Genomic DNA, 144,179 nt, shown 5'->3' on the forward strand with positions numbered 1-144,179 from the left:
ATTACAGCAAAGTACAGGCCCTTTGGCCCTTGATGTTGTGCCAGCCTTCTATCCTATTCTAAGATCAGGATCTTGTCCCCAGTGTCTCTGACTCTACTACCACCACTGGCAGTTCATTCCATGCACCCACCACTCTGTGCAAAGAACCTACTGCTAACATCTTCCCTAAACCTTCCTCCAGTCATTTAAAACGATGCCCCCCATGATAGATATTTATGCCATGGGTAAAAGACTCTGGCTATCCACTCTATCTATGCCTCTCAACATCTTGTACACATCTATCGAGTCACCTCTCATCCTTCTTCACTCCAATGAGAAAAGCCCTAGTTCCCTCAACCTTTCTTCATGAGACATACCTTCCAGCCCAGGCAGCATCCTGGTAAATCTCCTCTGCACTCTCTCTAAAGCTTCTACATCCTTCCTATAATGAGACGACTAGAACTGAACACAATATTGCAAGTACGGTCTAACCAGGACTCTAAAGAGCTGCAGCATTCAATCTCCCTGCTAATGCGAGAGAACATATCATTGGCCACTTAATAACTCTATCAACTTGGGTGGCAACTTTGAGGGATTTATGCACCTGGACCCCAAGATCCCTCTGTTCCTCCACACTGCCAAGACTCCTGCCTTTAACCCTGTAAATCTGCATCTAAATTCAACGACTTCACACATTTCCAAGTTGAGCTCCATCTGCCACGTATCAGCCCAGCTCTGCATCCTGTCAATGTCTCATTGCAAACTATAACTGCCCTCCACATTATCCACAACTCCAACAACCTTTGTGTCATCGGCAAACTTACTAACCCACCCTTCCACTTCCTCATCCAAGTCATTTATAAAAATCACAAAGATCAGAGGTCCCAGAACTGATCCCTGCGGAACACCACTGGTCACCGAGCCCCAGGCTGAATACTTTCCATCTACTACCACCCTCTGTCTTCTATGGGCCAGCCAATTCTGTATCCAGACAACCAGATTTCCCTGCATCCCATGCCTCCTTACTTTCTCAATGAGCCTACCATGGGAACCTTATCAAATGCCTTGCTAAAATCCATGTACACCACATCCACTGCTCTACCTCCATCAACATGTTTTGTCACAACCTCAAAGAATTCAATAAGGTTTGTGAGGCACAACCTGCCCCTCACAAAGCCATGCTGACTATCTCTAATCAGACTATGGTTTTCCAAGTAATCATAAACCCTGTCTCTCAAAATCCTCTCCAATACTTTGCCCACCACTGAGGTAAGACTGACTGGTCTGTAATTCTAAGGGTTATCCTTATTCCCTTTATTGAACAAGAAAATAACATTTGCCACCCTCCAATCATCTGGCACTACTCCAGAGGACAGTGAAGATGCAAAGATCATCGCCAATTGCACAGCAATCTCTTTCCTCACTTCCTGTAGTAACCTTGGGTATATCCTATCTGGCCCAGGGGATTTATCTATCCTTATGCTTTTCTCAACTTTCAGCACATTGTCCTTCCTAGCATCAACCTGTTCTAGCTTATCAGTCTGTTTCACATTGTCCTCAGACACTGTCCCTCTTAGTAGTGAATACTGATGGAAAGTATTCATTAAGGACCACCCCTACCTCCTCCAAAGCCAGGCACAAGTTCCCTCCACTATCCCTGAATGGCCCTACTCTCACTCTGACCATCCTCTTGTTCCTCACATAAGTGTTGAAGGCCTTAGGGTTTTCCTTAATCCTCCCCGCTAAATTTTTTTCATGTCCCCTTCTAGGTCTCCTAAGTCCAATCTTCAGTTCCTTCCTGGCTACCTTGTAACCCTCTACAGTCCTGTCTGGTCCTTGCCTCCACAACCTGAAGTTAGCTTCCTTTTTCCTCTTGACTAGATGTTCCACAGCGCTTGTCACCCAACCTACCATCCCTTCCTTGCCTCAGTGGGACAAACCTGTCCAGTACTATCAGCAGGTGCTTCCTAAACAACCTCCACATTTCTGTCATGCATTTCCTTGAGAACATCTGTTTCCAATCTAGGTGCCCCAGATCCTGCCTAATAATAAATCTACGCACCCCCCCCACCCCGCCCCAATTAAATATTTTCCCATACTGCCTGCTCCTATCCCTCTCCATGACTATATTCTGGAGTAGAGTGGTGCTGGAAAAGCTAGAATACATGTATTCCTGATGAAGGGCTTCTGCCCGAATTGGCGGATTTTCCTGCTCCTCGGATGCTGCCTGACCTGCTGTGCTTTTCCAGCACCACTCTACTCCAGAATCTGGTTTCCAGCATCTGCAGTCATTGTTTTTACCATCTCCATGACTATAGTCAAGGTAATGGAGTTGTGATCACTATTACAAATGCTCTCCCACCAAGAGAGCTGACACCTGGTATGGTTCGTTGCCAAGCACCAAATCCAATATTGCCTCCTTTCTAGTAGGTCTATCTACATATAGAGTCAGGAATCTGTCCTGGATACATCTGACAAAAACTGTTTCATCCAAACTATTTGAACTATTCCAACCAATATTAGGGAAGTTAAAGTCACCCATGACAATAATCCTGTTACTTCTCACCTTTCCAAAATCTGCTCCTCCGTGTCTCTTTTATTTTAGATTACTTACAGTGTGGAAACAGGCCCTTCAGCCCAACAGGTCCACACCGCTCCGCTGAAGCGCAACCCACCCATGCCCCTACATTTACCCCTTACCTAACACTACAGGCAATTTAGCATGGCCAATTCACCTCACCTGCACATCTTTGGACTGTGGGAGGAAACCAGAGCACCCAGAGGAAACCCACGCAGACATGGGGAGAACGTGCAAACTTCACACAATCAATCGCCCGAGGCAGGAATTGAACCCAGGTCTCTGGCACTGTGAGGCAGCAGTGCTAACCACTGTGCCACCGGGCCTGTATAAAACTCCCAATAAAGTGACTGCTCTTTTCCTGATTCTGACTTTCGCCCATTCTGATGCTGTTGACAGACCCTCCTCGACGATCTGCCTTTGTGTAGCTGTGGTACTGTCCCTGCTTAGCAATGCCACTCTCCCACCTGTTTTACCTTCCCCTTTATTTCTTTTGAAACGTCTCAACCCTGGAACATTCCTGTCCCTGTGACATCCAAGTGTCCATAATAGCTGCAACATCGTCCAGTTTGAACTGAAAAGGTAACATTTTCGGAAGTGAAGTGAATGAATGTGTGGGTGTTTGTTGGTTTATGTATTTACTTGGTCTTCCTCTGTGTAATGAAATGGGAATGGATCTCATTTAACCCATAACAATGGATCAGAACCCCAAAGTATGTCTGGACATAAATTCTTAAATCCAATACCTGGTTTTCAAAAAGAGGACTGTTACAGACAAAACTGTGTTTGTAAATTCAATGACTATTTGGTAGAGTCCTGTAAAGAATCCATGGATTTTCACATCGGTACAGAGACAAAGAAACTTAAAGCAAACTGACTAACAGAGATACCATGAGGCTGAGTACCTTCAAGCCCAACCCTTCTCAGCAGCAAGCCACTTCCTGAAGACATTGGTGTATTTTATCCTTCCGGGCAGTTACAAAAAAATGATTTAAAATCCTACTGCAGCCAGTGGTCCATGTGTGTTACTGACCTGACAGACTAGTGTGTGAACTGGTGACAGTCACAGTTTGAGAACACAGTCACTAAATACCCTTAAACTCCAAGTAAAAGAGGAAAACTATTCTCTATCACTGAGGGCTCTTAATGAGCTACTGTCAAAAGGAAGACAGTCAAACCTAGAAAGCTTGGAATTTGAAATTGCCTGTTAGCTACTGATTTCGAGGTTATAGTACCATCCAATGGAAAGCTGCAACGATCTACAGTGAATTTTTTTTAGATCCCCTACAGTGTGGAAACAGGCCCTTCGGCCCAACAAGTCCACACCGACCCTCCGAAAAGTAACCCACCCAGACCCATTTCCCTCTGACTAATGCACCTATCACTATGGGCAATTTCCCATGGCCAATCCACCCTAACCTGCACATCTTTGGATTGTGGGAGGAAACTCACGCAGACACAGGGAGAATGTGCAAACTCCACACAGTCAGTCACCCAAGGCTGGAATTGAACCTAGGACCCTGGTACTGTGAGGCAGCCGTGCTAACCACTGAGCCACCATGCCACCCCAAACTTAGAGACTCATCCGTATTTCATTTTGTGACTTTTAGCTTTTTTGGACATACTTGTTATGCCTAATTTATGTGTATTTGAGTTACATAATTACTTCTTCTCATGGTTAACAACTATTACACTCACTCTTATTAATTCAAAGTTAAAAATCACACAACACCAGGTTATAGTCCAACAGGTTTAATTGAAAGCACACCAGCTTTCGGAGCGACGCTCCTTCATCAGGTGGTTGTAGCAGTGCTCCAAAAGTTAGTGCTTCCAAATAAATCTGTTGGACTATAACCTGGTATTGTGTGATTTTTAATTTTGTACACCCCAGTCCAACAGCAGCATCTCCAAATCATGACTTATTAATTCACTGAGTACACTGGCTTCTTTTAAAACATAAATTCATTCAGTCTCAGTGAAAGGAATCCACAAGAGAAGGAATCCTTTTTAAATTAACCATGTTGTGAACAACACTGGGGGCAGGTAAACAAGGAATAGCTCTCCTGCTAATATAACCCATAAATTCTCTAAATACACTCTTTGTCCATAAGACTCACACTAACGCAACCTAGAGTACAGTCTTCAATAACACTCTAATTAATGAACCACTTCCTATAATACTCTCACTATAACAATCTTTGTAAAACTTTATACGATACAATCTGATTTATAACACTCAAGCTTATATTTCCTCATAATAGTCTTGAACACTTTTATGCATATCACATCACATAGCCCCCAACATTTTCCATCATGGTTTTATTCCCCTGACTTTGATAAAAATGATACAATGTGCATTCAATAACACAGAGCTTGCTATGCTCTCCCTTTATAACCCAGTCTTCATTTTATTACTTTTCTTATGACAGATTTAGGGTGATTTCATGTGGAGCATAAAGCAGACAGGTGTTAGCTAGCTGTATACAGTGCTCACTGAGAGGAACTAAAGGATCCAATCTACACGCTACCCATTCGGCACTTTGCCAGTTTGGAGGTGGGGCAGCCAAATTTGAAGAGCCTGCAGCAGCAAATTAAAGAGGTGGGGCGGAAGCATCAGGGGTGACTGAGAGCACCACTTTACCAGAGCAGCTAACATTAGTGCAGAACCTACAGCAGCAAAGCCATTTAATGTGAAAGCCTTTAAGGCTCAAAACACACAAGTGAATGCAATACCACTGTGAGCCAAATCTGAGCGTTCCCTCAGTATAACAGAGAATTCTTATCTTGCAACTCTCTCTCAAACACTGTTTAGTGGGGCAGGGGGTAGGGGAAGCTGGATCTAGTGACATCATTGTGTAAGTAGATGTTTGTTGGCATCAGGAATCATTGCCAAGTCATTTGACCCATTAAAGATGCGCTAAGTTGGGCCAATACTCTTTGGAGTTTAGAAGAAGCAGTGATCTAATTGAAACAGACAAGATTCTGAAGGGGATTGACAGGGTAGACACTGAAATGTTGGTTCAAGATTAGAATGGTGCTGGAAAAGCACAGCAGCTACGGCAGTATCTGAGAAGCAGAAAAATCGATGTTTTGGGCAAAAGCCCTTCATCAGGAATGTTGTTTCCCAGGGCTGGGCCGCACGTATATTCACAGGATTAAGGATTGACCATTTAGGATTAAGATGTGGAAACATTCTTTCACCCAAATCTTTGGAATTAAGTACCCAGACCTGGATGCTCCATTGTTGAATATATTTACAGTTAGGTTTGATAGAGTTTTAGACCCTAGAGGAATCAGGAGGTGTGGGGATTGGATGGCAGGTGGGGTTAATACCTATTGGCAACATTACTCTGACTTTCGCTGACCTATTCCTCCTTATACTGAGTCAAAATTGGAACAATTTAAATAAAAGGTTTGCAAACAGATTCACAGCTGATTCACAGACAGCGGTATATTCAATTCTACTACTTCTCATCATAACAGCTGTCTACACCCTCCTTGGTATGATTTTTGAAGTCTTCGATTTAATTTCATTGTACGAGTGTCCCTTGTTGCTAATGACCACAAAAGTTGAGTCTATCACTTTTCTTGTAAAATGCTGCCACTTCTGTCATAAGTCACACTAATTTCCATTGATCCATCATCATCAGAATCTGAGGGGCCATGTGACCTACTGCTATGTCCATTTTATTTTAAGTTTTTATTTATAGTTGTCACATGTACCTAAGTACAATGAAAGGTTCTGTTTTGTGAGCAATACAGACACATCACAGTAAACAAGCACATACAGATCATGGGGGGCTTAACCAGAGTGAGGCACACAGGGTTACAGCTGCACAGGAGGGCCACGAAGCAAGATCAATATTATTTGAAGTTAGAGATTTCTACATTCTTTCCTATTATCTCCCAGTCTGTAAACATCTCAATTTTAAAATTCCTATCCTCATTGGTAAATTTCTTCATGACCTCACTCTTGCTCTTCTCTGTAACTTCCTACACTTATAGAACCCTCTGGAAAATTTAGAAGCCTCCAACTTGAGACATGAATGGTTTCCATCCATCATTGAAGTTGTACCTTCAGCTCTCTAGAGCTGAAGCTCTGGAATTTCTTTCCTGCACCTCTAATGTCTCCTTCTTTGGCTCTGTTTCAAGTTTTGTCTAATTATTTCCTTGTGAGGTACCTTAGCTGGTTTACTATATTAAATGTGCTACTGAAACACAAGTTGTTATTTTATATTGCCAACTGAATTCCCTCTTGCCTGGTGAGAATAAATATTGTGTGTTATTCATTCCCTCTCAAACTCTGAAATTGACTGCCAGCGTCTTCATAGAATACAGAGTCTTAGCTGCTACATCAATGGAAATTTAAGGGCTCATCACCCTACATTGTCTAAAACCAACACCCTTAATATAACAGCATAGTACCAAAAGTAAAGTTTTTTAAGATAAAGCATTGGACATGCTCATGTGCTTTGATAAGGCAGCCTTGTTGCCCTGTTTTCTGTATATTCTATTTTGGACCCAGCTTTTTATTAAGGATGTGGTGATGCCTCTCCTTCAGCTAGACACCATCAGGACAAAGCAGCAGCTTAATTGTCAGCCTGTCCACCACCTTTAACATTCACTCTCTCCAGCACCGTTCTATAGTAATAGTAGCACAGTGCACCATCTAAAACCTCTCTGTGGCACCTTACCAAGGCTTCTTCCAAACACATAATCTCCACCACCTCAAAGGACAAGAGCAGCAGGTGCAGGGGAACATCACCCCTTGCAATGTCCCCTCCAAGTTACACACTGTATATTCATACTATATGTCCTTCAGTATCACTGTCACTTGATCAAAATCTAGAACTTTCTTTCTAAGCTCACTGTGGGGGTTCCTACACCATGGACTGCCATGGGCAAGAAGGCAGCTTGTCCTTCATTTTGAACTGGCAGTTAGTGACGGCCATTAATGTCAGTCTTGCCAGTTATGATCACATCTTGGGAATTCATTTTATTTTGTTTGAAAAGGTGGCAAAGGTTTCCATGTTCCAGTGGCTTTCCGTGTAATGCAATTGATCTTGATCTTTTAAATGATTTTAAACCGATGACCATCTTATCATTGACTTTACAACCAGAGGAAATTGTCTTATCCTTTTTATTCCATTACAAGCCTTTTGATTTCAAAGACTTTTTAAAACTTTTCCAAACTTTCTTTATCCCAGTTGCAAAGTCCCAGCAGTTCAAGTCTGTTCTCACAGATTGAAGCAAGGTTTTCTATCCCTGGAATTTCACAGATTAGCCAATGCTGTAAACTTTACAATGCAGGATAGTGCTCTGGCTATGACCTAGTTATTGGCTTACAGAAATAGATTATTTATTTAATCTTGCACTCTATGCTGTTTTTGCAAGACAGGCAACTGGCCTTGTTTTTAAGGCTTTATTCCCCCTGACCTTGCGCTTTCAGTATATTAGTAAGATTATATTTCCATGAGTATACAGTACCATTGATCGCCCAGATATCAGAGCATTCACTTGATAGAGTATAGCCAACAGAGAGAGATTCAAACAACAGACTCCTGTTGACTGCCCTCTTGCATGTTAAAATAACTTGCTCACAGGCTATGAATGAGGCATGAAGTGATGGCAGTGTTTCAGGTTAATACTTAGTGATAAAATAAATCAATCAGCTTGCTCAGTAAATCCCTAAAGTTGGTGAAAAGCATGATTTAACTACATTGCTTATCTGAACATACTGATCTCTCAGTGCATACACAGATGGAGATAGCTTTAGTAGTAGGTAATTTTAGGAGAACAAAGGGACAGAAAAGAATGGGTTTTAAGAGTATATTCATATGTATGGCGGGCAACAACAAGAGGCTATGGAATTTTTCTTGCTTTAAATGTAAGGCGGTGGCAGTGTTCTGTGTGTACATTAGCCCACAGTTGTGTTTCTGAAGGCTCTGGCTGGAATGCAGAGCTTGGAGATTACAGGCAGGGCTCTCCTGTTTAAATAGGTCTTCTGTTCACAGTGAATTTAATGGGGAATTTTAATGGTTGAATGCTAGTATCTGTGACCAACCAATTCCTCCTCCAGCTGAATGTTAGGATCTATAAGATTTCCTCATACAAGCAAAATGATTGATGCTGTTCTTTGTGTTTATACTTAGATATCAGGAATTATCCATTTGGTGCCATATTAAACCGGGCCAAAAAAAAATCTCAGGAAGCAGCTGGCACTTGCAATCTTTCATAAACTGAATGTTTTTTATTTTTATGCTTATAAAGAAGAGGGATTATGACTGAGGAATGATGCTCTTCCTTCCCATTCTCGGCATCCTTTGTCAGTGTCAGACAGTTCAACTAGAAGGAAACTTCCATCTACCCTACCACTCTTCCTTATCAAAGTGCAACTTACAAAAGCAATTGCATCTAATATCTTTCTTCTGCCCAGTAGCCATGCCTAGCATTATGTGAATGACAGAGCCAGTTCGAGCCAATTTGACAATAGCTTTTGCAGGTCCATGCCCAGTGGAGAATGGAAGGATGCCATGCAAATTAATTTCACAAATCTACCTGGGTTCTTCTTTTCAGCTTAGCCTTGAGAAGGGGACACTAGCAGGAATTCAGTGAATTGTCCACAAGACGTGAAAAGTCAGGGTTGGTCACCAGTGGGATTCATCTAAACCAGGCTGTACTTTAGGGAAGGAAATCTATTACCCTTATTAGGTCTAGTCTACACATGATTCTTAACTGCTCATTAAAATGGCAAAGGTATTCTTCTGTATAGTACTGTCTCGAAAGCTTTATACAGTCATACTGATGTACTACATGGAAACAGACCCTTCAGTTCAACTTGTCCATGCTGACCAGATATCCTAACTTAATCTAATCCCATCTGCCAGCACTTGGCCCATATCCCTCCCATCCCTTCCTATTCATATACCCCTCCAAATGCCTTTTAAATGTTGCAATTATACCAGCCTCCACCACTTCCTCTGGCAGCACTTCCTCCCGTACATGTACCATCCTCTGCCTGATAAAGTTACCCCTTAGCTCTCTTTTATATCTTTCCCCTCTCACCCTAAAACTATGCCCTCTAGTTCTGGACTCCTCCACCCCTGGGAAAAGACCTTGCCTATTTACCCTATCTATGCCCCCTTAAGATTTTACAAACCTCTATAAGGTCACCCCTCAGCCTCTGATGCTCAGGGAAAACAGCCCCAACTTATTTGGCCTCTCACCTTAGCTCAAATCCTCCAACCCTGGCAACATCCTTGTAAATCTTTTCTGAACCCTTTCAATTTTCACAACATCTTTCCGATAGGAAGGAGACCAGAACTGCATGGTATATTCCAAAAGTGGCATAACCAATGTCCTGTACAGCCGCAACATGACCTCCCAACTCCTATAGTCAATGCTCTGACCAATAAAGGAAAGCATACCAAATGCCTTCTTCATTATCCTATCTACCTGCGACTCTACTTTCAATGAGCTATGAACCTGCACTCCAAGGTCTCTTTGTTCAGCAACACTCCCTAGGACCTTACCATTAAGTGTATAGGTCCTGCTAAGATTTGCTTTCCCAAAATGCAGCACCTCACATTTATCTAAATTAAACACCATCTCCCACTCCTCAGCCCATGGGCCCATCTGATCAAGAGCCCGTTGTAATCTGAGGTAACCCTCTTCGCTGTCCACTACACCTCCAATTTTGGTGTCATCTGCAAACATATTAACTATGCCTCCTAATTTCACATCTCAGCCTACAATGCTCCAAGGAAAACAGCCCCAGCCTGTTCAGCCTCTCCCTGTAGCTCAAATCCTCCAACCCTGGCAACATCCTTGTAAATCCTTTCTGAACCCTTTCAAGTTTCACAACATCCTAATAAAACTGAACAAGTAACCCAGCCACAAACCAGGCACCATCAGCCTGTAAATATTTCCTCAGTAATATCTGAAGACATGCCAAATTGGGAGATCTATCCAACAGGTAAGTCAAGTCTGACTGTCAAACCCACTGAATCATATCCAAGTGCCCTTTCATGTTGAAAGTAAATTGGAAGAATCATTGATGTTAGCAAGATCTGAGAGCAAACTCTGGGTGGGGGACTTTGATGCATATCTGCAAACATGTTTTGGTGGCACTGATACTGATAGAGCTGGTTGAGTGTTGAAGAAGGTATCTGACTAGACTGCACATTTGGGCCATCAACAGCAGCAGAGTTGTAATCCTCCACAATCTGTCACCTCACGGCACATCCTGTTCCTTACAGCCCTGCTTCAAAGAGAAGTGAAAGACACCATTCCAAGAGCAGCACCAGGCAGACCTAAAGAACAGATGCCAAACTGTAAACAACAGAGATCTATATTGAAGTAGCAGTGGAACCAGCATTTTAGACTGAGGTGAGTGATCTCACAACAATTAAAGCAGATCAAGACTCTGTATTCCAGCCATATCCAGTCATGAATATGAAACAGGTGATGGGAGGAGGAGTTTCATGAACTTCACTGAGCTGTACCTTTTCAATGGTTTCTAAGGAATACACAGAAGTTCCTCACGGCCGCACAGTCTCACAGCTAAGAGGGAACGTTGTGTAAGAGTACTTACTGCCTGTAAAGTGTTTGGGTGTCCCAATGTTGTGAAAGGTGATATATAAATACATGTCTTTTTTCTATCAGATTTCCTCCTTGCCCTAATCAAGTTTAAAAATAACTTTATTCAAATATTTAAAGGGACTATACTTGACGACCAGTGTTCTCTTGAGAATGTTAAATGCTTAAAGACAATATGAGAGAATGTTCATGTTTTACATTATGTCGGAAGATTAATAAAACCATGTAATTTGGCCATAAGTTGCTTACTTTTCCATTTCCAGATAATGCCAGTTGCTAATAGTATAAGCATTCCTGAACAGCAAGCACTCCTGATAACAGAAATGCTTGTGAAATGTTCTTGACAGTCTGCACAGGACAAATAGATTGAAACCAAACCTGGCAATATTTCAATAGGACATAAAATTTGGCTTGACGACAACAAAACAAAGGCATTTGGTTCTGATCATTATCTTCGAATGTGATAATGATGATGATGGTTAAGCCAAACCCGGGTACTGGACCATGACTCTCTACTTCAAACCTTTCAATGTTACCAAATGCATTACTCACATTCTCATTCCCATTTATCTGCTCACATTGCTTTCATTGATAATGGGGAGAAGTTAGATAATGATAATGAGGATGTCATGATTTGGAGGTGCCAGTGTTGGACTGGGGTGAGCAAAGTTAAAAATCACACAACACCAGGTTATAGTCCAACAGGTTTATTTGGAAGCCCTAGCTTTTGGAGCGGTGGTTGATAACCACCTGATGAAGGAGCAGCACTCCGAAAGCTAGTGCCTCCAAATAAACCTGTTGGGCTATAACCTGGTGTTGTGTGATATTTATTAATGAGGATGTATTACTTCACAGACCATAAGGGAGATGGTGAAGAACAGACAATGAATGGATTAGGAATGGAGTAGGCTGCTTGGTCCTTTGAGCCACCTCCATTATTCCAAAGATCATCGATGATCTAATTACATTCCTGCCTACCTGACAACCTTTCACCCCCTTGTTTATCAAGGAGGGAATGTGGTTTATCGATGTGGAAGGCAATGGGAATGGCCTAGTGATATCATCACTAGACTGTTAATCCAGAGACCCAAGTAATGTTCCGGGGACCCGGGTTCAAATCCCACCACAGCAGATGGTGTAATTTGAACTCAGTTTAAAAGAAAATCTGGAATTAAGTGTCTCATGATGACCATGAAACTATTGCTAACTGTTAGAAAACCCCATCTGGGTCACTAATCTCCTTTAGGGAAGGAAACTGCCATCCTTACCTGGTCTGGCCTACACGTGATTCCAGACCCTCGGCAATGGGGTTGACTCTTAACTGCCCTCTAGGCAATTAGGGGTGGGTAATAAATGCTAGTCTGGCCAGTGCTGTTCCCATCCCATGAATGAATTTCAAAAATCTCTCTACCTTTGCCTTAACAGTATTCAAAGGTTTTGATTTCACTGCTTTTGAGGAAGACAGTTTGAAAGCCTCACGACTCCCTGTGAGGAAGAAAAAGCTCCCCTCATCTTGGTCTGGGCCAGTCCTTATTTTGAAATAGTGATGCCTTGTTCTAGATTTTTCCAGAAGAGGAAACTTCCTCCCTACATCCATCCTGCCAAGCTCCTCAGGATCTATATGTTGCCTTCCCAATGGAGTCTGATGAGTAGGTGGTCTATAGAGTTGGAGTTAATGGATCCAGGTCTTGTGGATACTCACTTGAAGGGAAGGCTCTGAGGCCTAGCTCCAAGTAGTTGCAGCAACTGATAAATGTGATTTCTGCAGTTACAGTTCTCATTTATGACAATATTAGGGAAACCTGTTCTTCACTGAAGAAATGGTACAAATAGTTACCTTGTTTTCATCCTCAGAAGATACACACTCCGGAACCAATCCATGCCTGCACCTCTACAAGATGACAGATTGACGTTCGGACAGCAATTAAGGCAGAACAAACAACACCTTGCAAACTCACTTCCATATTATGGTGGTGCTGATGCATGTTACTATTACTCAGGGCTTTCAGGATGATCAGCCAGCCTGCTGATCAGTGGAGCCATACATCCTGTACTCAGTGAATCATGGTAGACTGAGTGCACCTGCTTGATACTGCTCTTAGGCTAAAGCACATGCTAAGCCTCTATCCAAATCAGTAGAAAAAAAGATGGTGTTTCCCAGGATTTAAGAGGCAGAGATGGAGCCAGCTTGTCATGATGGGAAGACCATCCCTGCTTCATTACCCTTTTGTCAAACATGAGCAGTAAGCCTTCCTCACAATATTGGGTCTCAGTCTGGGAGGTGCTAGAAGAAGTGAAAGAAATGTATGTGTAAGCACCCAGAGAAAGCATTGTGTTATGGGTAAGTAAGTTGTCTTCACCTTTAGATGTTTTCCTTGATTTGGTACACATGTACTTATGTCAAAAAGCAATGTGAGTAATGTTTAGTCTACCCCGCATCTTTGAAAAGCAAGTAACCCCATAAAACAGCTATACCTGTCTCACCGCTGACTTGCTAAGAAATCAATTATGATGGGTACTTCAGTCATAACATCCTTATAATCAAGCTGGCTGATACCACTGGCATTGCCCACAGCTGCCACTAAAGTTGAGAATCATGATCATCTTCACGATCACGGAGAGAGCACTATAAGATAGACAAGTCATAGAGTCATACAGCATGAAAACAGACCCTTCAGTCCAACTCATCCATGCCGACCAGATATCCTAAATTAATCTAGTCCCATTTGCCAGCATTTGGCCCATAGCCCTTTAAACCCTTCCGAGAGATATATCCACACAGTAGCCTCTTAAATGTTATAATTGTACTCACCTCCACTACTTTCTCTGGCAGCTCATTCAACACATGCACCACCCTCTGTGTGAAAACATTGTCCCTCAGATCTGTTTTAAATCTTTTCCTTCTCACCTTAAAGCCCTCTAGTTTTGGGCTTTCCCACCCCTGGGAAATTTATCCCACCTTGGCTATTTATCCTACTGATGCCTCCCCATGATTTTATAAACCTCTATAAGGTCACCCCTCAGCCTCTGAAGCTCCAGGGAAAACAGCCCCAACCTGTTCAGCCTCTCCCTATAGCTTAAACCTACAACCCTGGCAATATCCTTGTAAATCTTTTCTGAACCCTTTCAATTTTCACAACATCCTTCTGATAGGAAGGAGACCAGAATTGCACACAATATTCCAAAATTGGCCTAACCAATGTCCTGTACAACATGACCTCCCAACTCCTGTACACAATACTCTGACCAATAGAGGAAAGCATACCAAACGCCTTCTTCACTATCCTATCCACCTATGACTCCACTTTCACGGAGCTATGAACGTACACTTCAAGGTCTCTCTGCTCAGCAACACCCCCCCACCCCCCCGGACCTTACCATTAGGTGTACAAGTCCTCTCCTATTTTACCTTTGCAAAATGCAGCACCTGACATTTATCTAAATTAAACTCCATTTGCCACTCCCTGGCCCATTGGCCCATATGATCAATGTCCCGTTGTAATCTGAGGTAACCTTCTTTGCTGTCCACTACACCTCCAATTTTGGTGTCATCTGTAAATGTACTAACTATACCTCCTATGTTCACACCCAAACAACCATTTATATAAATGACAAAAAGTAGAGGACCCAGCACCAATCCTTGTGGCACTCCACTGGTCACAGGCCTCCAGTCTGAAAAACAAGCCTCCACCACCACCCTCTGTCTTCTACCTTTGAGACAATTCTGTATCCAAATGGCTAGTTTACCCTGTATTCCGTGTGATCTAACCTTGCTAACCAGTCCACCAGGAGGAACCTTGTTGAACGCCTTCCTGAAGTCCATATGAATCACGTCCACCATTCTGCCCTCATCAACCCTCTTCATTACTTAGAGTCATAGAGTCATAGAGATGTACAGCATGGAAACAGACCCTTCAGTCCAACCCATCCATGCCGACCAGATATCCCAACCCAATCTAGTCCCACCTGCCAGCACCTGGCCCATATCCCTCCAAACCCTTCCTATTCATATACCCATCCAAATGCTGCTTAAATGGTCCAATTGTATCAGCCTCCACCACATCCTCTGACAGCTCATTCCATACACATACCACCCTCTGCGTGAAAATGTTACCCCTTAAGTCTCTTTTATATCTTTCCCCTCTCACCCTAAACCTGCGCCCTCTAGTTCTGGACTCCCCGACCCCAGGGAAAAGACTTTGTCTATTTAACCTATCCATGCCCCTCATAATTTTGTAAACCTCTATAAGCTCACCCCTCAGCCTCCAACGCTCCAGGGAAAACAGCCCCAGCCTGTTCAGACTCTCCCTGTAGCTCAGCTCCTCCAAACCTGGCAACATCTTTGGAAATCTTTTCTGAACCCTTTCAAGTTTCACAACATCTTTCCGATAGGAAGGAGATCAGAATTGCATGCAATGTTCCAACAGTGGCTTAACCAATGTCCTGTACAGCCGCAACATGACCTCCCAACTCCTGTACTCAATGCTCTGTCCAATAAAGGAAAGCATACCAAACGCTTTCCTCACTATCCTATCTACCTGCAACTCCACTTTCAAGGAGCTATGAACCTGCACTCCAAGGTCTTTTTGTTCAGTAACACTCCTTAGGACCTTACCATTAAGTGTATAAGTCCTGCTAAGATTTGCTTTCTCAAAATGCAGCACCTCACATTTATCTGAATTAAACTCCATCTACCACTTCTCAGCCCATTGGCCCATCTGGTCCACATCCTGTTGTAATCTGAGGTAACCCTCTTCGCTGTCCACTACACCTCCAATTTTGGTGTCATCTGCAAACTTACTAACTGTACCTCTTATGCTCACATCCAAATCATTTATGTAAATGACAAAAAGTAGAGGGCCCAACACCGATCCTTGTGGCACTCCACTGGTCACAGGCCTCCAGTCTGAAGAACAACCCTCCACCACCACCCTCTGTCTTCTACCTTTGAGCCAGTTCTGTATCCAAATGGCTAGTTCTCCCTGTATTCCATAAGATCTAACCTTGCTAATTAGTTTTCCATGGGGAACCTTGTCGAATGCCTTACTGAAGTCCATATCGATCACATCTACTGCTCTGCTCTCATCAATCTACTTTGTTACTTCTTCAAAAAACGCAATCAAGTTTGTGAGACATGATTTCCCACGCACAGAGCCATGTTGACTATCCCAAATCAGTCCTAGCCTTTCCAAATACATGTACATCCTGTCCCTCAGGATTCCCTCCAACAAATTGCCCACCAACGAGGTCAGGGTCACTGGTCTATAGTTCCCTGGCATATCTTTACCCCCCTTCTTAAACAGTGGCACCACATTTGCCAACCTCCAGTCTTCCGGCACCTCACCTGTGACTATCGATGATACAAATATCTCAGCAAGGGGCCCAGCAATCACTTCTCTAGCTTTCCACAGAGTTCTCGGGTACACGTGATCAGGTCCTGGGGATTTCTTCAACAAACTCAATCAAGTCAGTGAGACACAATTTCCCACGCACAAAGCCATCAATTTTGGCGTCATCTACAAACTTACTTACACATTTTCTGTAATCACGTCCAAATCATTTATATAAATGATGAAAAGCAGTTGACCCAGCACCGATCCTTGAGGCACACACTGGTCACATCCAAATTTTAACATATTTAGAGCCCTTCTCTAATGAAGCATGTTCTTTTTTAAAAAATCTTTCCTTTTCAAGTTTTTGTTTGATCTGTATATTGATCTGTGATGCTTGTATATTGTTGGAAATGCCAAATCAGATCAGGTGGGACCAATTGTTCTTCAATGCTGCCTGACTCTCCTTTGCTTACTGCCGAGGCTGTTCCACACCCATGGTACTCCCATTGGGAATGCCATACCTACTCCTGCAATGCCCTAAGTTTTTGGTGGGGTTGAGGTGGAGAAAGTCTCCCAGTGGTATCAAGACTGTTAGAAGCAAGTACAAATACAGAAAAGTCTACCTAAAAGAAAGTAATAGCAGAAATCAATACTAAAACTCTTCATCAACTTAGGATTTTAAAATTCCTCAGTCATCTGCCTCAGCTTCTCCCCACAATCATTGGAATTCTGAGTCTAACTATCCCTGAGTGTGCGGCACCATGGGCTTTCATTATAATATCGGTAAATAAGCTCAGTTGAGATTCCTCCTTGTTGGAGGAGCCAAAAAACCTGAGGGAATTCAGGGAGACAGATTCTGTGGCGGCAAACCAGTGTAAACAGCTTCTGATCCTACTGTGCTGCCAAAAAAGTGATTAAATGCTGAAAAGATGCCAAAACCAATGTGTAAGTTCTAGGCTAACATGTTTCCAATTTTGTTCTGGAAACGATTTCAGCAAGAGAATCATTGACTGACTGGGTTCCCACGGCAGACCCAACATGACCGATGTTCCCACAAAAGGTATCAGTAACGATTGTTCCCACGCCAGATACCTCTTGATATGTGTTCCCTGTCAGATGCTACCTGATCTGTGTTCCCTCAGATACATGATTTGGAGATGCTGGTGTTGGACCAGGGTGTACCATGTTAAAAATCACACAACACCAAGTTATAGTCTAACAGCTTTAATTGGAAGCACTAGCATATCAGGTGATAAAGGAGCAGCGCTCCAAAAATTAATGCCTCCAATTAAACTTGTTGGACTATAATCTGGTGTGTGATTTTTTAACTTTGTACACCCTCAGGTACAGCCTGACATGTGTTTCCTGACAGATACTGCTGATCTGTGTTCTCTCAGAAGACAACACCGATTGGTGAACTTGTCTCGTGCATTTTCTGCTTCGGTTCTCATTTTGTCAAACTTAGAGTATAATTTGAGCCCTAATTTGTTTCCTCAGCTGAGGTGCAATTCTGAAAGCCTTGGTGACATGATGTAGTTGATGCCATTCTGCAGGAGGAAAGCCTCAGGTAGAATGACAACACTCACCAAGGAGCGGGGAAGTGGGGTGGGGGGAGGTGTCTGGGAGCAAACCTACTCATGACTTTCTTATCCAGGTGAAGAAAGGATGAAACATTGTGAAAACACAAGATTTTCATATTTCATTTGAAGAAGTATCTGAACCCATAACTCTCTTTGGTGATGGATACTTTCAATTGCCTTTTATTGTTTTATTAAAAATAGAGAGGAACTGAGTGCTGAAGTTGAGCAAGATGGAATTGTGTCTAATCGCAGGGAGGGTTGTTGAAGGACAACAAAATACTGTTCGTGAAATTGTCGTAGAATTCCTTCAGTGGCGAAAGAGACCATTTCACCCATCAGACACGCACCAACCTCTAAAGAGCATCCCACCCAGACCTAGCCTCCACCCTATCCCTATGTAATCCTGCATTTCCAATGGCTAATCTACTTAGTGTCCTGGGATGTGCAGGCTATGAGTAATTTATCATGACCAATCCATCTAACTTGCACATCTTTGGATGGGAACCCACACAGACAGGGGAGAATGGAACCTGTCCCCATTGCTCAGAAGGGAAGGGTGGAGAAGAGCAGAGCAATAGTTATTGGGGACTCAATAGTTCGGGGCACAGATAGGCTGTTTTGTGGGGGCGAGAGAGACTCACGTTTGGTATGTTGCCTCCCAGGTGCAAGGGTACGTGACGTCTCTGATTGTGTTTTCCGGGTCCTTAAGAGGGAGGGAGAGCAGCCCGAAGTCGTGGTCCACATTGGCACCAATGACATAGGTAGGAGGAGTGCTGAGGATGTTAGGCAGTCTTTCAGGGAGCTAGGTTGGAAGCTCAGGGTTAGAAAAAACAGAGTTGTTGTCTCTGGTTTGTTACCTGTGCCACGTGATAGAAAGTCGAGGAATAGGGAGAGAGAACAGTTAAATGCTTGGCTACAGGGATGGTGCAGGAGGGAGGGATTCCGGTTTCTGGATAACTGGGGTTCTTTCTGGGGAAGGTGGGACCTCTATAAACAGGATGGTCTACACCTGAACCTGAGGGGCACCAGCATCCTTGGGGGGAGGTTTGCTAGTGCTCTTTGGGGGGGTTTAAACTAACTCTGCAGGGGCATGGGAACCTGGACTGTAGCTTTAGGGTGCAGGACCTGGAGTGTAGGGAGGTTAGGAACAAGGCATCGATCTCGAAGGAGGGTGCCGGTAAACAGGAAGGTGGCTTGAAGTGTGTATACTTCAATGCAAGAAGTATACGAAATAAGGTAGGTGAACTCGCAGCGTGGGTTGGTACCTGGGACTTCGATGTTGTGGCTATTATGGAGACGTGGCTAGATCAGGGACAGGATTGGCTGTTGCAGGTTCCAGGGTTTAAATGTTTTAGTAGGGTCAGAGGTGGGGGTAAAAGAGGGGGAGGTGTGGCATTGCTTGTCAAAGATAGTATTACAGCGGTGGAAAGGACGATGGATGAAGACTCGCCATCTGAGGTAGTTTGGGCTGAGGTTAGAAATAGGAAAGGTGAGGTCACCCTGTTAGGAGTTTTCTACAGGCCTCCTAATAGTCCTAGAGACGTAGAAGAAAGGATTGAGAGGATGATTCAGGAGAAGAGTGAAAGTAGCAGGGTGGTTGTTAAGGGGGACTTTAACTTCCCAGATATTGACTGGGAAAGCTATAGCTCGAGTTCGTTAAGATGGGTCGGTGTTTGTCCAATGTGTGCAGGAGGGTTTCCTGGCACAATATGTAGACAGGCCAACAAGAGGTGAGGCCATACTGGATTTGATTCTGGGTAACGAACCAGGCCAGGTGTTAGAATTGGAGGTAGGTGAGCACTTTGGGGACAGTGACCACAATTCGGTGACTTTTACTCTCGTGATGGAGAGGGACAAGTGTGCACTGCAGGGCAAGAGTTATAGCTGGGGGCATGGAAATTATGATGCAGTGAGGCATGACTTAGGATGTATGGCTTGGAAAAGTAGGCTTCAAGGGAAGGGCGCAATTGATATGTGGAGCTTGTTCAAGGAGCAACTATTGAGTGTCCTTGATAAGTATGTACCTGTCAGGCAGGGAGGAAAGGGTCGTGTGAGGGATCCGTGGTTTAATAAGGAATTGGAATCCCTTGTTAAAGGGAAGAGGGTGGCCTATGTAAAGATGAGGCGTGAAGGTTCAATTGGGGCGATTGAGAGTTATAAGGAGCCAGTAAGGATCTGAAGAGAGAGCTAAGAGCAGCAAGGAGGGGACATGAAAAGTCCTTAGTTGGTAGGATTAGGGAAAATCCAAAGGCTTTCTATAGGTATGTCAGGAATAAAAGAATGACTAGGGTAGGAATAGGTCCAGTCAAGGATAGTAGTGGGAAGTTGCGTGTGGAGGCTGAAGAGATTGGGGAGACACTGAATGAATACTTTTCGTCAGTATTCACTCAGGAACAGGACATTGTTGCCGATGTGAATATTGAGTTACAATTAATTAGAATGGATGGCTTTGAGGTATGTAGGGAAGATGTGTTGGAAATTCTGGAAAGGGTGAAAATAGATAAGTCCCCTGGACCTGATGGCATTTATCCTAGGATTCTCTGGGAAGCAAGGGAGGAGATTGCAGAGCCATTGGCCTTGATTTTTATGTCCTCGTTGTCTACAGGAATAGTGCCAGAAGACTGGAGGATAGCAAATGTGGTTCCCTTGTTCAAGAAGGAGAGTAGGGATAACCCAAGTAACTATAGGCCAGTGAGTCTCACTTCTGTTGTGGGCAAAGTCTTAGAGAGAATTGTAAGGGATAGGATTTATGAACATCTGGATAGGAATAATGTGATTAAGGATAGTCAGCATGGTTTTGTGAAGGGCAGGTCATGCCTCACAAACCTTATTGAATTCTTTGAGAAGGTGACTAAGGACGTGGACGAGGGTAAAGCAGTAGATGTGGTGTATATGGATTTTAGTAAGGCATTTGATAAGGTTCCCCATGGTAGGCTACTGCAAAAAATACAGAGGAATGGCATTGAGGGTGAGTTGGAGGTTTGGATTAGGAATTGGCTGGCTGGAAGAAGACAGAGGGTAGTAGTTGATGGTAAAGGTTCATCTTGGAGTGCAGTTATTAGTGGTATTCCGCAAGGATCTGTTTTGGGACCATTGCTGTTTGTCATTTTTATAAATGACCTGGAGGAGGGGCTAGAAGGTTGGGTGAGCAAGTTTGCGGATGATACAAAAGTCGGTGGAGTTGTTGACAGTGAGGAAGGATGTGGCAGGTTACAGCGGGATATAGATAAGCTGCAGAGCTGGGCAGAAAGGTGGCAAATGGAGTTCAATGTAGGTAAGTGTGAAGTGATTCACTTTGGTAAGAGTAACAAGAAGATGGCGTACTGGGCTAATGGTCGGATACTTGGTAGTGTGGATGAGCAGAGGGATCTTGGTGTCCATGTACACAGATCTCTGAAAATTGCCACCCAGGTAAATAGTGCGGTGAAGAAGGCATATGGCGTACTGGCTTTTATTGGTAGAGGAATTGAGTTCCGGAGTCCTGAGGTCATGTTGCAGTTGTATAAGACTCTGGTGTGGCCGCCTCTGGAGTATGGTGTGCAGTTTTGGTCGCCATACTATAGGAAGGATGTGGAGGCACTGGAACGGGTGCAGAAGAGGTTTACCAGGATGTTGCCTGGTATGGTAGGAAGATCGTATGAGGAAAGGCTGAGGCACTTGGGGCTGTTTTCATTGGAGAAAAGAAGGTTTAGGAGTGACTCGATAGAGGTGTACAAGATGATTAGGGGTTTAGATAGGGTTGACCATGAGAACCTTTTTCCGCGTATGGAGTCAGCTATTACGAGGGGGCATAGCTTTAAATTAAGGGGTGGTAGGTATAGGACAGACGTTAGGTGTAGATTCTTTAGTCAGCGAGTCGTGAGTTCATGGAATGCCCTGCCAGTTGCAGTGGTGGACTCTCCCTCTTTATGGGCATTTAAACGGGCATTGGATAGGCATATGGAGGATAGTGGGCTAGTGTAGGTTAGGTGGGCTTGGATCGGCGCAACATCGAGGGCCAAAGGGCCTGTACTGCACTGTATTTTTCTATGTTCTATGTTCTATGTTCTATGTTCTAATGTGCAAACTCCGCCCAGATAGTTGCTCAAGGCTGGAATCGAACCTGAGTCCCTGGTGCTGTGAAGCAGCAGTGTTAACCATTGGGGCACCGTGCCTCCCGGTGCTCACTGTGCCACCGTGGACTCCCTCAATAATGTTCTTCCTCAGACTAGGAGACCAAAACTGCACACAATACTCAAGGTGTGGCCTCACCAAGGCCCTGTATAACTGCAGCAAGACATCCTTACTCCAATACTCCAGTTCTCTCACTGTGAAGGCCAGCATGCCATTAGCTCTCCTCACTGCCTGCTGTACCTGCATGCCAACCTTCAGCGACTGTTCCACCATGACACCCAGGTCTTGTTGTGTCCCACGTTTTCCTAAACTACCACCCTTCAGATCATAATCCACATTCCTGTTTTTGCAATCAAAGTAGATAACCTCATGTTTATCCATATTATATTGCATTTGCCAAGTACTTGCCAACTCAGGCAGTCCATCTAAGTCACCCTGCAGCCTCTTAGTATCCTCCTCACTGCACACACTGCTACCCAGCTTCGTATCATCTGCAAATTTGGAGATATGGCATTCAAATCCTTCGTCCAAATTGTTAAAGTATACTGTTGAAGAGCTGGGGTCCCAGCACTGAGCCCTGTAGTCACTGCTTGCTACTCTGGAAAGGACCCATTTATTCCAACTCTCTGCTTCCTGTCTGCTAACCAGTTCTCTATCCGTCTCAATAATTTATCTCTGATACTATGAGCTTTAAATCTGGTGAAGCTACCAACAGGACTACTTGCATGCCAAACAGCAAATGATATACAGAACTAAGCAATCCCAAAACCAGTTTTCCTTCATGTGAATCTAAGGAAAGCGATGGGACCAGATGGAGTACCAGGCCGTGCACTCAGAGCATGCGCAGATCAACTGGCAGAGGTCTTCTCAGACATCTCCAACCTCTCCCTGCAGCAGGCCCCTGTCCCGGCCTGTTTCAAGAGGCCAACGTCATCCCTGTGTCTAAGAAGGCTCATGCAACATGTCTCAATGACTCCTGCCCAGTGGCTCTAACTTCGGTGGTCATGAAGTGCTTTGAAAGGCTGGTCATGGCATTAATCAACTCCAGCCTCCCCACTACTCTTGACCCACTCCAATTTGCCTATCGGACTAACAGATCCACATCAGATGCCATATCACTTGCCCATCACTCCTCCCTAGAATATCTTGACACCAAGAACAGCTACGTAAGAATCCTACTCATTGACTATAGTTCAGCCTTCAACGCTATTATCCCCTTGAGACTGATTACTAACTTAGTGATCTCAGACTAAGCCCCACTCTCTGCAACTGGGCCCTCAGTTTCCTGATCCCCAGACCACAATCAGTGAAGACTGGGGACAATATTTCATCCTCACTAACACCCAACACTAGAGCCAGGGGTGTGTACTCAGCCCCCTACTGTACTTACTGTATACCCATGTCTGCATCACCAGATACCAGACTCATGCCATTTACAAGTTCACTGATGACATCACCATAGTCTCAGATGGTGATGAAATAGACTACAGATGGGAGGTGGAAGACCTGGAAAAACGGTGCACTCAGAACAACCTAGCTCCCAATGCTGGCAAAACCAAGGAACTCCTCATTGACTTTCAGCAGGATGATACTCATGCCCCCCCCCCCCCCCCCCCCCACACATTAACAGCACAGAGGCGGAATGAGTGGAGAGTGTCAAGCTCCTGGGAGTGATCATCCCCAACAAGTTTTCTTGGACTCTTCATGTGGATGCACTGGTTACAAAGGCCCAACAACGTCTCTTCTTCCTCAGGCAGCTGAGGAAATTTGGATGACGGCGAATACCCTCGCCAACTTTTATAGGTGCGCCATCGAGAGCATTCTGTCTGGATGTATCACTACCTGGTATGGCAACTGTACCATTTAATATCGGAGATGGTTACAGAGAGTGGTGAACTTGGCCCGGACAATCACAAAGGCCAACCTCCCATCTGTAGAATCCATCTACCAGGCCCGCTGTCAAGGAAAGGCCGCCAGCATTCTCAAAGATCCATCCCACCCTGGCAATGTTTTTCTACAACCTCTACCATCGGGGAGGAGGAACAGAAACCTGAACACACGCACCAGACAGATTCGAAACAGTTTCTACCCTACTGTTGTGAGAATACTGAATGGACTCACAAACTCTTAACCTTCGCCTGTACCTGTGTTTTTGTTTTGCTGCTGTTTCCCTATTATTTACTTATCTATGCTACTTAACTCTGTGATCTGCCTGTATTGCTCACAAGATGAAGCTTTTCACTGTGCCTCAGTACACGGGACAATAAATTCAATTCCATTCAATTCAATGGATCAGATCTACTCTCTACAGTCCTGCCACATTCAGTCACAAATGGTGGTGGACAATTAAACAGCTCATTGGAGGAGAAGGCTTCATAAATATACCCATCCCCAATGACGGAAGAGCCCAGCACATCAGTCTAAAAGATAAGGCTGAAGCATTTACAGCAATCCTCAATCAGAAGTGCCAAGTGGATGATCCATCCCAACCTCATCCAGTGGTCTCCACTATCACAGATACCAGTCTTGAGCCAATTCAATTCACTCCACATAAATACAGTGACTACAAGAAAAGGCCAGAGGATAGGAATACTGCAGCAAGTAATTTACTTCCTGACACTCCAAAGCCAGTCGACCATTGACAAGGCACAAGTCAGGAGTGTGATGGAATACTCCCCATTTGCCTGGATGAGTGCAGTTCCAACAACACTCAAGAAGCTCGACACCATCCAGAACAAAGTAGTCTGTTTGATTGACATGCATCCATTCCCCCCACCATTGATGCTCAGTAGCAACAGTGTGTACCATCTACAAGATGCACTACAGAAATTTACCAAAGATCCTCAGACAGCACCTTCCAAACACACGTCCATTTCCATCGAGAAGGGCAAGAGCAGCAGATACATGGGAACACCACCAACTGTAAGTTTCCCTCTAAACCACTCACTATCCTGACTTGGAAATACATCACTGTTCCTACAGTGTTGCTGGGTGAAAATTCTGGAATTTCCTCCCTAATGGCTTTGTGGGTCAACCCACAGCAAGTGGACTGCAGTGGCTCAAGAACGCAGCTCACCTCATGGGCACCACCATCTCACAGGCACCACCATCTCACGGGCACCACCATCTCACGGGCACCACCATCTCATGGGCACCACCATCTCACGGGAACCACCATCTCATGGGCACCACCATCTCACAGGTACCACCACCTCATGGGCACCACTGTCTCACAGGTACCACCATCTTATGGGCACCACCATCTCACAGGTACCACTATCTCATGGGCACCACCATCTCACAGGCACCACCATCTCACAGGCACCACTATCTCATGAGCACCACCATCTTATGGGCACCTAGGAATGGGCAGTAAATGCCAGTCCAACCAATTACATCCAAGTCCCAAGAATGAATAAATAAAAGACAGCTGCTCTACCATAAAGAGGGGAAATGCACAGGTTACAGTGGACATTCTTCTCAGCCACAGAGAGGGAATGAGCTTGTTAGATATGGGAAGGTCCGGAGAAAATGGTGAGAAAATACACATTTCTTAAGAGCTGTCTTAAAATTAAAGAGCTATAAAAAACAGAGGTTAAGTGAGCAAAGTCATTTTGTCAATGTGAAGAGGGAAGATCTCTTTGGAAGAGAAAGGTTAATCATGAATGGAAATATTCTATTTCTGAGAAGTGCTTTTCTTATTGTATCGCACAATATGGAAAAGTACAATCTTCTGTTTACATACTGCTCATGTGAACTACCATTAGACATCTTCCTATGTTAAAGTCACCATAGAAATGTATGTCAGTGTTGTTTTATTTTTCTCTCTGCAATGATTTACATGCTATAATGAAATAAGTTACCAGTAAGCTGCAACAAGAGTTTTATTTGATCAATGTGCTCTGAGCCTTTAGAAGCAGAGACGTTTGTGTTAGTTGATCTCAACAAGGGTGGCCTAACAGAAGTGATAATAGTTTTGGTGCCTTTGGGCTGTGGGAGAGGCAAAAAATCAGAAAGGCTCCATCCTAGATGAAAACCAGATCAAGTTTGGCACCCAACACTCAGACAGCTTGTTGACACTTGCTGTCTCAGCTCATGGGCTGAAGAATAGACAACTGTAGGAGAGACAGTGCAGGGCAGCAGGACTTAGTAGTAATCGAAATGAATCAGCACCTTCTGGGAGGTATTGGAGAGCAGCCAGTACAGGAACTAGCACCTCCAAGGGAGGAAGGGGAAAGAAACTATGAAATACCAATTGTCAAATCAATACCTGTGATCAAACAGCCGTCAGCAATGGGAACAGATACAGATTGTTCAATTAGAGAAGGGCCAAGGAGGAATGGGCCATAACAAGTACTTCTCAGCAAAGTAATGTGTGCGAGAGAGAATAATGACAAGAAAGATTATTTATATCTGCTTTCAAATGTCGACTTTCACCTACAGCTCTTCTTCAATACCAAAGGTATGTGAAGAATTCCCTCTTTGTCAGTCTTTTTTGCAGTGTTTTAGAAATAACGATGTACTGTAGCAGAAGCAGGTTGTCATTGATGCAGTGAGGAGTTTGCATTGAAAAGGGTTAATCCTATTCTCCACAGATAAGGACAAACGCTACCTTTTCTCCTTCCAGTGTGTGAAAGGATTTGAGTGCAGAGCTGGGGGGTAGGGAGGAGGAGCCAGGGGACTGAGCCACCTCCTTCTCTTTGAGCTCCCTATTGTTACCTCGGACTGAGTGAGAGATAGAACCTTCCAGCAAACAGTGGGTGTAACGCGAGAGCTGCTAATTGAGATTTCTAATGCGGCTGACCCCTTCAGGGCACAGGCTCTGGTAATAGTGTCTGAGCCAGTCAGTGTGCAGTGTGAGCAGGCTCTCAGTGCTGTGGGGTCTGCAGCTAGTCCCTGGACACACTTCTCTTTCTCTCTGGCAGTAACATTCTCAGTACCGGCTTTGTGCGGGACAGATAGACTTTACAAACTTTTTCTTCGCTGATCCGAGTGTGTAACTAGCCCGCTTCCCGCCTAGAGCTGTGTGCTGTATGCTGTATGCTGTGTGCTGTGGAGTGAACTGGGTGGTACGCTTGTTGCAGCCAGAGTATGAAAGCCGAAGGTTGGAAGGGAGATACCAGCAGGTAACATTGACACTGCCTGTGCCAGAGGTTCACAAAGCTGCAGCAAGATTCTCCTGGTAACAATTACATTTCACAGGGACTGCCAGGGGAGTGAACTTTCCTGGGAAGCAAGCAGTTGGCATTAAGCAGAAGGAAACGGTCCTGGAGACAGGGACTGATAACGATTCCCGAAGCTAAGCTTGAGACCAAGTTGGTGAGCCTGTGCCCTGTCCTCTCCCAGTGTAACGGTGTAACGGTGGCACCAGCTTCCCACTGCTGCAAGCGACTCCTTTTGGATGGGTTTTGACTCTGACTGGAGTACATCGCTTGAAGAATCTCTCAGAGCGACTTTCTTGTCAGTGTGCGTTGTGGGGAAGGACATTGGGATTCCCTCAGTCCCCTGTCCCGTCTCTCTCTCACACACACACACACCTTGATGGACTGAGACGTTGCCTGGACCAGCCTGAGGAATTGCTTCGGCCGTTATTAAACTTCGCTCGGATATACTGAAGGTTCCCAGAAAGGTAGGTCTGCAGCACTCAGTGAGCAGTAACAGTGATGCATATACTGTACATCTCTCTGCGTTTGTCAATGTAAATGAAGCTGCACAGACAGAAGCTCCCGATCACACAGTGATCAACACCAGAATGGAACAGATTGTGGGGATTTAATTCTCGGGGGTGGACTGACCATTTGGAAAATCAAAACGCTTCTCAGGGTGAATTAGTCGAGCCCTGTATTCTCAGTAGCCGACTTGTCCCAATTTTTAAAAATCTCTGATTTCAGGGAAGTCAGTTTATCCCTAACGTTGCATTTTCTTTGTGTTAAACTGCTTGTATTACTGGGCGAAACCAAGTTATCTGTTTCTTTGCACTGGGACAGTATGGGGGAGAGATATATCTCAGAAATCAGCCTGGCACCCCCCCCCCCCCCCCCCCTGTATTTGTAGCAACATTGTTTCATTCATTACTCACAATCACCTGAAGAATGAATATCAAAATGAGAAAAGTGCAGAACAACGCTGTTTTCCTTCGGCCTGGTTAGTTAATGGTTGTAGAATGCAGTGAGATATAGAGAATCCTGAAGACATTCCACAACAAAAAAAATTCTAGCTGCCGTGAGAGTGAAGTCGATGTTAATTTTAATCCTGTGGAGCATTTTGTAAAGCCATGCACGGGGAATTAAGTATAATCACAATTTACAAACAGAACAAAAACTGTTCAACCTACTCCCACCAAAATTAACTTTCAAGAAATGTACAGTCAGCAATTAGAATTTATTTGTAACTTTTTAAACAGAATTTTCTAATGGATTAACCCAAACTGCACAACGTTAATTGAAATGAACTTGTCAGCAGTGTAAAATTCATTCTGATCCAATCCTTTCACAGCAACGTTCTGATGTGAAGTCACAAACACTGTGCAGGATTGCTGCAGCATTTGGGCTTCTATCAGAAAGCTATCATGCAAGTGCAAAGCTTTTCCATATTGGGCACAGCTTGTGTTTCTCTAACATTACAAAATAACTGTAAATTTACAGAATTAGTATTTCCTGGTGACAGTTTCTTGTCTACAGATACTGCCTATTTTGTAAAAACTGTAAATCCCACTAACTCCCTTCTTAAATGCATCTGATTACAAAATATTGCAATGTGCACCTTTCCTCATTGTTTGCACAAATCTTTCTTTGCCATCATACACGCAGCATAACAATCACCAATTTGCATATATATTTATTGTCCTACCATTCTCACACCAGCTCAGGACACAAATTTCATTCCTATCCAGTCTTAAAATGACTCGCTCTTGTAGTGAGACCACACCATTCTCTGTTTTGTCGGGATATGAGCTCTTAGAATGGTCAGGACCTATAGGTCTTGTTTTTTTTAAAAACCATTGCCTTGCAGTGATAAGGAAATCCCATATAGTCAGAAAGACATCAATGAGAGCGGATCTTCTGGGACTCACGGTGGAGGTGTTATGAAAGGGTCAAACTCATTTTGACAACTTAAAGAAAAATCAGCTTCCTTAGAGGAAATCACTAGTCCCCATCAGACCAGCCAGTGCTCAATGCACAAACATGCTTTTTCCAAATGTTTATTAATTACTGTTTAAAGGTGCCTCAAGTGGACAGGCAGGAACAGCAGTGTGCTCTTATCAATGTTTATGTGAGTGACTGTAATGAGAGATTATTCCTTAGGTTAGTTTGCACTGAAATCATTGCAGTAAGCAAGCACTGATATAATGTTCTCATGGTTTTACAATTAAACCTAAAATCTTATTAAGATATATTGAAATCCATACTGATCTTGTAGTCCGTAATACAACAGAAATTTTACAAGACTGATTGTTCACATCTGAAATACTTCACAAAAGGGTCAGTATGTTGGGCAAGCAGATGTGGAGAAGATCACGAAATGAGCTGAGTACTGTGGTGGATCGTTGAATTCACTTAAATTGTGAGATTTATGCAAACTGTTGTAAACTATGGAATTACTACTCCTCACGTCAAACCGAGCGCAGAATAATTATACTTAAAAGTAAATGAAGAGGCTCTTTCAGTTTCTCAGTTTATTAAGGTAGTGTGTAAATGGGACATTAGAACAGAAATGTCACCAGATTTGATTTATAATTTCTCATGGACAAGTATATAGCATTAGTTTCAGCATCCCTGGGTTAAGGATAGGAGAGTAACTGAAGGGTAACTGACCCCTGTAAGACTGGGCTTGAGAATGAATTCAGAAAAGAAAGGAAATTTACAAAACAAGTGCTGTATTTGTTTGTAGTCCTGTTGGAATATAATAGAAATATTAATCTGAATGTGGGAACATATCATGCTGACTTTATATTTCTTGCTATTTTGTTATCAAATGCATTGCAAATATCTTGGAAATATCAAAATTTATATCTGATTCCTTAGAGCAAAATGATGCAGCAAGTTGATATTTGAAAGTATTGTAAGATTGTGTTTGATCCCAGTCTTTGACCCACATTGATTTCTTCAAAAGCAGACAATCATACTGGTTTTGGTTTGCATTGCTTGACCATCTCCATATAATGGAGCAATGCGGTTTGTATGATGACAGAGAGATACCCGGTTCTAAAAAATAAATAAGTATTTGTAACACAACAGGTATTTCATCTCAAGCTATTTTCTAAATAAACAAAGTGATTGCAGGTTTTATTCCCAAAGTTGCTTTGCATTCACACTGGAGTAGTGTTTGACCAAGTGAGTGGATGGTATGCTTGAAGTTGATGGTTTATATATAGATGCACGTGGGGTTAACACAGAGGTGATACAGAGGAGAGAGGTCATTTGTCCATTCCACACAAGAGAAATCCCAGCATCCAGTTGTTTTTCCCAAATGATTCCAGGTTTTGCCTCCATTCTCTTTCAGATGTTTAGTCCATGTTAATTATTTATTCTGTGGAAAAGGATTTCTCAATATCAGCCTGGAACTTTCTTTCACTCACTTGAAGCCGAATCCTCTAGTACGAGGCTTGTAGTTGAATTCAAAAATAATAACTTAGGTTATCTTAACTAGGATCAGTTTGCTTGGAGCAGTCATATTATTCCTACCGTCCCCATGAATACTTGGAGGAAATGTTAATTCCGACTGTTTACCAGTATGTGCGCATACTCATAATATAGCCTGCATTGTCAATCTAGACCGAACGTCTTCATCATGTATAAGACTGGATTCTCTCTCTTTTGTCTGCACACTTTTTCAGCTCCCTTACATGTTGCTACTTCCAAGAGTTCCTCAGTGGCCTGCAGCCAATTAAGCAGCAATATGCTCCTGAAGGAGAGACAATATCATGGTGCTAATGTCGCTGGACTCGTACAGAAGTGAAAGCTCAAGGGGCGATGATTCAAAACTCAAAGCAGCAGCTGGTGAAATTAAAATTCAATTAATTAAGTAATCTGGAAATGTAAGATATTCTCTGCTATTATTGATTGGTGTAAGATTCCATTTGGTTCAATAGTGCCCTTTGGGGAAGAAAATTGGCCATGCTTGCTTGGTTTGGCCAAATGAGACTGTAGATCCAAAGATAAATCAGGGCAGGCCTTATACACTTAATGGTAAGATCTGGGGAGATTCCTTCAAAAGTGGAGTTACAGATAGACAGGATAGTGAAGGCAGCATTTGGTATGCTTGCCTTTATTGGTAAGTGCATTGAGTATAGGAATTGCAAGGTCATGTTGCAGATGTACAGGACATTGTTTCGGCCACTTTTGGAAAACTGCATTTAATTCTGGTCTCCCTGCCATAGGAAGGATGCTGTGAAACTTGAAAGGGTTCAGAAAAGATTTACAAGGATGTTGGCAGGGTTGGAGGGTTTGAGCTATGGGGAAGGCTGAATAAGCTGGGGCTGTTTTCCCTGGAGCGTCGGAGGCTGACGAGTGACTTTATAGAGGTTTATAAAATCAGGAGGGGCATGGGTAGGGTAATAAACAAAATCCTTTCCAGGGTGGGAGAGTTCAAAACTAGAGGTCTTAGGTTTAAGGTGAGAGGGGAAAGATATAAAAGAGACCTAAGGGGCAACTTTTTCACGCAGAGGGTGGTACGTGTATGGAATGAGCTGCCAGAGGATGTGGTGGAGGCTGGTACAATTGCAACATTTAAGAGGCATTTGGATGGGTATATGAATAGGAAGGATTTGGAGGGATATGGGCCGGGTGTTGGCAGGTGGGACGAGATTGGGTTGAGATATCTGGTCGGCATGGACGGGTTGGATCGAAGGGTCTGTTTCCATGACTCTATAACCAGTGAGGCAACCTTTTCATGCAGAGGGTGGTACGTGTATGGAATGAGCTGCCAAAGAAAGTGGTAGAGGCTGGGACAATTACAACATTTAAAAGGTATCTGGATGGGCATCTGAATAGGAAGGGTTTGGAGGGATATGGGCTAAATGCTGGCAAATGGGACTAGATTTATTTAGGGTACCTGGTGTATGGACAAGTTGGATTGAGGGGTCTGTTTCTGTGCTGTGTATCTCTTTGACTCGAAGCCTCCAAATATGGATGAATCTTAAATAGTCTCAACAGCAATTGGCACGAGCTGTAAATGCTCACCCTGCAATCCCTGTAAGCCTTGAATGAATAAAAAATCTTATGGGATGAGTACACAGACTGCACAGTTGCAGCAATCTGACAGGATGTCAAAGGTGACTTCATGGTGCGAGGGTAGAGGGACACTAAAGGCTGTTCTCCATGCCACTGCAGTGGCAGCACAAGGCAGGAACAGACAGGCACAACCACGGACAAGAACCTTCCAGTTGAGGAGTTTTCCTGCTGATTGGTTGCTATGAAACCTAGAGTCTTCATCAGTGCCTCCATTTTGACTTGCTCTCACATGCTCTGTCTCTGTCTAAGCAGCACCTACCTCTTACGTTGTTTCCACTGACCTTCCCACTAGACCCCACACATCCATGACCTGCCCACCTTCCTTAATTGGACAGGGACATGGAGGCAGCCTCCCATCATATTGTGACTTGGGCTGTAACTCTGATCTGTGTGGGGTTGGGAACACCGTGTGGTTGCAATGCCTGAAAACTTTAGAGGTGATAAGATTCTGCCCGAGAGTGCCAGTCTGTCTCTCTATATCCACGTCAATAGTCTGCTAACATGGGACGTAGCTACCTTTCTCACTGTGTAAGGAGACTGGAGTCTATCAACCATGCTCAGTCAGTCTATCTGTCTGAGTTTGCCATTGTGCCAATCTGACACTTCATCTGCTCTGTGTACAAGCCTATGTTGAGCTATGCTGTTCACTCCAAACACATGTTTCATTAGATTAGATTCCCTACAGTGTGGAAACAGGCCCTTCGGCCCAACAAGTCCACACCAACCTTCCGAAGAGCAACCCACCCAAACCCATTCCTCTACATTTGCCCCTGACTAATCCACCTGACACTATGTGCCCATAAATTGACACTACGGGCAATTTAGCATGGTGAATTCACCTAACCATCTTTGGACTGTGGGAGGAAACCGGAGCACCCGGAGGAAACCCACGCAGACACGGGGAGAATGTGCAAACTCCACACAGACAGTTGCCCAAGGCAGGAATTGAACCCGGGTCCCTGGTGCTAACCACTGTGCCACCGTGCTGCCCAGAAGCTGGACCACTTTCTAGTTCTACCAGTTGGGGCCTATACCATATATTTGAGGCACCGGTAGGGTCACATTGTCCTTTGGTCGAAGGACCTTAGACAGTGGTCTTTCCCCAAAGTGCCATCACAACAGCTGTTCCAGGAACTTAATAAAGTGATTATTAATCATTTCTAGTCTCAGTGTTTGCAGTGGCAGCAATCATTGCAATCTCTGCAAGCCATTAAAGTCTGCACACATTCACCCACATGTTGGTCCAAGCTTTCTCTCTTTCATATGGGTGGAATCATCACAACCACTGAATGTGGGAATTGACGAGAAAATTGTGAAATCGTGCAAGATCGGCAGTGAGGAGTTTCTCAATGTGGAGAACAAAATATGCCATTCTCCACCCAAGTCTAGTCCAGTGATATGAGATTCTCACTAGTGAGTTGTGAGAGGGTTATTGGTGTGCATTAACAAGCCATCCTTAGTTAATCTCACTTCATTTCTGTGCAGTTTCCCATTCACCCACCCACTTGATGGTGACAGTATGCGACAGGAAAGTCGAGCAGGTTCCTGGTTACTCTAGCTTGCCGCTTGCTCCTTCGCCCTCTATGGTATAGCAGTCACCAACATCTCAGGGTGTGCTTCACGGGGAGTGACCGCATACATCCCACATTCATGAACACTGTGGCATCAGACATCTATCAGCCTTACCACATTCTGGTGGCACACACATGATCCATGTACAATATCTCTGAGCTTTTCATTGTAACATTAGCTCAAGCCCAAACCTTTCATCGCTTCTGTCAGGAAATGGTGTGCAGTGGGACATGGTCCCCAGCACATGGATTTTGACCAGGTGCACCTCGGGACTTCTCGCTTGCTATCTTCATGCTCAATCACTTTATACTGACTCGAACACCCCCCAGCATTTATGCCTTGGCTATGTTATCTTGCCATGCGTTTTTAAACTGTGTACCATCAGCTGGAGTTTAAAGTCTCACTGTAAGTCTGCCTTGACCTGTGTTTTAGCACACTCTCAAAGCCATGTAGCTTGTTCTGCCTGTTAGCAGTCAGTGATCAAGGGCACAGACTTATTGCTGTCACAGTGCAACACCAACCTCACACCTGCACTATCTGCCAAAAGCCTATGCAGTGAACAGACCACAAAGGTTAAGCCAAGTAGTCCTCAGTCAAACTCAAGGAGACACCCTTCGGTCAGGGTTCTGACACACACAGTCAAATATAACCTCCCATGCCAGTCCAGGACTTGGGTACAGTCAGTTGGCAGCTTGGATCAGTCAGGGTCAGGATCCTGTCCTGGTAGGGGTGGGTTAAGGAGCTGACTGTTGAACCCCCACCCCCACCCCAACCTCACCCCATCATGTGCTGACCTAATGTGGCTGCTTTTACTCCTGAAATAACAAGAGGCACTGAATGAGACGGAAGTGAGTGGCCCAACTATCAGTGCTGGTGCCAGTGGGGCAAATGTGATGAGGTGTCATGAGAAAGGGCTTCAGCAGCACTGAGGTCATACAGGGTTAATAATCTGGGGATCAGGTGGCTGTGGGACACTGAGAATGAGAGACCGTGATCCTTGGTAGAGGGTGTGTGAAGTGGAAGAGAGAGAATAAGTGTAGGTAGTAGATGGAGGCACTTAGTCTCACAGAGCAGAGGAATTAATTAATCTTCTTCCTACTTTGCTGCCTTCTCCCAGAGTGTGGAAACCTCACATACCAGCAGGCCTCAGGCAGGCTGGTGGTGGTGTGGTGTCCTGTGCCAGTCCTGAAGGAAGCACACAGCTTTCCTCTCTATGTCCCTATTCACCAGCATCCCCAGGCCCCTGTCGGCAGTGAAGGGTGCCAGTTTCCCTCAGTCTGACATGCCAGGGGCAATTCACATAGACTGAGCAGGGCTGGTCTGGGCCTGATGGGGTTTACCTGCAGCATATCCTGGCTTTCAGGATGGCACAAGGCATTGGGAAGGACCGACAGTGGTGAGTACTTTCTCCTGTGGTGAGAGTGAGGATACGATAAGCAGAATGTCAGAGGGGCATTGTGCATAGGTAATGAGGTGAGCCTGAAAAGATTAACATGAGGAAACTGGCTGGGACTCATGGAGAGAAACCCGACAAGAGACTCATCAAAATTGACACAGCCAATTTCTGGTAAAATTCAGCCCATGGAAACTGATTATAGCACCTTTTACTGAACTGACAATCCATCCCGGGATCTTCCTGACCTGTCTGATTCACTAGGAGAAAGTGAGGACTGCAGATGCTGGAGATTAGAGTGGTGCTGGAAAAGCACAGCCGATCAGGCAGTATCCGAGGAGCAGGAAAATCGACTTTTCGAGCCTGATAAAGGGCTTATGCCCGAAACGTGGGCTCTCCTGCTCCTCGAATACTGCCTGACTGGCGGTGCTTTTCCAGCAGCACATTGTTTGACCATGTGACTCACTGATGAAGTTCACTAAGTTATCAGGACAGCCGACAGATAAATTAACTGAAAACCAAAGTCCATGGTCACATCACTGTGATCGTGACAAAGGAGATGAGGATACTGACTAACTCAGACTATATGAATTTTATGTCTAATTATTAATAGAATAGCTTGCACGAGCTGACAAAAAAGGTTCTGTCTTAGTCCACTTGACACTTGACAAATGCTAGACAAATGACAAACGTTTGAGATAAACATGAGTGTTGAAGTATCGGAGCTCTAAGCTTCAGAGATTCAGGAAGGCTTGTTTATAGTTAGTGAATGGCTGCATGTCAGAGAGTCAGGGAGGAGAGGCTGGTAACGGGAGGGGATGTTGGGAAGTAAGAGGGTTCTTTGTCAACACTGTGATAACAGCAGAATGAACAGATGGCCCTTGATGGCTCAGACAAGTGAGAGTGGACGTCAGAAGAATTACGCCCCTGTCTTGAGCAAAGCTCTTTCGGATCCAAATTTTAAAACAACAGGAAGAGAGAGTGAGAGGGAGACGGACATGCTGTTTTCAGTAGACAGAGAGCCCGCTGTTAGTCAAGATTGGCTCTTTCACAACTGTTTGCTGTTGTACTCCCAAGTTAAAGAAACTAATCAAGCATACAGCATCTTTTCCTGTGATCTTGAGTCAGCGGGGGGAGGTGGGGGGTTGGATTGGCAAGAGGATGTTGTCTCTTTCAAAATCAGACTGACTCCTTGAAACTACGACAATGTCCAGTGAGCGAACACAGTGTGTGATATCGGACTTTGTTGAGAAAGGGAGGTGGCACCCTTTTAGTGAGCTGTACTAGCTCAGTCACTGGTGGGACCCTTACTTTTATAAAGCATTCTGCTTTTACCAGTTCCCACTCCCATCTTCTGAAGATGCAGAATTCTGGACACCATTGGTGCTCATCACTTTAAACTAAAATCATTGGCTGTGAGTCTGGGTTATTGTATGTAAGCAAACTCTTCATCTATGGGGAGCTTCACAGCTGAAATGGAGTTGTTTCTTTCATTCACTCTGGTTTGGACTTCAAGTTGCTGGACAGTGGTCAGACATTGAAATCCAGTTTGAATTTTCCTCTCTACAGCTAAAGGCCCTATTACCCTGAATGAGTACAGATCCTGAAACTAACTTAAAACCTTTTCATTTGCGTGTTGCTCAGTGTTCCAATGGGCAACGCATTTTCCCTTCCCACTGCCAGCTGTGCCTTCACAACAGGAACATGCATTTATTGAGTTTCTTTAAGATACTGAGAAATAGATTGTTTCCCTAACCAGAGATGGGACTTTTGACATAAAAATCTGGCTTGAAGGAGCAGAATGGTAGCAATAGACAATACACAAGATTTGGGGCAATATTTTCCCATCACTAGTGTACCGTGAGCAGTGAAAAACGAGATGAAATAAACATAGAGAATGAAAAAATCAGAATCTCAAGAAAGGTGTTTGCAATTTTCTTCCTGACCCTCAAATGAAAGCTTCAGAATCTCACTAGTAAGTGCCAACTACATTATTTTCATGCAATTACTTCTCATTAAAGCCCTAACTGTCCTTCTTTATATCCCATTTCCAATATTCCTCTCCTTCCCCAAGAAACTGGGCAGCACAAATTCCCAAAGTAAATCTGAACAAGTAGCTGGTGGCTGCACCTCGATGAAAGCTTGTTCCAATGTCATCTCGTTGTTTACTGCCAACAATGTCCCAGCATGCACCACGGACACCATCCTTCTTGCAATTTCTTCCACACAAATTGACATTGGTGTGAACCACTGGCCTCACCACATTATCACATGTGCATTAAGACCAGTTCACACACCATCTCATCCCTTCAACATTTGAGAGCTCAGGGACACCTGCTACTTGCATCTCCTGTCAGTTTGTGTTACACCTGGTGAAGCCCTGATGAATGGCTTTTGCCCAAAACATCGATTCTCCTGCTCCTTGGATGCTGTTTGACCTGCTGTGCTTTTCCAGCACCACTAATGCCGACTCTAATCTCCAGCATCTGAGTCCTCACTTTTGCCTAGTTTGTGATACATGCAAGGACACACTTAAAGGTCATGCAGTTCTTAAGACTCATTTACATTGGACTTACCTGAAGGCTGCCAGTCTCTGTCTACTTTACATTGCTTAGCACAAACTCTGAGTTCAGCACTGACCTTGGATCACATTGCTTTCTTAGCACACATGGTTTATAGTGCTCAGTTACAGTCTCTATGGCTTGCATTGTTTTTTTAGTCCAGAGAGGAAGCAGGCAGCTCACCACACTGGGGAGCATTGAACATCAGGTGCCACGTCTGCAGCATATGACAGCAGTTTACACAGCAAACACACTGCATGTGCTTCAACCGAATGGCCGTGGGTGAAATTCAAAGGGGATTGGGGGGGGTGGGGTGGGAGGTGGGATGGAGTGGGCTTCAGTCAATCAAGGTATACCACAACAGCCAGTCAAGAGAATTGTCCTATTCCAGTCCTGGAGGATGGCCACAGTCAGTCAGGCGCTTGGTCCGGGGAGCTGTGTCCATGCCATCTGGGGATTGGGCTAAGAACAAGTGTAACCAGTCTAGAGGATTAAAGTTGGTCAGTGAGGGTGCTGTGGAGGCATCAGGCTGGGAATTGGGCCAATCTTTCCTGCAATGAAACAAAAGGAGGCATTGAGTATGATAGAAGAGCACTGCTGCAGAGGTCGGAGAGGTTAGTGAGATATCTTCAGTGAGTGAGCAGGAAGCACAGAGGACAGGAAAAGGGAGTGGTTTGGGAGGATGAGGTTGGTGAGAGCTGTTGAGTGGGTATGATGCATATATTAGTGAGAGCTGTAGCTCATGAGCTTTGAGAGCTGTGTGCACTGACAGTTGGAGTACGTAGTGAACCTATGAGTGTGAGGTAGCAAAGAGAAGGTGGTGGCACCTATCCTTTCAGAAGATCATTGACATTCTTCCTATACTGCTGTCTTCATCTTCACCCACCAGACAGCACTGACCTGGGCTTGGATCCGTACCCAGGCTGACTGTCTTCCTCTCCACTATCCCATCCACTAACACCTCCACATCCCTGTCTGTAAAGCAGGGAGCGAGTGTTCTTTTCTCCTTAAACATTGAGACTAGAGCACAGCAATGTGAGGGCTCATTCCTGGTTAACAGTGTCTGATGTGGTGTGCAACTGGATTTTAAACATGGTGCCAGCAGCATGAATGGTGGACATTTTCAGTTCTTCTGCCAATCTGACTGCTTGTTAGGCCAAGGAAAGGTCAAAGAGCCCAGCTGCATCATTAATAGATTGGAGAGTCGGGCAGAGAAATGGCAGATGGAGTTCAATCTGAGCAAATGCGAGATGATGCATTTTGGAAGATCTAAATCAAGAGCAAACTATACAGTAAATGGAAAAGTCCTGGAGAAAACTGATGTAAAGGGATCTGAATGTTCAGGTCCATTGTTCCCTGAAGGTGGCAACACAGGTAAATAGAGTGGTCAAGAGAGCATATTTTTTTTAGATTAGATTAGATTACTTACAGTGTGGAAACAGGCCCTTCGGCCCAACAAGTCCACACCGCCCCGCCGAAGCACAACCCACCCATACCCTTACATTTACCCCTTACCTAACACTACGGACAATTTAGCATGGCCAATTCACCTGCCCTGCACATCTTTGGATTGTGGAAGGAAACCGGAGCACCCGGAGGAAACCCACGCAGACACGGGGAGAACGTGCAAACTCCACACAGTGAGTCGCCTGAGGCGGGAATTGAACCCAGGTCTCTGGCGCTGTGAGGCAGCAGTGCTAACCACTGTGCCACCGTGCCGCCCATACAGCTTGCTTTCCTTCATCGGACATGGTATTCAGGACAAGAATTGGCAGGTCATGTTACAGTTGTATAGGGCTTTGGTTTGGCCACATTTGGAATACTGTGTACAGTTCTGGTCGCCACATTACCAAAAGGATGTGGATGCTTTGGAGAGGGTGCAGAGGAGGTTCACCGGGATGTTGCCTGGTATGGAGGGTGCTAGCTATGAAGAGAGGTTGAGTAGACAGGATTATTTTCATTAGAAAGACAGAGATTGAATGGGGACATGATTGAGCTGTACAAAATCATGAGAGGTATAGATAGGGTGGATAACAAGAAGCTTTTTCTCGGAGTGGGGGACTCAATTACTCTGGGTCATGAGTTCAAAGTGAGAGGGGAAAAGTTTAATGGAGATATGCGTGGAAAGTTCTTCACACAGAGGGTGGTGGGTGCCTGGAACATGTTGCCAACAGAGGTGATAGAGGTGGGCGCGATAGGGTCATTTAAGATGTATCTAGACGGATACATGAATGGGCAGGGAGCAGAGGGTTACAGAAAATAGATGACAGGTTTAGATCGAGGATCTGGATCAGCGCAGTCTTGGAGGGCCGAAGGGCCTGTTCCTGTGCTGTAATTTTCTTTGTTCTTTGTTGTTTCTAATAAGGTGAAGGGCAGAGTTTGAATGAGCAAAATTGTTCTGAGCCATGGTGGACCAACTACCGTGAATCTCACCCTACAACACACTAACTACCAATGGGAACACTTCTCCCTTTTCTATCTGAATTCAATAATTATTTTTCCACACAAGCCATTGTGTGCAGAGTAAGATATATTCACGTATCTTTGTTAAATTGAAGAGTGCCTCATGATTCAAAGATCGCATACAGGGAATGGTCATTGGACTTTACAGATTCTTATCGATGCTGGGATTCACAGATGGATTAGTCAGCACAGGCACTTGTGTTTACAGGACTCTGACCAGCAAGCTTTTACCTGACTGAACAGCAAAGGAACTAATTATCCAAATGATTCAAACTTGCTTTGTTCATTTCAATCTTGCTGATTTTCTTTAAGAAGGAAGTGATGATGAACATGCCAGTCAATTGGACCGAAACATAATAACCATGGCACAGACTGACCAAACAGCAAATGATATTCATAAAATGATTCTGTTCGCAAAGTAGTGATAATTCTTTAGAATTGCTTCTCAGAGGTTACTGGGAGGCAAAACGATTGGAATCTTAAGAAGTAACTTGATGCTTTGTTGAGGAGAATATAGTGTCTTTCTACATGGGTCTGCTAGGATATGCCAAATTGATTTCTGTATCCATGTTCATCAGTTGATCCTGATCACACTGTAATGCACAAATGTCCTTACTCTTGGGTTGAAAGTATGTGTTAAATGTGTAATACAGACAATAAAGGTCTCATCGTGTGACTGAAACCATGGACAATACAGAAAATGAGAAGTATTTGTTCAGTCTCACTGCTAGCTTCGTCTGGCAAATTGGATCACAGACCCTGTAAAGGATTTTAGTTTGTGTGCCTTGCAAAGTCATGCGCTATTCACATTCAAAGTAATTGGTGGTAATACCATGTTCACAGAGGAAGCTGCTCAGTTTGAGCTGATTGTTTTATTTTCTTTTCCAGCAGACATACAGCAGTTGAAGAACTAAGGCACAGGCCTCTGCCAATAAGAGAAAAGAACAACTAAAACACAAAAAGTTGGAGAGCCCTCCATCCCCCAGGATCGCCAATGAGTGCCCTGAGCAGCTGAGTGACAAAGATTGGAAAGTTTAAAATTTAAGTTGTGCTCAAAAGAAGAGGAATGAGCCACGTGTTGTATAAACTGTGTCTCTACTTGTTCATCCTCATTGCATTCACTGTGTTGAGGTCCATTGAATCAAAATTGGAAGAGAAGACCACGCAACCAGGTAAGAATAACAGAAGGTATTAATTTAGTATGAGATGGCAATGCACAGTTCTTGGTCAGAGCTCTGGCAAAAACTCAATAAACTAAACCTTGTTGCCTTGCAAGGATCACTCCTTACTTGAGTCTGATAAAAGAGTTCTGGATGAGGCCAGGTAAACTGGACTTTAACTCTTGACTGACCTCTGGACTGATGTTTGTCCATTGCTAATTCCAACTGGAAGCTTCATTCTCTTTCTCTTTCATGAACAGGTCATTATAACTGCTTCTTGCCTTGAAGCTTCATAACAAAAATTCCTCTGTTTTTGGACTGTGTCAACACATAATCCTAAGTACTTTCTTTGACTTGCTTAGCCCACTGTCCATTGTTATTAATCAGTCCAAAGATTCCAGTGCAATGATCTTTTGACTGAGATAATGCTGTTGCCAGTGAAGTCACATCACAAGATGACTGATGACCTCACAAATAAAGAGCAAGAAAAAGAAACTAATCTATAAAATTCCAGCAAATGGCCTCTGTTTATTACAAAACTGCAACATATTAATTGAGCAGGACTGAAGGCTGTGAGCATGTTGAGAGACTTCACCCAGAGAGGAAGAAAGTCCCAACAATGTTTTTGTCTGCTGTCTGTCATTCCTGCTCTCTCCACCTCCATTCACAAACATGTTCATCACTTGCTTCATGGCACCAGACATCTTTTGATATTTTTCTCAAATGACCACTCTTCATGTGGAACCGACGCACATTTCTTCATGGAAAACATCACAACTGGACACTGTTCTGGCCTCACTGAACGTCAGCACATTTCATTTCCAACCATAGTTGCTGGCTAGCTATCGGGAGTGGGAATTCTACTCAATATCACTTACATACCTAGTGAGCCAAGTGTAGGGCCAAAGCCTCACCTCCCTCTTAATAAATGAATCCCAGTGCAGACCGAAGGGTCATAGAGAGAATATACAAATGTAGGTTTATTAGGATCTGCCATCTGAGGTAGCTGTTCTGTGCTGAGTTAGCTATTTCTGTTCTTTCCAGCTCCATTATTTGCAGGCTTAATCAGGTGAATTATTAGAAGAAGCTCTCTTAATATGCTATTAAATATTCTACGTGGAATCTCTAAACATGAAGAGTGATGGACTGATGAGGAAACAGCACATTTTAAAGTTTGTTAAAGGAGCACTGTGTGGTTTGTAACATATAAATCTTTGTCGGTGTGTAAAGGGTTAAAGGAGGAATATTAGAACGTGGTGCAGTTACTGAGGGATTTGCTGCGTGAGATCTCATTAGCCTGTCTCACATGCTGCCCCCAAAGTCTCGACCCAGAGAGAGGCCTTTGTCCACAGAAATGCGCACTGTAATCTAGCCTGCTTTTGAGTGGTGGCCCAGTTATTGTCCCTGGGAACTGTGTACATTTGTGTATAAAGAGCACCCGCTCAGGCTCGATTCTGTGTGTCACTCTATCCTTCAGTGTTCTGAGCTTTAATGTGAGATTCATGGCCTCAGGCCAAAACCGATGAAGTAAGGGGGTGCCAGGGCTCTTGGCGAGGCCAGTGGTGGTTGTGTGGCGGGGTGGGGGGGGGAACGCTCAGCTGCCACTCTGGAAAAGACAATCCAGCCACCACCACCCCCACCTCCTGCCCCACTGCAATCTGTGGAACCAGAAACAGAGGCTGTCAGTTTATTATGAATGGAGCGAGCGTCTCACACATCAACAGCCAAGACGAGGCGTGGAGTTCACACGGCCTGCAAGCAACTCTGCTCTGCTCCTCTTGAATGGAGGGTAAAAGAACTTGGCTAATTTTCAGGAATATTTAATTGTTGCAGACATGGAAGCCAATTAAGAGTTGCTTGTTTAATGAATAGCAGGCTTTTGGTTGCAGAAGGAGCATCGCTGTCTCCTTTTCTACCCACTGCCTCACTCTTAAACTCCAGAAAGTTCTTTTTGAATTGTACAAACCTCAGTTTTGTACAAAGTTCAAAATCTTATCTTTGGAAGTTTCACAATTCATCTTCCATTATTACTTTCATTTCAAATCTGTTTTATGCCATAAATGTTAATAGACAGTCTAGCTATTTTGTTAAGTAGATTGTGTGGAATTAAACTAATTTATACCACTTGCATCAATTTTACATTGTGTCCTAATTAGTAAAAGTACCACCAAACTATGACCAGTGGTTGAACATGAACATATCTCTGTTTCCATTGTCCAAGTGGAATTATTTCCTCTATAGAATATGCAGCTTTATCCTCCTCATGGAGACCCATCCAACTCACCAGTGATTGACACTTACTCATTTATATGATTCCCTTGATCATGAAATGTGTCTTAAAGTAACCAGTCAGGCCTTGAGTTATTGTTAGTGCTGCATAGTTTCTTCCAAGTAACAGAAAACAAGTTTCAATGACAAATCCAGTCCACTAAGTTTGTCTACCTGCACCAGTATAAGGAAAATGTTCACCTGTCGTTTTATTCCGAGATGGGTTACAGCGTCGCTGGTTGGATCAGCGTTTATTGCCCGTCTGCAATTGCCCTGGAAATGTTGGTGGTGATCTGCATTTTTGAATTGCTGCAAACTTTGGAGTGTAAGGATACTGATTGTGTTATTAAGAAGGGAGTTCCAGGATTTTGCCCAGTCACAGATCGGCAATGTAATTCCAAGTCAGGAAGGTTTGTGACTTTGTGGGAATTTGCAGGTGGTAATGATTCCCTGATCTACTCCAGTCATACTCGACCAATATCTGTGTCAATGTGCCATTATAGAGAACATGTACATAACTAATACTCCATCCATACCTATGTCAATTCAGATAACATGCAATTAATTGATAAAGCACTAGATCTAAACACTGTGTCAAAATGCAGGGCACATAAAAGTTACTAGACTTATTATCCATGTCAATAAGGAGAGTGGTACATAACTGATATCAGACCCATAACTATTTGAGCATGATATGAGAAATTTGTACACAAAAGAAAACAATGTTGCATTTATATAATAGCTGCCTTTCAACATCTCCATGGCCCAAAGTGTTTTTCAACAACAAAAACATATATTTATATGAAACTTAATGTGAAATCCCAAAGCTCTTCACAGAAGTGTTTTGAGGCACGTAAGGAAGGACAGGTGAAATACATTTTAAGAAAAGTGTTAGTGAGAGGGGAGATTGTAAAATCGGAAATGCACAAGCAGAATTGGAACAATAAAATCTCCAAAGGTTTTAGGAACTCGAGTAGATTAGAGAGAGAGAGGAAAAAAAGGACAGGGTTAGACCATTAACAATTGGAAAGTAAGCATAAAACTGTTAAAATCAAGATTTTGTCAGACCAAGAGTCAATGTAGAGGGATAAGGAAGGCCAAGGGAAGGCTGTGTCTAAGCAGGTGGTGTATGAAGATTAAAAGCTATTTACAGAGAGCAACAGGAGGTAATGAGGGGATGGGCTAATGCAGCATTATTTAAGAACAACACGGAGGGCTCGAAGGGAAAGATAGTTTACATTTCTTCTTTGAATTAATTAAAAAAGGTTATTGTGGGGATTAACACAGTTTTCAGCCCTTGTCACCCTATGTTCTGCACCCTTCTGGTGGATTAGAGTAAATTTCAGATTCTACTCTGCTCTACCTGATGCCAAGGAAAATATTCAAGTAGTGGGTATGCACATGTTGTGAGGTTTTCTTTTGTTATTTATTCAGACAATATTTAGTGGCAATCTGCTTCACTGAGCTGTTACTGGGGGCCACAGAATGACATAAGTCCCATGATACTTCATCCTGTTTGAGTTTAGACAGCTTGTTATGATGAACAACCTAATCCTGTGCTCAAACAACTTCCACATTAAACGGATTCCTTGCAGGAAGCTCTGGATCTTGTTCCCAATAATCAGGACAGTGAGTTGAGGTCAATTGGAAATCTCCAAATACCCTCCCGTTGAGTTCAGCAAAACACAATAGATTTGGTGTTGAAGCTGGGATCATCTGATCTGCATAGTTTAGTGATGTCAGTGAGTCCCTGAATTAATTTAGCTAATCCTTAATCAGGATTCTCACATTCCCGAATGCTCAACTGAAGCACAACAAAGTTAAATAAATACATAAGAGCTTACAATGAATTAAAATTTCTCAGCCATCACATCAAATGATGTATCTACAAGTGTTGTGGTGGAGACATGTTCTTAAAAATAATAATAATATTTGCTGAGTGTGCAGGAGGGGGAGAAGCTTCTTTAACATGTAAACTCTTATCCCTAGAGTATTTTTCCCCTTTTTAGGAACCTCCGATAACTTACGAATCTAAAAGGCAGGAACCATTCACCGAAGGGGAAGCAACTGTAGAGTGTGTACTTGAGAAAGAAGCTGCGCCATTAGATATAACTAGGGAGCAGGTGGATCTCTACCCTCACACAATAGAGTTAATGTTCTTTGATATAAAGCAGGAGCAGTAAATAAAAGTATTGCAGAAACAGTGGCTTTACAATTCTCACTGGCATGCCATAATAAATGCCTGGGTAGAGCAAGTATTGTATTCAAAGTGTTATAATTCTTTAAAATAATGACTTTTACTATTAGAAAAACATAGTGAAGGCAAATGCAATGAGAGGTGGAATGATCACATCCCCCACTGCTTCTCATATCCTGTGAAGAATTTTAATAAACCATCAATTTTGAAAGAAGCTTAGCTTCCCACACTTTTACGTTGCCTTGCGAGTTATTGTCACTTTCCTTTCCTTCCTTTAGCTTCCCAGATCTTCCTTGTATTCTCTCAAAGGCTTTGGGATTTTCTAGTTACTGATTTTGAGTCAGTGAATATGGCATGTCAGTAGATGTCAATCTGTGTCTCAGTTTCAGTCTCAGGAACTGTGGGTTTATTACTGAAATTAGCATGTATCACTTGCTACATTCCCCCTGTGCTTCTGATTCTGAAAATGCGTACTATGGGAGTGATTCCTTCAACCTCGGATGTCGAGCATTCTGGAACAATGTCTGTTTTCTACTGGGCAAGTTAAAAGGCATCATGAGCAGGTTGCATTTGATTCACTCTGCATCTCTTTAACACAGCTGGAGATAAATGACATCTTAATAAACTTCTTCATGTGTCAGGGTTGGAAGAAGAGGCAGCTTTGTCTGCTTCCCAGTGTGGGACTCAATCTCTGTCATTTTGAGAAGGAATCAGGGAATTCCAGGCTAGTGCCTATGGAGAAAGGCAGGCTGGCTTTGAATCTTGTGTTTGTTGTTGCCATGTTCCCAGAGGGCAAGGATTAACACTTGGTGACCCAAGAGTGGCCTGTGTTTGCTGCCAGCTGGGACAGCAAACAAGGAGAAGGCCACAGCATTTGGAAGTCAAAAACAGGAGCCTAACAGTAACTTCTAATTCAAAGACACAGACAGGAGGCAGGGGAAAGACAGCAGCTTCTGACTGGAAGCTGGGACAGTAACTAGCTGGAAAGCAGCTTTTCAATTTGTTTTGCATAAGACATACCCTTGTGGGAGAATGCGTAAGAGATAAAGAGACCACTGAGAATACAAAAGAAAGTGTGTGGTTACAGAATATGACTTACTCATGCAAAATGTCACTTTTTGTAAAGTGTCAGTAATGAATCAATTTCTTTTCCTCAAAAAGTTTTATTTCACTTTTCATTCCTCTGCTTCCAAAAAACTGGCTCTCTCATGAGACTAACTGCGCACTTCCAGTGAATTTTTACAATTAATTGAAATTAACAAAAGGGAAATTATGGACCAAGCTTTACAACATGAACTCCAAACATATCTGAAGGAAAGTTATAACAAAGTTTTTACCTTTCTGGTTGCACAGATTGCAATTCTCCAGCAAACACACAAAAAGTATTTCCTTACGCATGGACAAATGAATATTAGAAAACTTTCAGAGGATTGATTACATCTCACCCTCAATTTAGTAGTTACTGGACAGTAATTCCCAAATAGAAATCCTGGCCAAGCTTATTCCTGTTCAGTCCAAGAATTCTGAGGCTAGTTTTGACTGAGTTCAAATTGGATAATTTGGCACAAACAAGTATGGCTTAACACCACAAGATGCAGCATATATACGGACTCAACATTGAGAGGACCCTCCTCAAACATGGTCCAAAATTAAGGTTAATACTCAGCCCAACAGTAAAATCCTGGATTTAATCAATTCTATAAGAGCCCGACCTTGCCATTGGAGTTATATATAAAACTATATTATAGTAAGTTATACAATTAAATAACTACATACATAAATGTATATACATCATATTTGGACTTGAATAGTTTGTATTCATTTTTTTGGCAAATATTTTCCAGATGAGTTAGACTTTAGCCTGACCAACATTATATCAGAAACTTCTGGTGCTTTGCATAGAATGTGAATCTCAGAAAATTTTGTCTTTCATGTAAAATAAAAAGTTATATCAACAGACCACAGGATGCTCTCTCATTAGAGAGAGATGACTGGTGTGGTTTAACCTGAGGGTCACCGTGCCTCAGACACAGGGAGAAGGAGAGTCCTTCATGATAACCCAGCCGGTGTGGGAATTGAACTCACGCTGTTGGCATCACTCTGTATCATGAACCAACCGTTGAGCTAACCAACCACCTATATGTACAATCTTATCCTTAAGCACAGCAATCTGTTGGCTGCATATTTTCTATAGAAAATTGAAAAGCACAAGAATCTAGGGTGTAATCTTGGGATTATTCTGTGTGCCACATGTTAGTGAGGCCAGAGATAAGAAGATAATACACTTGAAAGCGCTGGTGTAGAAGGGAGGGGTTCAGATATCTGGATCATTGGGATCTCTTTCAGGTCAGGTGGTACCTATACAAGGAGGATGGCTTGGTACGTAAACTGGAGGGGCACCAATGTCCTGGCAGGGAGGTTTGCTAGTGCCACTCGGGAGGGTTCAAACTAATGTGGCAGGGGTCAGCATGAGGAGTGATTGAGGAGTAGATAGAGATTAAACCAAGTAACTCTAATGGTAAGTACAGGTGGGACCAAGTTAATGAACATTGCGGGACTGACAGGCTGAGGTGTATGCATTTTAATGCATGGGGTATAAAAGGTAAAGCAGATGACCGTAACAGCTGGATTAGTATATGGGATGACGATGTTGTAGCCATAACAGAAAGCTGGTTGAAGGAAGAGCAGGATTGGCAGCTCAGCATTCCAGGGTTTTGATGTTTCAGGTGAGATACAGAGGGGTGGGGTAAAAGGGGTGGGGGAGCTGTATTACTGAATAAGGAGAATCTCTCAGTGCAGCTGTGACAGACACCTTGGAGGGCTCATGCACTGAGGCATTATGGGTATAACTCAGGAATAAGAAAGGTACAATCACTATGCTGGGGTTATACTATAGGCCTCCCAATAGCCACTGAGAAATTGAGGAACAGCTATTTAGATCGATCATGTAAAAAATCAGGCTTGTTGTAGTGGGTGATTTTAACTTTCCCAATATTGATAAAGACTCCCTGAGTGCCAGGGACTAAAATGGGGCAGAATTAGTTAAGTATATCAAAGAGAGTTTCTTGAAACAATATATAGTTAGTCCAACTAGGGAAGGGGCAGTACTGGACCTTATATTAGGGAATGAGCCTGTCCAGATGATTGAAGTTGCAGTGGGGGAGCATTTTGGGAACAGTGATCATTATTTTGTAAATCTTACAATAGTCAAGGAGAAGGCCACATGAAACAACTGGTCATCAGTGAAAATGCTAAATTGGGGAAGGCCAATTACAATAGTATTAGGCAGGAGCTGGAGAAATTCAACTGGGGGGTGATAGTGTGAGAGTAAATCTACATCTGCATGTGGGAGTTTTTAAAGACAGGTTGACTAGAGTTCAGGACCAGCATGTTCCTGTGAGGGTGAATCCTGGATGACAGGAATATTGTGTGCAGTCTATTGCCATGCTATAGGAAAGGTGTGGAGGTTTTGGAGAAGGTTCAAAAGAAGTTTACGAGTTTGTTCCCTGAGTTGGAGTGAATTAGTTATTAAGGGGAGATTCGACAAACTTTGATTGTTTTCGCTAGATCATGTAGAAGCTGAAGGATGATCTCATAGAAGTATATAAAATGGTGAGAGGCATGGATAGAGTGAGTGGCCAAAGTCTTTTTCTCAGGGTGGCAATGTCAAATACTAGGGAGCGTAGGTTTTAGGTGAGGGGGAGGATAACTTAAAGGAGATGAGTGAGGCAAGGTTTTGTTTACATAAGAGTAACAGGTACCTGGAAAGCACTGCCAGAGGAGGTGGCAGAAGCAGCTACAATAGCAACGTTTAAGCATTTAGACAAACACATGAACAGTAGGATACGCAGTGAGTGCAGGAGATGGAATCGTTTACAATGGCATCATGGTCAGCATGGACATGGTGGGGCGAAGGGCGTGTTCCCATGCTGTACTGAATTACAAGGCAGCATCAAACGTTTATAGAGTGTGCAAGGATACCTTAGTAAAGGGACTGTTACTCTTCCACCTGAAGGCCATTTAACAAAAGGAACATTAGCCAGTCCTGTTTGAAACAAGGCATTTCATGGCACACACCATTAGTTGTATTTCTTTGTCCACCTTTTGTGTTGTAATTTAGTGAAAGTATGAGCTTCTAATGGCATGCTCAGAAGAAGAGTGTAACCAGGTCAGAGGGGTCTTCAATAATGTTGGCTGTCATTCCACAAGGCAACAAGAATTTAACAGGATACATTTATGCCACAAGGTTCCCAATTAATAGAAATTTATCCTGTTAAATTCTTGTTGCCATGTGGAATGGCAGCCAATGTCATCACAGATCCCTCCAACCCCAGTTATACTCTCTTCCAACCTCTTCTATCAGGCAGAAGATGCAGGTACCAACAGGTTCAATATCAGCTTCTTCTTTGCTGTTATCAGAATGCTGACTGGACCGCTCTCATTTCAAACCTAATGCTGATCTCGATTTGTGCACTTCCTGTGCAGCCATAATCCTGTTTGCTGCGATCTATCTAAACATCCTATGGTCTGTACGTCCTTGTTTGCCTTGATCTACCTGGACTGCTCACAAAACAAAACCTTTCACTGTAATGAGGTACATGTGACAACAATAAATCAAATCAAATCAAACCAAGCCCCACCTTTTCATAGCTAATTTAATGAGCAATTACTGTGCCAATCTAGTACAGTTTTCTAAAATAATGACTACGCTGAGGAAATCAAAAGGTATAGCGGCATAAATTGACCAACAAGTTCTGATGATTTGCAGTGGATCTCTTGATCCACTGAGCCTGCTGGGCAATTTGCACATTAATAACAGAGTGCCTCATTAACACCCCATTATCCTTCCAGCAAATTTCAGCCCCATTTATTTCTCAATGGGCACAAGAAGTGCTGAACAATGGAACCAAACCATCCAACTTTTGTGGCTTTACCACAGTTACACCTTGGAACCCTGTTTCACTGATCACCAGATTAAATATTGGATTAAATATTAAAAGTGCAATATTGTTTGTATTACTCTCAATGGTACACATTTAAAATGTACTATTGTGCTGTATAACTGATGTAAATCAAATCAAACAAACAAAACATTCCTGTGAGTAATTAGTTACTTAAATATGAGGTGTCTCTAATTAGTTTAGCTGTCAGGAATCCAGAGTTTTGGTAAGATTTGAGGGCTCTGGGTATAGCTGCTTTTGCTATTATTTGTCTCCAGTTGTTGGTCCTCCACTGCAGATTGAGCACTTTGCTATTTTGCTCAGAATGTGACCGAGAAGTGACTTTTAGTCTCTTTGAAGCCACACCCTCAAGTTTTCAACCCAAACGCTTTGACTTGAAGCTCTGTCAGAGGTTGACATGTTTGTCAATGGAGTTGTCAGGTTTCCCAGTGAGTGACCTCTTCCAAGACACCCGCAGAGTCTCAGCCTCTGACTGCACCCTGTCCTATAAAGTAACGTACTTTTGTCCTTGTCACTGTGGGGTTGTTGGCTAAGGTTGAAAGGTCATGCCTCAGCAAGCAGCAAATCATTCCTTCTTGTCTTCCCATGTCAGGTATTGGGTCATGACCCTTTGGGGGATGGTGGGGAGTCTGGTGATGAGAAAGACATTGATTTTCAACAAAAAAACACTGCTGCAGCACATTCATTTAAAGAGCTTGAGTTTTTCCCATTGCATAGGATACTTGATTTAAAACTTCAGAGTTGTAACTCCTGCTACAGGAGAATATTCTGTCCCTGCAGAAATGCTAAACATCAGGGTGACAACATCTCACATTATGTGTGACCGTCTGATTCTCACTGTATGAGTTAGTTGGTGTAGGCACTGACATCTTTGTGTCATCATTCACTCTTCGGCTGAGTCAGCTAAATCTGCTTCATTTAAATGAAAATCTGTCTCACGTTTGTGCTGGCATAGTTAAAGAAAGAGGCATCACGGCCATTTCTTCTCAAGGGATAAACATGCAAAAAAATGTTAATGTAAAGTAAGATGTCATAGAATCTATCAACATAGAAACAGGCCACTCTGACCCGGTTCCTGTTCCCTAGGGGTCACTAGTCTAATCCCAATCTCCTACTGCTGCTGAGCAGTTTTCTCATTTCAAACAATCATCTATTTTTAAAAATAATTTATGAATTCAGCTTTAACAATCATTTGTGACAAGGAATTGCAGAACCTAATACCCAACATCCCCCTTGTGAATAAAATATTTTCTAATGTCACTCTTTTATTATTTTTGCAGCTTTTTGGAACTTGTTACGATTCTGCAAATATCTCTTTGGCCCCCACTAACAATTTACCCAGTTATAATTCTTCATAATCATGGGGCCCATTAGAAATGTAGAAATATATACGGTACATCGTTGAAAAATATGGGACATGAGACAAGTAGGACAATTCTTTAAAAGTCTGGGGACTAGTACTTGGGACCAAAAGGCATCATTCTATGCTCTGTCATTCTATGATTCTAGGTCACCACTTCTTAGTTGCGCTGAAAGGCCAAACTTGTCAAGTCCAGCTTTATAACAGTAATATCCTATCCTGTATAAGGATTGCTCAGACCAGCATGAAGGAAGCTTGCTGATATTGCTATAGCCAGGATAGAGTTTCTCCCAGATTGTATGGGTTCTTGTAATGTCATTGACCTCAGACTCTGTTATTTCAGCACAAAAGATTGAGAGATTTCAGGCACAGGGTTTCCACAATCTTGTATGTTGGTTTTCACCCTGTTCAGAAGGAAGGTCACACCCTAGACTGATCACTGTACAAGTTTTGGCTAATTTTGTCCATTCCTAGGCCATTATGAAAATTCTTAAAATTAAGTTTTTGATTCAGGAACTCAACTAAAGAAGTTTGAGATTTTCAAAGCTAAAACACCTACATCATTTACAAAGAAATTGACTGCAATACATGAATTAAATGATTCTTTGCCTGTTTTATAAAGTCCTTTTCAACTATTAAAAATCAGGACCCTCACAGATGATGGATAGATACTTATTAAAATACTTATTTTTTGTGACTGAATTGTTTTCAGAAACACTGTACCTGGTGCTAATTTATATCAAGAACCGTGCCCAATTGAACTGGCTCATATCTGCATGTGATTTTATGTTGTGTAAATGAGTGCGAACAGAAAATTGAGCGACAACTGCACTTTGGAAAACTAATTCAACTTGGAATACACTTTGCAACTTTATTGCCAATTACAGACAAAGAGAAAACTTGTTCAGTGTCTGTGCCCATAAAATTCTTTAATGTCACTCTGACGTAATACAAATAAGTGACCATGACTGCAATCCTGTAACTAAACTAAAAATCAGGCTATTGTCATCCTATAGCCTCCTAACCAATCCTAGCTGAGAAATGATCAGAGTAAAGCCTTCAACAGAGTTTAGTGCACCTTGAAGTGTTTGTACTTTGAAGGTCAGTGTTATCTCATGAATGTTAGGCAGGATTGATAAAGGCTGTAATTGGCAAGAGCTGCGGTTACATCCCAGTCTGTAGTGCTTACATTCAAATGCCCTCCTTTGTATTTCATTTTTCACTCAGTCACAAAATTGGCTTATTTTCACTGACTTTTAATTGAAGGTAACAAACACTCTAGGAGTATGCATTGCAGCAACTAAATTGAGGGAGAAATTTAGTTTAGTTCTGAAGATCTGAAATTGGAAAAATAACTGACAAAAATAGGAATTGCTGGAGAAGCTCAGCAGGTCTGGCAGCATCTTTGGGGAGAAATCATAGTTAATGTTTTAGGTCGAGTGACACTTCCTCACCTGAAATGTTAACTCCCATTTCTCTCCACAGATGCTGCCAGAACTGCTGAGCTTTTCCAGCAGTTTCTACTTTTGTCTCTGATTTACGGCACTGCAGTTCTTTCTGATTTTATTTGGATAAATAACTGATTGCAAGAAAGTTTAAACTTTAAATGGTGTAGCATGAGAGAGAGTTGACCATGGGGCGTTAACATATACAGGTCTGGGTTTAGAGGGAATAATGTGGGTCTCCCTCTGCATCACCTATTTTAGACAAGGCTGACTGTATTAAATGTCATTCTTGGCATTTGACTGGCCAAAGGTGGGCCTTCCTTTGCATCAAGGATGGCAACTCTCTTGAATGGCAGGACCACCAGGTACTCGTCATACTCCTGTCAGGGAAACAGACCACTGTTGGTGAGTTATAGCCCTTAAGTGGGCATTTATTGTCCACTTAAGGACCTCAATTGCCAGCAGTGCAAGAAGGTTCTGCTCAAAACTCCCCACCAGGGGGCTAATCGGTGTGGGAGCATGAAGCAGGCTTGGCTCCCCCCTCCTCCTACCTGATTATGCCCGTCTAACCACCAAGCACACCTCAGCAAGGGGATTAAATTCTACCCATAGCTTATCAAGATGCAGGAGCAGATCCTGAACTTTTATAGGTTACAGGAATAGCAATGATTAGGGAGAGTATTGTTTACATGTTGAAAGAACCAATCCTTACTTTAGAAGGACATTTCTCATAAAATAATTGAGATGGAGATATTAATCCAGCTGATGTGAACCATGGAAACTGAAAACACGAGACAATATCTTGTACTACCTGTCCACAATTAAATTATTGGGTAGGGAAAAGGAAGCAAAGGTTGCAAGAGATGAACTTAAAACAGTTTGGAACTTTTTATTTTAAAAATATACTTTATTCATAAAACTATCTGTAGATACATTCATAGTCCCTAAAACAGTTTCTTTCTGTACAGTAGCCTATGGTGAAAGGTTTAACTCTATTCAATAAACAAAGACATTTCTTACTTGTACAAGATTACATTTGCATATACAGTGTTTGAGGTATCAGAAGGGTCCAATAACTGAACAAACCCCCATTTAGCTTCAGCAGTGGCATAGTGGCTCAATGGTTAGCACTGATGCCTCATAGCACCAAGGTCCCAGGTTTGATTCCAGACTCAGGGGACTGTCTGTGTGGAGTTTGTACATTCTCCCCGTGTCTGCGTGGGTTTCCTCCCACAGTCCAAAGATGTGCAGGTCAGGTGAATTGGCCATGCTAAATTGCCCATAGTGCTAAGTGCATTAGTCCAGAGGGAACTGGTCTGGGTGTATTACTCTTCGGAGGGTCAGTGTGGACTGGTTGGGTCGAAGGGCCTGTTTCCACACTGCAGGGAATCTAATCTAATCAAGAAAGACCTGAAATTAGCTCAGAGTCTTTTCTCACAATCCTCCATCTGTGCTGTTTTAGTTAATCCAATGCAGCTGTAAAATAGAGGGCTGCAGCCTCCAGCCTGGCTTATATGTGGCCAGCATTACATACTTGCTAACTGCTTTTTTGTTTGGTACTTAAGAGAAGAATGGCTTGAAAAAAAATCCCAAGAATTTTCTTCAGGAATTAATGTCATCTGTTTGGGTGGAATGGTCTGGTGCAGAGTGCTGTTTGTTGTTGGATTTGGCTTTTGCCTCATTATCCGTCAGCCTCATTACTGACCCTGGTGCATAGAATCACTGATTTTGTTACCATAATGAGTCCAGGATAACAGGGTTCATCTACAGAGGGCAGGTTTTTAGTCAAATCTACCAGTGATATTCTTCCTTTTGCCAGAGGAATAATGAACACATCTTGTGCCGAGGCTGATCCTGAGCCATGTCATGAAGCTTTGGTAAAATTCCCTTAAATTCCAGGGAATACAGGCTTGGTTTTTTTATTTCTCCGAATAGTTCAACCCATGAAGCACAGGTATCAATCTGGTAAATCTATCCTGCATCTCGTTCTTCTTAAGGTGTGGTTCCCAGAACTGCTCACAGTAGTTCAGGTGTGGTCAAGGATTTTGTCGGTATGATATGCATAATTCAACCATTGTAAATTGATATGTTATAGCACTTTGGAGTCAGTCCTGACCTTGTTAGAACTAGGAATATTTTTGTCGGGCAAAGTGGAAATTAGATAGTTGAAATTGCAGATATGTTCTATGGGTATTTGGGAGTAGGTGAGATCTCATTGTAAACTTTAACTCACTGCTAGATTCCTTATGTTTATCTACTGTGTGAGGATAGAAGAGATTTGACCTGGATAGCACTGGATGGTGGTTGGGATGTAATATTACATCTGGACACATTGATAGAGTGTCTTTCTAAGAGTTGTTATAATGCAATAGATTTAGAATTTTGTAATATTTCCCTGATTATGTTTCTTTTGCATAAGGCTATCCAAAAATGTAAACCTTCAATGAGTACAATGTTCTTAAGGGCATGAATGAAACCTAGGTGACAATTAAAGCTTTCAAAATTCAACTCAGTCAATTGTTTTTAATTTGGAAAAACCCTCAACATTAAGATGAGGAAAGAGAGACCTGGAAATTCTACTTGAGTGCAATCCCAACTCTGATAACAGTTCCCATAGAACTCTGCTGCTGACTGCATCAAAATTCATAACTTACCCACCTTGAGACGGAAGATGGCATCTCCTCTGTCACTTCCTACACGACAGTGTGGGAGGGACCACTTTAAAAGGCCCCTCAAAACTCTGATCTGTCCTATGATCTTCCAGGTTGCAGGTTCTGTTCTCACTTCAGAACCTGAGGTAATAATGTAAATGAAGCGTAGCAAAATGTCGATATATCCAAACAATTAGTTTTATAAATGGAAAATATTGACACAAATGTCTTAAATCTTACTTTTAGATGTCACTGTGTTTTCCTTTAGGCAGGAAGTACAAAATGTTTCATAAGATACAGACAAGTGCAAAAGGGAGAGAGAATATGAAGCAATTTGCCACAGGTCATGTCATCATAATAAAAGTTTCCTTTTTCTATGTTTATAGTGTTATTTGCCAGTGAAACTGCCGAAGCTCAGGATCATCTCCTCCTGAACCTTGGTGATGGACTCAAGTTAACATGTGACACCAATCGATCTGTGAATGTCAACTGGTACAAAGAAGACAAGCAACTTCTGTCAGATGACAGGGTGCACGTGGCCCGGAAGGTTCTGGAAATTGTTGAGATGACATACGATGATTCTGGCCTGTACCTTTGTGTGGTGCGTGGAACAGGCGAGGTTCTAAGGAATTTCACAGTGACCATAGCAGGTACAACTCTCAATTTCTTCAATAAAATCTTTGATGTCAAAACCCAAATAGTAATAAATATTTCTAATTGTAAATGTGTTGGTGCTTTTCGGAACATTGTCACTGACGAACAGCAATGATTGTCCACGGAGGAAATTTTGTGTCATGGGTTCAGTGTATCTTTGTGTGGCTGATGGACCTGATATTGCCAAGTACACATTTTGGAGGTGGAATTGGTCTTTGACCTTGAGATCTCTGGCATTTCTTTCTCTGGTTCCTTTTCCATGTTTCCTCTGGCTGACTGGTGTTCTCAAAGAATTGTGTCCCTTCATATGGGAGCTTCCTCCAAGTTGGTTTCTTCCTGAAAGAGGGTCTTCTACACGTTTACATCTATGTCACATTCCTTGAGGGAAGCCTTCAGCAAGTCTTTGAAACATTTGTATTCAGAATACAGCTTCATTTTCTGTTTCGCTATTCTTTCATGGGGCCATCACTGGCTAGACCAGCATTTATTGCCCATCCCTAATTACCCAGAGCAGTTAAGAGCTGAAAATGTATTGCTAGAAAAGCGCAGAAGGTCATGCAGCATCCAAGGAGCAGGAGAATCGACGTTTCAGCATGAGCCCTTCCTCATTCCTGATGCTGCCTGACCTGCTGCGCTTTTCCAGCAGCACACTCTCGACTCTGATCTCCAGCATCTGTAGTCCTCACTTTCTCCTCAGAGCAGTTAAGAGTCAACATGTTGATGCGACATTCATGATCATCATTAGACTCTTAATTCCAGATTTATTTTTATTGAATTTAAATTCCACTATCTGCCATGGTGAACTTCCAACCTGGGTGCCCAGAACATTATCTGGGTCTCTGGATTAACAGTCCAATACCCCCAGACCATTGCCTCCCCTTGATATGAATTTAAGCACTTTGCTTAATCACTATCTCTTGTTTTATCTAAGTTGCTTTACAATTTTGTTTTCATCTTTTTGGTTTTCTGCACCGTAGACTTATCTATAATTTGAGTTTGAAATTTTTTTTTAAATGATGCAGCACAATGCTAAGAATGGTTTGCTAATACAGCATATAAGGGGCCGAATTGAATTACTGTTAACTGCTAGGATTTAAATGCGACAGGATAACTTCTCTATATGAGGGGAACACTAATCAATATAACACTCCAGAATATAATTAAAATCCTCTTTATATATTTGAAATAAAAATCTTTCAATCTGAAATGGCCTTCAATAATTTATTTGCCAGGTATTCTAGTTGGACCCACTGCCTTAATGGAATTTAGGTGTGCAGGTATTACAGTGTGCACATTTTGTTTGTACATATTTATTTGAGGAAACTAAAAGTACAGTCTCAAATATTTACAAGAATACCAATTTAGAACTCAAGACTGAATGTCACCTTTATGGGGATTGCCTCTTCAATTTTAAACTAACCACAATTCATTATTCCGTATTTGACTCCCACAATTTTAGATTTTGTTGAATAAGGCAGTACCCACTGCATTGTAGTTTTGGGAATGGGAAATTTCATCTGGAATTGTTTAATTGTATTTGGATCAGATTTTGATAATGGATATAGAGAGTGTTTGATCACCGAACTCTGTACAATATTTTGTGTGTCCACAGTACAGCACTGATCTAATTATAAGAGTCAATAGAACGGAGTAGAAACTGCTAGAACTTGAAGAAAATTATTCCACAAGTATATCTGACAACATAGTACTAGTGATTCTTCATAACAGTAAGCAACAAATTCTGTAAAGTGCATATGTACATAAATGAGTTGAGGACAATGTAGAATTTGTGAATATCCAAACCAAACAACACCCAGACTCTCTCATTCTACACTTGTATGATGAATGGTAACTTGGAAAAGCTACTTCCTATGTACCTAATATCCATTTCCATCGTTGCAATCCAGTACTGAGAAAGGGTGGCAGGCTGCAGCCTCACCGACAGAACTGTTATGTAATACAATATAACAACAATGATGCATCAATCACAGCACCTTTCTTCCAGTTACTACACTGTATTCAGTGACATCTAGACTGGAGAGTGTATAGTGTAAGTTTGCAGGTTATGATCTCTAACGTCCCCTATATTAATTGTTTCAGACTCATTGTCCTCTGGTGATGATGATGAAGATAGCGGATCTGAAGATTCAACTCCAGATACCAATGACGGTCATGCTTATCCTCAGAAAGGTCAGCTATTTAGATCACACAGATTAAAAGTAAATCTGAAGAGACTGGAGTTGAGCATCAGTAAATGTTTATGTCTTCTTCCAAAAATGTACTGTCCAACAGGTTGGACTATAACCTGGTGTTGCCTGATTTTTAACTTTATCCATCCCTGTCCAACACTGGCTCCTCCACATCAAAAATGTACCCATGATTGAGGCTAGCTGGAGGGATGGGCTGTAATTGGCTTTATTGGATTCACCTGCTTTTTGTGCCAAAGACAAATCAGGACAATTTTCCACATTATCAAGTAGAAACTAAGAATAAGCAGCACTGGAAACACCTAGTTTTGATCTGCATGTTGATTAGTAGCTGTTTCATGGTAAGATGCAGAGTGAGGAATAGTAGGACAATGTGCTTTTCATCCACCTAACATCATACCGGTCGTATCTTGGCCACATTTGTAAATGTTCATTTAAATCAGCTCTTTGTGAGGCTGTGCTCTCAGGATTGTTGGAACATTTCAGGACCCTAACTTGCCTCTAAATTCAAGAAGCAACTGAGTGACTTGAGAACCAACCAGTCAGCTCCCCAATTAAATTGTTCTGTGTATTTCTGGGCGACAATTTGTCTTTGCTCTAATTGTTCAGGCTCTGAGGATCAGTCTGCTGCCAAATGCGTTGCCTAATTACCACAGGAGTTCCCAGTCAAGCTAATTGAGACAATTACTGTGGAGCTGATTAGGTAGGAATGTTAAGGAATGTGCCGATGCTTTGGGGGAGTTTCAAATAGTTTGTGTTTGATGTTTCTTTTGAGTTTCATTACATAGAGCTCATAGATTCACATTAAAAGATTAGACTCAGGTTGACCAGTATGTCAAATTTTTAGCAGTTGTGTAGTTCAGAAGTTTGCCCTAAGTAAACCCAATTTGCCTCCACCCTACGGATCCTTACTCAAGTTATGTTTATTGCCAACTGACAGCAGAATTCCCCTTTCAAAGAACTATGGAGTTAGTTTCATTCTGTGGCTGTTTCCCTATATCTCATTTTTGTTTCTCCTTATTAATCCAATTCCCTTTTGAAAGCAGCTATTGTAATGGATTTGAATGCATCACTCTTAAGACTCAACATCCTAATTATTCATCATGTAAAAACAATTTTCCTCATTTCATTTCTGACTCTTTTGCCAATCCCCCTAAATTTGAGCACTCTGGTTAGCAACCTTCAGCCTCAGGACATAGTAGGCCGAACATTTCAAAATTTGAAAATATTGAGGGAGTGGGACCATTTCTGAATCTTGACCATGTTGACTCTGTTGAAGGCAGAAATTCATTGGCAAACTGACCTAAAGCAGTATTTCAAAATGTGCTTCATGGTCCTATCTCCATAAGGCTTGGTTTCTCTTGATATAAACAGTCAAGATTTTAAATATCTTGACCAAAAGTCATTTAAACTTTTTCTGTTCCCTGGAAAGTAACAATAACTCCTCTGGTCTATTCATGTAATTGTAATCTGTCATCACTGGAAACAAATGAGTAAATCTCTTTTACATTTCTCCCAACCTTCATGTTTTACAATATGGTCCCTGGGAAAGAGCACGTTAGTGCCAATGAGAATGAACTGGTATTTTGTACACCTTCAGCAGACTTTCCAGTTTATAGACTCTCACAGCTCAACAATATTCTGCATTGGATTTCATCTACCATGTGTCATTACATTTCAAGGACATAGAGCCTATGTCCTCTCAAATTCTATTATTTTCTTCCTTATTGTTTACTATGCTTCCAAGTTTCATATATTCTGCAAATTTCAAAATTGTGCCTTCTAATCTCCAATCCAGATTATTAGCATTCCAAAAGCAGTAGGGGATATAATGATGAATCCTCAGGAACACCATTATATATTTCAGTTTGAAAAATAGTTTTGAAAAATAGCCTGTCACCATGACTCTTCTCTATTACCTAGTGAGTTTTATGTCCGTACAGCTACTGACCTTTTAATCCAAAGGGTTTCAATACTGGCACGCCTGATATGTGGTACTTTTACAAATGTCTTTTGAAAGTCCATTGAACATTAAGTGAGCAAATCCTGACTGGCAATTTACCACTCAATGTATACACTCAATGTATACACTCAATGTATATACCTGTTGTAATGTAAGCGTGATAGTGCACTGTAATTCAGTGATAGTATTCTTGTCTCTGAGTCTGAGGTGCAGTAATGAGGGAGCTCACTGCAATGTTGGAGGTGTCATGTTTTAGATTAAATGTTAAGTCAAAGCTGTCTGCATTATCAAGTGACGATAAAAGGTGCTATAGTACTTTTTGAAGAATAGCAAGGAAGATGTCTTGGCACCTGATGGGCAGTCCTCCCAGTATTTGGGTACCACTTACCCTTCAAACAAACCACCAGTGATAGATCTCTGATTGAAGGTCGTTTACTCATGACAGTTTGTGAGAGCTTGCTACATGCATATTGGTTACCATGGTTACCATGTCAACCACACAATAAATGACTTCATTCTAAATGTGATTTATTGGGTGTGAAGTATTTTGGGTTGTTTTGATGATGTGAAAAATGTGATGTATGTTCAAGTACTTGCATGGTTGCATTGTAATATTGCTGCTGTGTGCTTTCATTGAAGATATGTACCACAAATATGAAGCAATTTCATTTCTTATACTAATGTTCTGACCAAAATCAACCTGTCTTGAGCATCAGGTTCAATTGATTAAATAGACAATGAAACAATTGTTTTTCATGATAGATAAATTCACTGATTGTTGCTATCAACGTGGAGTCCAGGTGAGCTCAAAGTGAGCACAGGTACAAGTTATTGCTGAAAAAGTGCTAATTTCTAACTGAAGAGCTTTCCTTCTTGGCTTCCATTCCAACACTCAGGAGCACCCTACTGGACACATTTTGAGCGTATGGAGAAGCATTTACATGTGGTTCCAGCTGCAAATACTGTGAAATTTCGCTGTCCAGCTGCCGGAAATCCCATTCCGACCATACGCTGGCTGAAGAATGGTCGGGAGTTCAGGGGAGAGCAGAGAATCGGAGGCATTAAGGTATAACTCACTTTCACCCATCTACAACATATTTCTGTGGATAAGGGTTCATTTAGATCCAGAAGGTTCACATTCAAAACACTCAAATGAGATTTTGAATTTAACTAAAAAGGTTGATAAATACTTTTTTCTTGATCAGTGGGACCTTTCCTGGAATTTGACACATGCAGATCATGTATGCCTTCTTTATAATGACCTATTTACTCTTGTTTGGGATGTGGATGTCACTGGTGAGACTGGCATGCATGGCCCATCCTTAGATACTCTTGAGCTGATTGGTTCTCTAGACTATCTCAGAGACATGTTTTGGGTCTGGAGTCACACATAAGCCAGAGCAGGTAGAGATGGCAGATTTCCTTCCCTAAAGGCTATTAATGAAGCAGATGAGGTTTTATGTCATTTGACAATAATTATATGTTACCGTTAGACGAGCTTTTCAGTCTCGGTTTTATATTTTATTCAAATTTCATCATTGTCCCCAGAATATTAGCCTGGGTCTGGATTTTAGTGACATGACTGTCTCCGCACTTCCACTCCTCCCCTCATTAATGAGCATATCTACTCTTTCCCTTAAGTCATAACCATTTAGCCAAGCACACAAAACCACAAGAGATTTAATTTACGTTGGCAAACTTCACAAGTCCATCAGAGATCAGGTGCCTAATCCTCCACCAACTAATCCATTAAGGAAAGGAGTGTGAAGCAATACAATTCCTACCCTTCTTGTTTTCTTAAATGTATTGCTTTGATGTAACACAACCCTACGCATTCAATATTGTGTTTCAAACCACCTGAGTGTTCCTACATTACTGCAGAATTGACATTGGCATTACGAGGTTCATATAGAGCTAAGCTGCTGTATAAAATACATTACCATCTGAAAGACAAGCCTGGGGTACTGCGAACAACAGTGTGAATATCACATTAAAGAAAGTGGTTTATATGAATAATAAATGATCAGAAAGGAAAAGATGAATGAATGATGCATTCCTTACATTTAGAATTCTGCCAGCAGAGCAGAAGCCATAACTAACAACAAGAAAGAACGAGTTTGATAGCTGTAGATTTCTTTTCTAGGAAGTTAGGAATATGTCTGAGATGTGCTTGTGAACAACATTTTTAAATTCATATTTATCATTTCTGACAGAATTTGCTAATGTTATTTAAAAAGCATTCTCAGTTCATTGTATTCTATCATGAAATAAGCTTCTTGGCTGAGTTGGCAGTTCTCTCACTAGTGAGTCTTAAGGTTGCCAGTTCAAGTCCTTCGCTAGGCTTGGGTGAATAAGCATGACACTTATGAGTAATACTGAAGAAGCAGAGCATTATTAGGGGTGCCTTATTTCAAATGAACATTAAAATAAAGCCAGTCTTCCTGTTTAAACAAAATAATAAGTCCAATAACTCTATTTCAGTCAAGATCACCAAAAACAAGATAACTTGTTACTGTTTGAAGGGCGTCGTATTTGTCTACATTACCGGAGTTAATTCTATGGTTGTAAGTTACTTTGGTGTGCCCTAACGATAATTTAAACACTATATAAATGCAGTTTCTTTCTAAGAACAGACACAAAAAGTTATTTAAGTATATATTGTAAGCAGAATGAAATATCCAGCATTGATAGCCCAAATCTGAATCCAGAGTAGAATTAGTTAGGGTTGGGCTTGGGTGTGAGGTCTGAAAAATATCCCCCGAGCACTTCAGCATGAAACCCAAGAAATTCAACTGCCTGTTCGTCACTGTCAGCTTCGGCTGTACCTGAGATTAGTAATAGCCATGTTGGCTAAGGAATACCATTGAAGTTAAAGGGATGTTGTTTTCAACAAAATTTGTTTGCCAAATCTCATTTACTATGTATTACCTAAAACTTTGTGATCACATCACTTCACACATGATGTCATTATAACAAACATGGTTATATGTTATCCCAACAAGCATTGCTAAATCAAATACAAGGGAGGTTAGATGTTAAGCAAAGTATCCTTGGCAGAGACCCAACAAGTACTCACTAGGACAGCATTTACATGTGTACAAAATTCCTCCTGTTCATTGATTTTAATCTAACAGAATGATAGAAAAGCCATGTAGACAAGAATACAATCCTGAGAGATTTAGTTTGATTTCTTGTTAGTATTAATTGTGTTTTGTTTTAGTGATTTTTGCAAGTTTGTTTGCCTTTTGACTGGTTTGCAATTTTAAAATTCAATTTATCCTGTCAGCTGCGGCATCAGCGTTGGAGCCTGGTGATGGAAAGTGTTGTACCATCTGACCGTGGCAACTATACCTGTGTGGTGGAAAACAAATATGGCAGCATCAATCACAGCTATCAGCTGGAGGTTTTAGGTATGTGATTGACAGAAAATCAAACTGATATAGAAATGGGGGAATAATAAGAAGGATATTGATATTTTTAATGAATCTTGCTTCTTGTTCTTATAGATTCTGATAATTATTTTGCTGAATTAACTCAGATTATTTGTACTGTATTCCTTTAAAAACTAAATGTGTGATGTTTCTATTAAAATAAAGAACAGAAGAATGTCAAAGGGGTAAACTACAACATTTTTCCACTATTATTGGCAACAATGATTTCTATGCTTTGATCTTCTATGCTAATCCGTATGTGTAATAGTTTGGATTTTCTGCTTCAACACTGTTGAGATGATTTGCTCTCCAAGTTCATGATTGTTTTGAAAATTAATATTGGGGACTGAAAATTCTAGCCAGTATTCATAACTAAGCCATATTAGGCCTGTTTGTTTGGCTTGTGATACTCAAGTTTAACATTGTGCCACCAAAATGGAATGAATGCAATTTCAGGGAAAATCATCTAATTAGAGTCAGGTAATTATAGGCAAAAGCGCACCAATTACTATGATTCTGATAAAGGCAGAATTTTGCATGTGGAATATCGATTCATGTTATCTAAATTCCAAATGCTGATAACAATCAAACAGGAGTAAACGTCTACAAATGATTGGAAAATTTCCGTGAAAGCCAGGTGTTTTTGTTGGACTTGGTTGTGGTTGACGTTGGATCTGAGCCGATATGATGATTCTGGTTGACCTAAAATGTTATTAGTGTTGCAATTAGCATCAGTGTAGGGCTTGACCACAATCTTTGTGCACAACAAAACTTCAAAGGAACATCAAAGGTCACCAGGCTGTTATCCGTAATAATGAAACCCACTATGAGTTGCTCTGATCCTCCATCTTACATTGCCTGTTTATCCGTCCTCCATATCTTATTTCCATTGGGAATTGATGTTGACAATTTCTGCCTGGAAATTATTTGAAGAATGGAAGGAGTCAGCTAGGTTCTGTTATGATTAGCAATGCAAGTAAACAGTGAGTGAGAGTGTTGCCATAGTGCCATTTTCTTCCCACTAAGAGTAGTCTGCCGATGACTGAGGACAATTGGCTAAATAAATGCAGCGACAAAAATAAATCGACACTTAAGTACCAGAACTTCCTGAACTCTGTGTATAATTATCATGCACACATAGATTCTCAAGATTGCAAGCTTATTTATCCTTAAATGCAGTATCCAAAATATCTACATATAAAGTAACATGTTCTTCCACAGAGAGATCTCCTCATCGACCTATCCTACAGGTGGGTCTGCCAGCTAACAAATCCGTGGTGGTGGGAAGCAATGTAGAGTTCCACTGCAGAGTCTTCAGTGATGCCCAGCCTCACATCCAATGGCTAAAACACGTGGAGGTGAATGGCAGTAAATATGGACCAGATGAAGTCCCTTACGTCCAAGTTTTAAAGGTAAGTATGTGGGCTAGTAAATAAAATATTTTTAGGGACTATAGGCATTCTAAAGCTGGTTCTAACCAATCAATTAGAGTGCACTTACTGGACAAGCTGGCTCTCAAATAACCTTTACAGTAGCATGCTATTATTATTATTTTGGTGCAAACAATGCTATTATGTACTTGAATAGCCACATTATTTCCTATTTCATCTCCCTGTAATCCAATATTATGCACCTGCAAAACACCATTTATACAGATGCTGTGTATGCAAAATGTTAAACCGAAAGTTGATGTATTTCTACTCTCTTCACAGACTGCTGATATTAACAGCACTGAAATTGAAGTCCTCTACCTGCATAATGTCACATTTGAGGATGCAGGAAAGTACACCTGCTTGGCAGGCAATTCCATTGGGATCTCCTACCACTCAGCATGGCTGACAGTTTTACCAGGTATGTTCTGTTGAATATAGGTTGGAACCAATATGGACTGGTGGAAACAGAATGTAAAAACCTCTGTAAAGATTGTGGGATCGGTTTTACCTGAGGTTATACAGGCTTTGTATTGTAGACAATGCGTAAATCTTGGCAGAAATTTCATCCTGAGATGCTGTGTCATTTTAATTCCTAAAACTCACTTAAACATTAAAAACAGTCTTCTGCTAAAATTAGGGGGGGGGGGGGTATTGGGTGCAGGGACATGAGTGCCAACACAGTGGGAGGGGGGCAGAAGTTAAGACTTGAGCCTGATTTCACCCCGCAGATAAATGAATTGTCATTAGCACAATGATCATGCAATGACAGGTTCACAGATGCTGCTAGTCAAGTACAGCCAGTCAGGCAGCATCCGAGTTGTAGGAGAGTTGACGTTTCGGGCATAAAACTTTTATTAGGAATCTGAATGTGATTCACGGACGGACAAGTAATCTTCAGTAAAGAGGAGTGTATATACTGACCACGCCTGTTTTGGCTCCTCGACTAATTGCCATCACATCCTGCTGCCAGGTTTGGTCCTGACAATCGCGCTCTAATGTTTGTTAATAGACAATAGACAATAGGTGCAGGAGTAGGCCATTCTGCCCTTCGAGCCTGCACCACAATTCAATATGATCATGGCTGATCATCCTTAATCAGTATCCTGTTCCTGCCTTATCTCCATAACCCTTGATTCCACTATCCTTGAGAGCTCTATCCAATTCTTTCTTAAACGAATCCAGAGACTGGGCCTCCCCTGCCCTCTGGGGCAGAGCATTCCACACAGCCACCACTCTCTGGGTGAAGAAGTTTCTCCCCATTAAAAAGGCACTGCAATGCTGGTAACATTAAATGTGAAGTAGTCCCAAGCTTGTCTGGGGTGAGGAATCCTCCTATGTCTATCCTGAGTGGAAGAAACAGGCACACACAAAGCACTCAACTACCATCACCTTTCATCTGCACCATTCCAGCCAGATACAAATGGACCCTTGTTTGAAGAAAGTGTAGTGTTATGTACAACGAGGAATGTTGGCCACTGATCTTCCTGCTACCTTTGCTGTGTGGATAATGATACACTCTGGTTTAGGTACCTATAAGAAATAGTTTTTGCATGCTGGTTGACATATCCTCAATGGTTTCTGTAGTAATAGGTGCCACTTGTAAAGAATTTCATGAGAATTATTTTATGTCTTATTTCATAGAAGAGGAACCCCTGAAAACAGCTGACTTCTCTGGAGCTAAATACACGGATATCTTGATTTATGCTGCCACCTCTCTAGCCATCATCTTGTCAGTGGTCATTGTTATATTATGCAGGATGCAGGCAAGATCCACCAAGAGGGCTTTTGATCCACTCCCTGTGCAGAAACTCTCCAAGTTCCCTTTCAAAAGACAGGTAATTAAACTCCAAACAATCGTCTCCATTTGCCTCCATTTCTTTTCCTCTTTGTCTCTGGAGGTAATCATTCATTTCAGTTGCATGGGCATCAACAGCTATCCTGTACCTTCTCTCCTTTTTTGAGCCTGGCAGGCTGTTCAGCATTGGATCAGAGCTTGTTCCTGCTCTCACTCAACATTTGCAATTTCAATAGGGGGCCACAAAGATTGGCAATCCTGACTATGTCTTCTCAAATCTAGAGATACTGAGACCAATTGTAACCAACACCTATAAGCACTCTGACTATGGCCTGCTAACTCAGCACAATCTACATTTCTTATGCAGAAGCACATAGTAGTAACAGAAGCATGCTATCAGAGTACATTACATGGTCTGAAACTACAGCTGGTGATGCAGACTCTTGACCTGTTAATACCTGCACTAAACAACCAAAGTTCAACAATAACATTGCTCAGTCAATCTACATGACCACAAGTTGAGTCTTGCTGGAGGTAAATTAGGGGGTTGGTGGGGGGGGGGGGGGGGGGAGCAGCTGAGATATTATTTTATCTGTGCAAACATTCAGTCTAATCACTCACTTTATTTCATTTTCAGTTTTCTCGAGAATCAAACTCCTCAATGAAGTCAAACGCTTCCCTGGTGAGAGTTGCAAGACTGTCTTCCAGTGGCACACTCATGTTGGCAGGTGTTGTGGAGTTTGAACTACCAATGGATCCAAAATGGGAATTCCAGAGAGATAAGTAAGTATGATGGAGAGAAGGAGGTAGGCAGACAAATACTAAACTTCAAATCTTGTAATTAGGGCAGACTGCAGACAGCGTATAGAATCATAAAGATGTAGAGTACGGAAACAGACCCTTCAGTCCAACTTGTCCATGCCAACCAGACATCCTAACCCAATCTAGTCCCACCTACCAGCACCTGGTCCATATCCCTCCATACCCTTCCTATTCATATACCCATCCAGATGCCTTTTAAATGCTGTAATTGTACCAGACTCCTCCACTTCATCTGGCAGCTCATTCCACACACGCTGCAGCCTCTGCGTGAAAAAGTTGCCCCTTAGGCCTCTTTTCTACATAGAAAAGCCTATATAAAACATGAACCAAATAATCTTCCATATGATTTTGTGCTGATAACACAGTTCCAAGGAATCTGAAATCATGTTAGAGAGCCAATGCTAGAAGCCTGGCTTTTTCTCTCACAATGACTGCTCCTGTCTGTCTTTCTGAAAGAAGTCTCATCGTCATATGGAAAATAATGTTTAAAGAATGCAAATGGCCTGCTTTAAAATTGAGTAACAGGTTCACAACCATACTTTTCAGTAATCTCTGAAATCACGGTTCCTTTTTCAGACTAGTATTGGGGAAACCCCTCGGAGAGGGTTGCTTTGGACAGGTGGTTAAAGCAGAAGCCTATGGCATTGATAAGGACAATCCAGATAAAGCAGTTACAGTGGCAGTGAAGTCACTGAAAGGTGAGCAAAAATACACTTTCCCAAAATGTGAAACTTTGTATTTCAAATTGTATCTTTGTGTTGAGTCCAGTAGGAAACTAATAGCCCAGTCTAATTCCTAACTTAAATCCCAGAAGGAGAATTAATCACTTAAACCTGCCATGAGTAAAATATTCCAAGCACCTCTCAGAGACTGCTCTCCGACTGATCTCAGGTGGAAAACTGGGGACACAGTAGTCATGTCTGCTGGATTACTTGTGTGAAACGGATTCAAAATACATTAAGACAGCTAGTCGAATTTGAATTTAGTTAATAAATCTGGAATATAAAGCTAGTCCCAGTGAATGGTGATCACAATAACTATTACCGATTGTTGTGAAAAAAATCATCTTGTTCTGTAATCTCCTTTTGGCACGGAAATCTGCCTTCCCGACCTGGTCTGGCTTTTGTGACTCTAAACTCCACAGCAAGTTGGTTGATTCTTAACTTGCCTCTGAAGTGGTCTAACAGGCCAGTCAGTGCAAGGGCAAATACAGGTGTGCTATAAATGCTGGCCATGTCGTGTGAAAAACAAATCATCGTTACTTCCACTTATTGAAATTAACCTGAAGGGAACTTAAGTGATAACATGTTAAATTTTCATCTAGATGATGCTACAGAAAAAGACCTGGCAGATCTTATCTCAGAAATGGAGATGATGAAGATGATGGATAAGCATAAAAATATAATTAACTTGTTGGGTGCCTGCACACAAGATGGTGAGTGTGTATGGTGGGTGTAGATACCCAAGAATAGCAGAGAAATTGTCAGTATTTTTAACAAATGTTTTGTGCACTGTTACATGATCCATTATTATACAACATAATGGTGCTCAAGAAACTGCGGTGTATACTTAGTATTCAGGAATGAACAATGCTATACTGTACAAATACAATAGTGTGAGATTTACTGCAATATAACTCATTGCAATCTTATACCCACAATGAAATTTACATGGCATGATGCTCTGATATACTGGAGTGAACACTCATACACATCAGAATACTCACGAGTGCTATATAATATAGTAAAAATACTGGATTCTATTGACTATGGTGGGAGATTTTCCCAGCATTGTTGCAAGCGTTATTGTTGGTCAGTTTAACACAGCACTGAAAACTTTCACCGATATTAAAAGCACTGGCTCAGGACAGCTCTCAGCTGCTCTTTGCTTGTGGAGATTGTGCAAACCCGAAGATAGAGAAATTTTGGAAAAACAGCAAGAGTTTCTACTCAGCAATGCAGACTGAAACGAGCATATGTCTGATTAGATTTCAGTAGATTAGATTCCCTACAGTGTAGAAACAGGCCCTTTGGCCCAACCAGTCCACACCGACCCTCTGAAGAGCAACCTCCCGGACCCATTTCCCTCTGACTAATGCACCTAACACTATGGACAATTTAGAATGGCCAATTCACCTGACCTACACATCTTTGGACTGTGGGAGAAAACCCATGCAGACACGGGGAGAATGTGCAAACTCCACACAGACAGTTATCCGAAGCTGGAATCGAACCTGGGACCCTGGTGCTATGAGGCAGTGCTAACCACTGAGCCACTGTGCCGTCTACGTGGTGAATAAAATTGAGGTGGGCTTGAACCTTACTCAAATTGCCTGTTAAACTTGATTCATTTTTAAAGAATGGCCACTTTGTTGAAGCCATCTGTAACATCACATTGGGTGTAAAAGCAGCTAATTCTGAGGACATTGAACCTATATCACAGGTATAACATGCAAAAGGGCAACACTAAAAGTTCTGTGGAACATCATGAAAGATATAGTCTTGCTAATATGTTCTGAGAGTTCAGTGTTTAAACCTGCCATTCATATCCTAGGTTTGCTGTATGTAATAGTGGAATATGCAGCGAAAGGTAATTTACGGGAATACCTCAGGGCCAGGAGGCCACCTGGTATGGATTACAACTTTCACATCACAAAGGTGCCTGAAGAACAGCTAACCTTTAAACACCTAGTGTCCAGTGCCTACCAAGTGGCACGGGGCATGGAATATTTGGCATCTAAAAAGGTAAGTCATCAACTAACCTAGCTTTCCATGTTGACTCAACAAGACAGATGTTTTGTAGGTAGCTTGTGTTGTTGAGGACCATGTGGATTATTCATTTAAATTTACAGGGAGTCTGGGTATGTGCATTGGTCCCTTGGGATAGGTGAAAGGTTATGTGAACAGAGCAACGTGGGAAGGGCACTGCCTTAGTTTTCCCATGTTCTACAAAGATGATGATGGTTCTAAAACAACATCGACTCCTTCTTACACGCAAAAGGGGAATGTGGCTCACATTACAATGACTTAGCAAGAACAGCAATGAAAGGCAGAGATTAGATTTTCCAGGCCTGACAGTTAGCTGTCCAACATAATTTACATCCGACCTCTCACTGCAGGAGAGCTGCTGGACCGACATTTTAGACACTTGGACTGCAAATAAGCCACTGGGCAATTTATTGAACACCTATGTTGAACAGGCATGATACTATCTGTCTTTGTAATATCGTCACATTTTCCTTCTGCTACCATATGCTTCTGCTTCTGCTTTATTTTCTATCACTTGGAAGCTTGTGCTGTGACAGAGATCTGAGTACACTAACTGTTTTGTTTTGAATCCTTTTACAGTGTATCCATCGTGACTTGGCAGCAAGGAATGTGTTGGTAACTGAAGACAATGTAATGAAAATTGCAGATTTTGGTCTGGCACGTGGAGTGAACCACATTGATTACTATAAGAAAACCACCAATGTAAGTAGCATCGGGCCCTGGTAAGCACAGTTGGATGTTGAACTTTGCTAACCACTGAGCCACTGTGCTGCCCTAAGTTGGGTGCTCATTCAAGAATGCCAAAACATAGACTGGGGAGTGAAAAAGCAATTGACTAAGTGAGATCGGGCATGGTTTTAAGGTTAAAACAAAATGTAAGCTTATATTGAGTACAGATGTAACAAACTTTAAGTGAGGCAGAAAATCAGGACCTTCCTACTAACTAGAGGATACAGAGGATAGACTCCGTTATAGGATTTCGCTGCTCGTTGGATGCTGCCTGAACTGCTGTGCTCTTCCAGCACCACTGATCCGTTATAGGACTGCCAGTGACCCGAAAACTAGTAAGGAAATTCACTTTATAATACCACACGAGCAAAGCTACAATGTGTCCTACCCCAGACAGATGGCTCAGCACAGCAGAGAGCAGCTTGCCAGCACTGGGATCTCCTAAATCCATAAGCCTTGTTTTAGTTTATATTTACTTGAAGAGAGTTCCCGGAAATTGGGAAAACTCTTGGAGCATTCTGTATACTAATAAAACCACATCAGAAATGAGAAAAGAAGCAAATAGAAATAAATTCAAAAATTTAAAGTCCAACTAAGTAATCTGGTTGGTTCCTGTGCAGATATGGTTGTAATAGTTGAAACCATGATTTATGAGCCTATAGCTGACAGTTTGTCACAGATGTCAATGTGGAAGTGCACTGACTTTTTCCAAAGGAGATATTAGGCTTACTAATGGTAACTTTGATGTTTCATTCCAGGGTCGTTTACCAGTAAAGTGGATGGCGCCAGAGGCCTTGTTCGACAGAGTGTACACACACCAGAGTGACGTGTAAGTACTGATAATGTTTAAGTGCTGTTAAGTATTGGATTTCCCTGACTATGAGCAGGTTGTACAGAATGTAAGAAAGTTAGTTTAGATGATTGGCAGGAGCCTCCCAGGCAAAGTGTGGTTACGCCTTCTATTGAACAGATTGACAATTCTGTCTAAATATTAAAATGCTTCACTGATTGAAGCTCTCATTTAATTTTTGAATTAATTTTTCCTGGATATGATAAACTTAGTGGAATTCACTGCAATTGAAGAAATTCTTCAGGATACGAGATAGTGTGGGTGAGAGTGTTAAACATGTTATATGTCTTGCCTCAATAAGATTAGATTAGATTAGATTAGATTACTTACAGTGTGGAAACAGGCCCTTCGGCCCAACAAGTCCACACCGCCCCGCCGAAGCGCAACCCACCCATACCCCTACCTAACACTACGGGCAATTTAGCACGGCCAATTCACCTGACCTGCACATCTTTTGGACTGTGGGAGGAAACCGGAGCACCCGGAGGAAACCCACGCAGACACGGGGAGAACGTGCAAACGCCTGGGGCGGGAATTGAACCCGGGTCTCTGGCACTGTGAGGCAGCAGTGCTAACCACTGTGCCACCGTGCCGCCCAAAAAGAGGGGCAGAACAACTGCACTGCTATCTGCTTGTTTCATACCTCTGCCCAGTTAAGGCAAGATGATCTGTGCCACTTGCGAAATCCCATTTAGGAGGCAAGCTCGGATCTTCTGAACCATGTATCTATCAGGCATTATTCTAAAGTGGGGGAAAGGAGAGGATTCAGATTCCATGCTTTCCATCACAATAGCAGCTCGGAAAGTGAGAAATCTGTGTCATTCAGTACAGATTGTGGAAGCAATGCTTGCAGCTACCAATCTGAAACAAATCAGTACAGTGTTAGAGGCAGTACAGAGGAGGTTGCAGAATATGTTAAAGGTACAGAAAGAGTTAACCCAGATATTAATGTTAATCTATGAGAAGAAATCTAGGGGGCATGGTTTCCAACTGGAGAAAAGTATTTTAAATGTGTTCTTGAAACATATATCTACATGAAGGGTTATTAAATATAGTAATGAAAGCAAAATCTTGAAATGCTTTAAGCAACAATTGAATACTACAAAGGGTGAATGATTGGATGAATGCAAATGGAACAAATGGCTCCTTTCACCATCTGTAATTATCTTGTAATCCCTTGAAATAAATTAGGTTTAGTTTAAATTGCACTGAATCATGAACAGTTTGCTTAATCCAGCCTCGCTGTATGAAAATAAAATTGCACTTGATGCTATTCCATAAGTTTCAAGAAAACCAATTATTGCTCATTTAGAAGTTCTCTCAATCACAATACTGATGACTATTGCATTGAATGGTTTCAAGTAAGTAGATAACAGAGTGATTAACATGAATGTTTGGTTTGTTCCCACTGAAATGTAGGTGGTCATTTGGGGTCTTGATGTGGGAGATCTTCACACTTGGTGGCTCACCCTATCCAGGAATCCCTGTTGAAGAGCTCTTCAAACTTCTCAAGGAGGGTCATCGAATGGACAAACCATCCAACTGTACACATGAGCTGTAAGTAATCTATTTGTGTTGTATTTGGTTCTACATATGAACTTATTAAATATTTCATCCCCACTTCCTGTGACTAGCTTTATTTAATGCAGAATCTACATTCCCAGTGTCCTTTGTGAACACTGCTCCTCACGGGCAAGGTGAAATTGACTGTTGATGAAAGTGTAGGAAAAGCTTAGAGATGACTGTTTATTAAATGTCACTAGTAAAATTCTTAAGGGCAACTTAAAAACAGCTTAACAGTGAAAATACGTTAGCTAGTTCCAACCAGAACTCTATTGTAACAGCGTTTTTGATCTATCATCATGCTAAGATGGTAGCTGTAGCCAAATATTGTATCTGAGACTTAAAGGTCACACCCAGTAAATGTATGGGGTAGTGCAAGCATTTCCTGAAGGCTGATTATGTGTGGCTTGGGATAACTTGGTGGCTGCAAATTTCCATTGCATCATTGGACGCAGCACTAGAGAAGACAAAGCAAATGAAAATGGCAGGCCCATCAGTTCTTGGTCTTTAGATTAGATTCCCTACAGTGTGGAAACAGGCCCTTCGGCCCAACAAGTCCACACTGACCCTCCGAACAATAACCCACCCAGACCCATTTCCCTCTGACTAATGCACCTAACACTATGGGCAATTTAGCATGGCCAATTTACCTGACCTCCACAGGTTTGGATTGTGGGAGGAAACCAGAGCACCTAGAAGAAGCCCACGTGGACACGGGGAGAATGTGTAAACTCCACACAGACAGTCGCCCGAGGCTGGAACCGAACCTGGGTCCCTGATGCTGTGAGGCAGCAGTGATAACCACTTAGCCACCACGCCCATCTTTCTGGTGTGCAAATTCTGACACCAGTTATGATACCCTTGACTTGAGGCTTTTTGCCATTTCTGCCATCATTGGTTAACCGCAGCAACATAGAGGCGGGAGAGACTGGAGCCATGACAAGGAATACTTAATATCTACTAGTTTACTATTCTCATGAGTGCCCTCTGCTACCCAATCACACCAGGGTATTTGTATCTTCAATTAAGCCCAAGGAATACATGATGCAAACCAACAGGCTCCTGAAGCAATGGCTTTACTACATGAAGTGTAGAAGGCAGGCCTCTACTAGAGTGAGTGTCAAAGTTCATAGTGACCTTCTGCGAGCTAAAGAACCTCACTACCATATGGGCAGTCTATGGAAGTCAGTATATGCAGACCAGTCTAGTAGAACAAGTCGGAGGTGGCATTATGTGTCCCTTCATCCCACATTGGGCTGTCCATGAGTGACCAATGAGACTCCGGCTTTCCTAAGATCTCATCCCCATTCACAGTTGGAGCAGTGTTTCCATGCTATAAGATTCTATGACAATCTCCCCATTTTCAGACCATCACAGCATCTTCTTGGCTAAAATCCTGAAAGTTAACATATCAACAAAAAAACCTTTCTCTAATATCTTTTCTCCCACATCCCAAAGGAAAATTAGTGCCAGTGAAATAAACAAACAACACATTTGCCTCATGCATCTCTAAACCTTGATATCTGAACTTTGACCTCTAATTCCACAGTATGGGCAATGGCAGTCTGGTTTAGCTTAGTAAGAGTCAACAGAAAGGGCACGAGTGAAGTGATAATGATGGGAGTATGAATGAGCGTACCTTGAGGGAGAACAGTGGTTCATGGACAGAAAATAACTGCCACACACACCTGGGCAGTGTCTCTGCAATCCTATGAACCTGTTGGCGAGCTAACTGCTGGACTGTGAGAGTCTGCATGAGCCTTTCAGCACAGAGATCCTCAGCTAGACTAGCAGCTGTCCGAGTATATGCAGCAATTAATATGGATTTCATGACCATCATTTGGGTTTTTACTGCAACACTGAGATATTAGATGCCTCCTGCCTATGCCACATTGGATGGTGAGGCAGATGATGCCAGCTGTTACATCCATAACTGTTATTATGGAGCTATTAGTTCCACATGGAGAGAATGGGTTCTAAACTCTGTCTGTTGGATTTCTCTGTGCTTTTTGGTAACAACAACAGACTCTGTGGCAGGTCTACCAAAACACAACGTTCTCACTGTGCATGCTCATTGGTGTAGTTCCTTCCAAGTCTTCATTGGAGGTCCGACCTCTTCCAAGCCTACATTCCCACCGAGCCTGTGTTATCAATAAACATAGACACTACCAATACATTAAGGACAAAAGGGTAATTAGAAAGAGAATAGGGCCCCTCAAAGATCAACAAGGCGGCCTTTGTGTGGAGCCGCAGAAGATGGGGGAGATACTCAACGTGTATTTTGCATCTGTATTTACTGTGGAAAAGGATATGGAAGATCTAGAATGTAGGGAGATGGATGGTGACATCTTGAAAAATGTCCGTATTACAGAGAAGGAAGTGCTGGACATCTTGAAACACATAAAAGTAGATGAATCCCCAGGACCTGATCATGTGTACCCTAGAACTCTGTGGAAAGCTAGGGGAGTGATTGCTGGGCCTCTTACTGAGATATTTGTATCATCGATAGTCGCAGGTGAGATGCCGGAAGACAGGAGGTTGGCAAACATGGTGCCACTGTTTAAGTAGGGTGGTAAGAACAAGCCAGGGAACTATAGACCAGTGAGCCTGACCTCGGTGGTGGGCAATTTGTTGGAGGGAATCCTGAGTGACAGGATGTACATGTATTTGGAAAGGGAAGGACTGATTCGGGATAGTCAACATGGCTTTGTGCATGGGAAATCATGCCTCACAAATTGGATTGAGTTTTTTGAAGAAGTAACAAAGAGGATTGATGAGGGCAGCAAGGTAGATGTGATCTATATGGACTTCAGTAAGGCGTTCGACAAGGTTCCCCATGGGAGACTGGTTAGCAAGGTTAGATCTCACGGAATACAGGGAGAATTAGCTTTTGGCTACAGAATTGACTCGATGGTAGAAGACAGAGGGTGATGGTGGAGGGTTGTTTTTCAGACTGGAGGCCTGTGACCAGTGGAGTGCCACAAGGATCGGTGCTGAGTCCACTACTTTTCGTCATTTATATAAATGATTTGGATGTGAACATAAGAGGTATACTTAGTAAGTTTGCAGATGACACCAAAATTGGAGGTGTAGTGAATGAGGTTACTTCAGATTACAACAGGATATTGATCAGCCAATGGGCTGAGAAGTGGCAGATGGAGTTTAATTCAGATAAATGTGAGGTGCTGCATTTTGGGAAAGCAAATCTTAGCAGGACTTATACATTTAATGGTAAGGTCCTAGGGAGTGTTGCTGAACAAAGACACCTTGGGGTGCAGGTTCATAGCTCCTTGAAAGTGGAGTCGCAGGTAGATAAGATAGTGAAGAAGGCGTTTGGTATGCTTTTCTTTATTGGTCAGTTTATTGAGTACAGGAGTGGGGAGGTCATGTTGGGGCTGTACAGGACATTAGTTAGGCCACTGTTGGAATATTGCATGCAATTCTGGTCTCCTTCCTATCAGAAAGATGTTGTAAAACTTGAAAGGGTTCTGAAAAGATTTACAAGGATGTTGCCAGGGTTGGAGGATTTGAGCTATATGGAAAGGTTAAATAGGCTGGGGCTGTTTTCCCTGGAGCGTCAGAGGCTGAGGGGTAACCTTATAGAGGTTTATAAAATCATGAGGGGCATGGACAGGATAAATAGACAAATTCTTTTCCCGGGGTTGGGGAGTCCAGAACTAGAGGGCATAGATTTAGGTTGAGAGGGGAAAGGTATAAAAGAGACCTAAGAGGCAACATTGTCACGTAGAGGGTGGAATGAGCTGCCAGAGGATGTGGTGGAGGCTGGTACAATTGCAACATTTAAAAGGCATCTGCAGGGGAATATGAATAGGAAGGGTTTGGAGGGATATGGGCCGAGTACTGGCAGGTGGGACTAGATTGGGTTGGGATACCTGGTCGGTATGGACGGGTTGGACCGAAGGGTCTGTTTCCAAACTGTGTATCTCTATGTCTCTATGACTCCATTACTCTTGATCTCTAAATTGTATAGATTTTGAACAGCTGAGGCTCCAGCACTGATCTTTGCTGCTCTTTGTTAGTTACAATGTGCCAAAATGAAATAGAACATAGAACCTTACAGCGCAGTACGGGTCCTTTGGCCTTCGATGTTGCGCCAACCTCTGGGACCAATCTGAAGCCCATCCATCCTACACTATTCCATTCTAGTCCCTATGTTTATCCAATAACCATTTAAATGCCCTTAAAGTTGGCGAGTCTACTACTGTTGCAGGCAGTGCATTCCACGCCCCTACTACTCTCCCAGTAAAGAAACTACCACTGATATCTGTCCCATAGCTATTTAAAACTATGTCCCCTTGTGCTAGCCATCATTTTCCAAGGAAAAAGGCTCTCACTGTCCAACCAATCTAACCCTCTGGTTATCTTGTATGTCTCAATTAAGTCATCTCTCAACCCCTTCTCTCTAACAAAAACAGCCTCAAGTCCCTCAGCCTTTTCTCGTAAGACCTTCCTGCCATACCAGGCAACATCCTGGTAAATGTCCTCTGAACCCTTTTCAAAACTTCCACATCCTTCTAATAATGTGGTGACCAGAACTATATGTAATACTCCAAGTGCGGCCTTACCAGAGTTTTGTACAGCTGCAACATGAACACATGGTTCCGAAACTCAATTCCTCTAGCTCTAAGCTTCCATCCTAGCTCCCTGAATTTTTGCTTTAAATCCCCATCGCTCTTCCAACCTATGTCGTTGGTACCTATGTGCACTACGACTTTGGGCTGCTCCCCTTCCCCCTCAAGAATCCCGAAAACACAATCCGAGACATCACAAACCCTGGCACCTGGGAGACAACAGATCAAACACGAGTCTTCCTCGTTCTCACAGAACCTCCTATCTGTCCCCCTAACTATGGAGTCCCCCATGACTATTGCTCTGCTCCTCTTCTCCCTTCCCTTCAGGGAAACAGGGGCAGATTCTGTACCAGAGACCTGTGCCCCATTGCTTACCATTGGCAAGTTGCCCCCCCGACCCCCGCCAACAATATCCAAAATGGTATATATGTTATTAAGGGGAATGGTCACAAGGGATCCCTATACTGCCTGCAAGTTCCCTTTCTATCCCCTGATTGTAACCCATCTGCCTTTTTCCTGTACCTGAGGTGTGACTATCTCCCTGTAGCTCCTCTCAATTACCCCCTCCGCCTCCCGAATAATCCAAAGTTCATCCAGCTCCAGCTCCAGTTCCCTCGCGCAGTTTTGGGAGTTGGGTGCTCTTCCCAAGTTGGATGCAGTCAGCACGGACACTACTGGTGACCTTACCTCCCACATCCTGTAGGTGGAACATTCAACTGCCCTAACCTCCATTCCCACTATTCTAAATTCCCAATGAGACTACAGACAAAAATCAACAAAAATAAAGAACCTGTCACCTTACCAATTGGCACATAGAATTTTTATTTTGGTTAGAGGAGGAGGACGGGTGGGAGACACTGCCTGTTACGACACGGGGTAAGCTCTCCTGCTTAATTTAAAACATGCAACACAGAAAAGATTTATCCTGTGCAGTAATCTGTAAAGATTCGAGTGGCCAAGAATTATGTAAAGTAAAAATTAACAACTTTATTTCTTAAAGTATAACAGAGAATAATTAACTGACAACTATGTATAAGTCATTTCTCTAACCTATCTTTTACCTTACCTTCTATAATACACGTCTGATAAAACTTCCAATTAAGATTTGCAAAGCAACACTTTTTAATCTCGAAACCAGGCGGCTTTCAGTTCTTCTACTTGGATTTTCCTGTGTTGTCTTTTCTTCTTCTTAGGGATTTCTGCATCACTAGTTACTGATCGACAAGGTACTTTTAAGAGAAATATTTTTCAAACAATCTGTTACCTGCTGGGGCTCGACAGTTCTCCTCTCAATGGTTCAATTTTCCCCGATCTTATACTCCAAAGCATCGGATTGTGTCATTGGCTTTTAAGATTGTCAATATACTCAATTCAAACTGGATTGGAGTTTGATATTTTTTGGGATATAATTTAAACTGATAGGCCAAATTCGAATTTGTTTTGGTCTCCAGACATAAGCTAATAGAGTTATTCAACCAAGTGTTACATTGTTGCTTTATTGAGAACACTTGGTGCTGTGTCCGGTAGTTCTGTTGCTTTTAACTCTCTTAAAGTGCACCCACATCTTCATAACGCTATTTGAGTATGTTCAGTTTATCACTCTATCTGCTTCTTGTCTGTTAACCAACTTCTACCCACAGTAACAAATTACCACAAATCCAGAAGCCCTTATGTTACACATTCACCTTTGAGTGTAGCATTTACTTAATGTCTTTTGGAAATCCAAACAATGTTTACTGGTTCCCCTTCATCTACCCTACTTACTACATCCTCATAAAACTTAAAATAAATTTATGAAACAGGATTTCCCTTCCATGAAGCTGAGTATATTGTTAGGACTTCTTAATTATAGAATCCAGCATTTTCTTGATGATGTTAGGCTAGCTGATCTGTTTTTTTTTGTCTACCTTCTTCCTCCTTTACATTTGCTAAATTCCAGTCTACTACAACTGTTGTTCATCAATATCCCTGCAGCTGCCTAGGCCATTAGGTTGTGGAGATTTGATGGTTTTAGTTCTCTGTTTCTTCAATATTGTACTTTTTCTCTGTTGCGGTCAGTCACCCTGAGCTCCTGTATTTCTGGGATATAATGTCGTCTTGTGCTGTAAAGATAGACACAAAATAGTTTTTCTGCCATGTCCTCATCCCCCATGATAATTTCTTCTGTGTCTGCCTTCAGGGTTACAACCTTTACTTTATTATTACCCTTTTTGTATATTTGTATAAGCTGTTACAACCTGTTTTTCTATTCCGAGCTAGTTTACTCACATATTCTATGTTTCCCCTTTCTAATCGTTAGTTTGGCTGTCCTTGGTTGGTTTTGAAATCTCTCCCAATTTTCAGACTTATAACTTTCTAAGATGCATCACAAGCTTCTTTTGACCCCATATTAATGTTGACATCCCTACTAAGCCATGGATGGATCTTTCCCACTGGATGTTTGTTTTTGATTTGGAATATATTTTTGTGAATACATGCCAGCCACCCCCTTTGAGTGTGCAGCCAAGCGGCATGTTCCACCCTCCCCTGGACTTTGTCATAGTTAAAATCTGAAGAAACAGTTTGCAAGGTATAGAGCAAGTCTGCTTTGCCCCTGTGTTTGAAGGCCAATTGCTCCTGTATGTCTTGATAAAAGCATTGTTTGGATTATTTAGATGTATCCAACGGAATAGACTCCAACTGAAGACATTCAGAATAGCAATAGCGAGTCTTGCGAGTATTTGTTACAATGGGCTGGATTTAATGATGTCAATGTGGGCCCTGCCTACAAATTTACAACTGGTGGGCAATCCATTTGGCTTCTGTTGGGAGAGACCCAACTTAATTAAGAAAGTAAGTGCCTCTAATGAGCCAGTTTCAGGCCTTTCCTAGGATTTCACACCAGAAATCTGGTAGCTCACCAGCTGCTGCTGGTCATTCTGTAGGAACTTAACCAGAGATTATTGTCACAGGTTCCCCGTGTGAGGAAGGGATGGGAGTCACAGGGTGGCAGGTAGCAGGAAAACGGGTATCTGAGGAAAGAGGGTGGCTTTCATAGGATGCCATCATTAGTGCTGCCAGCTCCTTTATTTAGACACAGTCTGTAACAGTGGGATCACCATGTGGTAGGCTGCTTGCAAATTCAACAGCTTTGCTGGATGGCCTTCAGGAAACATAAAGACTGTGGCTCTATGTCATGGAAAAGCCACGAAACTCCCTCTCAATCATTGAACCATCACTAAATTCCAGCGGGCTCTGGAATAATCATCAACTGTCTCATTTGTGAGTCTAACTACATCCTGCCTCATGCAAGTGAATTTCCAGAATGGGTCCATTCCATTGAAATAACTGCACAGAGGCCAGTATCCTGTCAACCAGTCACCCTTTATTTACATATCGAGAGTCCGTGACACTGATCGAGCTCCCTCAGTGCCAGCTGACACTCCTGTTTATTTTTTTTCTTTTTCTTTTTTTTCTTTTCCTTTCCTTTTTTTATCCCCACATTCCTGCCTAACTGCGGTAGTGCTTATTTTTCCCCCAGCACCCATGGTATGTGTGTGCAGGTGTGAGACACAGTGAGAGACACAAAGTGCACGAATCTTTATTCAATTTCCACCACCAGGAAGATATGAAAAACACCCGAGTGTCCAGTGACAAGCACTGCCCTTAAAACCCAAGGGCAATGCTGTGTGATCAAAACAGTGAAAGACTTCTGTTTGTTTTTTTTCTTTCTTTTTTTTGTTTTTTTTTACCCCCACACTATCACCTAACTGCGGTAGTGCTTATTTTTTTCCACAGCACCCATAGTGTGTGTGTGTGCAGGTTTGAGACACAGTGAAAGACACAAAGTGCACGAATCTTTATTCAATTTCCACCACCAGGAAGATAGGAAAAACACCCAAGTGGCCAGTGACAAGCACTGCCCTTCACATCAAAGGGCAATGCTGTGTGATCAAACAGTGAGACATTCCTGTTTATACCTGTCGGCCAGTGTTCCCTGTTTGGAACAGGTTAATAGCCCCAATCAGGAAACTTATGTTCTATGAGGTTCACCTGGCTGACCCCAGTACAAGTCGATAAAGTGTCGATAAGGTCAGGCACCATCAGGATAGAAGAAGGGTTATGCCCAAAAGCTCGGTTCTCTTGCTCCTCAGATGCTGCCTGATATGCTGTGCTTTTTCCTCTGATATGCAGTCCTCACTATCTCCTAGTGACCTCATTACAATCACTACAGTCACCTCCTTTCAAAAGGAGAAGACTCACATCCCCCACCCCTGCCCCGCCTAGATGAGAGACTGACAGGCAGTCTCTTCTGTGATTTAATTGGGCTTGGCTGCCATGATTACCACTGTTGGACTGAATTAAGTTCTATATAGTATCTGTGATTTGTGTCAGACTATTGACATTGTATCCTAAAAGTTGTTTTTTTTACTGTCAGATATTTGCTGATGAGGGAATGCTGGCATGCGGTATCTTCTCAGAGACCAACATTTAAACAGCTTGTGGCAGAACTTGACAAGGTCTTATCTGCAATATCAGATGAGGTTAGTACACCTTCCATATACCTCACTTTCAAGTTTTCTCTATGAGATAGATTGCTTCCTTATCATTCCTGAGCATGTGGGCATCTGGGAAGTAGGACAAAATGGCTGAAGGTGCTGCACAAAATGGCTTCTGCATTGTTAAGTTGCACTGAAACAAGAAACCCCTACCTCCCAGATGCCCACATCAAAATCAAAATACCTTTTATGGTACTCCAATTCATGTCCATTCTGACTTGGGAATAGATTGCCATTGTTTTATCATCCCTGCTCAAATTCCAAGAACTTCCTACCTTTACACCACTGTTGATGAACCTGCAGACCGCAGCAGTTCAAGAAAGAAAATCACTCATATTTCTCAAGGGTGTTGGGGATTGGCAATAAAATACTGACTTTGCTAGCAATCCCCATGAACAACTATAAGAAATAAAGCCACTGCTACACCAGCCCAGTCTTTCCCAAAATAACACATTTATCCAATAATAAAATCCACCAGGAATAATGTGATCCTAGTGATAAGAGTATTGTTGGTGGCCTAATTTACAGTGGAGCAAACCATCCCTGAATTGCAACATTGCTATCCTCTATCTCCTTTGGATGATGGTGATCTATATGATTGAATTTTAAAATATTGATACAATCTACACATATTGCCCTATTAAAAGAAGACAATTTGAAGATAAATAGCAAGTGTTTTTATGTACCACTTTTTGGTGAATTTATATGCCCAACGTAGTCTGTGATTCTCAATATGCTGAATTTAAGCATTTCTTTGTCAGGTACTTAATTGATAAAATGTTTCATCAACGTAACTTGACACCGTTCCCCTCCACTCACCCCCATCAATTCCCCCCAAACCTCAGAAGAGCACTTCTCTTATATAAATATTTCCATTTCCTACCCCACTGTCATAGCAGGCTCTGAATGATATTGCCAAGTTAGCGTAAGCTTCTGGTTAATTATGGTCATTTTGTGTTTGGGATTGGTGCCCATTCAAAACTGTACTGAACCTGGCCAAGTTCATTTAATTTAAACAGAAGAGACTTTATTCTATTCTTACGCACTGGAAAGGAGCCCAAGCCTGAAATACAACAAGACAGAGTAATGATCAGCTCCACAGCCAAGTTCTCCTACTACCGAGAAAAAATAAATAACTACAATTAGGTTCTGTAGAGGTCCAATGATAACTTTGTTCTGAACATATACAGTATTTCATAGACGATTGTGATGTCAATAAATATGTCTGAATTTTCTCCCCCAACAGTATTTGGACCTCTCCACTCCTTTAGAGCAGTATTCTCCTTTGTGTGAAGACAGCAACAGTACATGCTCATCCAATGACTCTGTCTTTGCTCATGACCCTATGTCTGATGACCCTTGCTTACTGAATTACAATGATCGTAATACTCGAACCAGGACTTGAGAAAGATGTCATTCTGGAACTCTCGGCTCAATATTGATAATTTCCCCTGTAATTAACTCTGGTGGTACTTTGGGAGTAGTTCAAAACTGGATGGAAAATGAGTTTCTTTAAGCTTTGCTTCTTCCTGAAAGATATGAAACTTTCTTTTGCAGAAGAACATTCTCTCTCACGTAGCATGTGTCAAACCATTACGTTTAAAATTTATTCAAATTCTCACCATTTGAAATTGATAATTTTTACAACGAAAGCCATATATGAATTGAGGAGCGCTCTGAGTATTCAGGTATGGAGCAGCAGCAGAACTCTCCACAAGTGGAGCTCTGTAGGTAATGCTTGATGGTGATAATAATTTTGAACTTTACTTCAAGACATTATCAAAGGACTTGCTGCATCACAACATGATGGCCTATAGCAGTGAAGAAGCATTAACCTTAGCTACACCAGAGAACTTACCTGGAATAGAAATACACCAAGACTAGAAGAATCTGAAAAGCAAGTCTTGTCCATTGGCAAAGCATCAACAAATGAAGAAAATACATTTGCCATAGAAATCTTGCCACATACTTTATTGTGATTCATTGCAAACTTCGATGATAGAAACAGATCAAGTGAAAGCATGTTAGCATGAAATTTCTGGACTAACATTCCCAATAAAATATCAACTGTACCTTCTTAATAACAATATGATTAGCTGTGCTGCCGAGTTCACTCAATGCCAATGAGATGGTATTAAATCCAAGCTGGCTCTTTTCCTGGAACAGCCTGTTCTGAAGATCCAGTGACTGAACTCACCACGAAATGTCCTTGAAAAGAATTGTGTCTAGTTCAAATGTACTTTATTATTAAACATTTAAAAAAATAGATTTGAAGCTCCAGATACAAATGATAGCAAAATGCATAACCATTTATCCAATTGCTTGTTTCTTTAAACACAATGACTAGACATGCAAGAGCTAGTACCATAGCAACCCTCATTTCTAAAGAATTTAATTACTTTTTCTGTGTGAATAGAACAGCCTGGGAACAGCTGGTCCAGCTGTTTGTAACACCATTTATGCAGATAATCATCAGTTTGCTGTTTTAAGCCCTGCAGTAAGCTGTAAAATAGAAAAATATTTGAATCTGAAATTTTTCTTGAAGTAGTATGTCCAAATTTATTGGCAGTCTTACTTCCTTTTCTGGTTCTTAGATTCAATATTTTTGTGGTCCAGAATTATTTACAGTAACTACTGGAGACATCTGTGGAAAAGAACATTCGTATTTTGTGTTTTTTTTCTTATGAGTAAGACTCCTTTTTTTGTTATTTGATCAATTCCCTGGACTTTTATCCCACACACAAACTGTTGCTTAGAAGCAAAAGAACAACCAGCTTCCAGTCCGTGAAAGTAACTTTCATTCCAATTTTAGTTTATACCTGCACAGGAACTTTGTGTCACACACTGTGGCAGCTTTGTCAAGCAATTTGGGGGAAGGGGCGATGGGGAAGTGAGAAGGGAAATCACAGTAATGAATCCACATCCCACTGGTTCAAGATCTGGGAGACTGGGGTTAGTGCTCAAGTATGCTTGAACTGTGAACATTTGCTTCCTCAGAATTCTTAGAGCCTGTCAGATGCAGGCATGTAGATAGCTGGCTTGTATCAGGGATATTGTTACTTCAGGGAATATTAATAATGCTGGCAGTGACTGTTGCTAAGGTAAAATCATAAGAAAAATGCTTCTGTTAGGATGCTACGTTGCTGCTGTTTGTGAATTACAGACATTATTTTAGTCAGTTATTGATGTGCCAAAACTTGGTGGCTGATGAAAAGTTAGCTGTGCTGCAGTATTTGTAAATAGTATGCCTTCTGACCAGGTAAGAAAGAGATTTTCACATCATGAATAGAAATATGACCAATAGAGTTATCCTTAAGGTCTGAATTATCTTGCCCTTCTTTCAAATCACATCGCTTGTAAATAAGATTGAATTGAATGTAGCTGTACAGTGTGTCTTATATTGGCATGTTTATTGCCAAATTGTTGCCTTTTTTTATAAATTATTTTTGCCTAAACTGGTACTATAATGAAGGTGCCTTTTATCAGCAATACAACGGAATAGTTCTGGGATGTACTGTTGGCATGGCAGGGATTTACAGGAATGGTGCATTTTATTGTGCCCAAAGTTACCAATGGATACAAGAGGCTGAAGAGGAAACCAAAAGCTTCTCCTCTCTGTCCATTATGTTGCTGGAGGTTCTTCCTGGATGATGGAAGTCTTCAGCACCAACAACACTTTGTAAAAATGAATGCTGCTTCTTTCCTGCTCCATTGCTTTTGTTTATTCTCCCTGTTGAGTAATCTGTGTGCCTCAGACCCTGCTGGGTTATAATAGTTCAGGTAAAATGGCAAAAAAATGCTGGGACTGTACTTATAGCTAAGTCTGTGATAAAACAAAATCAGGAAGGTCAGACACCATGTTCTCCCTTGAGCAGGCAGGTCTGTAGACCTCACAGAGGAGGTATGTTCCACCCTTACTATTGGGGCTGTTGGTCAGCTTAGCATAGGCAGTAATTAGGATTTCAACTAAAAGAGGCAATCATTATCTAGAGTCTTGTATATTACTTTCCAGTCACACCATGACACTCATTAACATCTGCCAACAAAAACCCATCACTACCACTGATGGCGCAAAGCAGAATAGTTGCATTCATTTCCCATGATTTGTTGAAATTAATTCATTGAAATCCCATTTTGACCATGCATTTGTTTTTCAATTTCTTTTCCTTGCTAATTTTCTCCTCTCCTCTCACCCACTGTCTTGAAATTGGCTGAGCTAATGAAAACAACATAAGAAATGCCACGTAGCCACTCAAACCTGTCTCATTGTTCAATAAGTTCATGGCTAATCTTTGAAATCAGCTCCACTCTCCTATCCTATACCCACAGGCAAACCAATACAAACTGCAGATTAAAGCTGATCTCACTGAGTCAGTTTTCTAGTATTTTGAAAAGGAGGTTCATAATTTTTAATGTCAGAAATTGAGATTTTATTTCTTCTTCCCTAAGAACAGTTCAGGTTACAGGCAAAGGTGAGACAGGAGTGATCTTTAAAATATTGAATAATATTAGTTTACCAGCTGTGAAGTATTTTATACCTCCTCCAATCTGAGTTTTTTTGTCCAGTTCAAAGTTTAACTAGGATGAATAAGCAACTTCCATGAAAATTATGTGGAAAGACTTTTACATGAGTTTTATGTGGAAATTCTGTTGATGTTAATCTAGAAACTGAGGAGCCTTCATGTTACACAATCCATCAGGTTTCCCCACACTTCAGGTCAGTACGGCACTTATTTTAAGATTGAGAATTGTGTGCTACTGTGCCCTGCTCTTGTTGAGGCTGGTTTTAGCAAACGATTTTGCCTTGGTCTTGCTGATGCTGGTGCTAATCAATTATTGAGTCACTTTCTTAAGCATCCATGTTCCGAAAATGCTAACAACATTTTGGAAATTATGACAAGGTATATTGGGAGGAAAGAATCAGCAATTCAAGAAATAGTGTCATTAATAAGCCTATATTTTTGTACTACCTTGAATTAAATTGCAGGCTGATAATTAAAATAACAATCCATATATTAGATTAATTTTATCATTAATATTGTTTAAATATTAATCAACTATATTGTATGTGATTTGTACACAAGAATACTTCTACAGTTTTTTTCTGAGAGTCTATCCATTTTTAAAAGCAAACAGCGGGGTTTCGCTACTTGTCTGGATGGTGGCCTATCACAGAACTTGTGAAAAACCACTGTGAAATTTTGAATTCTGATATTAAACACATTGTGAATGTATGTAAGACCTGATGTATGTGATATCTATATACAGCAACCAATGTATTTCCTGAGCAGAGCACAATCCCATGCAGGAGGCAACTACCTACTGGAGTTATCATTGGATCATTAATCCAGAGACCCAGGTCATGTCCCAGGAACCTGGGTTCAAATCCCACCATGGCAGAGAGTGGAATTTGAATTTGATAAAAATCTGGAATTAAGAGTCTAATGATGACCATGAATCTGTTTGGAAAAAACAGCTTAGTAACGCCCTTCAGGAAAGGAAACTACCTTCCCCACCTAGCCTATCTTACAGGTGACTCCAGACCCACAGCAATCTTAAATGCCCTCTGGGCAATTAGGGATGGACAATAACTGCTGACCAGGCCAGGGACATCCACATCCCGTGAATGAATACAATCATATGTATCATCTAACAGGAGCAATATTTAACATCCACCTCATGGTCACACCCTCAAACATATGGCACGTTCCCTTGTCATTCATACATGTCCTTATCAAGTCACCATAGTCCCAGAAGACCATGGGGCTGCTCTCCCAATATAGAGAGGTGGCTGGTGGTGAGTTTAACCTCAGAGTGAGGTTGAGAAAGTGGAACTTCCAGTGTCATCTCAGCCAGTGTGAGATTTGAACTTAAGGTGATATCTTTACTGTGCATCACAAACCAGCTGTCCAACCAACTTAGCTATTCAAACCCCTCTTACACAATGCTCAAGTGCACAAATAACACAATCTACTCAATAACTGTGCAAGCAAATTATGCACCACATGTATTACTCCCTAGTCACAGCAGTTGCTCACAAACAATGTGGTGTTTGGTTTGAGTTCTGGGTTATCTGTCACTTGAATCTCTCTGCTGTTATTGTTAAGATCATTCCATGAGACAGCCAGTTCACCAGCTGGAATATTGTGCTCCACCAGGGACAGAGTGAAGAAAGCTAATCACACAGCTACAGTTTGATTATTTATTAAAAAAAGAGAATTTCTCCCAACAAACATTTTAGTACAAATTTGTGAGTTAATTCATTGTTGGAACCATTGCAGAAAATTAGTGATATTTCAATCAACTTGTAAAATTTAAACATATTTTGCAAATCACAGAATTACATTTAATTTATTGATTTTTATGAAAGAAATTATGTATTCTAGTTGAAATATTTGAAGGCCTCATCTTCGCTGACACTGTATTTGTTCGAAAGGCTGCTTCATAGCAGCAACCTGTCACTCAATATATTTTCGGAGTTACATAGATAATTGAAACCAATTAGAGCCAATTAAACCATTCCTGCCTTTTTCAACATGGATTTAATCTGTGGAAACAATTTCCTAGTCTATCCTGTTATATGTAAAAGTCATTGAACCAGACTGACCTTGTGAACCCTGTCTGTGTACCCCGTGTATCCATTCAAATTTATATTGGGAGAGCAGCCCCATGGTTTTAGGGTCAAATAAAGACATTTTAAGATAAAATCGGCTTTGTCTCTTTCTGTATGGTAATGACCTCAGCTTAGTAGAAATGGAAGGTACTGTAAACCAGCAACAACAACTTTCATTTACAATGTAAAAACATCCTGAGTTTAAATTGATATTAGAATGAAATGGATAATTGGGAAATGGAGAGGTAATTGTCAACTTAGTCTCAAAGGAAGAGTGGTCAAGGGATTGAAGGAGGGAAATTGAGATTGTGCACCAAAAATATGGGTATCAATCAGAACACAGATACTCTCAGGCTTCAGTCGCAGAGAATGATGCTTGTGGCTTTTTCAGGATTTACAGAGGGGCAAAAATTTAAATGGAGGGAAAAACACACACAATAGCAGGAGGCAACAATTTGTTCAAGGAACTTGGAGAGGGTAGGAATTGGCTCACAAATTTATAAAAACCGTGATATTGAAGATGCTTTTTTTAAGGATGATAAAAATGAATTTGAAAGAATGAATTTGTGGGCGGCACGGTGGCACGGTGGCTAGCACTGCTGCCTCACAGCGCCAGAGACCTGGGTTCAATTCCCGCCTCAGGTGACTGACTGTGTGGAGTTTGCACGTTCTCCCCGTGTCTACGTGGGTTTCCTCCGGGTGCTCCGATTTCCTCTCACAGTCCAAAGATGTGCAGGTCAGGTGAATTGGCCATGCTAAATTGCCCGTAGTGTTAGGTAAGGGGTAGATGTAGGGGTATGGGTGGGTTGCGCTTCGGCGGGGCGGTGTGGACTTGTTGGGCCGAAGGGCCTGTTTCCACACTCTAAGTAATCTAATCTAATCTAATCTAAACAACATCTGCAGAGAAGAGACCAGTTGCAATATCAGCTAATAAGGAAGTCATGTTGAATGGTCAAATGATTTAACGGGAATAGTGGATAGTCTCCAGGGTGAAGTGAATGTGGAGAAAGTGAGTGGGTGGTAGGAGGGAAACTAAACAAATGAATAACTTGGAAGTCATGTGGTCTGTGGAATGTTTGCTATGGTTGTAAAGGTGAAAGTAGAAATAACTGAACCAATGGTTCTTCACCTTGATGTCAAAACATTGAAGTGTTCATTGCTCCTTTGATTAAGCTAGGAGTGAAGTAGGCAGACATAGGGTTTAAGGAGGCAATTCATTCTCAAAATAACAACCCTTTACCATCCCTGCCATTTACAACTGGAATCAATGGGTATTGGCGGCAAACTTTCCACTGGTTGAAACCATACCTAGCACATAGGAAGATGGTCATGGTTGTTGGAGGTCAATCATCTTAGCTCCAAGACATCTCTGCAAGAGTTCTTCAGGATAGTGTCCATGGTTAAATATCTTCAGTTACTTCATCAATGACCTTCCCACCATCATAAGGTCAGAAGTGGCAATGTTCACTGATGATTGCACAATGTTCAACACAATTTGCGTCTCCTCAGATACTGAAGCATGTTCAAATGCAACAAGATCTGGACAATATCCAGGCTTGGGCTAACAAGTAGCCAGTAACATTTGGTCACACAAATGCCAGGCTATGACCATCATCAATAAGAGACAATCAAACAACTGCCCCTGACATTGAACCCCCCCCCCCACTATCAACATCCTGGGGTTACCATTGACCAGAAACACAACTAGACTAGTCACATATGATGACACAATGATGACAAGAACAAGTCAGAGGCTAGGAATACTGCAGTGAGTAACTCACCTCCTGACTCTTCAAAGCCTGTCTATCATTTACAAGGCACAAGTCAGAAGTGTGATGGAATACTCCCCACTTGTCCTGGATGGGTGCAGCTTCTACAACACTCAAGAAGCTTGACACCATCCTGGACAACGCAATTCCCACTTGATTGGCACCACGTCCACAAGCACCCACTCCTTTCACAATTGATGCTCAGTAGCAGTAGTGTGTACTATCTGCAAGATGGACTACAGAAATTTACCAAAGATCCTCAGACAGCACCTTCCAAACCCACAGCATTTCCATCAGGAAGAGTAGCAGATACATGGGAACACCACCAACTTCAAGCTCCTCTTCAAACCACTCATTATCCTGACTTGGAAATATATAAGTCTTTAAGATATAGAAGCAGAAATTAGGCCATTCAGCCCATTGAATCTGCTCTGCCATTCAATCATGGCTCCCAATTTTCTCAACCACATTCTCCTGCTTTCTCCTGGTAACGCTTGATCCCCTTTATACTCAAGAACCTATCTATCTCAATCTTAAAGACATGTATACTCAATGACCTGGCCTCCACAGCCTTCTGTGGCAGTGAATTCCACAGATTCACCACTCTCTGGCTGAAGATGTTTTTCCTTATCTCCATTCTAAATGGTCTTCCCTTAACTCTCAGGCTATGCCCTCGAGTCCTAGTCTCTCCTACAACTGGAAATCTCTTCCCAACATCTACTCTGTCCAAGCCATTCAGTAAGCTGTATGTTTCAATTTCTCCCTCATCCTTCTAAACTCCATCGAGTATAAACCCAGAGTATATCACTGTTCCTTCAGTGTTGCTGACTCAAAATCCTGGAATTCCCTCCCTAAGGGCACTATGGGTCAACCCACAGCAGGTGGGCTGCAGCGGTTCAAGAAGGCAGCTCAGCCCCATCTTCTAAAGGACAATTGGGGATAGGCAACAAGTGCTGGCCAGCCTTTGATGCCCACTTCCACAAATGAGTAAAGACAAAAAACTACCAAATTCATCGCCAGCCTCCACAATGTCTTTGATTGTGTTGTTATTTCCCAGGTCCATTCCTATTCTCCGTGAAGCTAGTGTACTTCTAACTAAACCTGTTGGACTATAACCTGGTGTTGCGTGATTTTTAACTTTTTACATCCCAGTCCAACACTGGCATCTCCAAATCACATCTTCCTTGGAGCACTGAATCCCTCCAATCAGGCTTATGCCCTAGCTGCAGTACCAGCACAACTCTAATCAAAGTCACAAACAATATCCAACATCACTGTGACAGAGGCAATCTTTCAGTCCTGTCTTTCTCAGCCTTTGACATGATTTATCACACACTATCCTTCCCCAACAATGGCCATTGTCACCAGCAGTGTGGGGCTGTTCCATTCTTACCTGCTCATCTACCAGAGAAATACTTGAAGTAGCTTCTCTTCCTGCTCCCATATCAATGCCTCTGGTGTTTCCCAAGGATCAATCCTCCCTCTCCTCCTATTCCTTATCTGGGTGCTGCCTCTCATCAACCCAAGGCACATCTTTAGTTTTCCCATGTCTGCTGGTGACACTACCTCTACCTCACCACTACCTCGCTCGACTCCTCAACTGTTTCTAAATTATCAGATGACATATCTGACACTGAGTAATGGACAAACTGAAATTTTCTCCTGTTCAATATTAGGCAGACTGAAATAGTTGTTTATGATCTCTATTTCAAACTCCAAACCATATCTACCAATTCTATCCTTCTCCCTGGCAATTGACTGGGATTAAGTATATCTATTCACAGCCTTCATGTCACATTTAATTTGAGATAACCTTTTGATCTCATACTCAGGACAAAGTGAGGACTGCAGATGCTGGAGATCAGAGTCGAGAGCAGTGGGGTACAGGGCTCTGGTACAGAGTCTGTCCCTGCTGCTCAGAAGGGAAAGGGAAGAGGAGCAGAGCATTAGTCATTGGGGACTCGATAGTTAGGGGGACAGATAGGAGGCTCTGTGGGACGAGAGAGACTCACAGTTGGTGTGTTGCCTCCCAGATGCCAAGGTTCGTGATGTCTCTGATCGTGTTTTTGGATCCTTAAGGGGGAGGGGGAGCAGCCCCAAGTCGTGATCCACATTGGCACCAATGACATAGATAGGAAGAGAGATGGAGATTTAAGGCAAAAATTCAGGGAGCTAGGATGAAAGCTTAGAGCTAGGAAGAACAGAGTTGTTGTCTTTGGTTTGTTGCACGTGCTAGTGAGTCAAGGAATAGGGAAAGAGAGGAGTTGAACATGTGACTACAGGGATGGTGCAAGAGGGAGGGTTTTGGATTCTTGGGTAATTGGGGCTCTTTCTGGGGTAGGTGGAACCTCTACAAGCAGAATGGTCTTCATCTGAACCAGAGGGGTACCAATATCCTGCGGGGGGGGGGGAGGGGGGGGGAGGACATTCGCTAAGGCTATTGGGGTGGGTTTAAACTAATCCAGCAGAGGGATGGGAACCAAAATTGTAGTTCGAGTATAGAAAAGGTTGAGAGTAGGGAGGTCCAAAATCAAGTTTCAGGGATGCAAGATGGCACCGGCAAGCAAGAAGTTGGTTTGAAGTGTGTCTACTTCAATGCCAGGAGCATCCGGAATAAGGTGGGTGTATGCGCAGCATGGGTTTGTACCTGGGACTTTGATGTTGTGGCCATTTTGGGGACATGGATAGAGCAGGGACAGGAATGGTTGTTGCAGATTCCAAGATTTAGATGTTTCAGTAAGAACAGAGAAGATGGTAAAAGAGGGGGAGGTGTGGCATTGTTGGTCAAAGGCAGTATTACAGTTGCAGAAAGGATGTTTGGGGACTCGTCAACTGAGGTAGCATGGGCTGAAGTTAGAAACAGGAAGAGAGAGGTCACCATGCTGGGAGTTTTCTATAGGCCTCCAATAGTTCCAGAGATGTAGAGGAAAGGATAGCAAAGATGATTCTCGATAGGAGTGAGGGAAACAGGGTAGTTGTCATGGGGGACATCAACTATCCAAATATTGACTGGGAACACTACAGTACAAGTACTATAGATGGGTCAGTTTTTGTCCAGTGTGTGCAGGAGGGCTTCCTGACACAGTATGTAGACAGGCCTACAAGGGGCGAAGCCACATTAGATTTGGTACTGGGTAACGAGCCTGGCGAGGTGTTAGACTTGGAAGGAGGTGAGCACTTTGGTGATAGTGATCACAATTCTGTTATGTTTACTTTAGTGATAGAAAGGGATAGGTGTATACCACTGGGCAAGAGTCACAGCTGGGGGAAAGGCAATTAGGATGCAATTAGGCAAGATTTAGGAAGCATAGGATGGAGAAGGAAACTGCAGGGGATAGGCACATTAAAAATGTGGTACTTATTCAAGGAAAAGCTACTGTGTGTCCAAGATAAGTATGTATCTGTCAGGCAGGGAGGAAGCTGTGGAGCACGGGAGCCATGGTTTACGAAGAAAGTGGAATCTCTGGTCAAGAGGAAGAAGAAGATTTATGTTAGGATGAGATGTGAAGGCTCAGTTAGGGCGCTTGGTTACAAGATAGCGAGGAAAGACCTAAAGAGAGAGCTCAGAAGAGCCAGGAGGAGACATGAGAAGTTGTTGGTGGATAGGATCAGGGTAAACCCTAAGGCTTTCCATAGGTATGTCAGGAATAAAAGAATGACGAGAGTTAAATTAGGGCCAATCAAGGATAATAGTGGGAAGTTGTGTGTGGAGTCAGAGGAGATAGGGGAAGCACGAAATGAATGTTTTTCAACAGTATTCACTCTAGAAAACGACAATGTTGTCGAGGAGAATACTGAGATACAGGCTACTAGACTAGGTGTGAAGGACGAGGTATTAGAAATCCTGCAGAGTGTGAAAATATAAAAATCCCCTGGGCTGGATAGGATTTATCCTAGGATCCTCTGGGAAGCCAGGGAGGAGATTGCCGAGCCTTTGGCATTGATCTTTAAATCGTCATTGTCTACAGGAATAATGCCAGAAGACTGGAGGATAGCAAATGTGGTTCCCCTGTTCAAGAAGGGGAGTAGAGACAATCCTGGTAATTATAGACCAGTGAGCCTTACTTCAGCTGTTGGTAGTGTTGGAAAAGGTTATAAGAGATAGGATTTATAATCATCTAGAAAAGAATAATTTGATGAGGGATAGTCAGCACAGTTTTGTGAAGGGTAAGTCGTGCCTCACAAACCTTATTGAGTTCTTTGAGAAGATGACCAAACATGTAGATGAGAGTAAACCGGTTGATGTGGTGTATATGGATTTCAGCAAGGCGTTCGATAAGGTTCCCCACAGTAGGCTATTATACGAAATGCGGAGGAATGGATTGTAGGAGATATAGCAGTTTGGATCAGTAATTGGCTTGCTGAAAGAAGACAGAGGGTGGTGGTTGATGGGAAATGTTCATCCTGGAGTCCAGTTACCAGTGGTGTACTGCAAGGGTCGGTGTTGGGTCCACTGTTGCTCGTCATTTTTATAAACGACCTGGATGAGGGAGTAGAAGGGTGGGTTAGTAAATTTGCAGGTCAGGCAGCATCCAAGGAACAGGAGAATCGACGTTTCGGGCATCAGGCCTTCCTGAAGAAGGGCTGATGCCCGAAACGTCGATTCTCCTGTTCCTTGGATGCTGCCTGACTTACTGCGCTTTTCCAGCAACACATTTTCAGCTCTGATCTCCAGCATCTGCAGTCCTTACTTTCTCCTAGTAAATTTGCAGATGACACTAAGGTCGGTGGAGTTGTGGATAGTGATGAAGAATAGTGTAGGTTGCAGAGAGACATAGATAAGCTGCAGAGCTGGGCTGAGAGGTGGCAAATGGAGTTTAATGCGGACAAGTGTGAGCTGATTCACTTTGGTCGGAGTAACCGGAATGCAAAGTACTGGGCTAATGGTAAGATTCTTGGTAGTGTAGATGAGCAGAGAGATCTCGGTATCCAGGTACACAGATCCTTGAAAGTTGCCACCCAGGTTGACAGGGTTGTTCAGAAGGCATACAGTGTTTTAGCTTTTATTAATAGAGGGATCGAGTTCCGGAACCATGAGGTTATGCTGCAGCTGTACAAAACTCTGGTACGGCCACACTTGGAGTATTGTGTACAGTTCTGGGTCACCGCATTATAAGAAGGATGGGTTTGGAAAGGGTTAGAGAAGATTTACTAGGATGTTGCCTGGTATAGAGGGAAGGTCTTACGAGGAAAGGCCGAGGAACTTGAGGCTGTTTTCGTTGGGAAGTGACTTAATATAGAAATATAAGATAATCAGAGGGTTAGATAGGGTGGACAGGGAGAGCCTTTTTCCAAGAATAATGACGGCGAGCACGAGGGGGCAAAGCTTTAAATTGAGAGGTGATCGATATAGGACAGTTGTCAGAGGTAGTTTCTTTACTCAGAGAGTAGTAAGCGTATGGAATGCTCTGCCTGCAATGGTAGTAGATTCGCTAAATTTAAGTACATTTAAGTCGTCATTGGACAAGCATATGGACGTACATGGAATAGTGTAGGTTAGATGGGCTTCAGATTGGTATGACAGTCGGCGCAACATCAAGGGCCGAAGACCCTGTTCTGCACTGTAATGTTCTATGTTCTATGAGAGTGTGTTGCTGGAAAACCACAGCAGGTCAGGCAGCATCTGAGGAGCAGGAAAATTGACGTTTCAGGCATAAGCTCACCCATTTCCAGCACCTATTCCCACTTCTATATCATCTCCCAACTTCACCCCATTTCAACTTGTGTGCCGTGAAATCCTCAATCATGCCTTCATTACAGTCCAATGCGCTCAAAGCTGGTCCCCCTTATTCTGCTGTCCATGAATTTATGATCATCTAGGATTCAGTGATGCTCCCATGTCACCTCTTCACTTAATGATTTACATTATTAAGTATTTACAATACTTTGACTTTGGGATTCTTATCTTTGTTTCCAAATCCTTCCAGAGCCTCACACCTCTCTGCATCCATGACTTTCTCTAGCCAACAACTCTCCAATTTATCAGCCCTCCTCAGATTTGCCCATTTGTGGACCTCTAATTTTAATTCACACAATGATGACTGTGCTTCCTGTTACACAGACATCAAGCTCTGGAACTCCCTCCCTACATCTCTCCATCTTTCTACCTCTCTTTAGAGCACTCATTAAAACCTATCCCTTTGACAAACATTTCATTATCTGAGTCTCGGTGGGTTACTCTTTGGAGGGTCAGTGTGGACCTGTTGGGCCGAAAAGCCTGTTTCCACACTGTACGAATTCTACGTTAATGTCATTTTCTGTGGCTCAGTATTACACATAGTTTTATAACGCTACCGTGAAGCACATTGGGACATTTCATTTACATTAAAGACTCTAAATAATAGAAGTTCCCGTGTGATGGAGTAGGGGAGCGCTGTTATCTTTGAACTCCAGCTTGGGCATGGGGCAGTTAAAATGGACAATGTTATGTAACCTCAATGGTGATTAGTAGGAGCTGACATTTCATGGTTTAAACCTGAGCTCTAGCTTAAAGCCATATAACATTTTGCAAAATGGGCATTGATGATTGAATTGGCTTGATTGCAATGATGACTTGGACACCAGAGTGAAAGCTGAATTGTCAGCTAAACTGGTCTGAAAAGGCAAGTTTATTTGAAGCATTTTTAAAAAAGGGTCCTTATTGCCCAAAGCAGCATCCCTCAAGGAGATCTCAAGACACACATCCTGTCCTCTACTCCACTTCTCAGCCCCTACCTTCCTATTTATGAGACCTCAGTTGGACAACTCGAGCAGTTGACTTGGAGCATATTAACTGATCTTGTTGAATGACATCTGCATTGCCTGATTTTCTGCCATTTTCTGCCAAGTTCCCAGCCTCTTTTCTGGAACAGAGTGTGGGTTTTTAACTCAATATAACTTTAATTTAACCCAAAACTAGCCAGGAGCTAAAATAAGGCATTAGTTTTTATTATGACAACAGCTCTCTATTGAGGTTCTTTTGTAAAATGAACTTATGCATTCTGAAACTGGTAAGGTTGCTGCAGTTTCATTTAAGAAATTCCAACACTATCTGACATGAGTGACGAAAACATATCACATTGATGAGCTACTGTAATTCCCTGAGAATAATGCCAAGGTATGCTGCTGGATCAGAGTGGGCTGGAGCTTTATGGGGTTTTGCAGTACTGTCATCTGCCTATTCTGTGTCTTCCAAATGTAGTGTTCCATTCCCTACTTCAAAAACCTTTACTTTATAAGCACAAAAGTTGAACTTTAAAAACTGTATTTTCCAAGATAAAGTAGTGACAACCAGAAATACATTACTATTCTTTACGCTTTGTATATCTTTAAATTATTCATCAAGGTTATGAGATTTATTTTTATGTGGCCTTTGGTAGATTTCTATTGAGGGTTTGCAGCTCTTCAGATATTCTGTCACTCCAATGTTCTATAACCCAAAGCATAAAGGGATCTTTGGTAGAGTTTTTAATTCAAGGAATGGCAGACTCCAGAAACCCTAAATTGGAGATGCTGCACTTGTCAATCAGGTCATTTAAAAGAATCCCTATAGTGCGGAAGCAAACCATTTGGCCCATTGAGTCCACATCGAGCCTCTGAAGAATAGCCCACCTACCCCTGTTCCCCTCCACACCACCCCCCCCCCCCCCCCACCCCGCCTGCCCCCCATACCCTATCCCCCTCATTCCCCATGACTAATCCATTAGCTTACACATCCCTGGACACTATGGGGCAATTCACCATGACCAACCAACCCTAACGTGCACATTTCAGTGCTGTTCGAGGAAACTGCAGCACCCAAAGGGAATCCGTGCAGAATCAGGGAGAATGTGCAAACTCCACACAGAGAGTGACCCGATGCTGGAACTGAACCTGGGTCCCTGGTGGGTGTGAGGCAGCAGTGTTAACCAATGAGCCATGTCCAATACTATAATGCTAATTTTGTAAAATTTTAACATCATTTAGTCTTAATCATTTCACTGATGCCGATTTATCTTCATCTTCCTAGTTGTACATTCTTGAATTCTGTCCCTAAACTTCACCACATGTCTGTCACTCCTAAGCCTAGCCTTTGATTGAACTTTTGACAAGTTGTCCAATCTGATTTGGGAGGTTTGGTGACAAGTTTTGTTTAATAATGCTTTTCTGAAATGCTTGGGAAATCTTACACCACTAAAGATTCCTGGAGGGGCAAAAACACTGGTGTAAGTCTTTCAGCATGAGTTTTCTTTTTACAGATCAATATTTGAACATAGAAGTAACAAGAATGCTTAAAATTAGCTTTTTTTCTTCTGTATTATGTTGAACAAAAAGTGATGTTGAACAAATAAATAATGCCGAGTTTGTATGGCAAATATAAAGCCCAACATTCATCAGTTTTTGCACACATACTGCAAGATTCCCATCAACTAGAATTATTCCAGTCATAATGTTTTCTCAAGTTCTGTAGAACAATCACTTCTATAGAGAAATTTAATGTGCGTGAGTGACCTATGCAATCAGAACAATTATCAAGGTTGACAAAGCTACTCAATAAACCCTCTGTGTACTGCCTCTCTTACACTAATCTGAACATCGACTCATCAATAATATTCAAAGCTAAACAATCCCTTCTGTGTTTTACTTTTGTTCCACTATCCCTGTAAACAAGTACATCAAAGTTAGTGATAATCAGGATTGCTCAGGTCCTAGAAACAGTTTGTTAGACTTTAACTCTGGTGTCTCAAGTTTACAAAGGCAGGGTTTCGGTCTTAATTCCTTTATCACTGAGTGGTGTTGGCGTTTGATTAATAGTTGCAACGCAATGATACAGGGCAGCTCCATTACAGATAACCTTTATTATGGTGTTCTTTGTGATAACTGGTTGCTGTGCTGTCAGGAGCAGATCATTGATAAGATATAACCTGACATCACTGTTTCTAAGATTATTTGTGATAGAAACAATGTCAGAAAACAAACACAGCTGGCTCAGCAAAGCATTGAACATAACATAATGAGCATTTATTACTGTACTCAATGAACAAGGTCTTCCTCATGGCATCCTTTCAAAACCATCAACTCACAATCATTTACATTGGGAAGTAAGTTCCCATTTGTCACAATCCTTTCAATTATAACTTCTTACAATTATTTGTATACTTGCTGATCTACTGTGAATTCTTTTACCTATCTCCATACTCTTCACGCTATTGTTTGTCTCTCCTTCCTTAGTTCTGCCTCCTCTATCTCTTCTTTTGCTTTTCTCCTGCTAATTCTTTCCTTGGCTTTTAGTTTTCCTTCTTTTTGAGTGGAAAGCAGCGAGCAGCATATGATGAGGCAGGTTAAGGTGACTCTGACAAAATAGCGATTGGAAGACCATGGTCCTATGTGGCTCTCTTTGCTAGTAATTATTTCCCCTCAGTCTATGCCCCCTAATTCCCCCAGATCCAATATCTAAATTCCCATCACTACCAACCCGTATGCAATTTTGTTATTCTTTCTTCTGCCCTTTATCACTTTCCCCATAATACTCCATGTTGCATCCCATTTACAAAACTCTGCCAATGCCCCCAGTCCAAGTCCCATTTGTTCCTCCAAGACCAGCTGCTGAGATTTCAGAAGCCATCCCTCGTTATATTGTTATTTCTATTTCTCTATGTTTTATCTCAATGATATTACAGTGACATTTGAATCTTCCTGTTACAAAAACACAGAGGAACTAATTTCCTTGTTTCAAAACTGAACTGCGATATTCTTTTAAATTGAAGCAATATTTCATAAAACAAGACATTGGGGGCAAACTTCTGGGATTGACAGGAACGTTTAAAAAGGGCAAGGAGGATAACATTTGGATTCCCAACATCAGGTTAAAGTTGTAGTTTTAAATTCACAAAGCATTTTGGGTGGTTCAGCTTCCCCAGTTGCAATCGTTAGGAATCTCTTCTGTATTTTATTAGGATAATGCAAGACTTATTAACACAACAGCCTATATTCACACTTGCAATCTTGTTAAGCAACACCAGGCCAAATACCTGAGGCATGTACCTGATGAGATAGACTTTTTCTTAGAAGCTCTGGTGAGGATCCACTTTTTCAGTGGTATGTGTCCTTGATAACTAAGACATTGCTTTGCTGAAATTGTTGCTTTGTGGGATGCAGACTGCCTGGTCTAACTAACTCTGTGTGAGCTAGATCCTACATACATGGAATGCACTAATATGCTCAAGGTTACAAATTTCTCACACATGGTTGGTTGACGAAGAGAGCAAGCGATCATAGGTCAAGCAAGATCGGACTCACCATGGTGATGTGACTACAGAGCCAGCTTTCACTGAAAGTAGCAGCAGCCTGATAAGGGCTCACAGTTTGACTTGACTTGGGCGAGTTCTCAAAAGAAAGCCAAACATCTTTTTCCTGCTATTTCTTCACAGATCCTTACCTCAGTGTAAACTGCTTGGCCAGCTAAATGCAGCAGTTACATTGGCTTTGGTGCACCTACAGAGGAGGAAGAGAAGGCGGAGGAATGCCCAAGGAAGGGTAAAGCCGTGGGAGGTTTGAAAACAATGATGAGGGCTTTTTAACTCAAAGCATTGCTTCACTTGAAGCCAACGTAACTCTGCAAATGCTGGGATGATGAGTGATGGGGGCTTGGTGATAATTAAGACACAACATAATTCGAGTTAATAGAGGACAGAATATACGAGGCTGCTTAAGATAAAGGACAGTGTTGAGTGATATCAGAGACATTGTATAGGTAGACCAAGTGATGGCATCGATAACTCATTAGTTCATCTATGTGTCAAATACAACAACGCAAGGTTGCACACAGTCAACATCAGCCTCAGACACTTGCCAGGGAGACAGATGGTGTTGGAAACCATGGACTGGAGTTTATAGCAGGACAGAGACCATATATAATTGGAGGAATTGGACCTTGCAAGCAACCTGATTTAGTGGTGGTGTTGAAGAGAGGCAATTGTGAAGTATAGCTGGGTATCAAGAGTATGCATGTGTAAACTAATGTGTTTTTGGACTGTGTCACAGTGTACAGAAGAGAAATAGAAGGAGGCCAAGGAAATAAAGGCAATGGTGCAAGGGCAGGAGGAGAAGTTATTCTCGAGGCAATTCTCCAACTCCAATCTTGTGTCTGAGAAACTACGACAAAAGTTCATTTGTTCATTCAATCATGGATCAGACAAGCATTTCTAAACCACTTTAAATCCCTGCTACAGCAGTCACAAAGAGGTACAGGCTAGTTTCAAGTAATGTAGGTTGGTGTTAAGTGGTATTAGCCTTGCATGAATTTGGCCCCTGCTAACTTTGTGCAGCCATTTAAAAGTGCATTTAGTGCTGGGGTTCACACAACAATGGTTTAAATTGACAGGAAGCACAACATTTGTTGTCTGCATTAGAAAAAAACTCAAGTTATGATACATGCAGCTGTTTTCAAGCACTGTACATCCTCCATCCCAGCCTAAAGACACAAATCAAAACATGTTATCAACAGGTGTGGAATCTGAACATAGATTTTTCTCTCTGTTTGTCACATGTAACCTTGTTTTTTTTAATCCAACAAAATATGAAGTTTACCTCAGTAACGTACTTGAATTCTCCACTTCTTCAAATAATTTTGACATTTTTTGAAGGAGTAATGATCAGAATTTAAAGGAACGTATTTCCCTCAGTACCACTGACAGCATGTCCCTCTCCATCTTGATTTGCAGGTTTAGTTTGTGGTTAAGAAAGCAAATGTACTGTTGTCAGTTATCTCAAGAGGGTTGGAATATAAAAGCAGTGATGTGCTACTGAGACTTTATAAAGTTCGAGTTAGGCCCCGTTTAGAATACGATGTCCAAGTTTGGGCCCCACACCTCAGGAAGGACATACTGGCACTGGAGCGTGTCCAGCAGAGATTCACACGGCTGATCCCTGGAATGGTAGGCCTAACATACCATGAACGCCTCAGGATCTTGGGATTGTATTCATTACAGTTTAGAAGATTGAGGGGAGATCTAATAGAATCTTACAAGATAATGCATGGATTAGAAAGGGTGGATGCTGGGAAAGTTGTTTCTGTTAGGTGGGGATACTAGGAACTGTAGGCACAGCCTTAGAATTAGAGGGGGTCAATTTAGAATGGAAATGAGGAGACAGTTCTTCAGCCAGGGAGTGATGGGCCTGTGGAATTCACTGCCACAGAGCGCAGTGCATGCCTGGACCTTAAATATCTTCAAGGCAGAAATTGACAATTCTTGATCTGGCAAGAAATTAAGGGCTACAGGGAGAGTGCCGATAAGTGGAGTTGAAATGCCCATCAGCCATGATTAAATGGCGGAGTGGACTCAATGGGCTGAATGGCATTACTCCCACTCCTATGTCTAATGATCTTATCTTAGGAGGTTAAAAAAAGCTGCACGTGCTCATTCTATACAATCAAATTCAGCTCAAGTCTCAGAACAAAAATATGACAACCAAGCTAACTACAAGGAGAGACTAAGGCCTTCAGAGAAAAGCTTCAATTAAGGTTTTTAAAATAAACAGAAAAATATGATAGACAAATTCATTTGTGAAATATATTTTATATGATTGACTGGGAATACTATAGTTCAAGTACTTTAGGTGGGTCAATTTTTGTCCAATATGTGCAGAAGGGTTTCCTGACACTGTATGTGGCCAACAAGGGGTGAGGCCGCATTGGATTTGGGTTAGAGTGGTGCTGGAAAAGCACAGCAGTTCAGGCAGCATCCGAGGAGCAGTAAAATCGACGTTTCGGACAAAAGTCCTTTTACTGCTCCTCGGATGCTGCCTGAACTGCTGTGCTTTTCCAGCACCACTCTAATCTAGACTCTGGTTTCCAGCATCTGCAGTCATTGCTTTTACCACATTGGATTTGGTTCTGGGTAATGAACCCGGCCAGGTGTTAGATTTGGAGATAGGTGAGCACTTTGGTGATAGTGACCACAATTCGGTTATGTTTACTTTAGCGATGGAAAGGGATAGGTATATACTGCAGGGCAAGAGTTAGAGCTGGGGGAAAGGCAGTTATCATGCAATTAGGCAAGATTTAGAATGAATAGGATGGGGAAGGAAACTGCAGGGGGTGGGCACAATTGAAACGTGGAGCTTATTCAGGGAACAGCTACTGTGTGTCCTTGATAAGTATGTACCTGTCAGACAGGGAGGAAGTTGTCGAGCGCAGGAGCCATGGTTTACTGAGGAAGTTGAATCTCTTGTCAAGAGGAAGAAGGAGGCTAATGTTAGGATGAGATGTGAAGGCTCAGGGCACTTGAGAGTTACAGGTTAGCCAGGAAAGACCTAAAGAGAGAGCTAAGGAGAGCCAGGAGGCTCTTGAATGATGACATGAGAAGTCATTGGCAGATAGGATCAAGGAAAACCCTAAAGCTTTCTATAGATATATCAGGAATAAAAGAATGACTAGAGAAAGATTAGGGCCAATCAAGGACAGTAGTGGGAAGTTGTGCATGGAGTCAGAGGAAGTTGGGGAAGCACTAAAAGAATATTTTTCATCGGTATTCACACTAGAAAAAGGCAGTGTTGTCAAGGAGAAGACAGATACAGACTACTAGACTAGATGGGATTGAGGTTCACAAAGGGAGGTCTTGGCAATTCTGGAGAGTGTAAAAATAAATAAGTTCCCAGGGCTAGATGGGATTTATCCTAGGATTCTCTGGGAAGCTAGGGATGAGATTGCTGAGACCTTGACTTTGATCTTTATGTCATCACTGTCTACAAGAAGACTGGAGGATAGCAAATGTTGTCCCCTTGTTCAAGCAGGGAACTAGAGACAACCCTGGTAATTATAGATCAGTGAGCCTTACTTTGATTGCAGGTAAGATGTTGGAAAAGTTTATAACAGATAGGATTTATAATCATCTAGAAAGGAATAAGTTAATTTTGGATAGTCAACACAGTTTTGTGTAGGATAGGTCATCCCTCACAAATATTATTCAGTTCTTTGAGAAGGTGACCACATAAGTGGTTGAGGGTAAAGCGGTTGATGTGGTGTTAAGGGATTTCAGTAAGGCGTTTGATAAGGTTCCCCAGGCTAGGCTACTGCACAAAATATGGAAGCATGGGATTGAGGATGATTTAGCATTTTGGATCAGAAATTGGCTAGCTGAAAGAAGACAGAGGGTGGTGGTTGATGGGAAATGTTCATTCTGGAGTTCAGTTACTAGTGGTGTACCACAAGGGTCGGTGTTGGGTCCACTGCTGTTTGTCATTTTTATAAATGACCTGGATGAGAGTGTAGAAGGATGGGTCAGTAAATTTGCGGATGACACTAAGGTCAGTAGCATTGTGGACAGTGCAGCAAGATGTTGTAGGTCACAGAGGGACATAGATAAGCTGCAGAGCTGGGCTGAGAGGTGGCAAATAGAGTTTGATGTGGAAAAGTGTGAGGTGAATTACTTTGGAAGGAGTAACAGGAATGCAGAGTACTGGGCTAATGGTAAGATCCTTGGTAGTGTAGATGAGCAGAGAGACCTTGGTGTCCATGTACATAGATCCCTGAAAGTTGCCACCCAGATTGACAGGGTTATTAAGAAGGCATACAGTGTGTTAGCTTTTATTAGTAGAGGGATTACATTTCAGAGCCGCGAGGTCATGTTGCAGCTATACAAAACTCTGGTGCGGCCGTACCTGGAGTATTGCATGCAGTTCTGGTCACCACATTATAGGAAGGATGTGGAAGCTATGGAAAGGGTTCAGAAGAGATTTACCAGGATGTTCCTGGTATGCAGGGAAGGTCTTAGGAGGAAAGGCTGTTTTTGTTAGAGAGAAGAAGGTTGAGAGGTGACTTGATTGAGACATCCAAGGTAATCAGAGGGTTAGATAGGGTGGACAGTGAGAGCCTTTTGCATCAGAGGGCAATAGCTAGCATGAAGGGATATAGCTTTAAATTGAGGGGAGATAGATATAGCACAGATGTCAGTTTCTTTACTCAGAGAGTAGAAGGTGCATGGAATGCACTGTCTGCAACAGTGATAGACTGGCTAACTTTAAGGGCATTTACAAGGTCATTGGATAGACATATGGATGAGAATGGAATAGTGTAGGTTAGATAGGCTTCAGATTGGTTCTACAGATCGGCGCAACATCGAGGGCCAAAGGGCCTGTACTGCGCTGTAATGTTCTATGTTGTATGTTCTATGTGGACAGGTAGAAAGAATGGGGTGGTTGGTGGTGATATTGATGAGGAAGTGCTGGGTACCATTGAAGTAGTTGATCAATTTTCCTGTCGGTGGAGAGAGGAGAGGGAGCTGATCTGTCTTTGAGTTGTATTCCTCCTCCAAGGAATATGAAGGAACATGTTTCTTCTTGTGCATGCGTGTGGAGAGGGAGAATGTTATAAAGTGTAGGTTTTCAACTCCATGTGCATAGTAATGTTGAGAGAGACTGGAAGAGGCACAGTTATTTCTCAGAGGTGAGGGTTTAGATTTTGTTACTTATTGGTTAGAGGGTGAATTCCTGGTGATGAGGGCCACTAAAACATTTAGATCATAGAATCCCTACAGTGTAGAAACAGGCCATTTGACCCAACAAGTCCACACCCGACCCCCTTAAGAGTAATCCACCCAGACCCATTCTCCATTCTCCATTATTCTCCATTTAACCCTGACTAATGCACTTAACCTACACATCCCTGAACACTATGGGCAATTTAGCATGGCCAATTCACCTAATCTGCACATTTTTGGATTCACTATGCTCTTTTAAGACCACCTGAAAGGACAGCATGGTGGCTCACAGCGCCAGGAACCCCGGTTCGATTCCAGCCTTGGACAATTGTCTGTGTGGAGTTTGCACATTCTCCCCGTATCTGCGTGGGTTTCCTCCGGGTGCTCCGGCTTCCTCCTACAGCCCAAAGTTGTGCGGATCAGGTGAATTGGCCATGGGAAATTTCCCATAGTGTTCAGGGCTGTGTAGGCTCGGTGAATTAGTAAGGGGAAATATAGAGTAATAGGGTTGGAGAATGGGTCTGGATAGGTTACTCTTCGGAGGGTCAGTGTGGGCTTATTAGGCCATATGGCCTGTTTCCACATTGTCGGGATTCTATGATTCTAAAATCCTAGCCTTCCATGTCTCTTTGTTATATCTTTTCCTTTAATTTCTCACTCATTTCTTTCTGATGTCATCTTTGAATGGTTGGAATTTTTTATATCATCAGAATGATATAAATACAAATTCATTGTGGGCTGGTTCTTTCCCCATTATTCTGGATTAGTGGTGCTGGTAGCTTCGAAATCGACGTTTTGGGCAAAAGCCCTTCATCAGGAATAAAGCTTTCCCCATTATTCACAATCCATGTTGTTCCATTTCAAATCCTTTAAATTTCAAAATTCCTAATTCTCTAGAGAATGTGCTGCTTTTATCTGTTTTATTGCTATGATGGCTCAATCTCACGTTTGCAATGTGGTGCCTATGACAGTGTGGTGGGCCCATAAGGTAGCATTAACTATAAACTCACTGTATGTAACACTCATGGCATTCATTCTCAGTAATCTCTCAGATTCTATACACTGATTTACATCAATTAAGTCCTCTGTTGCAAAGAGTGTTTCTATGTGTGTCCAAGATTTAATAAAAACATATATGCTTGGACTTTCATGCCTCTCGACCGTGTCCAAATGAAGGTTGGAGGGATGGGTGGATTAGAAAATGGGACTTGCATCAGGGATTCCTGCTTCTTTCCAGATGATTCCAAATTCCAAAGATGTGGGTAGCAAGTGCACGCCTACACTACCAACCTTGCTAGTTTCATTGCCAGAGTTTGGCATCTCTTGTAGCCCCTCACAAGAGACTCTCACAGAATCCCCACATGACTCCTTGTCTTTGAGCCTCGAAAGAATCGTGAACCACTGTCTGGGTTCACAAAACTTTTCAAAAGGCCTTACCCATGCCCCCTTACGCCATTTCCATGTCAACTCATGCCTCTTCAGCAAAACAAAATCTGGCCTTTTGTCTGTAAATTTTTGTTTAATTATCATTTTATTATTTTATAGGACACTGTGTAAGGATTCATGGAGCCCTTGCAACTACTGACAAAAGTTTTTCTGCTGGACTTCTCCACCTGTCAAAGTTTAATTCTCATCATTCACAGTCATAGAGCCATACAGCACAGAAACACAACCTTCAGTCCAACTAGTCCATGCGATCATGTTCCCAAACTAAACTAGTCCCACCTGCCTGCTCCTGGCCCATATCTTTTCAATTCTTTCCTGTTCAGGTACTTATCCAAATGTCTCTTACATATTGTAACTGTACCCACATCCACCACTTCCTCTGGTAGTTCATTCCACATACAAGCCACCCACTGTGTTTTTAAAAAAATGCCCCTATGTCCTTTTTAAAACTTTCTCTAATTTTAACATATGACCACTAGTTTTGAACTCTCCCATTCTAGAGAAAAGTTCCTTGTCATTCATCTTACCTATGCCATTCATGATTTATAAACCTCCACAAAGACCCCCCAACCTCTTACGCTCCAGTGAAAAATGTCCCAGCCTATTTTTATAACTCCATTCCCAGCAACATCCTGGTAAATCTCTTCTGAACCCCCTCCAATTTAACAGTATCCTTCCTGTAACAGGGCGACCAGAACTGCACACAATACTCCAGAAGAGGCCTCACCAACATTCTTTACAACCTCAACATAACTTCCCAACTTCTGCACATAAACATCTGAGCAATGAAGGCAAGTGTGCTAAACGTATTCTTAATCACTGTGTCTACCTGTGACGTAAATGTTAAAAAATGTACCTAGGTCTCTCTATTCTACAACACTACTCAGGGCCCCATCATTAATTGTATAAGTCCTGCCCTTGTTTGTTTTATCAGAATGTAATACCAAATTAAACTTCACTCCTCTTCAGCATATCAACCAATTGATCATGATCTCTTTGTAATCTTGGATAATTGTCCAGTCCATTACCAATTTTCTAACAGTGGTCACAGCACTAGGCAACAGAGTAGGGAGTAGTTATTGCTTGTAATCACCACTATTGCTATTTCCAGGATGGGATAATATTACTCTCCAACTGCTACTAGTTGCATTATGTTACCACAAGCAATAATCCAACACTTGGGGAATCATTTTAATTAAATCAGTCAAACAAGAGACTGACTGGATTAGATTAAATTGGCTATCCACTTTCAACCCCACCTCGTTTTACATTCTGTTGAATTTAGATTACTTTTGAATTATCTCTTTGAGTATCTACCAGATTTTCTGCATACTCTGTATTTACAACCAATTAAAAGACACGAGTCAGTTTAAAACATAACATTTTTGAAGGTTTCAGCATCTTTTCAATGTGTTATCTTTGGTACTATTTTATCATCATTAAGGTGATGGATGTCGAAGGAACATCTACCTTTTGTTCATACAGCTTTTCTCATCAAGCCTAAGGCGTCACATTTCAAGTTTGAATCCATTTATTTGTCTTAATGTCAAGTGATTGTTACTAACGGAGCTTGATGTTCTCTGTTAGGATTTAGCCACCAATAAGGTAACAGAGTTTGAACAACTCTGTTTAAATCTATAGGCTCACAAAAACTCAGCAAGTACAAACTAGCACATGGAAATACAAATACAATTAGACTAAAACTTTGAGGTTCTAAAGAAAGGTCAGTGGACTCAATGTGAACTGTTTTCTCTTCACAGACACTGCCTGGTCTGCTGAGTTTCCACAGCAACTTCTGCTTTTATTTGTTTCAGATCTCCAGCATCCACAGTTCTTTGTTTTATATTACGAAGAGTTGGATCTAGGATGAGGTGGGGAAGGGGAGATGAGGAAACTGGCAAAATCAACATTGATGCCACGTGGTTGGAGGGTCCTAAGGCGGAAGATGAGGCGTTCCTCTTCCAGGCATCAGGTGGCTAGGAAATAACGGTCGAGGAGGGCCAGGATTTGTATCTCCTTGATGGAGTGGGAGGGGGAGTTGAAGTGGTCAGCCACAGGGTACTGGGATTATTTGGTGCATGTATTCCAGAGATGTTCTCTGAAACATTCCGCGAGTTGGTGTCCTGTCTCCCCAATATAGAGGAGACCACATTGTGAGCAATAGACATAGCAGATGATGTGTGTGTAATACAGGTAAATCTCTGCCGGATGTGGAAGGATCCTTTCGGGCGTTGGGCGGAGACAAGGGTGGAGAGGTGGACACAGATTTTACACCTCTTGTAGTGGCAAGGGAAGGTGCCAGGAGTGGAGGGTAGATTGGTGGGGGCCATGGACCTAACAAGGGAGTCATGGAGGGAATGGTCTCTGCAGATAGGGGTGGGGAGGGAAGTATATCCCTGATGGTGGGGTCTGACTGTAGGTGGTAGAAATGGCAAAGGATGATGTGTTGTCTCCAAAAGTTTGGTGGCATGGAAGGTGAGGACCAAGGATGGGGCAGGGTGGAGGGGGGGGAGCAGTGATTGTGTTGTATCTTTGTTATGTTGGGAGTGTGGGGTTCAATGGCGGAGGTGTGGGAAGTGAAGGAGATGAGCCGGAGTACATTGTTGACCATGTGGGAGGGGAAATTGCAGTCCTCGAAGAAGGAGGCCATCTGGGATGTTCTGGAGTGGAATTGCTCCTCCTGGGAGCAGATGCAGTACAGGTAGAGGAATTGGGAGTAAGGGACAGTGTTTTTACAGGATGTAGGGCTTATGCCTGAAACGTCGATTCTCCTGCTTCTCGGATGCTGCCTGACCTGCTGTGCTTTTCCAGCACCACACTTTTCAACTCTGATCTCCAGCATCTGCAGTCCTCACTTTCTCCAGGCCAAAATCAGAGTCTGCAGATATCTCAGAGGATTGTCAAAAGAGATTATGGGGTAATGGAGGAGCTAGATCATGGAGGAATTTGAAAACAACGATGAGAATCTTAAAATTAAGATGTTGAGTAATTGGTAGTGAGTAATGGGTGAGGAAGGATTAGTAGCTTTGTTATGAAGATGTGGGTGTACCTTTAGGAGAATTAAAAGCAGCAGAACTACTGGATACAGCACCAAGTGTTCTCAATAAGGCAATGTATGTACAGTAATGTATGTAACAGTGGGTTGAACAGCTCGAGTAGTTCATTGCCTGGAGACAAAAACAAATTCAAATTCAGTCAATTAGTTTAAATTATACCCCGATCAAAAATACCATCTCTAATCAAGTTTGAATTGTGTATGTTGATAATATTAAAAGCCAATGACACAATCCAATGCTCTGGGGTATTAGACTGGGGGGAAATTGAACAGTTGAGAGGAGAACTGCAAGCCTAACATGCCAGACTGCTTGAAAAAACTCTCCTAAAAATACCTTTTCGATCAGTAACCTGTGACACAGAAATTCCTAACAAGGAGAAAAGAAGACACAGGAAGATCCGAAGACCAGAACCTGAAGTTGCCTGGCTTTGAGATAAGAAATGTTGTTTTGAAAATCTTATTCGGTAGTTTTATCGGGCTAGTTTTATAGACAGGAAGGTAAAAGATAGGTTAGAAAAAGAAATTGTAAACAGTGGTCAGTTAATTATTCTCTGTTCTACTATAAGAAATAAAGTTGTTAATTTTTACTTTAAATAGTTTCTGGCCACTTGAATTTTGACAGATTTCTGCACAGGATAAATCTTTTCTGTGTTGCTGGTTTTAAAGTAAGCAGGAGTAACACATTTGATGATTCAGGACAAAGGCACAAGAGCTTTAGATGAATTTGGAATGTGAAAACATTCAATGATTTTGAAAAAGTAAGGAAAGTGACAGATCAAATGAAAGTTTGCAAGGATTTACGGGGAATAAAGGGTTTTTTGAAGACAGAAAAGATTTAAAGAAAGGAGCAACTGAAACTGAGAAGACAGTTGTTAACAGTATCGGTTGTGGAAAAAATCAATGGAAATTGGGTGGTCACCAGCTTAATGGGAATAGGTTTAGAGAGGAAGTGGTGGATCTGATGGAGAAGATGAGTTTATAGACAGCATGGGGAGATAAGAGAACAGTATGAAAGGAAACAAGTTCAGGGCTAGAGCAAGGAGAGACTTAGAGGATGAGATAGTGGGAGGCAGGGAAGGGGCAGCTGATCGGATGGTCTCAAAAACACAAGTAATTAAAGTATGGTTGTAATTATGGACAACTTCAATCTGCATATATATTGGGCAAATCAAGCAGTAACAATATCACACAGGAGGGATTCCTGGAGTATGTATGGAATAGTTTATTTGGCTCAATACATTGAGGAACCAAGTAGAGAACAGGCCATCCTAGACATGTTACTGTGCCATGAGAAAGGAATAATTAGCAATCTAGGCCCCTTGAGGAAGAGTGACCATCATATGATAGCATTCTTCATTAACAGTTGCATAGCTGATTCTAAGACCAGGGTCCTGAATCTAAAGGAAGGAAATTACAATGATAGAAGGCCTGATAACCTCTATCCCAGAGTACTTAAAGAAGTGGCTATAGAAATAATGGATGTATTGGTATCATCCTTCAAGATTCCATAGCCTTTCAGACTGTTCCTATGGATTTCAGGGTCGTTACTTCAATCCCACTGTTTAAAAAAAAAGAGGTAAAGAGAAAACACTGAATTATAGAGCAGTCAGGGTGACATAAGTAGTGGGGAAAATGCTAGAGTCCGAATAAAAAATGTAATAGTACAGCATTTAGAAAACAGTGTCAGGATCAGTGAGAGTCCACATGGATTTACGAAAAGTAAATTATATTTGATAAAACTACTGCATGTTTTTGAGGATCTAATTAGTAGAATTGATAAGGGGGAGCCAGTGGTTGTGGTTTACCTGGACTTTCAGAAGGCTTTTGATAAGGTCCCACTTATGAGTTTAATACGTAAAATTAAAGCACATGTGATTGGGAATAGTATAGAACTTGTTAGCAGACAAAAACAGAGTAGGAATAAAGGGGTCTTTTCCAAATAGCAGGCAATGCATAGTGGGGCACCACAAGGATCAATGCCCTGACCCCTGCTATTCACAATATATACTAATGATTTAGAGCTAAATAAATATAGTTTTTTCCAAGTTTCCAGACAACAGAGCTGGGTTGAAGGGTGAGCTGTGAGGAGGATGCAGAGACACCTCATTGTGATTTGGAACAAGTTGAGTGAATGGGCAATTACATGGTAGATGAAGTATCATGTGGATAAATGTGAGGATATCCACTTTGGGAGCAAAAACAGAAAGGCAGATTATTATCTGACTGGCAATAGATCAGGAAAGAGGGAGGTGCACTGTGATCTGGGTGGACTGCACTGCATCAGAGGACTCTCCTGCTCTGAGGACTACCTGCCAACTGCCAGAATGAACATGGACGAAAGGATTTCCATTAACTACAAATTAATTGCAAAGTTAAGAATCCCCAAAATTGACTGTTCAACTATTAATATTTCACTATCCACTCTTCACGAATGACCAAGAGACTGAACTTTCTTTTTAAACTCCTTTTTCATTTCTAATCCATGTGTGTGTTGCTCTATGACACTTTGCATTTAGTGAAGAAAAAGGACTCATTATTTTGTTAACTCAAGGAAACCTGGTTAAATTGTCTTCATTTAAAATATGTTAATTTGGTATAGGAAAATGATTTCTCTAAACAAGTAAACACTTTATAAATTAACTTTTGTTGTGACCAATAAAGGAGAGCCAATTTATCCCTTCTCATTCAGGTTCCCATTAATTTTGGGAATCTTATCTGGAACCATAATAACTTGTGGAATCTCACCCAGGGTCTGATCATAACAAAACCTTTCATCATCTTATGTGGCATTATGATTTGCTAAATGGGATGGACTTTGAAAAGATCTAGTACCTCAAAACGTGGCTTGAACGAGGTGTTGTGGGCCATCATCAGAACAACTGTATTCAGCCACAACCTGCAACTTCTGAGACCAGCATATCCCCCACTCTAGCATCAATCCAGGAGATCAACCCCAGTTCAATGGAGAGTGCAGGAGATCATGTCAGGAGCAGTACCAGGCAGAGCTAAAAATGTGGATTCGACCTGGTGATGCTGTAACATGCAAAATGCCATAAGCAGCAAGTGGGAGGCACATCAGCTCTAAGCTCTGAGGTTTAGCTGCATCCAGCTGTGAGTGGTGGACAGTTAAACAACCAACAAGGATTGGAGGCTCCACAAATATCCCAATCCTCAATGATGAGGAAGCCTAGCTTCTCAGTGCAAAAAGACAAGGCTGAAGCATCTGTATTCATCTTCAACTAGAAGTAGCAAATGCTTGATCCATCCCAATCTTCTTCTGAGTTCCCAACATCACAGGTGCCAGTCTTTAACCAATTTGATTTACTCTAAGTAATGGCTGAAGACACTGAATATTGCAAAAGCCAAGGTTTGTGACAACATTCCAGCAATAGTACTGATGACCTGTGCTCTAAAACTATCAGTGTTCCAGTACAGATACAACGCTAGTATCAAACTAGCAATGTGATAAATTGCCAAGGCATGCCTTATCTACAAAAAGGAGAACAAATCCATCCTGGTCAATTACCTCACCATTCGTCTACTCTCCTTCAGTAATAAAGTGGTGATAGGGATCGTTGACAGCGCTATCAAGTGTCACTTGCTCAGCAATAACCTGCTCATTGACACTCAGTTTGGATTTGCCTGGCCCCTCCACTCCTGATTTCATTACAGCCTTGTTCCAAAAGAGCTTGGACAAAACAGCTGAACTGCAGAGGGTGAGGGTGACCGCCCTTGACATCAAGGCTACATTTGATGGAGTGATGTCAAGGAGCTCTAGTAAAACTGGAATCAATGGGAATTGGGAGAACATTCTCTATTATTTAGGATTATACTCAGTACGTCAGGCAGCATCCAAGGAACAGGAGAATCGACGTTTCGGGCATAAGCCCTTCTTCAGGAATCCTGCCATTCCTGAAGAAGGGCACATGCCTGAAACGTCGATTCTCCTGTTCCTTGGATGCTGCCTGACCTGCTCCGCTTTTCCAGCAACACATTTTCAGCTCTGATCTCCAGCATCTGCAGTCCTTACTGTCTCCTCGAAGATTATACTCAGTATAAAGGAATATTGTTGTGGTTGTTGGAGGTCAATCATCTCAACTCTGGGACATCACTGCAGGAGGTCCTCAGGATAAAGTCCTAAGGCCATTGTCTTCAGCTGCTTCATCAAGGGCCTTCCTTCCATCATAAAGTCAGAATCTGGATGTTTGCTGATTATTTCATTACAATCAGTAACATTTAAACATTTTCAGACACCAAAGCAACCCGAGTCTACGTGCAGTCAGATCTGGATAGCAATTAGGCTAATAAGTAGGGTTTGTGCCATAAACTAACAGAATACCTCCACTTGGCTGGATGAGTACAGCTCCAACAACACTTTAGAAGGTCAGCATCATTCAAGACAAAGCATTCTGCTTCCCTGACACACCATCTACCACTGCAGTGACAGCAGAGTGCATCAAGTACAAGATGCCCTGAAAAACACATAATTGCTCCACCAACAGTACAAGAACATCTTCTAAATCTGTGACTTCTGGATAGACAAAGTATGAAATGCACAAAAGCACCACCACATACAAGTGCCTCTTCACCCAGCATCCTGGTATGGAATTCTATCACCATCCCTTCATTGTCAGTGGATTCAAGTCCTGGAAATCCCTCCCTAACAGCATTGTTGATGAACCTACCCACTTGGGTTTCAGTGGTTCTAGAAGGCGACTCACACCAACCTCTTTAAATGATTTAGATGAGAATTTAGGAGAAATTGATTAGTACGCTTGTGGATGACAACCAAGTTGGTGGTATAGTGGACAGTGAAGAAGGATATCTAAGATTACAAAGCAATCTGGATCAATTGGACCAATGGGCTGAGGAATGGCAGATGGTGTTTAATTTGCATAAATGAGAGGTATTGCATTTTGGTAAAACGAGCAAGGTCTGGACTTGTACAAATAATGGTAGGGTCCTGGGGGCTGTTGTGGAACAGAGAGACCTAGGGGTTCAGGTACATAGTTATTTGCAAGTTGTATCATAGTTATACAGGGTGTTTAAAAAGTCATTCATTACTCAGACCATTGCATTGATATGTCATATTGAGCTTACACAGGACTTTGGTGAAGCCACTTCTGGAGTATTATATACAGTTCTGGTCACCCTGCTATAGGAAGGATATTATTATGCTGGAGAGGGTTCACAAGAGATTTACCAGGATGCTGCTGAGAATGGAGAGTTTGATTTATAAGGAGAGGCTGGATAGGCTGGGTCTTTTTTCCCTGGAGCGTAGGAGATTGAGGGATGACCTTATCAGGGTTTATAAAATCATGAAGGTCATAAATGAGGTGAATAGCAAAGGTACCTTAGGGTTGGTGAGTTCAAAATCAGGGGGCATATTTTTAAGATGAGAGGAGCAAATTTAAAAGAGACCTGAGGGGCAACTTTTTCACACAGAGGGTGATTCATGTGTGGAATGAACTGCCAGGGGGAGTGGTAGATGCAGGAACAGTTACAACAGGTCAGAAACATTTGGATAAGTACATGAATAGGGAAGGTTTAGAGGGATTGGGCCAAGTGGGTCTAGTTTTTGTTTGGGAAATTGGGTTGGCATGGAAGAGTTGGACTGAAAGATCTGTTCCCGTGCTGCATGATTCTATGACTCTATCGCATTTAAGGATCCCACAAATGAATTTTTTAAAAAATTCTGATGAAGATCGTCAACCTGAAATGTTAATACTGTGTCCCTCCCCCCAGATGCAGCCAGACTGCTTGAGCATTTCCAGATTGTTTTATTTGTATGTGATTATGGTACTGAGTTCACTATTTGTCTGCTTATTATTTCCACGTGAAAGTGTGTTGCAGTATTTACATGGGTACCAGGTAATTTTCAGGGTATTTTTGACAAGAAGAGTAGACGGCCTTTTGATAATTGAGATTGAAAGCCCTCATTAGCACTGAGCTATTTAGCACAGAGGCACACATGCACAAAACATTTTCCATGTTGCTTTCACTGATACCATCTCACTTTCTATTGAAAGCACGGCTTCAACATTCCTTTGCCATTTACGGAATCGTTTTGCCGTAAGAGTAAAACAAGGGGTAACTGAAGTATGTGTTTGTTTTTCCAAGGGATCATTTGACCCTCACAGTTTGTCAGGACATTCCTTTTTCCAAATGAAACACCTTTTATCTAGAAAACAAACACCTGGCATTAGGCATTTCTTTATCAAGAAGATCTCAAGGATGGGGAGTAATTTATTAGTAATTATTGTGAAACATATTTGAACACGTGTATCTGTCAAGAATGTTCATATTAACAGTCTAATTCTTTGTGTAATTCTTTCTTAATAAATTGGGCTACAGTTGAATACTGATTTTTAAAAACCTGAGTATATCCAGAAAATTGCTTTTGGCTCCTGACTGATTTTGTTTTCAGTTTCAAACATTGTTCTGTCTGCTGCTAACAATTAATTGTGATATTGAGCGTTTAAATCTGCTATGTTATTTTGTTAAAAAATAAATAAATATCCTTTGTTTTACAGAGAATATAAGTCAGTTTTACATCTACCTATTCTTCAGTTTTTGCTGAAGAATCACCATGCTTCACTGCAAATATATCCAGTTGCTGCCAAATAGCTCTACTCACCCACCGACAAAGAGTGATCCAGACAGCAGAGGGAAAATATCCAATGGTGACTGCATTTTCACACTGGAATTCCTATTGCTTTGCAAATTCCACACTTGACCTTTCCTACGAGACTGTCTTTAAGTCAATAGAAAGAAATTATGGAAAAGGGAGATGTGGCAAAATAATTATATAATATAGAAAGAGACATGATTAAGATAGCACTAGAGAGGAACTGCCATAGTAAATGCTGTTTTATACAAGGGGTTACTGTGATAAACTTATGAGGAAGCTCTTGGCATTTCTCATACCAGCGATAGTTGTAGAAAAGAATGTGCATCAGTCAACCCAATTTTAACACATTGTAAATGGGTGCCCTTAAATAAATTAAAATGCTGTGATGTATGACAAAACAGTATTGCTAGCAGCCATCTGTTTCAAGTCACAGTAGTATTGCACCATGTTGGTCAACTCTTTGTTGGCTTCAGAGCTCCATTTTAGCAAGCCAGTGGCTGCTCAAGGCTTGTGTAAAGATTGGTAGCTCGGGCGTCAGTTGTTGTAGTTGTGGGTAAGTTTGCCAAGCTGGGAAATTGATTTGCAAACATTTCGTCCCCTGTCTAGGTGACATCTTCAGTGCTTTGGAGCCTCCTGTGTACTGTGTCTTTGGGAATTTATTTGGTTGTGTTTCTGCTGCTTCCGGTTGCTGGTTCCAGCTTTTCGTTGTAGCGGCCGGAATATTGGGTCGAGGTCGATGTGCTTGTTGATGATGTTTGTGGCTGAGTGCCATGTTTCTGACACACTTGCAACAGAGGAAGACAGTGAACTGAGAAGGAGATTGGTCTCACTGACTTCTGTTCTCCCTGGCCTTTCTTCGTGGCTAGCTGAAGGCACTCAATACTGTAAAAGCTATGGGTTGTGACAATATTCCAGCAATAGTATTGAAGACTTGTGCTCCAGAAATGTTAACACGGTCCCTCTCCTCAGATGCAGCCAGACTACTTGAGTATTTCCAGACTGTTTTATTTGTATGTGATTATGGTACTGATTGCATGATTTATCTGCTTGTTATTTCCATATGTAAGTGTGTTGCAGCATTTATGCCTGTGCTAGATAATGTTCAGGCTATTTTTGACAAGAAAGGTATATGTCCTTTGATAATTGAGATTGAAAGCCCTCATTAACACTGAGCTAGTTAGCCCAGGAGCACACATTCTTGTTTTTGCTCCCCTTTGCCAAGGCCCTTCATTATAGTCAGCCTCCAAAAGTCATTGCTCTGTCTCTCAATTGTTGCTGTCAATATCCCCCATTTTGATATCATGCCTACACATCTCCATGGAGCAGAGGTAGGATACTCAGAAGGTCTGACAAGTGGCTAGTTCACCATAAAAAAAAGGTGTTCAGCTTCTTCCCACCAGATCCTGAGTGAGATTCCAAAAGCTATTACCGATACAAACGGATATTCCAAATCATTAAGCTTCTGGGTAAGACAGGATGAACTGACTCCTTTTCTTTATTCACTCACCCCATCCATTGGTCATAACAAGGTTTAGTTGAAAAAGGATTTAACCTTTCTTGGTGCCTTTCTCCCACAACAAATGAATTTATGTTTTAAGAGAATTCAGTTTATCCAGGCATCATCGATTTAACACAGTATGTAGAACACAGAACGTTGAACAGTACAGCACAGTACAGTACAGGCCCTTCAGCCCTCGATGTTGTGCTGACCTTTTATCCTACTTTAAGATCAAACTAACCGAAATACCCTTCATTGTACTATCTTCCATGGGCCTATCCAAGAGTCGCTTAAATGTACCTAATGTATCTGACTCTACTCCCACTGCTGGCAGTGCATTCCACACACTCACCACTCTCTGTATAAAGAACATACCTCTGACATGTCCCCTAAACATTCCTCCAATCACTTTAAAATTATCCCCCTTCATGACAGCCATTTCTGCCATGGGAAAAAGTCTCTGGCTATCCACTCTATTCATTCCTCGCATCATCTTGTAGACCTCTATCAAGTTACTTCTCATCCTTTTTTGCTCTAATGAGAAAAGTCCTAGCTCCCTCAACCTTGCTTCATGATGCATGCCCTCCAGTCTGGGCAGCATCCTGGTAAATCTCCTCTGAGCTTCCACATCCTTCCTAAAATGAGGTGACCAGAACTGAACACAATATTCTAAGTGTGGTCTAACCAGGGTTTTATAGAGCTGCAGCATAACCTCGTGGTTCTTAAACTCAATCCCCTGCTAATGAATGCCAACACCCTAATTACCTTCCGAACAATCCTTTCAACTTGGGTGGCAACTTTGAGGGATCTATGGACATGGACCCCAACGTCCCTCTGTTCCCCCACACTGCCACAATCCTTCCGTTAACCCTGTAATCTGTACTCAAATTTGACTTTCCAAAATGAATCACTTCATACTTTTCCAGGTTGAACTTCATCTGCCACTTCTCAGCCCAGCTCTGCATCCTGTCAATGTGCCATTGCAACCTACAACAGCCCTCCACATTACCCACAATTCCACCAATATTTGTGTCATCAGCAAACTTACTAATGTAGCCTTTCACTTCCACATTCAAGTCATTTATAAAAACCAGGAGGAACAGAGGCCCCAGAAGGTTCCTTGCAGAGCACCACTGGTCACTGGGCTCCAGGCTGAATATTTGCTATCTACCACCATCCTCTGCCTTCTATGGGCTAGCTAATTCTGTATCCAGATAGCTAAATTTCCCTGCATCCCATGCATCCTTACTTTCTGAATGAGCCTACCGTGGGGAACCTTATCAAACACCTTGCTATAATCCATATACACCTCAATCACTGCTCTACCTTCATTATTATATTTTGTCACATCCTCAAAGAGTTCAATAAGGTGTGTAAGGCATGAGCTGCCCCTCACAAAGCCATGCTGACTATCTCTAATCAAGCTATGCCTTCCCAAATAATCATAACTCCTGTCTGTCCAAATTCTCTCCAACAATTTGCCACCAATAATGTGAGACTGGTCTGTAATTCCAAGGGTTATTCCTTTTTCTTTTCTTGAACAAGGGAACAACGTTTTCCACCCTCCAATTATCTGGTGTTACTCCAGTGGACAATGAGGATGCTAACAATCATGACCAAAGGCTCATCAATCCTTTCCCTCGGTTTCTGTGGTACCCTTGGGTATATCCGGTCTGGCCCAGGGGACTTATCTATCCTCATGTTTTTCAAAATTTCCGGCACATCCTCCTTCTTATCATCAACCTCTTGGAGTGTATCAGCCTGCTTCACGCTGTCCTCACAAATGACAAGCTCCCTCTCACTAGTGAATACTGAAGCAAAGTATTCATTAAGGACCACCCCTACCTCCTCCAACTGCAGGTTCAAGTTCCCTCCACTATCCCCAATTGGCCCTAACCTCACTCTGGCCATTCTTTTGTTCCTCATATAAATGTAGAACACCTTGGGATTTTCCTTAATCCTACCCACCATGCCTCCTTCTAGCTCTCCTAAGTCCATTCTTCAGTTTCTTCCTGGCTATCTTGGTAACCCTATAGGACCTGTCTGATCCTTCTTCCTCAACCTTAAGTAAGCTTCCTTCTTCCTCTTGACTGGATGTTCCACATCTCTTGTCATCCAAGGTTCCTTTGCCATACCATCCCTCCCTTGCCTCAGTGGGACAAACCTATCCAGCACTGGGAGCAAGTGTTAATGAAACAACCTCCACATTTCTGTTGTGCATTTCCCCGAGAATATTTGCTCCCAATTTATGCTCCACAGTTCCTGCCTAATAGCATTGTAATATCCCCCCCCCCCAGTTAAATACCTTCCCATACTGTCTGCTCCTATCCCTCTCCATAACTATAGTAAAGGTCAGAAAGTTGTGAATCACTGAAATGCTCTCCCACCAAGAGATCTGACACCTGACCTGGTTTGTTGCCAAGCACCAAATCGAATATGGCCTCCCCTCTGGTCGGCCTATCTACATTTGAGTCAGGAATCTTTCCTGGACACACTTGACAAAATCTGTTCCATCCAAACTATTTGAACTAAGGAGGTTCCAATCAATATTAGGAAGTTGAAGTCACCCATGACAACAACCCTGTTCCTTCTGCACCTTTCCAACATCTGCCTTCCAATCTGCTCCTCCGTCTCTGTTGCTATTGGGGGGTCTATAGAAAATTCCCAATAAAGTGACTGCTCCTTTCCTGTTCCTGACCCCCACCCATACCGACACTGTTGACAGATCCTCCTCAACAACCTCCCTTTCTGCAACTGTGATACTATCCCTGATTAGCAATATCACTCTTCCCATCTCTTTTACCTCCCTCCCTATTCCTTTTGAAATATCTAAACCCTGGAACATCCAGCAACCATTCCTGCTCCTGTGATATCCAAGTCTCCGTAATGACCACAACATCGTAATTACAAGTACTGATCCATGCTCTAAGATCATCATCCTTATTCCTGACAATTCGTGCGCTAAAATAGACACATCAACCCATCAGATTGACTGTACCTTTGCCCTATCAACTGGCTACCCTTCCTCACAGACTCTCTGCACACTGTACATGCCTGTTTACCAGCTACCCATCCTCTGAGCCATAGCTCTGGTTCCTCCCCGCCCCCCGCCCCCGCCAAATTACTTTAAATCCTCCTGAGGTGCTCTAGCAAACCTCCCACCCAGGATATTGGTGCCACTCCAGTTCAGGTGCAACTCATCCTCCTTGTACAGGCCCCACCTTCTCTCCTACACCAGCTTGCTCTCTGTTCCTAGCCTCGCTAGCCTGTGCAACCGGTAGCAATCCTGAGATTACTACTCTGCTCATCCTGCCTTCTAGCTTCCAACTTAACTCCCTATGTTTATTTTTCAGGTCCTCATCGCTTTCCCTAGCTTTGTCATTGGTACTGATGTGTACCATAACTTCAGGTTGCTCGCCCTCCCCCTTATTAATCCTGTGGACTCGAGCTGAGACATCTGGCACCTGGGAGTAGACAGGCAAGAGGCTGGAAGAGCACAGCAAGCCAGGCAGCATCAGGAGGTGGAGAAGTCAACATTTTGGGTGTGACCCTTCTTCAGGACTGGGGGTGGGTGTGGGGGGAGCTGCAGATAAAGGGGGTGGCGGGGGCAGGGTGGTGAAGTGGGGAGGGTTAGACAGGTAGAGGGTACGATCTGGTTGATCAATGGGAGGAATGAATCCGGTTAGTGGCAGGGAGGAGTGGAAGGGAACAGGAGAGGCTGGGAAAGGAGTTGGGGGATGGGAAAGGAGGTCCCAGGAGTCTCGTACGCAACCAGAGAATCTCCTGTCTGTTCCTATCACTATCCTATTCTCTCCCCTTTCCTTCTGAGCCACAGAGTCAGGCTCACTGCCAGAGACTGCTGAGGCTTTCTCCTGGCAGGTCGCCCCCCCACTCCACCCCTCCCCCCCAAACAGTATCCAAAGCTGTTATACTTATCACTGAGGGGAACGGCCACAGGGGATCCCTGCACTGTCTGCCTATTCCCTTTCCCTCTCCTGATGGTCACCCAGCTACCTTTATCCTTTCACTTAGGTGTGACTACTTCCCTATAACTCCTCTCTATCAACCCCTCAGCCTCCCAAATGCAGGGAGTTCATCAGTTACAAAATGCAAAAAGAAATATTAATGCATCACAGATTTAAAATAAGAAATGAGTCCCAAAGAAGTTAAAGATTAGGAGATGTATGGGATCAATTTGCTTGGGTCACCTTCATGGAAAGCAGACCATGGAGTGTTGTTTGAAATCCTTTTATCTTATTTCCTTCTTACGGACCTGCTGGCCACTTGGCTTTGAGTATGCGGAGTGAGAGAATCCTTTTACCTGCAATACTCAGATAACTAGTGGATGGTTCTTTGACTGTGACTTTCCCAGCACACAATTGTTCAAATGGAGGTCAGTACACATGCACAACTTCTCCTACTCGCATGCACAGAGCAGGGTGGCTGTCACTTTTAACATTTTTTTAATGTAAGATTAAGAGCCAAAAATGACTGCAATGGGTGGCTTCCTGCTGAAAGGAGGATGTTAATCATGCTGGCTTCTCTTCTTGGTACAACACTCTCTGTTTGATACTTCCCTGACACTGTAAAGGTGCAACATTCCATGGCTTCTCTACAGGACTTGGCCAGAAAGTACTGAATATATGTCCACAGTCTGTACTGATCTTAATTTAAGAAAACACATTTTGGAATTAAAAGTTTAAGAATGTCCGTACCTCTTAAGGGCTCTGATCCATCATCCCGACTGCCACCCATCTGGTCTGAGCCAGTCCACATGTCGTAGGCTTCACATTGAGTGTATGCTGATAGAATTTGCACACTTCAGGACCGCTGAGTTACTGACTTTGTCCTGGCAAAAGAAGCCAAGGATATGTCTGAGACAACAAAGGTAGAAACGAAGCTTTTCAGCCTTTTCTCCTACACAGCATATGTTGTCCTCCACTGTAGAGAAATGCACTGAGGATGCACACTTGGTAGGCTTGTAGTTTGGTACTCCTGGTCAGACTGCAATTGTTTTATACTCTCTTATTCAGTTTGGGTGTAATAATTGCAGCTTTTGCAAAGCGTGAGTTGATTATGTTAAGTAAAGATGAAGTCACACATTTGTGGTGGTTGTGGAGTGTGGAGATGTGAGGCTATCAATGGCCCTCATTGTTGATACTGATAGATGACATTGTGGCAGACCTTGGACCATTGGATTTGTCTTTCTGTTGTTGATGGTCAAACCAAACTCTTTACAGGCATAATAGAGTTTGCTTTCGAAGATGTTTGGGATGGAATATTAGTGCAGCATTGACACTAGTGAGCAATTTCACTGGGAGGATTCAGTGCACCATCACAAAAGCTAAACACCTTTCCACCAGGACTGACACATAAATACACACCCTTTTGGAGATGATCTGTAGAAATATGACAGCAGCAAAAAGAAGAATATACCAAAGTGTGCCAGTGCCAGAAAACAATGCTGTTTGACCCCGGTGTGGATCTTTAAAGGTTCCAGAGATCCCCAACCACGTGTCCTTAACCGTCATGTTGTCATTGAAAGAGGGGATCATAGTGAGCAACTTTGGCAAGCAGCCAATATTTTATAGCTGCCTGCTGAGCACATAATCAAATGCCTTGGGATGATTGATGAGACAATGCAGTGTGGATTCCTTTGTTCCCAATATTTCTCTTGCAGCCACCAAGCCGCGGAGATCATGTCATTGTAGATATTCCAAATCTGAACCCACACTGCGATCTGGGATAAATGCATTCAGCCAGGATCTACAATCTATCAAGACCCACGTGGGCAAATAGTTTTCCCACAATACTTGACAGGGAAATTATTTAATCATTTTTACAATTGCTGTTTGAAGATTAGATTAGATTCCCTAAAGTGTGAAAATAAGCCCTTCAGCCCACACTGACCCTCCGAAGAGTAACCCCCCAGACCCATTTCCCTCTGACTAATGCACCTAAGACTACAGGCAATTGAGCATGACCAATTCACCTAACCTGCACATTTTTGGACTGTGGGAGGAAACCCACACAGACACGGGGAGAATGTGCAAACTCCACACAGACAGTCACCAAAGGCTGGAATCGAACCTGGGACCCTAGTGCTGTGAGGCAACAGTGCTAACTGCTGAGCCACTGTGCCGCCCCAAAGGGTGTTGTCACCCTTGTTCTTATACATCATCTTTGCATCATGCATTTCCTTCAAACCAAGTCAGAGAACTGTAAACAAATCTTTCAAATTCCAGTTTACCACGTTTGATGAGTTCCCATATATCACATCTTTAACTGGGGCTTTAACCAGATAATTGAATCATTGGCTCTAGTAAACTGTTCCACTGTAGCTTCAATATCTTACTCTGCCACATCTGGTAAGATTTCAATTGTATTTTGGAGCTTCAGAGAAAACAGTGTTCTCCCAAGGGTACTAGTAAATGTTTCAGTCATCACCCGAATTGTTTACTACTGATGACATCCCCGCCTTTGTTTTCAATAGAACCTTTTTATTTCATGCTACATCTGTTGCCTTTTTGACTCTTTGTATGTCTTCTTAGCATTCCTTGTATTGAAGGACATCTGGTATATTCTGGAAAAGTTGTAATAAATAGTTATGGGCAGCTGCCTAGCAATCTTTACTTCATGATGATCTCAATGCATTCAGTGTTTTCTTGCTAAGAGTTATTTTGTCATTTATAAGAGCAAACTGTTTGATTTCAATAACAGATTCCATTACAGTGATGTTAGCTACAAACATTTTTTCTATTTTGTATTTTCTATTCTCACTCACGATATGTTAAGTGTACAGTATTGTGGCTGGTGTTGCAAGGTATGTTCCATTTTGTTTCTGCATGGGAATGCCAGAGAGCACCTGTTTAATTAAACTGAAGAGCTGTCAGTTTCTATCTGTACAGCCAATACAGCTGACATTGATACATCAGACAGAGTGTTGTAGAGCACAAATTATGTACCAGAATATTATGCAGAGAAATGTGATTAACAGAGAATATTAAAGAGTAGATGGCATATCAGAGGATGTTATAGAATGTTTTACACAAGTATATGACATCATGGAATCATAGAATTCCTGGAGTATGGAAGCAGGCCCTTTGGCCCATCGAGTGCACATTGAGCCTCCGAAGACCCATTCCCATACCTTATCCCTATAACCCTGTATTTCCCATGGCTAGTCCACCTAGCCTGTGGATACCTGGACACTATGGGCAATTTAGCATGACCAATCCACCTAACCTGCACACCCCTGGACTGTGGGAGGAAACTGGAGCATACAGAGGAAACCCACGCAGACACAGGGAGAATGTGCAAAATCCACACAAACAGTCGCCCAAGACTGGAATCGAACCCAGGTCCCTGGCACTGTGAGGCAGCAGTGCTAACCACTGAGTCACTGTACTGCCCAAAATGTTAAATTATTATAAGAAATGGAATATGAGATTGAATTACCACGAAGAAGGTGGATGGTGATAGAAAATTCTGATGCGCAATCTTTTTGAGATAAATATAATCTCAGTTGACATTCAACTAAGTCAATGTGGTCTGTTAACAGTGTTATTTTTTGTATAAGTTTACTCAGTTTAATTCCTCTTAGAATTCTACATTTAATCTAAACCTCTGCTTTCAAATTTTCTCATGTAAGATGAATGCTTGTGAAATCTTCAACTTGTGTAGGCATGAGTATTCTTCAGGTACTGAAGGTGTAGTTACTCAGAAGACTCGTGTTGCTCTGACTTCTCGTTGTATTGCCTTAGTGTTGAGGTAGAATCCTTGATCTTGTTTACAATAAGCACAGATACAAGAAATAAAACTCAATACAAAATGCACATTATTATGCTCTTGCAATTTTCAGTGAAATATATTTTTCTGGCATTATAGTGTATATTGCAGTCTTTCTGTTCAGAACCAGATCAGACTTCAAGAAGTTCTTATACTTTAACTTGAAGGGAAAAGAAATCCATGGCGCAGGAGCAAAAGAGATCTCAAATGTTTCCATCCTGCCCACTCACTTTCACTTGTGATAAAAGAACTCATCAAAATTAATAGGTTAAGCAATTTTCATAAGCACATACTAGCATTAACAGCTGAAACCATGTATGATACACATAGAGAGATTATTCTCTTAGATGAATTTAACCATTGCACCACACATGATGGAAAAATATCCAGGATCTGTACTTGCAACTGTTCTGTCTCTTTAGCCTCAACTGGACTTTGCATAATTATAGGTAAAGCTGTAACTTTCACTCCTGCGAAATAACTCCCTGAAGTAAATCAATTCCAACCACAAGTAATTTCTCAACTATTACTAATCCAGACAACAAGTCACACCCCAATCAGACTTTATATAATAGAACTGGGATAAACTCTCCACCTATCTCAATTACCAACATTTTGGCTTTCATTGAACTCTCCAGTGGGAACATCAAATCCTTCTCCATCAAAACAGCTTGAGTAGCCTTAGTATCTCTTAGTACACTTATGGGCCTGGATTCAACATTTGAAGAAAAAGGGGGTTATCTTCCCTTTAGACATAAGCCTTTCATTTCTCTCTTACCCTATGTGCTTCCTCTGAACTCACACCAATATCTATATCCAGTCTCTTAGTTGTAGTTAACCTGCAATGAATAGGAATGAATAAAACTACTCTTCAAATTATGAACTAAGCAAAATAGCAAAGAAATGCAGGTGCTGGAAATCAGAAACAAAATCAGAAATTGCTAGAAAAAATCAACAGATCTGGCAGACTCTTTTGAAGTAGGGTCACTGGACCCGAAATGTTAACTTTGTTTTCTCTCTACAGATGCTGCCAGACCTGCTGAGTTTTTTCAGCAATTTCTGATTTTGTTTCTTCACATTGATTCTCCTCACTAAGGCCTACTTCAGCATTTCTGTTTCCTTGGCATCAGTTTAAGGTTATACTGATGTTTTTTTCCTTCTCTTTCCCCTTGTAATTCTAATTCTAGTTCTAATTCCCATTTCTTTCCTTCATAACTCCATTTCCCTTTCTGCACCTATCCCTGCCAACTCTAATTTCTTCATCCCCTCCTCATGCTCAAACTGTTTTAATCTCCTAATTCCAACATTTCACTACCCAGCATACCTAGTCGCTCTTGTATTTCTCCTAAACCCAAATGCTATGCTACTATCTCAAGTATCTCTGCCTTCTTAGCTCTGTCAGGCAATGCTGCGTCTCGTTTACCTGTCAAAGTCAAATAATCTCATCTTTAAAACTCCCCTTAACCCTGCCTGGGACATGCCTGCCATCTACAGGAAATCCTTAAACACAGGACAAAACCTATCATTTCCTTCACCTGTATTATTTCCAAATATTGCACCCTAACTCGCATTGCCTCTGTTTCAAACGTATCGCAGCCAACCCCCAAAACTTTGTTACATCTCACTGGAATAGACCCAAGCCCATTGTTCCCAAAATTATCACATAAGTTGAAGATTTTATGAAACCTGAAGCCTGAAGAAAGCAAGTTTATTTTCCCTCACTGATTCCAGCTGTTGCTGTTAATCAGTAAGTCAGAGATTTTATAAGTGGGAAGTAGTTGCCCTGTGCCTTATGCAAGCGAGTAAAAGTACCTGGAGAGGAGAGGGAAACCACCAAACAGTAATTCCTGCCAAGCCAAAGGATCACCTCAGCAAACCTTTTAGATATTCAACTACTTTTCCGGATTTTCCCTCCACTCATAGCACCAATGTTTTTTTGCATATCTGCATGTGTGTGTTTTTCTTATTCATTCGCAGGATGTTCATGTTGCTGGCGATGCCAACATTCATTGCCCAGAGGACAGCTGTGAGTCAACCACATTGCAGTGGGTCTGGAGTCACATGTAAGTGACACGAGGTGAGGATTGCAGATTTCTTTTTCTGAAGGACATTAGTGAACCAGATTTATTTTTACAACAAAGGTCATCAGTAGATTCTTAATTTCAGAATCTTTAAATTAAGTTGAAATTCCACCATCTGCTGTTCCATGATTTAAACCCGGGTCCACAGAATGGTCACTGAGTTTCTGAATTAATAATCTAGCAATAAAACCACTGGGCCATTGCTGCCCCCAAACTTTGTACAGGGAGTTCTATAAGGGAGTTTGATTTTTAACTGGGAGAGTTATATGTCAACAATTTGTAATTGTTTACCTGTCGTTAGAATCTATTTATTTTATATGTATTTATCTATCATTATAATATTTGTTGTTAAGTCCTTACTTACTGTTAACCTGGGCCTTTAAAATGGATAAATTGGAGGATGTTGTGTACTTTTATAAAATCTTTAGTTTTTGTGATGACTCCAGAAATAGCAAGGTTGAATTTCCAGACCGTTCCTCAGTGAGACATAATAAAGGTACAAATCAGCTAGGAGAAAGTGAGGACTGCAGATGCTAGACTTCAGAGTTGAGAGTGTGGTGCTGGAAAAACACAGCCTGATTAAGCACCATCCAAGGAGCAGCAGAATCGACATTTCAGGCATAAGCCCTTCATCAGGAATGAGGCTTGTGGGCCAAGGGGGCTGAGAGATAAATGGGAGGGGGTGGGGGGAAGGTAGCTGGGAATGCGATAGGTAGACGAAGGTGGGGGTGAAGGTGATAGGTCTGAGAGGAGGGTGGAGTGAATAGATGGAAAAGATGATGAAGAGGTTGGACAGGTCAAGAGGGTGGTGCCAAGTTGGAAACTGGGATCTGGGATAGGGTGGAAACAGGGGAAATGAGGAAACTGGTGAAATCCACATTGATCCCATTTGGTTAGAAGGTTGCAAGGTGGAAGATGAGGCATTCTTTCTCCAGATGGTGGGTGGTAAGGGTTTGGCAATGGAGAAGGCCCAGGTCCTGCATGCCCTTGGGGGAGAGGGAGGGAGAGCTAAAGTGTTTGGTCACGGGGCGGTGAGGTTGCTTCATGTGTGTGTCCTGGAGATGTTCTCTGAAGCATTACAGTAAATGACGTGTATGGAAGTGCAAGTAAATCTCTGATGGATGTGGAAGACTCCTTTGGTCAGTAAATGATGTGTGTGGAAGTGCATGAAATAAAGGTGAACTCTCAACATGCTTTTGTTTTGCAACATTTAAACTGGAGTTGGCACAAAATATTGTCCACTCAGTGAGGGTTACAACTCATGTCTCACATTTATAACTGGTTTGTATAGCACCTCACAAAAATCTTCCAAATACAGCTGATTGTGCCAAAGGATAAAAGCAAAATACTGATGATGCTGAAGATCCAAAACTAACACAAAGGTGCCAGAGAAACTCAGCAGGTCCAACAGCTCCTCTGCAGAGGGAAATGGAGTCAATGTTTTGACACCAATATGACTGTTCTTAAGAACTGAACAGTGATAGAAAATGAGTTTTTAAAATACTTTTGACAGAGGCCCAGTTAAAAAGGCAAAGGGCTTGTTAATGACGGAGGACAAAAAGCAATGTATAATGGGTGTAAATTACGGTGTAAAAAGGAGAGAATGGGTCCTCTCAATGAAGAGTCAAAGTAAACAAGAAACAATCAAGACAAGGTTGACGAAAGGAAGGCAGAGAGATGGTAAGAAAAATGAAGAACAGGCATGATGCAGTCAGTTTCTGAAGTTATTGACGTCAATATTGAGATTTCAAGGCTGGAAAGTGCCTAAGTGGAAAATGAGGTGCTATTCTTTGAGCTTGCATTGTGCTTCATTGGAACTTGCAGCTGTCCCAGGAGAGAAATGTTGGCATGAGAGCAAAATGGTTTAGTGAAACGGTAAACAACTGGGAAGTCAGGGTTGTTCCTATAGTTAGAGCGGAGGTGTTTCACAAAGTAGTCACCTAATCTACATTGGTTGCTCCAATGTAAAACATTGTGAGCAGTGAATGCAGTAGACTAGATTGAAAGAAGCTTCATCTTAGTAGGTGTCTTTGGGGCCTTAGACAGTGAGGAGCGAGCAGATGAATGGGCGAGAGGTACACCTTCTATGATTGCATGGGACAGCGCCATGTTACATCTCTTATTCTCTTTCTCCAGCATTAACAGCCTGCTTATCTTTTACACTGGGCCTCTGCTTCTATCAAACTTTTTTTTTATATTTCAGTTCTGAAGAAGTCATACACAACTTGAAATATTAACTCTGTTTCACTCTCCACAGATGTTGCCAGACCTGCTGAGTTTCTCCAGCATTTTCTGTGTCAAAGGATGCTTTGTTTATGTTATCATTTCAACTCTTCATCGTCTGGTTAATCTAGGAACTGAGCTGCACACTGTCTGAGAATCAATGTTGCTAACTATTGTGTAATTAACGGTTGAATGAAATACAAACCATGTTATATTGTAAAGGTTAATTCCACTTTGTCATGTGCCTAAAACACTAACAATCTTGTCATGTGTATCTTTTTTGCTCCAGGCCATCCTTTCAGTTCAGAGTCTAATGAAATTTTGTCAATAAACTTGATATTCTGACCTTAATGCCATGATATCAAATGCACCTTGAGCAATTAGATAGTGAGTGTTGTGCTGACAAAAAATCTGAAAAAAAGTTTCACTGGACTGAGCGATACACATGGAATGATGAGCCTTGTCATAATATTCAGCGAGACCTTTAACTGAAAAAAAGTCACTAACTTTAAATTCTTAGATGCTTTGTCGGCAGCTGTTCCATATTAGTTATGCATTTACCTTTAATATCCATGACCATAATAAGCAGCAATGACCTGAAAATAATCCACAGAAACGCTTTCTGAACCTAGTCTGTACCCGGGTCAGGTTTCAGTGTGTTTGGAAGTGTATCGAGATACAATTGGCATCTAAAATTGATTTATTCTTTAAAATTAAGAGGGAAAAACATCGTGTTCCGACTTCAAGCAGAATGGTCTAGCAAAAATAAACCAGGATATATTACCATACATTGGATGATCCATAGCTGTAATTCATACTGGCTGACAGGATCTGGTTCCACTTTTCAAAAAAAGACTAGCAATGGAAGGGTACCAGTCCTCACTCAGCCAGGGTCAGTGAGTTAAACAATCCAGAAATTAAACTCCATATATTGAAGAAATCCTGGTTGCCAGGGTATGTTGTGCATTGTTAGAAAAATATGCACAATATGTACTGAAACCACAACAGTGTGTTTCACTGGGAAGTTTAATGTTCCCAATTTAACAATGCAGGATTTATATAATTGGAATGAAAATTGAATTGACTACATAAAAAGTGGATATCTGTGAACCAAAATCCAGGAACTCTTTGTTATTTGTGCCCATTATATTCATTCCTATAATTGAATTGTTTCAACTGCGTATCTTTAGTATTTCATTCTGAGATTATACTCACCAGTTTCTCGCCTGGTACCTCCAGTCACCTTCAATGTAAAGTAATATTTGATTGAGATTAATTGGGCAAGTGATGCAAATATTTGAAATAATCACTACAAAAGTATTTGCATTTCAAACATGCTGCTTCAAAACTTAAAGTTATGCTGCCTTAATAAATGAAACTGCATTTTTTTTTACAATCAACACAACCAGCTATTGGGTGAACTGCAGTGTACATGTCACAGGTTATATGAAAGCAACATAACTGCACTCAGACATCCTGGCCAGCCCAAAGAGAGCTTGTAAAAGCCTGACAGCTGCAGAATAATCTTCATTCACATCCTTTTCCAAGAAGCAACAAATTCAGAAGAGGTGAAAACCGGTGTTTAACAGAATTCTTCTTGACTGATGTTTCCTCTCTGAGTTTAAATATTTCACTACAAACAAATGGCTCCATCAAGTGGTCAGGATCAAGTGACACAAAAGATTAGCATGTGAATGTTCAAATTTGAGACAAAGATTGAAATTCTTATGGTACAACCAGTGAATAGGCTACATCTCATTAAGTTGCCTTTAACTTAATTTAAAAAGCAGCTGAATCTTACTTTTTTTGATTAAGTGCCAGTTGTGTCGGTTTCTTGAGAGGGTTTCTCGCTGTGAGGCTGACTACGTTTTGTCTCATATCTTACCAACCTCACCCCTTTGACTACCCATCCAAACCTCATATTCAATTTCATCCCATCTTGTGATGCACAGTTCATGGAACAACATGATACTTCTTGGATATCCTGGAATTAACATCTTTAAATGGCTGTTGTGTAACCGGAAAAGCACTGTTAGTCTGAAGCTGCCCTGCACTCTGCATGATATTTGCCCTAGACATGGCTTCAGTTGGGTGTCCCACTTTGCAGGTAAGGACCCAGAGGTCCTGCTGAATTGACTGAGGTACCAATGACTGTTCTCTTTTCCCAGTACCAACAGAGGAGGTCATGACACCAGACCATGCCAACCTGATCTGGAGGTGCTAACTGAGTCAGCGCAGTCTCAACAATGTGGAGGAAGGCACAGCTATGTCGGAAGAAGGTCAAGACCTTCTCTACTCTGCCAGGGTACGTTTCAGCACCTTCTCTCCAATACCTCACATTCACTCCTGTACCCACCTCCCACCAGGGCTCAAACTCTACCAATGCCTGCATTATATTCCCTCACTCGCAGTCACATAGCCATCACCACTAACTCTGAGTACCCATTGTGCCACCTTCTCACTCACTCAGGACAAACCCCTCCTGCTCCAAAAGTAAAACCAGTACCATTTACTATTATCGCCCTTAATACCCGCCTAGCTCCAGGAAGAAAACAAAATAGGGCAGAAAGAGTTACAACAGATGGTAGGATGCCCTGCATTCAACTCCGCATTCCTAATGTGGAAAGCATTCAATTCTGACTCCCCAAGCAGTTTACTATATCCAAGTCCCTGAACTGGAGGCTGTCCTTGAATTTACATGAACTAACAGTACAGCAATACAGCAGTAATATGAGCCTCATATCTCTGACTGAGGAGGCAAAGTGAAAAAGGCAATGCAAGGCAGGGATACTGTGAGTATCCAGGTAGGTTAAGAGTGAGAGAATGCTACGAGACGACGTGATGATAAGCCCAGAGATAAAGCATTGTCCAATCCATGAGCTGGGAGAGTGTCACTAAGTATCCAATGTGCTACAGCAGCGTTATAATGTTAGTTGCTGATATAGCTCAAGTTGCGACATTGAAGTTCGAAGTATACTGTAAGTGGGTCAGAGATGTGCCATGAGGATTCTTTGAGGCTGGTACATGTCAGATGCCGATACCTGTGGATGTGGGGTGCATGTGACCAGTGCCCCATACAGCATTCCCTAAAGATACTGGTGCCCAGTATCCAACAAGAACTCCTTTGCAGAACATCAGCAGCGAGATGATGTAGCTGGGTACTTGCTGTAAGTTCCCTGCTGAGAACTGACAACCTTGAGCCTCTTCCGTGTGTTTGATAAGATAGGAAGCTGAATATTAATGAGATGGTTTGTGGCCTGGTGAGAAATTAATTTCGTCACTTGGCAAATGCATAAATGATGCAGCAAATTGCTCCTGATGTCAAGATATCGGCACTTCTTGTGCAATTCTGTCACAAATCTCACCATACCCTACATCATTCAACCCAATATAAGATTGTGTCCAACATTTTATATATCATCAAATCTTTGGACTACATTTCTCCCTTTCTCCTTCCTTTCTCTCTTGTCACTTGCTTGAACTTCACAACGTAACTGCAGATGAATGTGCTCTTGATTAGAAACAGAATTAGCAATATTACCTTCTTTATGGCATCCGATTCCCCTCCCTGTCCACTCAGAAAACATTGGGCATGTCCCTTTGATTCTGCTCTGCACAACTGCCTGTTTCATTCTTTACTGACCAGAACTGGACTTAGTGTTACACATGAGATCTCACAAAAATGCTGTATCCAGTTAAATCATTCTCCTTTCAATCTACGTTCTACTGTGTTGCTTATAGTAATGCAATAAAGTATTGATTTTTTTCATAGCGTCACTGTATTGATGAGACTTGTTTAGCATTCAGACTACTAAGATTCCAAAGGTTTTTCTCAACTTTCTGTTTACCAATTTCAACACATTCAGTAATCAGTGTGTATTTCGCACTCATTTCCCTTGACCCACTTAGCTTGGCACCTTCTATGAATTGGATTACTTTGTACTGAGTTTCTAAGCTTAATGCATTCACTCATCCATCTTCAAAAGGGAATAGAGTATAATGGAAACAGATTTAATAAAAACATTTGTAACAGGACAGTTATATGATGAAGCTCACTTATAGTCTGGTGAAATGTGAATAGCTGTTGGGCACATTCCTCTGCAGCAGTTTACAAGCAAATCAAACTAGTTTTGCTAATCCGACTTATTCCATAGAAAAGAGCTCAGTAGGACAGGAATGCAGTCCGTGTGCATTGTGGCTATCAGATAACAATGCCACAGGGTTTCAGACACTGTCCCTTTCCATGAATAAGTTGAAAATCTTGACCTTGACATCTTTACAAACATAGTACAAAATTGATTGCAAAAGGTGAGGCTTGTGATTAGTTTGTGTTCTACCTTCAAGCTATCAGTTTGGGTACATGGAGCTTGTAATTATTAATTACATGGTTCTGAAATGTTACTAACATATAACTGATGGTTTTTGATTTTGAAAAAAAATGCTGACCACAGATTATGTAGATGTATTTCCTTAGTAGGTGGTTTGGTAGCACAGTGGTAGCACCTCTGCCTCTAAGCTAAGAGCTCTGGATTTAAATCCTATCCAGGATATGAAGAGCAAGAAAGGTGTGTTTCTATCGTGGCAAAATATGATAAACATTGACTTTTAAATTCTTGCAGCATTTGCCTATGGTGGGTGATAAGAGCAGCAATATTCATGTATAATATGTGCAAAGCCATGGAAAGAAATCTTGGGGCATGCTATTTCTGGGCCCTTTATTCTCACTCCTTCCCCCTCCTCCTCCGACACTCAACATCTTTAACTCACTCTTCACATTCTTCTGAATTAGGAGCAAAGATCAAAACATATTTTTTGACAGCTCTTCTTGAGATTTTCTTTACAGAATTCTAAATTTGTTTCTCAGGGGTTCCTTTTTCATTCTGCCGAACTCATTTATTGAGTAATTCAATAACAACGCCTTCTGTATTTGCATTAATAAATGAGGTATTTAGAGTCAGCCCGAAGCAGAATTAGAATACTACATCAGTATCACCAATAGTTATCGACCCTCCATTAAACTTAAAGCTGCGACACACAATGAGAACCCACAAAGTTTAAATCGGCACATGTGACCAGCCATCATTTTTCAACAAAAGCTTTTTCAAAGTAACTGATGCAAGAAGTGATAGAGATGGGTACAATTGCAGCATTTAAAAAATGTTTGGACAGGTACATGGATACGAAAGGTTCAGAGGGATATGGGCCAAATGTAGGCAAGAGGAACTAGTTTAGCTTAGGAAGCCTGGGTGGCATGGAGAAGTTGGGCCGAAGGGCCTATTTCTGTGCTGTATGACTATGATGATGACATTTCACCACATAAGGAACCGATTTCCATAGATTTGTGGTAACTTAATTGAGACATATAAAATAATCAGAGGGTTAGATCGGGTGGACAGTGAGAGCCTTTTTCCTCGGATGGTGACATGAGGGGACATAGCTTTAAATTGAGAGGTAATAGATATAGGACAGATGTCAGAGATAGCTTATTGACTCAGGAAGTAGTAGGGGTGTGAAATGCACTGCCTGCAACACCATTAGACTCACCAACTTTAAAGGCATTTGAATGGTCATTGGATAGACATATGGATGAAAATGGAATAGTGTAGGTTAGATGGGCTTCAGATTGGTTTCACAGGGGGTCGCAACATTGAGGGCCATAGGCCCTGTGCTGTGCTGACACAGCAATGGATTTCCATCAGAAATGCATGAAAATCTGGAAAATGTTAACCTGGCAATTATTACCCTTTTCACTGCATCTCAATCTCAACCTCGATGTATGTATAATAATTACAGGTACCAATATCCTGGTGGGGTGGAATTTGCTAATGCTCTTCGGGTGGTTGTAAACTAATTCAGCAGGGCGGTGGGATTCTGAATTTTAGCACCAGTATACAGGAGGCTGAGAGTAGTGAGGTCAGAAATAAGAGTGTCGCGGTAGGCAGGAAGGTGGTTTGAAGTGTGTCTACTCCAACACCAGGAGCATCCAGAATAAGATGGGTGGACTTCCAGCATGGGTTGGTACCTGGGTCTTCGATGTTGTAGCCATTTTAGAGACATGGATAGAGAAGGGACAGGAATGGATTTTGCAGGTTTCAGAGCTTAGATGTTTAAATAACATCAGGAAGGCGGTAAAAGAGGAGGAGGTGTGGCATTGTTAGTCAAGGGCAGTATTACAATGGCAGAAAGGGTGTTTGAGGTAGTATGGGCTGAGGTTAGAAACAAAAAAATGGAGGTCACCCTGTTGGGAGTTTTCTATAGGCCTCCAAATAGTTCTGGAGATGTGGAGGAAAGGATTGCAAAGATGATTCTGGATAGGAGGAGAGTAACAGGGTAGTTGTTATGGGGCACTTTAGCTTGCCAAATATTGACCAGAAACATTATAGTTCAAGTACTTTAGATGGGTCAGTGTTTGTCCAATGTGTGAAGGATGATTTCCTGTCACAGTATGTAGACAAGCCAACATGAGGCTAGGCCACATTGGATTTGGTACTGGGTAAAAAACTAGGCCAGTTGTTAGATTTGGAGGTAGGTGAGCACTTTGGTGATAGTGACCACAATTCTGTTACATTTACTTTAGTGATGGAAAGGGGTAGATATATTCTGCAGGGCAAGAGTTATAGCTGGGGGAAAGGCAATTATGATGTGATTAGGCAAGATTTAAGATGCATAGGATGGGGAAGGAAACTGCAAGAGATGGGCACAATTAAAATGTGGAGCATTATGGGCGGCACGGTGGCAATGGGCAGCATGGTGGCACAGTGGTTAGCACTGCTGCCTCACAACGCCAGAGACCCGGGTTCAATTCCCACCTCAGGCAACTGTCTGTGTGGAGTTTGCACATTCTCCCCGTGTCTGCGTGGGTTTCCTCCAGGTGCTCCGGTTTCCTCCCACAGTCCAAAAATGTGCAAGTTAGGTGAATCGGCCACGCTTAATTGCCCATAGTGTTAGGTGAAGAGGTAAACGTAGGGGAACGGGTCTGGGTTGGTTGCTCTTCGGAGGGTCAGTGTGGACTTGTTGGGCCAAAGGGTCTGTTTCCACACTGTAAGTAATCTAATCTAATATTCAAGGAACAGCTACTGCGTGTCCTTGATAAGTCTATACTGGTCAGGCAGGGAGGAAGTGGTCAAGCAAGGGAGCTGTGGTTTACTAAAGAAGTTGAATTTCTTGTCAAGAGGAAGAAGAAGGATTATGTTTGAATGTGACATGAAGGCTCAGTTAGGGTGCTTGAGAGTTACAAGTTAGCCAGGAAAGACCTAAAGAGAGCTAAGAAAAGCCAGGATGGGACATGAGAAGTCTTTGACAGGTAGTATTAAGGAAAACCCTAAAGCTTTCTATAGGTATGTCAGGGATAAAGAAATGACTAAGGTAAGATTAGGTGAATGTGAGTACTGCAGATGCTGGAGATTAAAGTCAAGAGTGTGGTGCTAGAAAAGCACAGCAGGTCAGGCGACATCCAAGGAGTGGGAGAATCAACATTTCAAGCAAAAGCCCTTCATCAGGAATCAGGGTAAGATTTGGCTAGTCAAGGACAGTAGTGGGAAGTTGTGTGTGGAGTCCAAAGAGATAGGAGAAGCCCTAAATGAATATTTTTCGTTAGTATTCACACAGGAAAAGGACAGTGTCTCACAAACCTAATTGAGTTCTTTGAGAAGGACTTCATAATTTTATATGTTTCTTTAAGATGAAACCTCATACTTCCAAATAAACTTGTTTGAATGTAACCTGTGTTGTGTGATTTTTAACTTTGTCCACTCCAGTTCAATACCACCTCCACATCTTTGTTAGTCTAGAGCTACAGTAAGTTACACAAAAAAGAAATTGCTATTTATATGGTGTTGCAGAGTACTTAAGAAGTTACTTCAGAAAGTGGCAGGCAATTTGTATAGACAAAGCTGCTACAAACAGTCTGGTGGAAATCAATATAGATCCAGTGAACATTGTCAGCATCATATCAGTCAGGATAGGCACAGCATTACCATATGATACAGGTCAATACAGATACACGTGAATATTATTAGTTCAATATTAAGCACATGGCTAGCTCTTAGTCGACTACTTGTATTTGTAATTGAATCCATATTAGTACAAAAACTAGTCCAAAATAATTTATACATAAATATCAGGATCTTTTTCCGGATGTCGAAGAGACCTCTTAAGCAGAAGATAGCCTCACAATGATCACTAACTATTCAATGTGAGTGATTCAAACCATCTGCAGATGAAGTGCTAGAACTAACGGATTGTGCACAGCAGAGCAGAGCCCATCAATTGAGTTATTCATGGAAAACCTCATTAACCCAGAACAACAGCTTTCTCATACAGGCTCGACAGCTGATGCTGACATCATCCCCCACAGAGTGACATTTTATTCACAAATGTCCATGTGTAATAAGTGATATCAGAGCAGCAGCCAGAGCAGGAACTGCTCAGCATTAGTCAAGCTAGTCAATGATGCCATTCAGGAGACAATCTCTAAAGCTGGAACTGACCACAATATAGTGAAAGCTGCCAATAAAAGATTTAGTTACTTCCACATTCAGCCAAGGGCCCTCAAAGTACATTTTAACCCATAAATCACTCAAGATTTTGGTTATGCAAATAGTGCACAGATTTAGTCAGCAGGCAACTACAATCTGAGTTAACAAGACACAATCTCAAAACAATCAACTTTTATTTCTAAAACCCTGTAAAACATCAGTTCAGTGGTAAGCACTCACAACACCAGGGATCCGGGTTCAATTCCAGCTTTAGGTGACTGTCCGAGTGGAGTTTGCACATTCTCCCTGTGTCTGCGTGGGTTTCCTCTGTTTCCTCCTGCAGTCCAAAGATGTGCAGGTTAGATGGATTGGCCATGCTTTAAACTGCCCCATAGTGTCCCGGGATGTGCAGGCTGGGTGGATTAGTATGGGAAATGCGGGGATAGGGTGGGGGACTTCAGAGGGTCGATATAGACTTGATGGACTGAATGGCCTCTTTCTGCGTTGTAGAGTCTATCCAAAGCTCGACTTCGTGCAACTTGAGATTGCAGTACGCTGCTGTGCACAGAGACCTGGGTGTCCTCCTGCATGAATCACAAAAAGTTGGCAAGTGGAATATTGTCCTTCATTGGTAGAGGGATAGAGTTTAAAAACAGGGAGGTTATGCTGCAGCTTTATAGGGTGCTAGTGAGGTAACACCTGGAGTATTGTGTTCAGTTTTGATCTCCTTACTTGAGAAAGGAGGTTCACAAGATTGATCCTGGAGTTGAGAGGGTTGGTTTATGAGGAGAGATTGAGTAGACCGAGACTACGCTCATTGGAGGATCAAATTACTGCAGATACTGGAATCTGTACGAAAAACAAAAGATACTAGAGATCACAGTGGGTCAGGCAGCATCCATGGAGAGAGAGCAAGCTAATGTTTCGAGTCTAGATGACTCTTCATCATACTGAATGGAATCTCGAAGAATGGGAGAGGATCTTAAAGAAACATATAAAATTATGAAGGGAATAGATAAGAGAGAAGCAGGGAATTTGTTTCCACTGTCGAGTGAAACTAGAACAGGAGGGCATGGCCTAAAAATAAGGGGGAGCAGGTTTAGGACTGAGTTGAGAAGGAACTTCTTCACCCAAAGAGTTGTGAATCTGTGGAATTCCCTGCCCAGTGATGCAGTTGAAGCTACCTCACTAAATGGTTTTAAGGCAAAGATAGATCTTTGAACAATAAAGGAATTACGGGTTATGGTGAGCAGGTGGGTAAGTGGAGCAGAGCCAGCAAAAAGGGTCAGCTATGATCTTACTGAATGGTAGAACAGTTTGGTCTGGCCAGTTGTGTTTAATGAAAACTGTTCTGCTTCATTCACAACAGTGCAGACCCTATATTTCTATAGAACTTACCGTCCTAGAAACTGACCCAATTAGGTCCAAACATTTCGTACTCATGTACTTATCCAAATGATTTTTTAAATGTTTCAACTGTACTTGAATCCACCACTTCCTCTGAAAGTTCATTCCTTACACAAACCACTTACTGTGTAAAAACGTTGCCCCTTTAAAATCTCTCATCTTAAAAATATGCCGCATTATCTTGAAAGCCCCACCTTAGGGAAAAGACACCTGTTATTCACCTTATCTATACCCCTCATGATTTTATAAATCCTTTATAAGGTCACCCCTCAACCACTTTCGCTCCAGTAAAGAAAAGTCCAAAACTGACTCAGCTTCTGCATCACGTTTGGCCCCTCTCACTGTCAACTGCTGATATTGTTGGCTCCATGATTATTTCATTTTCAGCATAGCATGAAACCTGGCAATCAGCTGGCAACAGACACACAGACCATTCTACACTGCCGTACTTAATTAGTGACTGGACTTGTAGATGAAGGGAAATTAGTAGCCATGATTACAAAACAGACAGGTTTTTTGTATTCTTTCATGGGATGTGGACATCAGTGGAAAGGTCAGCACTTGCTACCCAACTTAATTACCCTTAAGCTGAGCAGCCTGCTCGATCACATGGAGGTAAAGATAGCATTAGTGAACCAGATCAGTTTTTACATCAATGATAATTATCATGGGGCTTAACCTTAGCATATTTTGGCAAAATGTCATTTTCATCAAGTTTCATAGAGAGTTTCTCTCCGAGAGGCCAAATGAGTTTTCTCCAACAATCATCCCAAACTTGCTTCAACAACTACCTACCACACTCCTACACCAGCCCTCTTGACCATTGTTGTCTGATACTCCCACTCTCTGCTGCCAGAATTAATTGTCACTGTCAGGATATACCAACATATACGGGAATCCTTGAGGCCAGCATCATTCTTTGAACACAAGCATGCACCCAGTCAAGCATTGCCAGTCTAGAGTTGCTCTTCACTGCCAACATAGTTCCACAGGAGTCACAAACCAGCTTCATACAGCACAGATATGGCATGGCTGGCAGTTCCTTGCACATGCAACTGCACTATACCTATGGCTAAGCAACTGACCAGCCCTTAGCCACATCCCATCTTACAAGCCTCTCAAAGACACCATCATAGCCCAACATTTCATTAATAATGAATGTGGGTTCATCACCTACAGGAAGTCTCTGACATTGAACAGAAATCAAACAAACAGACACTGCATTCACGTCTCAGAACACAAATGAAAAACTTGTGTGTTCAGAACCAACAATTTTACAGTCAATGATTTATCAGTACACCCAGATATCATCTGCTGGAACCAGGAGTCAATTAAGTCCTGTCCAGTGTGTAGTATACATGGATAGGAAAGGTTTTAGGGGGACATGGGCCAGATGCAGGAAAATGGGACTAGTTTAAATTGACAAATCTGTTTGGCTTGTCGGAGTTGGACCAACGGGTCGTTTCCATTCCATATGATGCTGTGATTCTATCAGTGATGTTCCTCCTGCTCTGTGTCCTTATTTGCCACCTTAGAAGGCAGCTCCTGCTCCCCCCAGTTTCTTAGCATTCTTCATCTCTTGTTGCCTGGTCCAGTTTTGCAGAGCATAGCATGTTAAGAGTTTGTGGCATGCTGCGTCCAATCTGAACAGCCCAAACAGCATGATTCATTTTCAGCTGTTCTGATGTCTGTTCCACTCTAACCCTATCCAAAGTAAGGGATGCATTTCTGAGCTCTGCCACAGTCAGGGGATACATAACAGAACCATCAGCCAATAGTCGCAGAGGATAGCCCTTGTCTCCCAGTTACAATCTGGACCCTAAACTTCAGCAGGAACATGAAAATTCTCAAGGATGAGGGCATTGTGGTGGCCGCCAAGGTACCAGGTAAAACCTTTAAGATGTTCAACTGGTGATCACAGAACACTCGCAATTGATGGAAGGGCTTGGCCTAATTATCAGGTTG

General features: G+C 42.1%; 1 protein-coding gene across 3 annotated transcripts; it reads left to right on the plus strand.

Moving 5' to 3' along the window:
- The first annotated feature begins 26,916 nt into the window (after nucleotides 1-26,916).
- Nucleotides 26,917-90,496, plus strand: LOC140492274 (fibroblast growth factor receptor 4-like). 3 transcript variants are annotated; one of them, XM_072591221.1, is made up of 18 exons: nucleotides 26,917-27,810; nucleotides 41,291-41,574; nucleotides 56,831-57,094; nucleotides 59,199-59,288; nucleotides 62,165-62,334; nucleotides 64,555-64,678; nucleotides 65,921-66,111; nucleotides 66,412-66,550; nucleotides 67,774-67,967; nucleotides 68,565-68,710; nucleotides 69,326-69,447; nucleotides 70,074-70,184; nucleotides 71,303-71,493; nucleotides 72,097-72,219; nucleotides 73,005-73,075; nucleotides 74,516-74,653; nucleotides 83,669-83,774; nucleotides 85,036-90,496. In XM_072591221.1, exons 2-18 carry the CDS (start codon nucleotides 41,469-41,471, stop codon nucleotides 85,192-85,194), a joined length of 2,445 nt encoding a protein of 814 aa, XP_072447322.1. In that variant the 5' UTR covers nucleotides 26,917-27,810; nucleotides 41,291-41,468; the 3' UTR covers nucleotides 85,195-90,496. The 3 variants fall into 3 exon arrangements, with proteins under 3 accessions (XP_072447322.1, XP_072447323.1, XP_072447324.1); XM_072591222.1 differs by having other exon boundaries at nucleotides 41,294-41,574; XM_072591223.1 differs by lacking the exon at nucleotides 26,917-27,810 and adding an exon at nucleotides 31,198-31,218.
- The last annotated feature ends 53,683 nt before the right edge of the window (nucleotides 90,497-144,179 follow it).

Source organism: Chiloscyllium punctatum, chromosome 20 (genome assembly GCF_047496795.1).
Source record: "Chiloscyllium punctatum isolate Juve2018m chromosome 20, sChiPun1.3, whole genome shotgun sequence".
In the NCBI taxonomy this organism is placed as follows: Eukaryota; Metazoa; Chordata; class Chondrichthyes; order Orectolobiformes; family Hemiscylliidae; genus Chiloscyllium; species Chiloscyllium punctatum.

Bases quoted from the DNA above. Each gene is read 5' to 3' on its own strand.
- LOC140492274 (XM_072591221.1), top strand. From the start codon at position 41,469: ATGAGCCACGTGTTGTATAAACTGTGTCTCTACTTGTTCATCCTCATT. The intron at 72,220-73,004 runs GTAAGTAGCATC...GTTTCATTCCAG, and splicing joins ACTATAAGAAAACCACCAAT to GGTCGTTTACCAGTAAAGTG. The intron at 74,654-83,668 runs GTAAGTAATCTA...TTTTACTGTCAG, and splicing joins TCCAACTGTACACATGAGCT to ATATTTGCTGATGAGGGAAT.